A 144,179-nucleotide genomic window follows, 5' to 3' on the forward strand; every position below is an offset into this window, starting at 1 on the left:
ATGTGCTCATGTCACTAGTACTAAATTATGAGGCAGAATGCTACAATGATAAATAATCTATTTTTATACCAGAGGCTATGAAAATGAAAGTCCTTGATTGGCAGACCAGGGACTGTCTCAAACCTGGGTAACCAGGATACAATTTCATTGCCCTTGATTTCAATAGGGCCAGGATTTGGTTTTATAAGTGCCTGAAGAAAGAAGAGAAGATACTCAGTGTGACCCTAAAGCATCCCTGTATTCAAATGCTATCCACCATTGTAATAATCTTTGTACACAATATGCCTTGCGAGGTGTCATTTGAAAACCAACAACTCGCTGGTCAATAACACATGGTGAAATGTACGTAGCAGCATTATAGGTAAAGTTATGAATGGCTCCTGTATGATGTTATTAGCCCATGTTCAAAACCAGACAGCCCTAACTAGGCAAAAGTTGTTAAACAGGCCTATCCTAAACAAAGGAATGTGTGTTTACCTCAATGTACATATAAGTAGTAAACAGGGGCATGAAAAGAGCAGGAGGAGGAGATGGCAGGAAACAGAACAATTTGCATTTGAGCAAACACAAGAGGGCAAGTGGGTGGAGAAAGAGCATGGAGACCCTTCACCACAAGATTCCATGTCACCTTCCTCGCTATTTGGATAAGCTTTGCTTTGAGGAGTAATCTTCAGAAGAATCCACTTCAAAGGTTCACTGGATTATAAAAGAAAGGGCCAGAAAACCTCAACTTCTCTCTTTCACCTAAGAAGACGCACACACCGGCAGCTTTAGGCCTCTCAGAGAGATCCTGACCAGTGAAAGGGTCAGTCACCATCTTGCTGGAAGACTGGGGGTGAAAGAGGACATCTTAAACAAAGCCTCGAACCAAAACTTGCTGGGTTACATTTTAGTTTTTTAGATGCAAGTTTTCATTTTAATTTACTTATAACCATGTCTAACTTTGTTTTATACTTGAATTCACCTAAAATCCTATCTTCTTTTGTTAATAAACTTGTTTTATTTTTAATCTAAACCAATCCAGTGCTGTGTTTAAACTGAACTGTTTGGTAACTCCAGTTAAAATAACAAAATGTTGAATATTGACTCCTTACAGGAGCAATGAACCTTAAGATCTGAACTGTCCAGGAGAGGCTGGGCATTTCAGAACACATTTCGGGGAAAATCCAGGCTTGGGAATGTTTTGGGGTCGCCCTGCAAGTGGTAACCAAGATGGGTGGAAGTCAGAGTGGGGCTGTAGTGCTCCTGGAGTCAGGGCTGTAGCGCACACAGACATTCAGGGCGTTACCTACATGCTGGCAGGCATGGGTGGTGCATCAACTGCCCTTGAGGGAGGCTTGCTCCTCACCCCCTTCTGCCCCTCTCACTCACCAGAACCCTAAGTTCCCCACCACACAGCAGCTGGAGAAGCCCCAGCCAAACCATCCCGACCCTGGGCCGCACTGGCCAGCCTGCCCCAGGAACACCAGTTGGCCCACCCTAGCCATGCCAGCTGGCTTTACCCCCACTTGATAACAATTCTCCTTTTACAACTACATTTTGAGACCTATCAGCCAGTTTTTAATCCATGTTATGTGTGCCATATTATTGTTATGTCATTCTAGTCATAGAAGCAAATTGTTCTGCAGTACTAAGTCAAATGCCTTAGAGAAATCTAAATATATTACAGGATCTATTTTCTTTAAACCAATGTTGATTGTCATGAATTACATAATATTCCTTTAGTTCTTTCTTAATGGAGTCCTGTATCAGCTGCTCCATTATCTTACCCAGGATAGATGTCAGTTTTAACTATTTGTTTAATGTAAAATATTAATAACTAAATTATTGTAATTCATATTTATAATTTCTTTAAGTACTCCTTTGAATATCTAAGTGCAGTTTACCAACATTATGGAAGTTTACAGATAATTTGCATACAGAAAAAGGGACTCCTCTTTATAAAGCTTAAATTATCCAGTCGGGGAACTGAAACAATATCATGAGATTTTGGTGACCAGTCATGCATCAACAAGCCTAAACCAGAGGCTAAAATTTCTCCACACTATCTTTTTGTCAAACAATTGCGACTGATGAACAAATAGTAGAAATCACATCTTGTTTGTGAGTAGTCTGTCAACATAAGAATGGGAAACCTGCATAAGGTAAATCATTCAGAATGAATAATAATGTAACCAACTCTACTAATGGCCTGATGCTTTCAATATAATATGCAAGTGTCTTTGCAGTTGTGAAATATTTGTATCAGTGAATGTATTCCCTATTCAAGACTGTTGCAAATGATATCATCACCCCTTCTATTATTACACTACAATGGCTGCACTGCACAGCTGGCTGGCTGCCACATACCCCTGAAGAAGAGCTCTGTGTAAGCTTGTCTCTCTCACCAACAGAAGTTGGTCCAATAAAAGATATTACTGTACCTCCCCCACGTTGTTTCTCACATACCTCTCTTCACTGACTACCCTAATTCTTTCCCTGCAGTTTAGCACAACAATAAATCCTCTTTACAAAGGTTTGCAACCACTTTGGGGCTCTGCGTGTGATAAAATGACTGCAGAAAGGGGAACAAGAGGTGCTCAAAATTCCTTGCTCGCCTCTCACTTTTCTTTTCTTTTCTTTTTTAAAAAATAGCCGAATGACATAATGTGTGTAAAGGAAATGAAAATAACCCTCTTATCTCTGGTGTACATATGTTGGAAGAAACACACCCAACTTTTGTAAATGAGTCAGACCTTAGGGCATTTTAAAGGAAAATGTTATGCGGCCATAGAAAAAGCAAATAGTTTCTTGAAATGCTAAGAGCATCACTTTGATTCTGCTCTTATTCTAGCAAGTGTTCCCTTGATGATGTGACACATCTGTTGATGTTAACATTGTAAGGTATGGTCATTTGCATGTCAAGTACCCAGTTAATTACAGTATGAAGTGAGCTGTAGCTCACGAAAGCTTATGCTCAAATAAATTTGTTAGTCTCTTAGGTGCCACAAGTCCTCCTTTTCTCATTACATCTAGATTTCAGAGTAGCAGCCGTGTTAGTCTGTATTCACAAAAAGAAAAGGAGGACTTGTGGCACCTTAGAAACTAACAAATTTATTTGAGCATAAGCTTTCATGAGCTACAGCTCACTTCATCAGATGCTAACGAAAGCTTATGCTCAAATAAATTTGTTAGTCTCTAAGGTGCCACAAGTACTCCTTTTCTTATTACGTCTAGGGTAGAACTTGTAAGAATTTACACAACAAAGTAACAAAAACTAGTGGATTGCAATGTCACACTGCAGCTGATTCATTCTGCTGGGTTGCTTGTTTCCCTTGGACTAGGGCGGTCCATCATTTAGATTTCGGAATGCCGTGAATTTATAGGAGTACAGACTTTTGAGAAACACTTGTTCATCTCTAGTCTATTTTATAAGATAATTTTGGCTAATGTCAATAATGGGAGGATCCCAAATTCTTCTGGACTATGCAGATTCAAGCTATTTAAAAAAACACTAGCACTAGCTTTCATCCGTTGCTACCGTCCTGTTTCTTCCTTTGCATGACTTACAATAGAGTTTTAATTCCATGGTCAACATCCTTGTTGCTACTTTATTCTTCTAATGAAAATAATCTTCTTTCATTGTCCTTTAAATACTGTACGTTTGGCACATGCAGTATGCAAATGCTCAGCTGTGGATTATTACACTTCTCTTTTTGTTGGCAGTTTTCCTGAGAAATGGATTCTATATATGGCCTTTGTTGCTACAGCCGTTTCCAATTTTTCTGTTCATGCATAGCAATTTGGAGAAGGCTGCCATGTTCCTGTATGTGAAAGTAATCATGCCAGGCTTTTGTTTCAGCAAGAGACCCTGCCTGTGTCTCCTTTTTCCTGCTTTGGATGATGAATCTTTGCCTTTGCTTGCCAACTGCTGCTGGAGCATTTTCATCAGTTATATAGATCTGTTGGGGGTGCTGTGCCCAAGTAGTAAATTGAGAGGGAGCTAATGCCCCTCAAACTTAAGGGGCTCATTCTCCTCTCACTGAGGGCTTGCCTACACATGGAGTTAACCCTAATTAACTTTCCCTGATTATCTCCATGCATTGACACTTTTACTCCAAACCCAGGGTTAAACTAAAGCAGGAACAAAGCGCTGTTATTTCAGAATAAGAGTATCCACACATGGAATTAATCAGGGATAACTCCATGCGTAGTCTGGCCCTTATCCTGATGTCCCATTCTTAAGGTTGGTGAGCCCAGCACCATCATCTTGGGTACTGGATGTTTCACAGAATCCTAGAATCATAGGATTGGAAGGGACCTCGAGATGTCTTCTAGTCCAGTCTCCTGCAGCTTCATGCTGCAATCTAGCCCTGTGTGTTTGATCCTTACAGACAGGGCAAAGGGTAATTAAAGACCTTTTAGACTTCTTACCAAAGATGGTAATAGTTATATTTAGCACTGATGTGTTGTTGTTGTTGTTTTGTTGTTATTATTATTTACATCTTCAGATTTGATGAACATTAACTCATTAATCATCACAACATTTCTATGAAGCAGGTAATAAATAAGTGGCCACAAAGGGCTTCATCATTATTGTAATTATGTCACACACCAAGCATGTATTCCTGTCTGGGTGAGACTTCTTTGTCTCTGCTTTAATTTCTGTATCTGATTGTCAAGCAGACAGTATTTTGTTTCTTTCCCTCTGTCTTTTAGCTGAGTTTATATAAAATGTCACTGAGGGTTTAGGGAATCTTTTTTTAAGAGAGTGAGATCAAGATCCCATCTCATGTGACTCAAAATTCCTCTGGGAACCTCATGCTTAAAGGTTACTCTTTCTCTGTTGTCACATTTTTGGACTGAGCAAAAGGCTCAGGGCCAAGTTCAACTCTCAGTGACAACAATGTAAATCTTGACTAACTTCACCAAAGCCATTGGTGTTACTGTGGATTATACTGTTGTAAGTGAGATCAGAATTTGGTCTGGCAGCTTTGTGGTCAATACCTGAAGTAGGAAGCGTCTTAACTTCAGGTTTGTTTAAGTAGCTACCCCAGAATTCTTTTCAGAAGAGCACAAAAATCCAGTTCAGTCACACTTGCTATTTCTCTTTTAAATCACCAAATCTCCATTAAATTCTTGGAATGTATCAGGGGCAATTTTTTTTTTCCAGAAAGTGGAGTCAGTAACCCCGGGGGACAGCCATTTTAGACTTGATTCTGAGAAAGACGAATTGGTAATGAATCTGAAGATGAGAGGCAATTTAGGTGACAGTCATCATGAACTGATAGATTTCCTGATTCTAAAGAAAGGAAAGAGTGAGAACAGCAGAATAAGGATAATGGACTCCAAAAAAGGAGACTTTAACAAACCCAGAGAACTGTAGGTAAAGTCCCATGGGAAGAAAATCTAAGGGAAAAAGGAGTTAGGAAAGCTGGCAGTTCCTCGGGGAGACAATAATAAAGGCAAAACTGCAAACTATTCTGATTCAAAGGAAGAATAGTAAGAGGGCAAAATGGCTCCATCAGGGGCTCTTTAATGACCTGAAAATCAAAAAGGAATCCTACAAAAAGTGGAAACATGGTCAAATTGATAAGGAAGAGTACAAAAGAACAGCACAAATATGTAGGGACAAAATCAGAAAGGTTAAGGCACAAAATAAGTTATACCTAGTAAGGGACATAAAAGGCAATAAGAAGAGGTTCTTTAAATACATTAGGAGCAAGAGGAAGATGAAGGAAAGCGTAGGTCCTCTACTTAGTGGGGAAGGAGAATTAATAACTGATGACATCAAGAAGGCTATTTGGCCTCAGTCTTCTCTAAAAAGGTTATTGATGATCAGATGCTCAAAACAATATTGACAATCAAGGGGAAGGAATGCTAGCCAAAATAGGGAAAGAACAGGTTAAGTAATATTTAGATAAGTTAGATGCATTCAAGTCAGCAGGGCCTGATGACATTCATCCAAGGGTACTTAAGGATCTAGCTGAAGCAATCTTGGAGCTATTAGCAGTTATCTTTGAGAACTCCTGGAGGGATGGGAGAGGTGCCAGAAGACTGGAGAAGGGCAAACATAGTACCTATATTTAAAAACAGGAACAAGGAAGAACCAAGGAGTTATAGACCATTTCAATACCTGGAAACAGACTGAAGCAAATTATTAAACAATTAATTTGTAAGCACCTGGAGGATAATAGAGTTATAAGGAATAGTCAGTATGGATTTTTCAAATACAAATCATGCCAAACCAGCTTAATTTCCTTCTGTAATAGGATTACTGACCTAGTGGATCTGGGGGAAGCAGTAGACATGATATACTTTGATTTTAGTAAGACTTTTGACACAGTCCCACGTGACTTTCTCATAAGCTAGTGAAATGTGGTCTAGATGAAGTTACTATAAGGTGGGTGCAAAACTGATTGAAAGACGGTACTCAAAGAGTAGTTATCAATGGTTTTCTGTCAAATTGGGAGGGTGTAGATAGTGGGGTGCCACAGGGGTCAGTCCTAGGTCTGGTACTAATCAATATTTTCATTAATCACTTGAATAATGGACAGTATGCTGATAAAAATTGCAGATGACACCAAGCTGGGAGGGGTTGCGAGCACTTTGGAGGACAAGTTTCATATTCAAAATGACCTTGACAAATTGGAGAATTGGTCTGAATTCAACAAGATGAAATTCAATAAAGACAAGTGCAAAGTCCTTTACTTAAGAAGGAAAAATCAAATACACAGCTATACAATGGTGAATAACTGTGTAGGTGGTAATACTGCTGAAAAGGATCTGGGGACGATAGTGGACCACAAACTGAATGTGAGTCGCCAGTGTGATGCAGTTGCCAAAATAAATAAATAAATAAATAAAAGCTAATACGATTCCGGGGTGTATTAACAGGAGTGTTGTATGTAAGACACGTGAGCTACTTATCCATCTCTACTCAGCACTGGTGAGGCTCCAGCTGGCAAAGTGTGTCCTATTCTGGACACCACAAATTAAGAAGGATGTGGACAAATTGGAAAAAGTCCAGAGGAGAGCAACAAAAATGATAAAAGGTTTAGAACCTACGAGGAAAGGTTGAAAAACCTGGGCATGCTTAGTCTTGAGAAAAGAAGCCTAAGGGAGGACCTGATAACAGTCATTCAGTACGTTAGGCATTGTTATAAAGAGGATGGTGATCAACTGTTCTCAATGTTTCCTGAAGACAGGACAAGAAGTCTTAATCTGCAGCAAGGGAGATTTAGGTTAGATATTAGGAAAATTTTTCTAACTATAAGAGTAGTCAAGGTCTGGAATAGGCTTCAAAGGGAGGTTGAGAAGTCCCCATCATTGGAAGCTTTTAAAAACAAATTGGACAAACAGATGTCATGGATTGTCTGAGTTTACTTGGTCCTGCCACAGAGCAGGGGACTGGACTTGATGACTTCTTAAGGTCTCTTCCACTTCTATGAATCTATGTTTTAATAAGCGCCTGAGTATGAACATGAGCAGGACAGATTAAAAATAGCTAAAATGAGATTATATGGGAACTCTGATGCACTCACCTGGTAGTTTTTTGTTTTTCAACCAATGCTCAAGACATTGGGTCTGCTTCAAAATACTTGGAAATGGAATTCTCCACTATGACAATCAGAGTCCAGATACCCGAAGGGCAGAATGGAAGGTTCTAACTCCACATCAGACCCACCAAGTAATTCAAGCGAGCTGATGAAATCAGGTTCATTTTAACTCTTTCACTACAAGACAAATGAAGCCTTCATTTCCCTGACCACATTTCTGAGGAACATGTGAAGGAGGGTGCTACCTATTGGCACTGCCTAATGTTCAGGCAGGGATGCAACCGGTTTGCTTCCTCACATGCATCCCCCTTTCTTACTGCTGCTGTGCTATGCAGTGGTCTGTCCCTCCAGTGACTCTGCCCTCTGGCCAGGTCACATATCTAAACCTATCCTTTTCAAGGTATGTATAGAGTCCAACAATGGGGGAGCCTTTGGGATTAAGCAGGAGGCCCCAGGGCTTCCCCACACTTGGGTCAAGATGTCACGGCCCAGACCCTTTTATCTTCAGGGCCTTCTCCCCCAATAGGTTCTCACCTCAGTGACAGGCTTCTGTAGTTGTCCCTCTTTAGGGGTTGGCAGTGGAGCCTGGGACCAGCCTCTCCACCAGGCTCCAATCCAGGGTCCAGTGGTAGGCAGCTAAGTCCCACACACTGGGGTGCTATGCTGCTGGCTCTCTGGATCACTCCCTACCCATCCGCTCTCCTCCCACAGGATAAAGTAAAGAATTAATACACAAAGATAAAGTCTCTAACCTTCAGAGAGTCACAGGTCCCTTCTCTATAGACTTGGTCAACCAGGCCTCAGGTTGCAAGAGCTCCTATGGTGCTCCTTGTCAAGAGCTGAGTGAAGGTTAGCTCATCTCCACAGTCTGTTTACCACTGTACTACTCTATCTGATCCCCTTTTAAAGCTCCTCCTCCAGCCTAAGCAGGTTTTGACGGTGCAGCTGGGTGGACTGCCTGTACCCAGAGCAGCTATTGAACACTTCTTTCCACTGTGAGGTTTGTACACCCCTTTACAGAATGACTGAAGGGAAGAGAAAACAATGGTGAGCTTCTGCATGGCTCTCCAAACCTCATGTGCATTATAAATGTTATATCCACAGCTGGTATCTTCATGACTCCAGGGCATGGGGGGGTCTGTGCCCTGTGAAGAGCTACAATGAAATAAACTAAGGAAAGGGAATTTCATGTTGTGTCCATTAGTACCCCCTATACCCAGTAGTAGTTAGCAACAGACTGGCTACCTGGGTGCTTTGAAGGAAGATTCAAGAAGCTTTGTAGTACGCAGTTATGGGATGGCATGTCCCCGATAGTAAGAGGTTGGCCTGTGCACTGAAGCATGAGGTTTTATATCCTTTCCAAAACTGTTTTTTATTATTTACTATTATAAATCTGGATATTCTTGTTATCTATAAAAATCCCCAACCCTTTTCTGAAGCATTCTAAGTTCTTGGGCTCAAAGATATAATGTGGCCATGAGTTCCACAGGCTAACTGTGCATTTTTTGTGCAAAAATATTCCTTTTATTGGTTTTGAATTTGCCACCTTTCAATTTCATTGAATGCTCCCCTCTTCTTTTGTTATGAGCGAGTCAATAGACGTTCCTGAGCCACCTTCTCAAACAATTCATTATTTTGTACATTTTTATCAAGTCCCTTCTTATCTATCTTCTCTGTAAGGTAAACAGTCCCAGCCTTTTCTTTAATGGCATGAGTGTTGCTATTCATCTTTGAAGACCCCTAATGCAACTGTATCCTTTTTAAGATAGAATGACCAGAACTGAAGACAATATCCCAGGTGAGGGTGTGCTATTCATTTACGTTGTCCACATTAGAATATTCTCCATATGATTTTCCATCCCATTTCTAAAACATGTCTCCTTGTCTAACTCCTTCCCAGTCTCCCCTTCACCACAAAGCCCCTTGAGCAAGCTGTCTCACCACAAAGCCTTGACTTCCTGCCCTTCAACTCTTCCTGGAATCCCCTGCTCCCCAATTTCCATCCTGCCACAACACTGAAACTGACCTTGCCAACAACACTACTAACTTCTTCTGGCCAAATATTTTTCCCAGACCCATTCTTGATCTCTCAATTGCTTTTGACACTGTCCTCCTTTCTCCATTCTGCTTTCGTTCCTTGGCCAAACTTACCTATTTCCAGTTTCTCCTACCAATTGTGTACAGATGAACCATAACATTACCTACAGACTGACTTTTTCCTTTCTGTGTAACCCTACATCTCCACCAAAGCTCCTAGATGTCCAACTGCTACCTCAAAATCCAAATATCAAAAATTAAATTTCACCTCCTTCCGCCAAAACCCTGTCAGCTCCCCACATTTCCTCTCACCATTGACAGCTCTCCTAGTCTCCCTTTTATCTGAGCTCTCGACTGCAACATCATATTTTACTCCTCTGTCTTTTTCTCACCACTTGCCGGATCTCACTGAATCCTATGGCCTCCTCCTCCACAACATCTCTGAAGTCTGATCCTTCTGCCTGATCTAACCGCTAAAAGCCAGGTACATATGTTAGTGTGCCTCCTTTTACACAATCGATAGTCCTATTGATTTTGGGAGGAAGTGCAAAAAATAATTAGGGTTAATGCTTTCAAAGAGGGCAGAGCCAGGATTTGAAGTGCTTCCTCCTCAAAATTTACATCTCCCCAGCACACATTTCTCTCACACACCTTAGCTGTCATGCAGTCTCCATCATTTTCCATGTATCACACCACATTGCATTCTTTGTGAACACCCATCGGGCCACTGGATCTGCATGAACACGTATGGGCCCATCTGCCCACCACCCACAGAGCTTCTGCTTCCTCATATACCCAATTTCTGTTCTCCAGAGAACCTGAGGGAGTTCTTGCACCCATGCCAGCTTCTGCTCTATGCACTCCTCACCCAGTTTCTGCTCACTCTCCCCTGCTTAACCACATAACCTCCCTGCTTCTTCTGCTCCTGGGCCTGGTGAACGAGCTGCTCAGGCTGTTTCTGTGCAGGGCAGCAGGAGCTGTCTCCATTTTCCTGCAAGGCTGGAAAAGGTGACTAGAGGAGGAAGCAGCATCCACTGTTGCAGTTGTAGACCCTGGTGAGTGGGTACTCTCTTCAGTCATGCGACTGATCCTGGGGGTGCCATGAGCAGCTGCACCATTTGCACAGCCCAGGACTTGCTCTGGGTTAGACAGCAGTTAATGTGATCTCAGACTCCTACAGCATCCAGGAGTATCAGTGTGTGTTTAGGGTGGAGCAGAAGTTAGTGACGCCAGTGACAGGAAAGGAGATTCAGTCTTAATATTACACTTTTTATATGTGTAACAATTGCCTCACTGACATTTCCTTTTCATGATGGTGCTGGCAACAACATTAAAACTGCAGTAAAGACAAAAGTATACAGAGGAATGCAACAAATGTGCTGACAGATGCTATGTGTGACCGAGTCAGCACAAAATGCACAGCGTATCACATGTTTCAGGAGGGTGAAACTTTGTGCCATTGGCAACACAGTGGAATGAGCTGAATGTGTAGATATTGTTTTCATTGTCATGGTTCGCAGATAATGAGGATAACTCTCAATCCTGTTTCTTTTGTGAAACCTTACAAACAGGAAGTATCCTGACTGACACTAGTGGCTCCACTCCTATTGCTGAACCTAAGATGGTATTTTGCATTTCCTATTCTCTCAGCATACAAGATTCCAATCCAGAATCTGTTCATACGTTTTTCACAAACATCCAAATAAAACTCATTAGACTATTTCCTATATTTACAGATATTTTGGATAAATATTGAAACTCACCTGTTTCTGATGGTTTCACTTTCTCCTGTTACAGTTCAATTTCCAGAGTCTAAAAAATGAAAATGTATTCCCCCTTTTATCATAATATGTGAGCCCTGGAGGGTCCTTTGTATTATTATGAAGCCTGAGTTAACATATGAGCTTCTTTCAGAACTCTCTTTATTTCAGAACTTTCAGATATGCATTATATAATACAAAAATATTGTACGGTAATACTGGGGGCTAAAGCCAGCTGTGTGGGGGGTGGAGGGGACAGATGCTGGGCACTCAGGGCTGGAGCCAGCTGTGCAGGGGAGGTGGGGACAGATGCTAGGCACTGAGAGTCTAGAGCCAGCTGTGGTGCTGGGAGAGGTGCTTGGGATACTGCCAAGAGCAGGTGTGAGCACTGTCCGCTCTGTAGCATGGCAAGGGAGCCCAGCGCCCCACTACCAAGTGCCCTGCCTCCCCAAGGGAAGCGCTGCAGCAGTTTTGCTGAGTCCAGGCCTCTGAGAGGAGGAGAGAAGTTGGCAGTGAGGCTTAACAGCAGCCAGCCCCCAGCCTGTGCAGTGGGGATGAACCAGGTGTCTCTGGGCAGAAATCTGGGTGAGGGGGGGACCCTGTGTGCCCCACCCACCCTCTGATCAGCAATTCCAGAAATGAAAAAAATGCGGCAATTTCCAGAAAACACTAACCATAATTATGAAGTAGCCTAAGAGAAGCCTGGGAAGAAGTGGGACAATTTAGCTCTTTCAGAAAATGGACTCTCTTGGAAATGCACAGCCCCGAACCTGCTCACATGCAATGAGGTACAGTGTAATTGTCACTTGTGAAAAGTTTAATTACAGCTAGCAAAGGTATCACAGCCTCAGTGCATTATCAGCCAATGTGATTGTGCTTAGTTGAGAACAAAGTTATTGGAATTAGCACTTTTCTGTTCATGCAGTTTCAGGTAAATTCTGTTGAATTAATCTTTTATCTTAAGAAATGTGGGCATCCATGTTTAACATAGTTGGGTCCCAGTCTTCCTTTTCTCCAGATAGTTAATAACTAGGGGTGTATGTTAAGCACAATGTATAATAGAGCAATTAAGTCCCAGTTCACTGTGTTGAAAATTTTCTCCCTCAATACTATAGACCAGATCTCCAGGCGGTGTAAGTCGACCGAGCTCCACTGAAGTGGTTGCACCTATGTATTGATTCCTGGATCTTCCCTTAGATCCTGTCTAAATTATGGGTGTTACCTTAGATTCTCTCTGATCCAAAAGTATCGCTCCTGTTCCCAAAGAACGTTAAAGTTTATCCAAATAAAACATCACTTTTTCACATACATCTTACCGTTTTAATCACTTCTGACGTGAGCTTTATTTCATCACCATCTCTTATTTCTCCCCTGAGAGATCTATGTTAGCTTCAGACATCTGTCCCCTGTTCACCATTGGGAACACAGGAAGAAATGTCAATGAATTTTTCAGCAGTCTCTGCATTGCAACTCATGCCATCTGCGTCCCCTCCCCACCTAATTTATTATGGAAGGAAGCAGTTCTGTACCATATCCCAAATTTAGGGTTAAGTCATACCCTGGCTATCACACCAGTGACACAGCCTGTGCATCTTCTGCCCCAGGGATCTTGCTGGTCAGGATAGCATTCCACACTTGCTGTGCCTAACACTTTGCTGCTCTTCTGAGAGGCCAGAATATAAGCATCCTACCTCTGCTCACTAGCACTTTCTGTTGATAGCAGCATTTGTGGGAAGAAGGCCAGATCCTAATCCTCAGATGGGTAAATAAGCCAGACCCATCTACTAGTACACGTTTGTTTGCAAGGCATGAGAAGCACCCTACATCCTCTTCAAGACATAGCCCATTCTGTTGAATTTATTCTAATTACAGAAGGAATCTCACCCCAACTCCTTTTCCCAGAATTGTCAGGTTTTCTAAAAATCAAGCCCACTGGTGGCTTGTCTTCACAGATTAAAGGATACCTGGGAGTCCATCTGCACCCTAGATACACCAGACTCCACCTTTGGTCTTCACCTGAAAACAGGCTTCCCCTCCCACAGTTTACCTCTTCCTGTTAATTTCATCCTGAAGTTTCCACATTACCATTAGAATCAGTATGCTAATCGACTTCTATTGTAAGAGAAACAATACACAATGGTCCACCAGGGAGATGTGTCTCCCACCTCCTGTCTGGAGAAGTTTGTCACAAGACACACTACCTTTGAGTAACCTGCCTTTAACTACAAGGCCTAGAGAACAATTTTCAGCATAACTCCTCACATATTTACTGTGCACACATCTCACAGTGATTATGATAACCAGTCTGACACATGCTTTCAGTTTGGTGAACTCAGGGGATCCCTGTACCCCTAAGTAACCCTGTGCCATATGCCAGTTGGCGTCAAGAGGTCCTTGGATCACAATAAGTCTTGTTGAGTTTAATGAGTCTATATCTGAGGCAAGGATTTGGGCCATAGCCTAGACAAAACCCAAAGAGAATCAGCAAAAATACGCAAGGGATATAAAAGTAACAAAAGAAATTGACATGTATGCAGATTCTTCTAGTAAAATAATATAAATGTTTCTGTATGATGATAACATGAAGAGGTGTGAGGTATATACATAACAATTTGACAGATTTGGATTTCTAGGCAAAATATGTTTCCAGCATTACCTGCATGTTTCATGTTTGCTTCTTTTTGTTTATCAATACCTTCAAAATTTCTCTTCAGTTACCATTTTTTTATTGCTTTCTGGGATTTGCCTTTTTTTCTGATGTTTATGTCATAAGAACATTCCTCCTGTTTTCTCTCCAGGCATTATCTCTTTCACTGCTTCAGATTATTTCCTCCCTGTTCACTCATCTGCTTATTTTAGCTGTTGCTTCCTTCCTTTCTGCTGTTTTTTCTATAGACTTCCTACACGTCTTCCTCTGCCCTTCCTCCACAGTTTTGTCTGTTCTCTAACATGAACATTGTTGCTCTGAGCCTAGATCCAATAAGATTTATGAGAAAACTATCCTGAAGTCTAGTTCTCCCTAATTCTTCATACCTGATCTGAAGTCTACTACGACTTATGACATGAGTTTCAATGTCATCCAAGACCACTGGCTAACTCTTGCCTGGAGCTTATGCCCTATGAAGGGATGTCTCCCATTCTGGTAGCAAACCATACAAGACTTGCAGATATAACTGGGCAAACATTATTCTCTCCACTTTTATACATAACCCGCTGCCTATGATCTGCTGTTTTATTTTTTTCTCTATACCTTCTTCTCCCTCACTTATAATTACTGAGCATCATCAGTGTAAATCAGGAGCAACTCCAATGAAGTAAATTGAGAAAAATAAGTGTAGGTGAAACAGAATCAGAACCCTAAGGATGTTTTTATGAACATTTGCATTCTCCTATTTGATATGCCACCTGACAAGTTAGATCTCCCCAAGGAAAATCCTGCCCATTTTAACAGGAAACAATGACTTTTCTATATCTTTGTTGTAAACATGTTATAGAATTTAACAAAGAATTGTATCCCTGCAATATAATTTTGTGGCACCTACAAAAAAGGAGACAATTCTCTTTCAATTCCATAGGTTTTACAATAATTTCTATAGAACCCTATCACTTTCCTTATTATTAAACTATACAAGATCCTGCCAACTCAAGAATGTTGTTTTCCTTTAAAAACAAAAACAAACAAACAACAAATTTCATTTTAAGAAACAGGGCCTGAGCAAAAACCCATTGCAGTCAATGGAAAGACTCCCATGAGCACAAGTGCAGAAACAACAGACAACTGCAAGCAAATAAAAATCACCCTTAAAAAGGCCAATGCCTATAAAGTACAATCTGGCTATAAGTATCAGTGTCCTATCTTTAAAATGTGATATGGTTATTACATCCACAGCTTAGTGTCTAACTTCTTTTCAGCTATTATATGCTTCTGTATTAACAATAATACCTAAAATGCAGCTGCATCTCAGTCGGTCCAGTGACATGATATTGGGCTCAAAGGAGCCTCAGACCACCTTGTATACCAATGGGATTCTTCACTTCTTTCAAAAAGAAAATTAAATTCAGCAAGCTGTGTTCAAATAGCCATAAGGCTCAGCTATAAACACACTAAAGCAAGAAAAGTCTGAGTGGAAATGTCATCTTTAATCCACTGCGTTTTGGCTGGGTATTGCCAGATTTGTCAGCTAGTCATTTGTCTTACAAATCAAGACACAACAGTAGGAATTAAGGAACTGGGTGACTTAGGCGCCTGGTAATAGAGCCTGGCCCATGTTGGCAGTGACAGTAAGTGAAAGTTGATGCTTGTGTGGTTTCCTATATGTAATGAGTTTTGTGGTCTCACTCTAATTCCCGAAGGACAGGCATTCACATTTACAAAACCCACCCACATCATTGTCTCCTTTAGACTCCACAGAGAGGCTGAGAACTGAACGGATATAGACAGCAGACTACAAAGTGTTCCCTCCACATCAGGGCTGAGCTATTTTGGTTGAGGATTCAGAAGTTTCACTGCCACAATCCATTACTATATCTGTTCTTTGGCTGCGGGCATGTAAGACTTCAGTGCTTATGAAAAGGGCCAAATTGACAGCCCTGGAGACTGAAGTCACACAGAGTAGGTAGTGGCTATGGTTGTTTTAAAGAATGGTTTAAGGACAGAGTTAGAGACTTTAATCTAATTTTCTGTCCTTCATTGTTTTATATTAGGGCTATCACGTGATTAAAAAAAATTAATGGTGATTAATCGCACCATTAAAAAAATTAATAGTGATTAATTGCACTGTTAAACAACAATAGAATACCATTTATTTTAAATATTTTTTGATATTTACTACATTTTCAAATATATTAATTACAGTTACAATATAGAATACAAAGTGTACAGTGCTCACTTTATATTTATTTTTTATTACAAATATTTGCACTGTAACAAACAAAAAAATTTTATTTTTCAGTTCACCTCATACAAGTACTGTAGTGCAGTCTCTTTATCATGAAAATTAAACTTACAAATGTAGAATTATGTACAAAAAAACTGCATTAAAAATAAAAGTGTATAACTTTAGAGCCTACAAGTCAACTCAGTCCTACTTCTTGATCAGCCAATCACTCAGACAAACAAGGTTGGTTACAATTTGCAGGAGATAATACTGCCTGATTCTTGTTTACAGTATCACTTGAAAGTGAGCAGTTCAAAGTGAGGAGTTCGCATGGCACTGTTGTAGCTGGCATTGCAAGATATTTACGTGCCAGATGCGCCAAAGATTCATATGTCCCTTCATGTTTCAACCACCATTCCAGAGGACGTGCTTCCATGCTTATGATGGGTTCTTCTTGATAATGATCCAAAGCAGTGTGGACTGACACATGTTCATTTTCATCATCTGAGTCAGATGCCACCAGCAGAAGTTTGATTTTCCTTTTTGGTGGTTTGGGTTCTGTACTTTCCGCATCAGAGTGTTGCTCTTTCAAGACTTCTAAAAGCATGCTCCACGCCTCATCCCTCTCAGATTTTGGATGGCACTTCAGATTCTTAAATCTTGGGTCGAGTGCTGTAGCTATTTTTAGAAATCTCACATCAGTACTTTCTTTGGGTTTTGTCAAATCTGCTGTGAAAGTGTTCTTAAAATGAACATGTGCTGGGTCATCATCCAAGACTGCTATACCATGAAATATATGCAGAATGCAGGTAAAACAGAGCAGGAGACATACAATTCTCCCCACAAGGAGTACAGTCACAAATTTAATTGATGCATTATTTTTTTAACGAGCATCATCAGCATGGAAATATGTCCTCTGGAATGTTGGCTGAAGAATAAAGGGGCATACGAAAGTTTAGCATATCTGGCATGTAAATACCTTGCAACACCAGCTACAAAAGTGCCATGCAAATGCCTGTTCTCACTTTCAGGTGACATTGTAAATAAGAAGCAGGCAGAGGAATCTCCCATCAGTGTAAACAAACTTGCTTGTCTTAGCAATTGGCAGAATAAGAAGTAGGACTAAGTGGACTTGTAGGCTCTAAAGTTTTACACTGTTTTGTTTTTGAGTGCAGTTATGTAACCAAAAAAAATCTGCATTTGTAAGTTACACTTTCACGATACAGAGATTGCACTTCAGTACTTGTATGAGGTAAATTGAAAAATACTATTTCTTTTGTTTATCATTTTTCCAGTACATATAGTTGTAATCAAAAATATAAAGTGAGAACTGTGCACTTTGTATTCCGTGTTGTAATTGAAATCAATATTGAAAATGTAGGAAAACATCCAAAAATATTTAATAAATTTCAATTGGTATTCTATTGTTATAAGTGCGATTAATCACAATACATATTTTTAATCACAATTAATTTTTTTGAGTTAATCGCGTGAGTTAAATGCAATTAATTGACATCCCTAGTTTATATGAGAGCCCACTGTGTTATATTAATTTAAATTGTTCATCTTAATATAGTCAGTTTTATCATAAAAGAACTGCTGTCTTTTCAGATTCAGCACTACAAAGTAAATCCTTTCAGGTGTTAGCCAGTGCTTTTCAAAAGTTGTGAGCTGCCTCTCCCCGAGGCTTTGATCAGCACATACATCTATGCCATCAGATCAATATTTGCAGAATGTGTTTGATATGCTTGCCAAACTTCCTCTTTCCAGAAACTTTGTTCCAGATATCTTAGAAACGATCCAGTACAAGTCTGAAACTTTTAAAAAGCTTGATGCCTTGCCAGATAAACCACAGGCACTACACACTGTAAGCAAGAGAAACATAGGAAAATGAGGAAAATAAGGAACAAAACTATTAATAAGAAATATCGTTATCATCTTCTCCACAGTGGAGCTAGGGCCTAGTGGGGTCAGAGAGGGGTTAGGCTACAATGTCTCAACTCATTTTGTAAGCTTGTGGTGGATGCCCAGTGCAGGTACTCCATAGGGGATGGACCCGAATCAGATAGGCTGGACTGGTAAAGGATTTAAAGGTGGTGCTCTTTAAAGGAGCAGAGAAAGGGGTTTGGGGTTCTTATGACTTCTACAGTGGAGAGCAACCCCCCCCCCGCTCTTTGTTAGCGCCTCCCTAATCCTTATACAAGGGGTGGGTGGCAGGTTCCCAGCAGCAGGTTGAATGGGATCAGGATGGGTAAGGGGGAACGCTGATGGCAGCCCTCAAGTACAAGTTTATCTACTGGATACCCCCAGATATTTAGGAAAAAAGTTGCAGCCTAATTAAAACCACACTCAGTACCTCTTGTACTTCTGCTGGCGTAGCTGGACAATAGAAACAACAATAAGAATCAAACAATTAATGAGGAATATCATAATTGACTTTCCTTACAGCTGGCATCTGAGGTCCATAGTGCTGCTTTTTAATAGGTAGCATTCCATTTCTTACAAATGACGATCAGCCAAAACCACAGCTCTATAAAGGAAATGGAAAAAAGAAGAAAGAAGCATTTCACTTTTTATGTTTCTGGGAAAAATTTGCAAATTACATGAACTCTCTGATTCTGAAAAACGATTGAGTGTCCAGTTATAGACATGTGATTCTTTGCAGGTCATGATTAATTCTTTCCACTTCAGGCCTGCAGTTGTTGTACTTTATAATAATTATAAACATAGGAGTATCCATTTGTCACTTTTGGTTTGTGGAAAAATCAATTATTAACTGCTCAATATTATATTTTTAATTTTAATTAATATTCAACAGCTGAACAACCAAAAGTTTGACACAGATTTTTTCATTTATAAACTCTTATTTTTATGCTTTTTATTTTCATCATTAGGGCTGGACGATGGCATATATGGCAAATAATGATGAAGACAGGTCATTTACACAGAACAATCTGGAACAAACAGATTGCAGTCAAACAACATATATTCCAACCAAAGGCTGGAAGCTGAAGCCAGATTCTTTTTCTTTTTTCTTTTACAAAGTATAATTGAAATGGTTATTGAAAAATTTTATTTACAAAAAACCTTGGGTTTGATAAATGAAATTGTAGTGAGGGGGCGTGGTCTCTCTCGCTGATGGAGGGGGAGAGAGCCACGACCACCCCCTCGTGGACACCAGTGACCACACTGCCAGAAACAGAGGGGCAGGACAGGAATGGAAGTATAAAAGGCAGGCTCTCCAGCTCAGCTGGAGGAGAGTTGCCAGAAGAGCAGAATGTCCCATCCCACCCCACTCTACTGGAGCTCAGACCCAATGGAGGCCACTACAGCACCAGAGATGCGGAGGGACTGCCCGACCTGCCAGGCACCGGGAACACTGAGGAGCTTTTGGGGCTGCCACTAGCCGTTTACCCCAGCAAGATGAACAACAACCCTGGAACCCAGATACCCCCTGACTGGGAGTGTAGGAAGCTGAATAGGGTTTGGCTGTGTTATTGACTGCAAGCCAGCCAGCGTGTTGCAGCCAGATTTCCCTGCTGACCCAGTGGCAGACCACTCCTCCACTGTTAGGGCCCTGGGTTGGGATACAGTGGAATCAATGGGCTTGCGTCCCCCTGCCACACCATCCCTGGGAGTGGCAGCCTCCCCACCTTTAGGCCAAGAGGCCTGCATTGGTCTGTCACCCGCCCGAGCTAGGACACAGATGGTTTTGCTGTCTTTCCTGCCGGAGAGCTGATCCCCCTAGACTGCTGTTTTGCTCTGCCTGACTGCAGGCCAGAGCCATTAATTGTTCACTGCCCCATGCTGATTGAGGGCCCTGGGCATATAGATGTGCTGCTGCTCTGCCTGACTACAGGCCAGAGCCATTAACTGTCAGCTAATTTCCCGCTGAACTGAATGGCTCCAGAAGGATTGTAGCGGGGGGGCGTGGTCTCCCTCCCTCACGGACGGGGAGAGATCTACAACCACCTTACAGAAATATGTTGATAATATTTTCAGTAATATTTTTGACAATTTAATTGTCAAACACACACCCACTTTTGGCAAAGAATGGAACATTTTGACAGCATTGACAATCTTTTGTGAAAATTTTCATTTTTGAAACAATGAAGCCATTTTTCAATTTAAAAAAATGTGTTATAAAAATTTCAGCTGGCTCTCATCTCTAATGACTCTACGTGGGGAGGCTATCTGATATGAAAGTTTCTTTCATTTAACAGACAAAAGCATAACAAAATCTGATGACTGGAAGTTGAAGGCTGACAAATTTAAAACTGGAAATAAGGTGCAAATTTTTAACTACGAGGGTAATTAACTACTGGAACAATTTACCTGGGGATGTGGTGAATTTTATATCCGTTGACCTCTTTAAATCAAGGTGAGATATGACGTTGCTTGGCTCCAATTATTGGTGCAGAAATCACTGGGTAAAATGCAGAAGTCACTAGGTTTGGCATGCATCCGATGAAGTGAGCTGTAGCTCACGAAAGCTTATGCTCAAATAAATTTGTCAGTCTCTAAGGTGCCACAAGTCCTCCTGTTCTTTTTGCAGATACAGACTAACACGGCTGCTACTCTGAAATATGTTAATGCAGTCGGTCAGAGTAGATGATCATAATGATCCTTCTAGCCTTAAAATATACCTCACATTACTCCAGACAAGCTCCAGGAGGCACTGTACCTTAGGTGCCTGTGTATAGACTATGAGAAGAGGAAGAATGTGAACACCTAAAGAAGTGTAGAAGCTTACAGAGGGGAAAAATGTTGCCCAGGGTCTTGTTCTCAAAATAGGTGGTGCAAAAAGTCCTCAGCGCACATGAAACCTTACAGTCTACATATAGAGCTTCAATACAAGCAGAGAAATGAAATGACATGTCAAATTAAATTCTCTCCATCAGTTTCCTCACTATGAAGTGGAAATAAAAATTATAATTTCCCAGCTCATAAGGTATTGCATTAATTAGTCCCAATCCTGCAACTGATTTCACATGGGCAGACCTGTTGCAGGACAGGGCCTTAATGTTTGCAAAGCGTTTAGAAGAGGAGCAGTGCCAACTACAAACAGTTGGATTTCCTATCCTAACTGCCTAATACTTTAAGTAGCAATAATTGTTTACCATATGTCTTCTCCACAAGAAAAATTTAACAGATGCTAAGCTCATAAAGATGTAACAATGATCATAGATAGGAAAGACCTGTGGGTTAAGGTGCAATATGTCAGCCAGATTTGCTTCCGTAATACTGTCTTCTTTATATGGCCTGGCCTTTTACGGTTACCTACATCTGGTTAGTTGAGTAATTCAATTAGAAGACCCACTTTGACAGCAGACCTCATTTATCTATATGAGATGGGGCAATAAATCACTGTTTTCTAAGCAACAGTACAAGACAAGTGCCCAATCCTCCTTGCTGATTGATCAATCCTACACTGGGCTGCTTGTGTATGGTCTAAGTGCTGTGTTGTTCCTTGTATCTGCGGCAGTCTGACGCCAGAAGTGCACGGCACAGCGAAACAGACGAAGAACTGGAAACCACCCTGAGCTTAAAAGAAAACTGCCATCATTTTGCTTAACATAGCAATTGGAAAAATACTTGTGGAGAGAAGCATTTCTCGCCACGTGTAGTCTGCAATAATATTTTACAGTAATTACAATTCTTTTATCTGAGTCTTACTTCTGGCTGCAGTTTTCCTGCTAATATTAGAGTTCAGTTTTAAAAGATTATGGAACAAGTTTCCATCACTATTAATACTAGCTTAACAATTCAGAACTTAGTAATGTAAGTGTATAGATTTATAGATCTTAAGGCCAGAAAGGACTGTTGTGATCATCTAGTCTGACTTCCTGTATAACACAGGCCAGACAACTTCCCAGAATAATTCACAGAGCAGATCATTTAGAAAAACATCCAATCTTGATTTAAAAATTGTCAGCAATGGAGAATCCAACACAACCCTTGGTAAGTTGTTTCAATGGTTAATTACTCTCACCATTAAAAATGTACACCTTATTTCCAGTCTGAATTTGTCTAGCTTCCCTTCAACTTTCAGCCATTGGCTTGTGTTATACTTTTCTCTGGTAGCCTGAATCCTTTGGGTCTAGATTTACACACAAAGCAGCACAGCTAGGTATGGTTTGTAAACCCCCACACCATTGGGGCAGTTGCACTTGAGGGGGTTCCACAAGAGGAGGGCAGCTTTAATTTATGGTATAGACCAGGGGTTGGCAACCTTCAGCACATGGCCCATCAGGGTAATCCGTTGGTGGGCCATGAGACATTTTGTTTACTTTGACTGTCCCAGGCATGGCCCCCCGCAGCTCCCAGTGGCTGCGGTTTGCTGTTCCTGGCCAATGGGCACTGTGGGAAGTGGCACAGGCCACAGGAATGTGCTGGCCGCCGCTTCCTGCAGCTCCTACTGGCTGAACTGCGAACTGTGTTTGTGAGTAACTGCATGGCCAAACTCTCACCATGGATAGTGTTACCTGCTTCTGGGTTTCAGGATAGGGCACAACTTGGCCCAATGTGTCTTACAAAGCAGAGCTGACACAGACTCATTTATTGCTATGCCTCTGCTCTTCTGGAATGACCTCTTCTTTGGATGTGTACATCAAAGTGCCCCTTGTATATCGCTAGATGACTCCTAATGGCTCAGATTTATTATGGGCCAAAATCAATTTTTGTAAAACATAGCCTCAAACAAATCATATTGGCATGGCTCTAAGGTCCCCTTATGATTGTATTTGCTTAGAAAAACATTTCTAGAAGATGAAGTCCTCATGAATTTTAGATACAAATGTGTCTGCAACACATATTTATGTCTAAATGGTACTTCCTGCCTTGACAGTTTGTCTAATGCTTGGTATGTCACTCAATCTTGATAAAGGCTGAGTGCAGATAATGGGTTAATCAGCCTATCAGAACATAATGAAAATGGTCTGTCCCAGGAGAGCACAGATGCACAAAGAGAGAATGATCTGTGGGTTGGAATAGCCTATCAATAATTGAAAATACCTTGTTCTTTGATATGCGCCTATTAATGCCAATGATGCAGTGTATGATTTACAGTTTGGTCCCACTTATACTCATTTGTATGGGTAAGTTATTATTTGAGGCACATGGTAATTAAACAACCTTCCCCAGTGTTATGTAGTAGATGATTGGCTTAGTGGGCCTGAATTTAAACCACAGGTATGCTGTTGTAACCAAGGGCATACAGTACAGAATTATTTCAAAACTATTGTATTCGAATTTTTGGAAGCGATTTTATACATTCGGTCTTGTGTGTCACCACTAAAGCACGTGAATTCAGCGGAGTGCATCCACAGTACTAAGGCTAACATCTAACGTTGGAGCGTTGCACTGTGGGTAGCTATCCCACAGTTCCCGCAGTCCCCACCGCCCATTGGAATTCTGGGCTAAGCTCCCAATGCATGATGGGGCAAAAACATTCTCACGGGTGTTTCTCGGTGTGTGTCGTCAGTCGCTCCTCCCTCCATGAAAGCGACAGCAGACAATCGTTTCTCGCCTTTTTGGCATGCAGACGCCATACTGCTCTCAGCAGACAGTGCAGTACGGTGCACCGCTTCGCTCCTGGTACTATGAATCCACCTCGCATTTCCGCTCATCTTTCTATGTAATCGCTATAAGTATCTACTCTTTCTCTTCCTCATCAACCGCTTCCGCGGCCAACTCTGCTCGGCCATCGTGAACCGAGCAGCACAGCTTCCACCGCCAACTCTGCTCTCCTGCTCTTGCTGTGCTACCGAGCTTCTCCATGTTGTCTGTCCTGGGCTCCCGCCTCTGTGAAAGCTACAGAAGACAACCATTTCCCACCTTTTTTCAGCTATCGTGACCCAAACAGCACCTCTTCCGCTACCACTCTGCTCTCCTACATTTCGCGCCCTTTTTCCAGGATTACCCATGTAAGCGCCATAGCGCAGCAAGCATGGAGCCCACTCAGATCTCCGCAGCAGTTTTGGCCATTGTAAATACCTCACACATTATCCAACAGAATGTGCGGTACCTGCAAAACCGGGCGATGAAGCGATGACAGTGCGATTACTATACTGATGAGGACATGGATACAGCCATTCCTAGAAGCATGGCATATGACGATTGGGAGATCATGGTGGTGTTGGGCCAGGTTCATGCCGTGGAACGCTGATTCTGGGCCCGGAAAACAAGCACAGACTGGTGGGACCGCATAGTGTTGCGGTCCCACCAGGGAGAGATAGCTCAGTGGTTTGAGCATTGGCCTGCGAAACCTAGGGTTGTGAGTTCAATCCTTGAGGGGGCCATTTATGGATCTGGGGCAAAAATTGGGGATTGGTCCTGCTTTGAACAGGGAGTTGGACTAGATGACCTTCTGAGGTCCCTTCCAACCCTGATATTCTATGATTCTATGCCACCAAAATGAGAGCAGCCCTCACAGTTGAAAAGCGAGTGGCTATAGCCCTGTGGAAGCTTGCAATGCCTGACAGCTACCGGTTAGTTGGCAATCAGTTTGGAGTGGGCAAATCTACTGTGGGGGCTGCTGTGCTGCAAGTAGCCACACAATCATTGACCAGCTGCTATCAAGGGTAGTGACTTTGGGAAATGTGCAGACCGCTGTGGATAGCTTTAATGCGCAGGGGTTCACTAACTGTGGCGGGGCGATAGACGGAACGCATATCCCTATCTTGGCCCCAGAACACCGGGGTGACCAGTACATAAACCGCAAGAGGTACTTTTCCATGGTGCTGCAAGCACTGGTGGATCACAAAGGGATGTTTCACCAACATCAACGTGGGATGGCCAAGAAAGGTGCATGACGCGCGCATCTTCAGGAACTCTGGTCTGTTTGAACAGCTGCAGGAAGGGACTTACATTCCAGACCAGAAAATTACTGTTGCGGATGTTGAAATGCCAATAGTTATCTTTGGGGACCCAGCCTACTCCTTAATGCCCTGGCTCATGAAGCCATACACAGGCACACTGGACAGTAGTAAGGAGCAGTTCAACTATAGGCTGACCAAGTGCAGAATGGTGATAGAATGTGCCTTTGGATGTTTAAAAGCATGCTGGCGCAGTTTACTGACTCAGCGAAACCAATATTCCCATTGTTATTACTGCTTGCTGTGCGCTCCACAATATCTGTGAGAGTAAGTGGGAGACTCTTACAGTGGGGTGGGAGGTAGAGGCAACTTGCCTGGGGCCAATTTCGCACAGCCAGACAACAGGGCAATTAGAAGAGCACAGCAGGGCGCGCTGTGCATCAGAGAAGCTTTGAAAGCCAGTTTCATGACTGACGAGGGTACGGTGTGATAGTTGTGTTTGTTTCTCTTGAAGTTACCCGTCCCCTATATATATGAAAGGAAATAAAGTCATAATTGTTTAAAAACCATTCTTTATTTGTTGCACAACACATTGAGAGAAATCAGAAGGTAGACCGGGGTGGGGGGTGGGGGTATTGGGTTAGGGGCATGGAGGAGGAGGGAAGGACAAGTCCAGAAACCAAATCAAAATTTCGGATATGCCAGCTTTTTGCTGCTTGTGCAATCTTCTGGGGTTGAGTGTGTGGGTCCCCGTAGCCTCTTCCCCCCAACCCCCCATGTTCTTGGGCATCTGGGTGAGGAGGCGATGGAACTTGGGGAGGAGGGAGGGCAGTTATACAGGGGCTGCAGCAGCAGTCTGTGGTCTTGCTGCCTTTCCCGCGTTAGATCCACCATACAGTGGAGCATGTCAGTTTGCTCCCCCATGAGCTTGACCATAGCATCCTGCCTGCTCTCATCGCATGCGTCCTTCCTCTCTTCGTGTTCATTTAACGCTTTACGGGACTCCGCAATTGTTTGCCTCTACACATTCATCTGGGCCCTATCAGTGCAAGGGGACTGCATGAGCTCAGTGAACATGTTGTCCTGACTTCGTTTTTTCCACCTTCTAATCTGGGCCAGCCTCTGGGATGGAGTAGATAGGGGCTGCGCTGAAACATTTGCACCTGCGGGAGGATACCCGGTGGGTACCCAACACTGGCTCCACCCCTTCCCATGGGGGCCTCACCTCCACTCCATCTCTTCCTGTCCCCACTCTACCCCCTCCCCCGAATGCCTCCCGCCCTCCACTGGCTCCTTTCTGCCCCCTCCTGCCTTAAGGGCAGTGAGGGGGGAGGGGGCAGAGAGGAGTGAGTGAGCGGGGGGCAGCCCTGCTCAACAGCTGATGGGTGGGGCAGCCGCTCAAGAGCTGATGGGGACACGGGTCCAGGTGCTGAACAGCTGATTGGTGGCCAGACCCAGGGATGCCAGAACAGCAACATTGGCCAGCCTATCTTTTCTCCATGGGTGCTTGAGCCCCTGAGGACCCATGGAGTCCGCGCCTATGCCAGGCAAGCACAGATAACGTTTCCTCATGGCAAGGGCAAGAGGTAGCAAGGTGCCTCGCAACCCTAGGAAGCCTCACAGCTGGCGTCATTTTTTTCTCTTTCTGCAAACAGTGAAGTAGCTGAACTATTCTGCACTCATTGACATTCAGCAATCTTGGTGTCCAATTTAGAGACTACACGGTATTACAAGGCAGAGATTCCAGCTGTTTAGCTACTTTTCTTAGCAAGTCCAGTCTGCAGTAGTTTGCAAAGTGTGTTTAACCCATTCAGAACACACATTTTATTAAAAAAAAGCTACAAGTTACCTTTCCAAGCTGGTACCTTTGTCACATCTCTTGCAGCTAGTTTGAGATATTACAGAACAATGCAACATGCAAACGCAGTGGGGTGAGGCTAGCAGATTAAAAATCCCCTTCATTCAAGGTCTGAACATGCTCCATTTCCGTTATTTTAAACTTGAGCAAAACTGGGCCATTCCTAAGAGAAGAGCTGTGTCCTAGAGCCGACTGAAGCCCTTTTAGGAGATGCTGAGGAACCCTGAGTTCAATGGGCATCGAGGGCCCTCAGTACTTTCCACAATGTGTTTGACAGGCTCAGGCCCTTATTTGTTAGTGTGCTAACTAGCTCTTCTGCAACACTCCAGGTGGAAAACAAACATTAAGAAATTTTATTTAGAGGATAAATCCAAGAAATGACATTAGATTAGTTGGAGTTCCTATTTGCTGGCACAGAAATACTTTAAAGCTTACTCAGCACTTTATATCAGATGCTGATTGTCTGTGGTCACAATCTCAGCTTCCTGTTTATGTACTCCTAATATTCCTAGTGAGTCAGCATCTTTGCTGTAAAAATGTGTAGTTGTACAGGACACACTTTTCTTAGACATTGCACTTTTCATGAATGGCAGGGCATGAGTCATCTTTGTTCTTCAATTCATGGCACTGTCTGATCATGTGTTTTTTCTCATGTTTCCTTCAGACTGGTTGCCTTTTAAAGCTTTCTCCCTTACCCAGGAGATCAGCATTGCTTCAGAAATACAGTAAGTGAAAACAAAACTGATCAGTTGTGAGATGCAAGAGCTTAATTTTTAGGACATTTTTGCCTTCAGAAACCTGTAGTTTAGCACCTTGTAAGGGGAGTTAGATGGTACAGTGGTGTTAGAGGGCTTATTCCTTCACCCACTTACTTCCCTGGTCCTTCTCGCATGAACAGAGAACAACAATACCCGAAGTCCAAAGGTGCAAACAATTCAATGTTTTTTGGGGTGAACTTCCAGCAAGCATGATTCCAGTTTCCTTCCTTAGTATCCCCCTTCCCAGCTCTGACACCACAGAGCCTTACCTGTGTCCCTGTTCCCATTCCCCGCCCCTTAGCAAAACATGATTCCAATTTCCCTATCCCCATTCCCTGTTCCCATTCCCCCCCATTATTTCCCGATTAACTGCAGACTATACAGTAAAACTTGAGTTCTGCTTAGCTATACCTTAACCAATCATTTTCCTGAAATTTAACTAACCAATCCTAACATATTGTAACATGATTATTTAACCAATTCTATCCCAGCACCTTAATTAGTTTACACCCAGCAAACTTAATTATACAGCCAACAGAAAAAATCACAGAACCAGACAGAGATTATACAGACAAATATAGGGAAATGGGGACTACCGTGATAGAACAACACAGAAATGAGGATTTCACATCCCAGCTATCGGTAAGTGAGTTCTTGCCAGACAGGATGCTAACAAACTAAGTTTCCTTTTACATCTTCTAGGCACGTCCCTTTCTCTGGAGAAGATAGGCATTATCAGGATATGACTGTATTCCTAACAGCCCAATAGCACCTTCTTTCAATGTGACTAGTTTGGAATGTGAGGATGTGACCATTCACTTCCCAGCTTATGGCTGCCTCTGCTGCTTAGCCAAAGGCCTTAGCCTAAGCACAGGGCCTCAGACTGTCACAGTGAGAGAAGGACCTTACACTGGCAGACAGTGATTTTGATTCTTTCTTTTATACCTCTAAAACTAGCCAAGTGATAAGAATACACCTAAATTCTTAGCGTATAGGCCTTTACAGACAGGCCTGAATATCTATAGCCTAACAAGTAGCATTACAGATTTTGGGAAAATGGTAGCTTGTATAACAAATTAAAGAAGTTACTTGTGGGTGGGAAGCCCAGGATACAATATATTTTTCTCTACCTCATGCAGATCAGCTCGAGACCTTTGTTGGTGTATATTTCAAACATGAATAAAGCTTTTCCCCTTTTTGGCCATAAACAGAATTCCAGCCTGACTTTGTATAAAGAAATATGGCTCAGGTTCTCACACACCATGAAAAAGTGGGTGCGTTGTTTATTAGGGCATGCTTATTAGGGCAGTAAAATAGCTTGCAGCCACACTGGCATTCTGATGATGTAGTGCCTAAGTCCCATTTTCAAAAGCAATTTAGGGACTTGGAGTGAGCCACACTTTCCAGAGGACTTGAGTTCCTACGTGTCTAGTCACTTTTGAAAAGGGGAGTTAGGCTCCTCCGTCACTTAGGTACTTTTGAAAATATTACCTATAGGGTTTAATCTATGTTTCATCAGTTGAATGTGTTGAAGTCAGAATCCTCTTAAAGGTGGAGTTCTTGAGAAAGCTTAGAGAAGAGATCAAACCCAGAGTTCCGCATGACAATCTTCATATTCGTGATCTCTAGACCTCTATTGTTACCACACTTTGTACCTTAAAATTGTTTCAACTGGTTCACAACCCAACAGGTTATCTGTTGAACAGTGCACGCTGCCTAGAACATATTACCTTGATGCTTTGCTGTCTTCACTGGCTGGCTCCCCATTGAATACTGAGGGTATGTCTATACTGAACCCATCCCACCTCAGCCCCCCCCCCGAGGCAGTGAGTCTCATAGCCCAGGTCAGCTGACTTGGGCTCACACTATGGTGCTAAAAATAGCAGTGCAGATGTTCCCACGGCACTCAGGCCAGAACCCAGGTTCTGAGACCCAACCTCCTTGCCTGGTTTCAGAATCAAATTTTAGCTCCATAGTGCTAGCCTGAGTCAGTTGAGCTATGCTCTGAGACTCACTGCTATGGGGTCTTGTTTTGCAAAGTAGATGTCATATTCAAGGTTTCAGTCCTCGATCTGCAAAGTTCTCCATAAAAGTGGCTCAGGTTACTTGAGGAACCACCTCACTCCCTCTGATCATAACCTCTCATAGTAACTACATTCCCCTGGAACAATGGAATTGTTAACTTTCCAGGAAACATCTTTCTTGGCAACTGACCCATGATTATGGAACTCACTTCTGGAATAGATCGGAGTGACAACACGCTTTGGTGTCCTTGGAACAAACATAAAATTCATTTCTGAGACTGCAGGATGGAGAGAGAACAAAGGATAAAATAGTCTACAAGGCCTGATCCTGCTTTCATTGAAGGCAATGGGAGTTTTGTTTACTGATAGAAGCAGGAGCAGCAGTTGATTGTATATAGCTGAATTTCATCACTTAATAAAAGTTGTTTTTTTCCATTTTGCTGCTCAGCTGTTTAAAAAGGGAGTGGAATTTAGGCATTATTTCTTTAGCAATTGCATCATTCATCTAAATTAACAGGGTTAGAAATAGTTTAAAAAAATCATTAAATAAGGATGAGTTGTCTTGTTCCTAATGTACTGGGGAAAGGCCTTATTATTTATCTTAACCTCTTGTGCAATCTTCTGCTCATTTTCTATTCTTTTTCTAATTTGCTACTCCCTTCCCTTCATTCCCTTTTCACATGTGTCTTCATCATACCACACAAAACAACAGTTAGAAGCCTCTGGAATAAAAGAAAGAAATTTTAAAAAATGGAGCATCGCCTCTGTAATTTATAGCAAGCTGTAATAGTTCCATACACACTGGAAGAGGTCAAATTGCACAATTGTGCATGTCTGACTGAAAGAGACATCCAGGACTATTGCAAACAGGAAATGTTTACACAGTTGAGTTGCTAATGAAGGACGCGTGAACATTAGTCACTCTGCATATAGCATGTATTACAGGACAGATTCTACGGACTTTACTCACTCCAACAATCTTCATTCTGGGGTGTGTGTGTACAGAGTCTATAAGATCAGCTCAATATTTTTTTTCTAATGCATGACTTGATACAGTACTATGTATGCCATGACTTCAGTGAAAAGGGGCTTTTCAATTGTTAGTTCACTGTTAGCTTGTGATTCAGTATTGGGTTTATTGTAAGGAACAATGTATTGTAGTAAATTGCCATGGGCAAGGATTCAATTACCTAACAAGTATTTTCTGTCTCTAATTTCTATAGTTATTACAATTCTAATAGAATGTAAAAAGATCATGAAGCAAGACTAAGGCAGAGGGGTTGGGGAAGGATGAGGAAATGGTTCACTACAAGAATTCTGTGTTCCAGGATTTTTTTTTACTTTTATTTTTATTTTTAAAAAATCCAAACAACAAATTTAACATGTCGGAGTGGAGCTCTTGTGTTAATGGACCTTGTGGAAAGACATCACTTGAAGGAGGAGTTGCGGGGGCACAGCAGATTGGATCAGGGATTGGGATTAGGGTATATGGAAAGACTCAGAGGCAAGAACAGGCAGAGAATAGGAATGGGGCAGTTAGTTGTATTACTTGAGTACAACAAAGAAGAGAATGAAAGGCGATAAGAGCAGAGAGGTAGATTTTGTAGAGATTTGGTAGTAGAAAATGAAGGGAAGCCATGACTTTGGGGAATAGTCCTGTTGATGCCAACTGAGTTAGCTACATATTTAAAATTAAGCAGGTACTTATGTGCTTCTCTGAATCAGAGCCAGAGTACTTGGCATGTACGAGGATCAAGCCCATGATGAGGGCTGGGTGTGGTCAAAGTGACCCTTAACCTAAGATATGCTGAAGTACAGATGTTTGTAGCCTATACATCTACTTCCACGACTGTTGCCAGACCTCCCTTAGGGAGCTTTATTTTTGCAGACAGTAGTTTTTATTTCCATCCATATGTCCCTCTGCTAATGGCAATTTATTTCCTATGGTCTCTCTCCTTCCCACCAAAATACATAATACTGTGTAAATTCCACTGCACTTTTCATCTAAAGATCTCAAAGGTCCTTTAAAAACATGAATAAATAAAGCTTGGTTACAACAGAGGGAAAATATTATCTGTAGATGGGGAAGATGAGGCCAGAAAAGTAAAGTTTTCAAGTAACCACTGCTTTTTAGTGACTTAGTTTTTGTGACCCAACTTTGGCCTGATTTCAAGAAGTGCTGAGCCTCAGAACTCCAATTGAAGGCAAGGGAGTTGTAGGTCCAGCAAACCTGTGAAAAGTGGGCCCACCATATCTCAGTTTGGGCCACCTTTCATAAATCTAGCCTAAATAATTTACTCCAAGTTACAAAGTAAATCAGTTGCATCTGTGATTAGAACCTAGAACTGCTAACTTCCTGAGCCCTCTCTAATGTAACAGCTTCTTTCTAGGTGCCCCTTGGTTGTAGGCTCAGGGTCATACTACTTAGTAGATTTGGGGTCAAGAAGGAATTTCCATTCCCCCCGTCAGATTGGCAAGGACCTTGTGGGGGCGGGAAGGGGAATTGCCTTCCTCAGCAGCTTGGGGCATGGATCACCTGTGTATATCTCACCTGATCAATTTTCTACTATTACAGGCACCTCCAGTACTGGTGGCTTGGCTGCTCCTGCTCTCTGCCTGTGGCATGCTGTCTAGTCTCCTGAGAACTGAAATGCATTGGTCTAACTAAAGTCTTTGGGCTCAGTATAGGGGTAACTGGGTGAAATGTAGTGGCTTCTGATATACAGGAGGTCAGGCTCGGTGAGCTAATGGCCTTAAACTCTATGAAAGGAAAAAGAAAAGGAGTACTTGTGGCACCTTAGAGACTAACCAATTTATTTGAGCATGAGCTTTCGTGAGCTAGCTCACGAAAGCTCATGCTCAAATAAATTGGTTAGTCTCTAAGGTGCCACAAGTACTCCTTTTCTTTTTGCGAATACAGACTAACACAGCTGTTACTCTGAAATCTATGAAAGGAACTACTTCACAGCATGCATTTATCCCTTATTAGAGTGAGTGTTTGCAGAAAAACTGTAGGTGTTAACTTTTTACATATGAACACTGTTGTTAAAAGAACACAATTTATGGATTTCATTTTGTATTGGCATGTTACAAAGACATGTGTACGCTACACCTGTGCCTTTCACCTTCAAAGCCTTCACACAGTTAAGCTGCTCTGAAAGAGCTGATGGCTTGAATCACAAACTCACGCTAATGAACCTAGTAAATGATGCATGCTTCCTTTCTCTTGTGAAAGAGATAAATAACACTACCATCACAACATTATATTCTGCTGAAGGAAATATTGAACTAGAGCTGATGTTTTCCTGTAAAAGCCACTGACCATCTGCTATGTCAGATTTCTGGTAATGACTGGTGTCAGTTTCACAACTGAGAGCCCTCACTGTCTTACAGAAAGAACCACAAGACCACCTTTATTTCTCTAGAAATTGCGGGGAAGAGCTCATCTGTCTTTGACATTTGTAAGTAAAGGTTAGATCAGAAATGTTTTCCAGTTCACTAGTAAACATAAACATTTTATATCTGCTAGAAAATCCAAGTATAGAATGTATACTGCTAAAAATATGTGCATTAAAATACATAGCGCTTACATTAGTGATGTACATAAAATGTTTCTTTCAGGAGAAGTACTCAATATGGAATTGATTTTCTCTCTAATTAAACTACAGACAGGTTTCTGGAGGGACTAGTGCGCCAACTAAAGTATCAAAGACATGTAAAAATGCTGAATCTGCTTTAAATAACACTCAGACAGATGGCAAAACACTATAAATCTATTCTTGCTAAAATTAAGAGCTCACTGTTAATTTGGGAATTTATGATGCTGAAAAGATTTTTAAATAATGACTATTTATTTTTTCTAATATTTTTGCTAAATTAGCATATATTTTTATTCTTAGTGAAGGATCAACCTCCTCAGCTTCATAAGCTTCATTTCTTTCTAACATATATCTTCATCATCAACATCACCGCTCCAACCTTTTAAGAAATTATCTGATTAAAAGTAGAAAGGTTGAAGGACAATTGGGGATAGTCTGTATATCTAATTTTTTTTAAAAAATGAGCTATTAAGACACAGTCTTAGTCATTACCTTGACTTCACTTGTATTTTGTCCCCTTTTCCTTATGCTTTGCCATTTGGTTGACTTTCCACATTCTAATCTCTTCAGGGCAGGAATTGAGCCTTCATTTATGTTTGTACAGCAATTGACATTATGGACACAATCAGATATAAAATAAAATAAATAATATAATAAAGTAATAAATATAACAACATGATTTTCAGGACTCTTCTCAAGGTATTTTCTTGCCACTCTCCTCCATAATTAACCAGTCTTTAAAGACAATAAATGAGTCTGCCATCCCTGAACTCTGGTGGTTGTGGAAGGATATTTTAGTCTTCCTGATCCATTCAGGACCTGGACTCTTTGCCAATTATTTTGATAATTTTTCATAATATGGACACATGTCCACCTGTCAGTTAAACCACCAAACTTACTTCATTTATGCCCCTACAGTGTAGTCAGATTGTAAATTTTCATCATTAATAGCCTGTGTGGAATTGAACCTGAAACTGAAAGGTAAAAGGATTGTCAATTCCTTGAGCCATCCAGTTTCCCCACTTTATTTCTTTTCTGGATTTTTTTCAACAGCATACACTGTATTTAAAGCCCCTTTGTTTTCAGATTTTACCAATTTTTACCTAAAATTTCCCAAGTTTTACAAAAACTATTTTTTAAATGAATTTTCACCCAAATTTTGGACCGCTCACATACATGAAAGTACCGATCAAGTTAAGAAAATGCAATACTTTACAATAGGGAGATGAGCTTATGTTAATCATAAATTAGTCTACGTGTAAATGCAAGGGTATCTGTTAAAGAAAGGCAGTGTAGTGGAAGATTCACAGGGTATGTCTACATTCAAACCAAAACCAAAAAACCCTGCCGCATCAAGTCTCTGAGCCCGGGTCAACTGACTCAGAGTCATGGGGCTTGCACTATGGGGCCAAGAATAGCAGCATAGACATTCCAGTTTGGGCTGGAGCCTGGAGTCTGAAACATGGTGAGGGGAGAGAGTTTGAGAGCCTGGTCTCCTGCCCAACGGGGAATGTCTCCACTGCTATTTTTGACCCTGTAACAAAAGCTTGAGTCAGTTGAGCCAGGCTCTGAGACTTGCTGCTGTGGGTTGGGTTTTTTTGCAGTGTGACTACATGTATCCATGCATTCATGAACATACTGTTAGTGGTGAACCCACAGAATTAAACTGCTTTTAATTTCAATATGCTTAGTTGTCTCAATTTGTTGCTTTTTATCTGTTCTCCCATCCCCCAACATTAAGCCCAAAAAATTGTTATGTTAATTTTTTTGCACCAATTTTTAATTTTTGTAAGGAACACCGATAAATTTCCAGGAATTTTTAAACAAAATAAAATCCAAAATTGAAGGGCCTTGACTATATTACAGTATGAAAATGTAATACAAAATTTCTATCGTATTTTTCTTTTTAAAGATGTAATCATTTCACCCAATTAAAAAAAACAACAGTATCTGTTCCTTTTTAAAATGTAAACTAATCTCTTCTGTTTAGAATGGTAAATGTGACGAAATGGGACTGTTCTTAATGTTTCCTCTGAATACTGTAGGAGTGCCTCAGTTTCCCCTATGCATTTCTTTAGTCTCTAGGTGGTGGGATAAGGGGGTGTAATTGTTGCAGAGCAAAGGGCTAGTGTACATAAATAGCCGACACTCTGTCTCCTGGCAACTGATGGCCTGGGCCCTCCCCCCCCGCAAGGTGATAGCTAAAGGTGTTGGAAAACAAAGGAATCAGGTGACCTCCTGGCCCGGGAAAGGGACAAAGCCCAGAGGAGGAGGGGGAGAGTGAGTCCGTTTGGGCTGGCTGGGGACGTGGAGTGAAGTGCAGACGTGGTTGTCTGGCTCACTGCCCCCCAAAATGGACCCGGCTGAGGGCCCCAGAAGAGGCTGGGGACCCCTCTTCGACCCCAGAGCGCCTCTTCTCTGTACATACAAGTTCTGTTTTAGACTGTGTTCCTGTCATTTAATAAACCTCTGTTTTACTGGCTGGCTAAGAGCCACATCTGACTGCGAAGTTGGGGTGCAGGACCCTCTGGGTTCCCCAGGAGCCTCGCCTGGGCAGACTCGCTGTGGGAAGCACATGGAGGGGCAGAGAATGCTGAATGCTCCAAGGTCAGACCCAGGAAGGTGGAAGCTGTGTGAGCTTCTTGCCCTGAAACAGTCTGCTCACAGAGAGGAGACTTCACCCGAGTCCTGACTGGCTTCATAGGGAGCAGTTCCAGAGCATCACCCGGGGACTCTGTGACAGTAAATCCCCCTGAAGGTTCCATGTAGGGGTTTGAGAGAATGTCAGTTCTTTCAAAGCATTGCACTCTGATTGACTAGAATCCACCTGACTTAGGCAACAAAAGCCAACCAGAGATTTATTTGGCTGTTTTAGATTAAAAGTTTCAGCTAACAAAGTCAAAACTAGTGTCAGACAAGGAGAGCGCTCCCAGAATCTGCTCATTTCCCTGGCATAATTCCTTAGTGAACACCTTTTACCCATATTAATCCCAGGTCAGAACCTTACGAAACTCTGAGGGAGAAACTCTGGGTTGCATGGGAGCAAAGGAGCCTCTTCTAGGGCAAGATTCATAAATCTGGATTGCCTACATTTAGGCTACTATATCCATATTTAAACACATTAAGAGTGGCCTGATTTTTAAAGCTACTGAGCATACAGCAGCTCTATTGACATTTTCAGAATGTAACTTTAGTGAACCTCACTCTCAATAAGGTAGAATCTGCCTCATTTTTTTAGGTCACAGATTCATAGATTTTAAGGCTTGAAGGGACTATTATGAACATCTAGGCCAGTGGTTTTCAAACTTTTTTCCTGGGGACCCAGTTGAAGGAAATTGTTGATGCCCGCGACGCAGTGGACCTGGGGATGAGGGGTTTGGGGTGTGGGAGGGGTTCAGGACTAGGACAGAGGGTTGGGGTGCAGGGTGAGGGCTGTGGGGTGGGACCAGGAATGAGGGGTTCAGGGTGTGGGAGGGGGCTCTGGGCTGGGGCAGGGGGTTGGGTTGTGGGAGGGGGTCAGGGCTCTGGGCTTGGGGTGCAGGCTCTGGGGTGGGCCAGGGATGAGGAACTTGGGGTGCAGGAAGGGGTTCTGCATTGGGGGAAGGGCTCAGGGCTGGGGCTGAGGGGTTTGGGGTGCAGGAAGGGCTCTGGGTTTGGGGGAAGGGGCTAAGGCTGGGGCAGAGGGTTAGGGTGCAGGAGGGGGCAGGGCTCTGGGCTGGGGGGGTTGGGTGCAGAAGGAGCTCCAGGTTTGGGGAGAGCTCAGCGCTGGGGCAGGAGATTGCGTCATGGGCATAGACTTACCTCCAGCAGCTCAGCGGCACAGCTGGGGTGCATCGCGGACTGCACTGCACCCCAGAATTGGCCAGCAGCAGGTCTGGCTCCTAGGTGGAGGCGTGCAAGCTGCTCCACACAATTCTCGCCCACCGGCACCACCCCCACCAGTTCAGAGTGCGGAGCTGGTTCTCGGGCAGCGCATGGAGCCCCATGGCCCCCCTGCCTAGGAGCCGGACCGCTGCTGGCTGCTTCCAAGGGACAGTTGGAAAAGTTAGGCACTAGCCTGTCTTAGCTGGGCAGCACCGGCGATGGGACTTTTAATGGTGCTGACCAGAGCAAGGCGACCCAGCGCCTTACATGCCACGACCCAATCCACGGATTGAAAAACACTGATCTAGACCAACCTCCTGCATAATAGGCCATAGACTCTGACTGAGTCAAGACCATAACTGCTGCTTGAGCTATAGCATATCTTTTAGAAAGACATCCAGTCTTGAGTTAAAGATTTCAAGTGATAGAGAATCTATCATGTTCCAAGGTAAGTTGTCCCAATGGTTAAGTACCTTCACTCCTAAAAATGTGAACTGCTTTATTTTTAGTCTGAATTTGTCTAGTTTCAGCTTCCAGCTATTTAATCTTGTTATACCTTTGCCTACTAGATTGAATCTATTCCCCCTGTAGTACTTATAGACCAGAGGTTCTCAAACTGGGGGTTGGGACCCCTTAGGGGGTCGCAAGGTTATTACATGGGGAGGTCGCAAGCTGTCAGCCTCCACCCCAAACCTGCTTTGCCTCCAGCATTTATAATGGTGTTAAATATCTAAACACGTGTTTTTAATTTATAAGGGGGGTCGCACTCAGAGGCTTGCTATGTGAAAGGGGTCACCAGTACAATAGTTTGAGAACCACTGTTGTAGACCATGATCTTACCTTCTCTTCCATAAACTAAATATAACGAGTTTCTTAACTCTCTCAATATAACACAATTTCCTTGAATGTCTTACCATAAGACAAGTCTCAGTCCCAATGTCTCACTAGAAGGCACATTCTCCTCAATTATTTCCTTGAACATTTCACCTCTAATCATTCTTATAGCTCTTTTCAGAACCCTTTCCAGTTTTCCAGCTTCCTTTTATAAGTGTTCACACCAGAACTGAACACAGTATTCAAGTAATGGTCTCATTTATGCCATATACAGAGCTACTGCCACTTCCTTACTCCTACTTGATATTTATACATCTGTAGTCTGTGTACACCTCCTACTACAGCATTACACTGGGAGCTCATGTTCCAGTGGTTATCTGCTGTTGCTCCGAGTCCTTTTCAGTTTTTCTGCATTCCAGGGTAAATTTCCCCATCTTGCAAGTGTGACATACATTATTTTCTACTAGGTGTACCTGTGTCTAGTTCAAAGAAAAGGAGTACTTGTGGCACCTTAGATACTAACCAATTTATTTGAGCATGAGCTTTCGTGAGCTACAGCTCACTTCATCGGATGCATACTGTGGAAACTGCAGAAGACATTATATACACAGAGACCATGAAACAATACCTCCTCCCACCCCACCCTCCTGCTGGTAATAGCTTATCTAAAGTGATCATCAAGTTGGGCCATTTCCAGCACAAATCCAGGTTTTCTCACCCTCCGCCCCCCCCCCCACACACAAACTCACTCTCCTGCTGGTAATAGCCCATCCAAAGTGACCACTCTCTTTAAAATGTGTATGATAATCAAGGTGGGCCATTTCCAGCACAAATCCAGGTTTTCTCACCCTCCCACCCCCACCAAAAAACACACACACAAACTCACTCTCCTGCTGGTAATAGCTTATCCAAAGTGACCACTCTCTTCACAATGTGTATGAAAATCAAGGTGGGCCATTTCCAGCACAAATACAGTCCTTGCCTACAGACAGCCCCCCAACCTGAAGCAAATACTCACCAACAACCACATACCACACAACAGAACCACTAACCCAGGAACCTATCCTTGCAACAAAGCCCATTGCCAACTGTGCCCACATATCTATTCAGGGGACACCATCAAAGGGCCTAATAACATCAGCCACACTATCAGAGGCTCATTCACCTGCACATCCACCAATGTGATATATGCCATCATGTGCCAGCAATGCCCCTCTGCCATGTACATTGGTCAAACTGGACAGTCTCTACGTAAAAGAATAAATGGACACAAATCAGATGTCAAGAATTATAACATTCATAAACCAGTCGGAGAACACTTCAATCTCTCTGGTCACGCAATCACAGACATGAAGGTCGCTATCTTAAAACAAAAAAACTTCAAATCCAGACTCCAGCGAGAAACTGCTGAATTGGAATTCATTTGCAAATTGGATACTATTAATTTAGGCTTAAATAGAGACTGGGAGTGGCTAAGTCATTATGCAAGGTAGCCTATTTCCCCTTGTTTTTATCTACCCCCCCCCCCGACGTTCTGGTTAAACTTGGATTTATGCTGGAAATGGCCCACCTTGATTATCATGCACATTGTAAGGAGAGTGGTCCGTTTGGATGAGCTATTACCAGCAGGAGAGTGAGTTTGTGTGTGTATGGGGGTGGGGTGGGGGTGATAAAACCTGGATTTGTGCTGGAAATGGCCCACCTTGATTATCATGCACATTGTAGGGAGAGTGGTCGCTTTGGATAAGCTATTACCAGCAGGAGAGTGAGTTTTTGTGTGTGTGTTTTTGAAAAAAAGGGGATGGGGGGGGGTGAGAAAACCTGTATTTGTGATTTTATCAAACCACCAATGGTTTTTAGTGAGATGTTATATAATCAGGAAAAACAGCACTGTGAGGAAATGAAGAAACTTGGAAAGCATCTCATTAAACTCAAACCAATGAAGAGGTGACAGCATCATATTAATATTCTTATTTGTACCATCTTTTTCCAATACACATTTTCTTCACCACCAGACAATGGTGCTAATGTAATGTGATGTAAGAGATGTGCTTAATGTATATGAAATGCTTGCCCTGACTATAAAGATTCTTAGCTGTTCCTATTAAATGGCAAACTCGTTACGTAGTTGTACTTATTTGATCTGGGCTGTTATTTACTCTGCACTTAGTTAGACTGATCCTAATATTCGTCTCGTTCATATGCATACAGCGCTTGCATGTGCCATCTCAAGATTAGTATAGCACCTGCTTATAGAATTCTCTGACTTTAAGGATAATAATGTCAAATCTGTAGTTGTTTTAAATGTTTCTAGTTTTAGGTTCGTAAAACCAGCATTTTTGATTATCTTGATAGGAAACTAACTGAAACACTGTTATGTAAAAGCTCAGTTCTGGATTTTTAAGCAGGAGCCCCCAGTACTTATAAGGTAGATTGGACTGGGAAAAAGTGCAAGGAGGGTGGTCTTGAATTCAGCCTACCCAATTCCAAAATGCTGAGGAATGAAGACTCTATGCACCAGTAAATTTGATTTTGTATTTTATATTGTACACCTCTGCATGAAAGCACAGTAGCTTCAACTCTGCAGCCAACCTAGCGGTATAAGAAAAACCCTAAGTGAATCAGGAAAACAACTTGTTCAAGATCTGAGCAGATACAGCAGAGTGCAACTCATTAATGCTTGAAGTCAAAGCAAACACTGTCGCAGAAGCAATGGGATAACACCACTGTCCAGCAACTACCGGATTAGTGAAATATTTGACAGTAATGTGTAGGCAACATTGCTTTGATCAATGTTGTAAAGGTGTGAGATTCCAGTGCTGATTATTGGCAAGAAGAGTATGTAAACAGCTATGATAAAGAATCCAGGCTATCCTTCTCTAAGTGTAGGATGCTTGAGGAAGGACATTCAGAAGGCTTTGGTCATTGAGAATCTGAGTTCTTACAACACATCAGACTGGCAGAAATGACTACAGGAAAAAACATTTATCTTTACAGCTTATTTCTCTTTATAAAAGTAATGCAACCTCATGCTCTAGATTTTATACTTCATGTTAAATCTTATTGCAAAGATGCATTCTCTCATCACTGCACATCCTATGTGTACATAAAGCTCTTTGGTCTAAGTAGTAAAAACTGCCACAGGCAAGTCGGATCCAATCAAAGGATACAGCTGCCCTATTGAGTCATTTGAAGTTCTTCGTTATCTGTCCCCTCCCCCCAAAAGAGGGTGAAATGAAACCAGGCAATTTCCCGTTTGTCTAGTTTTTTTAGGGGACCTTCAAAGATAGCTTGTGGACACTGAGTCAGGCTCCTCTTTGTTCTTAATCATCTGTTCCTGTGGAAGATATTAGTCGCTTGCATCTCTCTCTTTCTGTAATGGCTTAGCGGTTAAGGTCAGTGACGTACTGTAAAGAATCTTTGTGAGATACTTAACCCATCTTTGGCACTTTGAAACATATGCTTTAATTTTATCTGACAGTATGACTCTTACACTGTACCCAAAGCATGTTTTCAGACATAGCTGCCTGGCATTTTTAAGGAAAAGGACTTTTTCATGTTAGATAACAGAAGGCTGCCCTGCAGACAATACATGCAAAGGGCTTAATTCTTTTTCACACCCACTGACACAGGAGAGAAAAGATCATTAGGAAATTGATTTACGTATCATATAGTCAGACGACTGTGAAGCAATATCACAGAAAAACAGAAATATATCTTGATTATTATCTTTAACACATTAATTTGAATGGCTTTTACTGGAAACCAGACTACATGATGCAGGTTTAGCTCAGCATAGTCAATACTGGAGATCTTGCCAAAAAAGTAGATATCCTGTCTCACATGATTTGTATAAGATCATTGGAACAATGATTACAGAAGTCTTCCCACAGTTCTAAATATTAAAATTTGTCCTGTTCAAAAAATCCATGTAGTGGATTGCTAGGTAAATTAAATCTTCCAGTTAACACCATGAAATGGGTACTCATGATTTTGTTAATAATAAAACATGTAATAATCAGATAACAGAACTCTAACACAACTCCAGTAGATTCCAAATGGTTGAAACAATATCAAAGCCTTAATGGAGAAAATTTAACTTTACATGGGTGACAAAATGGGGAAAAATACACTATTGAGGTCATGATGTAATATGTCTTTCATGTACGATGGCATTACAAATATCAACATTTTATAGATGAACCAGATCCCCCAAAGGTATAGATCAGTATGGTCCACTGACTTCAACAGAGGTACGCCAGTTTAAACCAGCTAAAGATCTAACCCAAATATGTAGTTTTTAATATATTGATGTCAGGATTTTGTGATCCTGTGATTAAAAAAATAAAATTACCAAAAAAAAAAACCAGAAGTTAAAGTGGTAGCTGTGTATGTTTGCATATCTCCCCAAGGAGCTGGGATCTGGCCACAGCTGTCAATCTGAGAATTTCCCCACCATTTCTCAGACGGTGTGAACCTGGCAGAATCTCCGGCTCTGAGCAGATCAAAACACAGGCGAAAGTACGCCCCCCATTGTCTGACGCTGTACAGTGCTTCCTAATGCACTGAGGACCTGGCCCTTAATCTATAAAAGGGGCCTACCTGTATTAGGAAAAGACTAGCTGATAAATGATCAACTTCACCCAGACTACAGCAAGTTTAAAACTATGACCTGGTTTACACTTGCAGCTGCGCTGTGTATCTAAAGGGAACAAACAGATTACTTCCCGTACAGTAGCAACAACAAATAGTGTGTAATGAACCTTCTGATTAAAGAGTTTATAGAAGGTTTGGATATCTTGGGCTTTAGTAGTGAGCCAGAGATTTTCTATTTTCTATTGGATCTTTTGCATTCAGAGCAATAGGTGGCGGCTTTGAATCCAGGTCAGTATTGACAAAATTATTACCATCTGTAAGATAAATTGGTGTTTAGTCCAGTTCCCAGGGGACAAAATCCCACCACCACAATGAGTACCAATTGGCAAACTCAGTAGAGCCTCTGAGGAAGGAATAGGCATAGACACTAGTCTAAGCCTTACAGCTGATTTCCCCCTGGCCAGGAATGTAATGTTGTAGTAGGACAGTATTTGTCATATTGATGTTTGTATATAAATCAATAGGACCACCAACTCCAGGGCCATCAATCCAATGCATAGATAAGTATTAAATTGGTGCCATTTTAACAAATGAGATGTTTGACTTTACAGGTGACTTATGTGTTTCCAGGGAGTTAGGCCAGACCATAAATAACCTATTAAAAATTGCATGATTTTTCTCTCTCTCCCCATCAGAGTATATATATTCAATTGGCATTCAGATTTGATCTTGGGATCTAGGCCCGAGCCCTGTAAAAGTCCATTTCCTAGAGACTCTTATAGAGGTGATACAGATAGCCCCACAGTAAGTTTAAAAAGTATAGAGAATTTCATTTTTCTTATTTTTCATGGATTGTAGTCGTTGACAGGTGTGTGATGGGATGGAAGTTATTCACACAACTTACTCTCATGATTTCATGTGTACACCTAAACTTTGTAGGACCACCACCTCTTCATTTACTTTTGTGAAGTGCTGCACAACTCACACAGACTAGCACCCTTTTTATCTTATGTACCAATTTCTAGTCGGACACCTTAAATATCCATATAGACACCAGTTTTTAGATACAGGAACAGAGCATGGCATTTTAGGGCAGATTCTGGTCCCTGCTCTGCTTTGGGTTGATTCAAAGGGGGAGTAACCTGGTCACGTCTGCACTCTGGCTCTCCTTAGTCTCTGGAACAGCCCTTTGGGGTTGTTGTGGGAAGCAAGGGGTAAATTAAAGCAGTCTTCAGGGATTGTACTACTCCCCATCCTGTGCCGCATTGAGTGAATGCAACTTAGAATTAGGGCCTCTGGAGCCAAATTATAAATGGCTTTTAATGTTTGCAAATACACATGTATTTTAAAATATGAAAACCTTTCAAATTCTGTTTAGCAGAGGGAGTTAAAACTCCATGTGAATTTACATTAAACCTTTCCTTACTATACTGCTGGAGACATTTTCAAGATTTATTTTTATTTATTTTTAAAGCAATAATCTAACAATTTTTCATTTTTCATTCATCAAAGAATGTTGTTGCAACATCTGGATCACACTATACGATACTCAGCTGAGTCAGACTGGACACGTGTTAGTCTGAAAACGAATCAGTAATTCCTACCTATAAGTTAAGATTTCAGTGACTCACTCATCAAAGAGTTCCCTGAAATGGGGTTTGTGACAATGCTAGCTACTCATGTAAATGGAAAAAACATTAGAAATATTTGTGTTATAGCCAAATGAATCTTCCTTTTCAATCTCCTGCAACAGACATAGAGTTACATAGAGACATGCACCTTTTAACTACAGCATCTCACCAGCCACTCAATCAAGAAAAACTCCTTCCTTTCACCTTGATTCTTTTCTGCAGCTCCATTTTCTGTGGCACATGGTCAATTCTCAAGGTCCAGTATATGTGGAATACTACTGCCTGCTTCTTGCACTGCACTGCTGTTTCACCTCTGCTATCCAAACTCTACCAGCTTGTCATGATTTCAGGATCCAGTTCAAAATTGCTCTCCTTGTTCTTAAAACCCTCTATGCACTTGGATCCAGCCAAGTCCAGCCTATCTCACAGAACTTGCCTCTCTCTTGCCCTCTGTATTCCCTCTGCTTGTCTACAACTGGCCTCTCTCTCTTCTACAGGACTTACTTGTTGATGTGAAACCTCTTCTGCATCTTTTGTTAGCTGGAATAGTCTCTCTGCCCTCCTGACTCTCCATCTCATTCCAGTTATTAGCTGAAATATATCTCATCTTAATTTCTCTCTCCCCCTAGTTATTTTTAATGATCGCTGCTATTGTGTTATTTCACTCAGTGAAGTATTTTGTGGCACCATACATGAAAGATGCTATGCAAAATAAAGTACATTAAATGCAGTACATGGACTTTATCATCAATCATATGCTATGCATTTAATGAAGATCTAGTCTTTTGTTTCCTGTCCAAACAGTTCTGAGATATTCAATACAGCACGATTTCAATACTTAATGTGCTCAGTCTCTACTTTTCCAGCCAGTCTATGAGATCTAATGCCTCTCTCACTGTGAGGTCAAGAAAATGTTACTCAGCTAAAACCTCAGCCTGCAAACAAACAACTTAATCAGTGGGTAGTGGTGTCAGCAGCTGCATAGCAGTATCAAGAAACACAGAAGCAATTCTAGAAATGGGGGAAATGAGCATGGTGAAGAAAAGGCTTCGCAACAGAGCCTTTCTATGAACAGCTTTCAAGCCAGGGATTTCACAAATCACACTTTGTGCTGGGACTGAATTTCAGATATGCAGTTCTGGAAGGAATTGAACATTTAATTTTACTTTGAATCAATTTAAGATAAATTAATAGAGTTTCCATTGTATTTGCCAGAACAATTATTTTCAGCATGTTTAAACATATTCACTGACTACACTTCAAATAATAACAAGATAGATTTGAAAAGATGCTGGGTGTGGGGAGGCAGCTTCCATTTTAGGGCACTGCACCAGTCTCACCGTTGGGTTTGGCTGTAGCAAAAGAAGCTATACTGGCTTTAACTTGCTGCAGAAATGAGTGACTAGTTTCATGTTGCTTCTATTAATTTTAGCAAGATGGAAGAAGCAAAAGCTTTATAAATACAGGGAGCAAAAGACATGAAGAAACACATTTTTTAGCACAACATCCTTACATTCTAAGATGCTGAATGAAGAACAAGAGTATGTGCATGTGAAAATGCTGTTACTGATATTGATGTCCTGATTTGGGGCCCAGTACTGCAAGGTGCTGAGTAGAGCTGGGCAGGAAATAGTTTTCTTTCCCATTCAAATTTTTGAGACTTCAAAATTCCCCCCCCCCCCAGTATGGAACCAGGACAAAAAGTGGAAAACAACATACAGGGAGTTCTCGGACTTACGACGCCCGACTTACGTCGGACGCCACTTATGACGCTTTTCAATTGACTGCCCGTTTCGCCCCTACACAGGACCGGCTCTAGGCACCAGCAAGGCAAGCATGTGCTTGGGGCGGCACAATTCCAGGGGGCAAATTTTTTGCTTGGGGCGGCAAAAACCTAGAGCCGGCACTGCCCCTACAATGCTTGTTTCGCCCTTATGACACTCGATTTGCATAAAGTTTGCTTGAAATCACTTCCTGGTTGCATTATAATGGTATGGAGCTGGAAGGGGTTACTTCTGATTGGCTTCGAGGCAACAGGGTAGCTTGTTGCAGGTAGGGTTGCCACTGGTTTTTGATTGGTTCCTGGCCCCAGCCAATCAGAAAGCTTGAACAGTGATTGGTTGAGGCTCAGCATATGAGCCATTCTCCCTGGCTTTCTGAGCCTGTGTTGCCCGCATTCTGAGCAGCATATGTCAGTTTATATGTTTATTTGAATGTGGTTTACAAAATACAGTGTACAGTAAATACATTGATGTTGCAACATTAGTCATCTATAATTCATTTAGTACAAAAATCTGGGTTATTGTGGTGAAAACAGTGTATCAAGCCTGGGTTCAGGAACCAATCCTCCCTTCATACCATTGATTCCTATGAGAAAAGCGGTTTCGACTTACAATGCAATTCTGAGGAATGAATTGTGTCGTAAGTCCAAGGACTCCCTGTATTGAAAAATGAAAATTGCGACCTGAAAATCTGGAAAAAAAAATCAGATTGGGTCAATCGAAACCTTTCATTTCAATAATTCTGGAACCTTTCTTGTCAAATTTGACCTTTTCATTTATTTATTTCCCCCCCCCACACACACACACATTTTTACTGGAAATTAACTTCCCAACAAAAAAACATTTTGTCTACAAATTCTTTGACCAGTTCTAGGGCTGGACACTTTCTACCCCTTGTGATTCCAGGGACAATTGAAGGCACTCAGCACATCATATTTTTCCCAAATAAGCAGTTAGCCTCTAAGTTCTCCAAAGCAGGGACTGCAGACTACTTTGTGTTTATACAGTACCTAGCACAATAGGGCCCCAATTCTTGTTTTGTCTCTAGACACTGTCATAATACAAATACAAAAATACAGCTCAACAATGCAGCTTCGCAGTTTCAAATGGCTGAATGGTAGTTGGATAGAGGTTTATTGTACTTGCATTTCACAAAATAGCCTTTTCACTGTAAAAAGAAAAGGAGTACTTGTGGCACCTTAGAGACTAACCAATTTATTTGAGCATGAGCTTTCGTGAGCTACAGCTCACTTCATCAGATGCATACCGTGGAAACTGCAGCAGACTTTATATATACACAGAGAATATGAAACAATACCTCCTCCCACCCCACTGTCCTGCTGGTAATAGCTTATCAAAAAAGCAACTACAGCATTTGCTCAAGAAACTTCCTGAAAAAGCATAAGATCAAATCCGCACAGACACACCCCTGGAACCCCGACCTGGGATATTCTATCTACTACCCAAGATCCATAAACCTGGAAATCCTGGGCGCCCCATCATCTCAGGCATTGGCACCCTGACAGCAGGATTGTCTGGCTATGTAGACTCCCTCCTCAGGCCCTACGCTACCAGCACTCCCAGCTACCTTCGAGACACCACTGACTTCCTGAGGAAACTTCAATCCATCGGTGATCTTCCTGATAACACCATCCTGGCTACTATGGATGTAGAAGGCCTCTACACCAACATTCCACACAAAGATGGACTACAAGCCGTCAAGAACACTATCCCCGATAATGTCACGGCTAACCTGGTGGCTGAACTTTGTGACTTTGTCCTTACCCATAACTATTTCACATTTGGGGACAATGTATACCTTCAGATCAGCGGCACTGCTATGGGTACCCGCATGGCCCCACAGTATGCCAACATTTTTATGGCTGATTTAGAACAACGCTTCCTCAGCTCTCGTCCCCTAAAGCCCCTACTCTACTTGCGCTATATTGATGACATCTTCATCATCTGGACCCATGGAAAAGAAGCCCTTGAGGAATTCCACCATGATTTCAACAATTTCCATCCCACCACCAACCTCAGCCTGGTCCAGTCCACACAAGAGATCCACTTCCTGGACACTACAGTGCTAATAAACAATGGCCACATAAACACCACCCTATACTGGAAACCTACTGACCGCTATTCCTACCTGCATGCCTCCAGCTTTCACCCTGACCACACCACACGATCCATCGTCTACAGCCAAGCTCTGCGATACAACCGCATTTGCTCCAACCCCTCAGACAGAGACAAACACCTACAAGATCTCTGTTAAGCTTTCTTACAACTACAATACCCACCTGCAGAAGTAAAGAAACAGATTGATAGAGCCAGAAGAGTTCCCAGAAGTTACCTACTACAGGACAGGCCTAACAAAGAAAATAACAGAACGCCACTAGCGGTCACCTTCAGCCCCCAACTAAAACCCCTCCAACGCATTATTAAGGATCTACAACCTATCCTAAAGGATGACCCAACACTCTCACAAGTCTTGGGAGACAGGCCAGTCCTTGCCTACAGACAGCCCCGCAACCTGAAGCAAATACTCACCAACAACCACATACCACACAACAGAACCACTAACCCAGGAACTTATCCTTGCAACAAAGCCCGTTGCCAATTGTGCCCACATATCTATTCAGGGGACACCATCACAGGGCCTAATAACATCAGCCACACTATCAGAGGCTCGTTCACCTGCACATCCACCAATGTGATATATGCCATCATGTGCCAGCAATGCCCCTCTGCCATGTACATTGGTCAAACTGGACAGTCTCTACGTAAAAGAATAAATGGACACAAATCAGATGTCAAGAATTATAACATTCATAAACCAGTCGGAGAACACTTCAATCTCTCTGGTCACGCAATCACAGACATGAAGGTCGCTATCTTAAAACAAAAAAACTTCAAATCCAGACTCCAGCGAGAAACTGCTGAATTGGAATTCATTTGCAAATTGGATACTATTAATTTAGGCTTAAATAGAGACTGGGAGTGGCTAAGTCATTATGCAAGGTAGTCTGTTTCCTCTTGTTTTTTCCTCCCCCCTCCCCCCCCAGATGTTCTGGTTTAACTTGGATTTAAACTTGGAGAGTGGTCAGTTTAGATGAGCTATTACCAGCAGGAGAGTGAGTTTGTGTGTGTATGGGGGTGGGGGGGATGTGAGAAAACCTGGATTTATGCAGGAAATAGCCCGACTTGATTATGTAAAGAGTTGTCACTTTGGATGGGCTAGCACCAGCAGGAGAGTGAATTTGTGTGGGGTGGTGGAGGGTGAGAAAACCTGGATTTGTGCTGGAAATGGCCCACCTGATGATCACTTTAGATAAGCTATTACCAGCAGGACAGTGGGGTGGGAGGAGGTATTGTTTCATATTCTCTGTGTATATATAAAGTCTGCTGCAGTTTCCATGGTATGCATCTGATGAAGTGAGCTGTAGCTCACGAAAGCTCATGCTCAAATAAATTGGTTAGTCTCTAAGGTGCCACAAGTACTCCTTTTCTTTTTGCGAATACAGACTAACACGGCTGTTACTCTGAAACCTTTTCACTGTGGTGCTAGAATTGCCTCCTATTGCTTAATGTAACACATAGCTTGTCAGCATGTTGTCAAGTCACTAGTGTAAGACATCCCTAGCAAACTAAATGAAGTAACTTTTAGATATGTCTTCCAGGCTACTAAAGACAAAATGATTTACACTTTAAAAGATCAGACATGATAGATCAAAGGATGTGGGACATATTTTCTAAACAACAAAATACATCTAGAAAAAAATGCATTAAGAGTCAAGATCAAGAATTCCAAATATCTTCTTTCCAGTTTATGGAGCAACTGGATGTGGAAAAACTTGTTGAAATAAATCAAATGCAGTACTTTGTGAACTTGTGCAAACTACTATATTTAGCTCAATACTACATTGTTCTGAATGGCTAGGTACATGGCAGAATAAATTCCCATTTGTCTTGGTAGCATCAAGTTCCGACCACTTTTAGAAGCAGAATACCAGATATGATGCACCAGTGATCTGATTTTGTGTGGGAAAGCCTATTTTTATTCCAATGAAATATATATAATTAAAAACAAGAACACTAGGAAACTGGGAGACAAGATTTTATATGTAGCAGGGTAAAGTGATGTATTTCTGCTCTCTAAACTCAACTTTTTATAGCTTTTTAAAAAACAACACCACATATTGCAATGTATAAAACTGAATTCTTTGTTGTTCTTACAAATCCTTTCATCACAGTCTTATGTTGCAATTTTGAAATCTATTTGGTAATGAAAGGTGCGACGGGTTCAGTCTCCACTGTTATGGGTTCGGTCACAGAACCCATAATATGCTTTATGTTTTTTTTGCATAAAGCATATTCTAGTTACATCGTATTCACACTCATAAGCATATTTCCATAAAACATATGGAGTGCAACATCACACCCTCCTCCTGAATTTACTGCCATGACACTGTCCATGGCGGAGGCAGTACATCTAAAATTCCTCTTTTCTGGACAGGGCATCTGCTACCCAGTTCTCTTTTCTTCTCCTCCTGAGCATGCTGCTTCTCTCTTTCCTTCTCCTCCTGGGCAGCTTTCTGTGCTTCAATCTCTGTGTCTTTTAAGGCCAGTGCTTGCTGGTGTGCAGCCCCTTGTCTGGCTGCTTCTGCCTTCATGGCAGCCTTTTCCCGGGCAAATTGTGCATCGATTTCCATTTGTCTTCCCTTGAGACCATCACTTAATGAGCTGGGATACCACTGAGAACAACCCTCCTGCCAGAACAGGTGCCCCTCCACTCCTGTCTTGCTGAGTTAGACACTTCAGTCAGCTTCAGCACAGACCCAGAGGTTGGGCAACATCTCTCTGCAGTTCTCTGAAACTGGGATGCACTCAGCTCAGGGTCTTCTTAGTTAACACAGACTTTCCCAGTGCCCAGTGTTCAGCCTTTTTGGGCAATCTGCAACCTGTGCAGTTCTAGCTTCTTCTGAGCTTCACTCTTACTTAATTTGCTTACTTTTCTGTCCCTATTTCCCTTACCCAAAATAAGCAAACAGAAAATAACAAACCAGTAACCACTTTGTCTGTTGTTCAGTCACCACACTTAAAACTCACTTAAAATTACTACGAGTGTCTCAAAGCAATCAGCTGTGCACATATCCTGTTTGACTACGCCACTGTGATGGGTTCGGTCACAAAGACCTTTTGCATAAAGCATATTCCAATTACATTGTATTCACACTCATAAGCATATTTTCATAAAACATATGGAATGCAATGTCACAAAAGGATCCTTTAAAAAATCCCACTTTTTACAAAACAAAAATACACTTATAGGATGAAGTAAAAACAATACATCGGACATTGACTGCAAAATGTTAGTTTCTGAAATCACAATAGTCCACCGGTGACCAGTATTTAATTCTGTAATTCTTATTCAGGATACACTCATATTATCCTCATGGACTCAGTGGAAGTTGTGCCTGTACAAGGACTGCAGGGTTGGGCCCTGAGTCATCAAACACATTTTAATTTGGGAATACTTGACCTATGGATCAGATCATTAGCTGGTCTGAACTGACGTAGCTCCACTGACTTCACTAACTGAGGATTTGGCCCTGAGTGTTTATATACCCTTTCCAGTAGAAATGGACCCTCTGGAATCCCTGTACCATATGACATATCATAAAGCATCTTAATTACAGTTGTCCATGGCTGGGAGAGGAGAGGGATTAGGAAAGCTCCCTGTGCCTTTCCCATCCCCAGCACTCCTGCGCTTAAGCGTCCATAATTTGGCCCTCAGGCCATAGTGGTAACCAAGGCCTTGGCAAGGCCCTCTGCACTGGGATGAATTTCACCTAAATGGAATAAATAAACGGGGGAATACAGCTTATGGCTAAACAGTTCATTATGCTGTGAAGGAAATGGCAATGAGAACATTTATACAACTACAGTCCTGGATGTTAAAGAATGGTAGTATTTGGATGTCAAATTACAATGACATTTTAGTATGAACTCTGTAAAGCATTGTGGTGAGTCCACACCAAGTACATGGATCATCATATAAAAGCTGGTTTAGAAGCTGGAAAATGGTCTTTCCAAATAAAATTTTTTAAATAGATCAGGCGATAAATAATGGGACCACTTAAGATCTCAGCAATCTTCTATTAAGGTCCAGTTCTGCTCTCTTTGAAGTCAATGGAAGTTTTGCCATTGTCTTCACTGAAGGCAGGACTGGACCTTAAAACTGGATTTTATATATATATATATATATATATATATATATATATATATATATATATATATATATATATAAAAATAATAATTGTTTAGCAAGGACTTTCATACAAATAAAAATATTCCCTTTAAAGAGAAATTATTACACATTTTATCAACGGAGCTAAATTGGAGTAAGTAATTTTTTTTCATAGTGTTTAAGGCACGAACGATCAAAGTTCCTTGTTAACAATAAGTTATGAAACTCTTCCATAGTCTATTCATTTTCTCAACTTCACACAGATTTATTTTTCTCAGTAGTTTAGCAACAAATTCTATTTGTACAGCGGAGGACTAAATTCTGCTGTCACTTACATTGGCCTCACTGACGTCAAACACAGCAGAACTTGTGTTACGGAGGACAGAATTCAGCCCCTAGACAGCAGTACGACATTTGATATGTTTCTGCAGACAAAACCCAGAGCTTAAAGATAATGCTGTAGACAGGCTGGCTGATAGTTTTTTTGCCATGTGGATTAGAGGTTAGACATGCATTATGACATTCAGCAGACCTTTGAGGCTAGAGTTTAAAAATGAATGACAAAAAGAACAAACAAAAGCTCCAGAATCACATATGTATTATCACTGCTGTAGTATCCTTGTGGAGAAGAATCCTAGGCTTCCAGCCCAGGGACCTTGATGAATACTTGTCAAAATAATCACAGCTTTGTAGCTTTAGCACTGGTCTTTGAACAGCATTCAGGTTTAACTGACGTTCCTGAGATTAGCACCTTGGCAATTATTTATGAAAACAGCTGCATTTTCTTTAAAGTAAGCTGGTTTAGACAAGATACAAATTATTTGTATCAAATTTGGTTCTTTAAAAAGTCATATTGTATAAAAATATACAGTAAATGACACAATGTTTATGCTGCCTTATCCCTTTCAAGGGAAATAAAATATATTGCAAATACTGAGTTAATTTAAAATACAGAAGGACAGAGAAGGCACTGAAGTCAGTGGGTATTTTGTCTATGTAACAACTAAGGGTCTGATCAAAAGCCCACTGAAGTCAATAGGAATCAGCGCATTGCCTTCACTGAGGTTTGGATCATGCTCAAAGTGAAGAGAGCAGAATTTGACCCATAATAAATAAGCATAATAAAAAATGATCAAATGTCAACATTATATATATTTTCTTAAAAATCTACATTAATCTACATGACCCAAAATGGCCACACTCTACACCCAATACTGATTGTGTTTCAAAGCTGGGTTTGTTTTTCGACAGTGCTGGAGCATTTCAGGATCAAGGTTTAACCAGCTGTTTTGCAGAGAATTTTTTTCAGCTGAAGCAACCGGTGTGGGAAGGAGCTGTTTACATCTGACTGCCACGAATGGAGCGGCTGTGCAGTTTGCAGCCCCTTTTGGAAGAGGCGTCACTGTGACCATGGGTACGGTCAGACTCCGTTCTGGACTGAGACCTGGAGTGCTAGGAACTGTCTGTGTTTGATTTTTGATGAGAGATTTTGCCTTTTCTGTCTTATGACACATTAGAAAAAAACACACAGAAATAACAGCGACAATGAGTAAAAGAGCCACTGATGTAAGTGGGATAATGATGGACAAAGGGTTACTGTTTTCACGTGGCTTCACTTTGGGACTTTTGGCATTTGCTTTAACTGTGATCTCGGTTCTTGCAGATCTGTTCTCGACTGGTTCCCCATTAAGCAATGACTCTTCCTCATTTTGATTTCCCCAGCGATTTCGGTTTTGCCACCTGATCTGTACAGTCTTTCCCGGTGCCTCCGTATGTCCCTCATCCTGTTGGGGAACCGGTGGCTCATCCTTGGAAGTAGTATGAATTTTTAAAGTATCCGTGTAGGTTAAGAAAGGCACTTGACTTGTAAAACCCTGCACAAGTAAAGGATCATATGGCACTATGACATATTGAAAATAGCCTACAGCAGGCTGCACGTCATCAGCCCTGAGTATGAATGTGAACGAGTCATTTAACATATCAGTACCTGTCATATTAGCATCTATATCAACCAGCACAACACCTCTGTCAATGTCATTTTGTGTGAACAAATTAATTCCTACAAACGTAGCATCATTTATCGACCTTCTTCTTACAATTCTTCCATGAGCTGGGGGAACTATCACTTCAAATTTGGGATTGCTATTTGTCAAATTAGCTAATTCTGTAGCATCCAGGTCCTTGATCCTTAATTTATAAACCATCCTGCTTGGAATTTTCAGGTCAGATGCAGCTTTCACCAAAGGCCCTGCTGTGATATTGAGTACCTGTCCTGTAAGATTACTTTCTGAGGTGAACAACATAAACTCCAATATATCCCGGGATGCACTGAGATTTGTCATAAGATAAGATAGTCTTCCTGAGTGTAAGTCTGCCTGCTCAAACTTAGTAACCTGCTCATTTCCAATCAGTAAATGGCCATATTTGAAAGGCACTGTTATTTCATAACTAATGTCAGTACTTTTTCCATTTGTTGTAGCTGATAGCTGTACATTAGTAATAGTGACAGAGGTCTGACCCTGTGGAAGTACCACGTCAGTAAGGTTGACTAGGGTGAGAGAGACTGGTGTGACTTCAAGGTTGAAAAGTTTGTATAATGGGCGATGTTTGCCATCAGTCACACTAAAGTAAAAAACCCCAGAGGATGAACTTCCATCTTGTACAAACCAAACTCTGCCACTATCAACATCAGCTTGTGTGAAATCTTGTATGGATGTACTGAGGTTGTTCATCATTGATAAATAGCCATTGGTGGGATTGCTAATGACGGTGTATTTGATCTCCCCTGGACTGCTGTCTAAGTCTTCGACTTTCAAATTTTCTGGTCCTAACACAGACGTATCTCCTTGCAGAACTTTCAAACGCAGCCCTTTAGTCTTCAACTCTGGAACTTGGTCATTCACTGGAACAATGGTGATATTAAACATCTCTTCCAAAACATCGGTATCAGGCTTTGTTGCAGACTTACTCTTCAGGTTTAACCAAACAGCAAAAGTGAAATGATCAGCAAGTGATTCAGAGTTATCATGCATGTAAACGATTCCAAATTTGTTAAGTATGTACTGGGAGAAGTTAGGTTTTTCTTTGGTAATATTTCTTTCTCCAACCACAATTATGCCATGCTGAGGTAAAGATATCACTTGATACCAGACTTCATATATAGAACGTTGCATGTCGGGTAACTTAACCAATAGATTTGAAGCATCTAAATTTGTTTTGTTGATTAGGACTTTACCTCCTTCCTGGACAATAGCACCTTGCAGAAAGAAAAAGAGCCATTTAAAAACTATTACTTGGTCATAGCAACATTTCAGAAATAAGATGCACATGTGCAGTAGCAATACTAACGGAGCTCAGGGAAGACTGATGTGGAGTCAATGTTTCAAATGCTCTCCTGGTATATGGATATCCCACATGACCCTCTGTCCCAGCTGGAAATATATTACCATGTTTTTTTAAAATGTAGAGATTTAAAAGTCAGAGGATACATTCCTATATTGATGGATGGGTGTTGGATTAAAGATGTAGCAATACGTTACAGCTACAGAAGACACTCTATTATTATCCCTAGCAATTACTACCACATCATTATAGCAAAAAAAGAGAATTGCAACCACAACATTAAAGAGGAAAAAATAAATATATTGAATTTCTAAAGTGCTTTAATGTTTTACGGTCTCTTTAAAAAAAAAAAAAAAAAGGTTTAGTGAACTTTAGTTTCCCAGGCTAGTCTTCTGGCCAGGCATCAGAAAGAGGCATATAAAAGAAATAATTCACAAAAACTTTTCTATTAATAATAAACTCAAAACCCTTTCTGTTTTTGCAAAACTTACATTTTGGACTTAAACTACATTTTGACCAGTGTCTCTTTAAATGTTTACTAAAACAATTGGAAATCATTTGCAAAATATTACCTACACTGCAATCTATGCTATAAATATTTTGAGGAAATCAATTATAAATTGTTATTGAGGAAAAGTTTGCCCTGCATTTTTTCTAATTTGCTCATTGGATCCCACATGTGGTAATAAACATTAGGTGTCTCAAAGAGCACAGTAACCTCACCTGTATTTGCAAGCAAGCGACTACTCTGATCATGTCTGTTAATTTCATATGAAATGGCAACGTGAAACACCTGGAGATCCAGAGCTGCTGGTGGGGAGGAGACTGTAAATGTAAAAGAATCTTCTGCACTCCAGCCCACAGCCTCATTATGTGTGTGCTCATAGATGATCAAGCCTTCATCCACCTGTCCAAAATAGAGGGAGTCAGTCACTTGAATATACAGGTACAACTGGAGAATAATCGTAGGCACAACAGTCTGAAGCAGAACAAAGTGTCCACGACAATGCTTAATGATTGTATACATAATGTATGTGGGGAAATTACCTTGTAGTTCTACTGCCTTGAATATATAATCTGTGCGACCTTCAAGTCACTAGTGCCAGACTGGCAGAACTCCCCAAGCTCTTAAATTTGCTTCCCTTTGAGGGTGGTGGAAGTGACATAGAAATAAGTGAGTAGGCCCTCAAAAGGGTAAGACAGTACAAAATAGCTAATAAGGCACTGCTGGGAGCTGGAGGAGCTGGTTCAATGACTGTTAAGTCATGCTTTCTCTAGGGCAGCTCCTTCACCACCTATAGTCCATAAGGAGCTGACTGGAGTCCATGGTGGGCAGCTTGTATACTCAGCAGGGAATGGCACACAACAGCCAGAAAGGAACCTACCTCACACTCTATCCTGTTATTGCTGCCTTTGAGAATCAACAAACTTAAGAGTTAATAGAGTTCTGCCAGTCTGACGACAAGGAGTTAAGACTCAGGAGTGAGAGTCCAGTAGGATATCTTCAGAGAAATAAACATATGTACATACAACACTTTGCCCACCACTTTTCACATCAACACCTTTTTTGTACAACTGATACAAAGTATACATATATACACAAACACACACACACCACTTGTCCCACCACTGAAGTGTATCTGTCCCTGGGAATGCATATCTATTCCCAGCAGCACACAGCAAGACCACTAAGCATCAATCAGGGCAAGAAATGAAGAATATATTTTCAACTGAATTTCTGGTCTACAAAAAGCAATTACCTGCACTGGAATTTGGTCAGAATCTCAAGGTTAATACCCATAATCTTGTGAAAGTGCCCTGGTATCTTTAGTAAGCACAAGAGGTCAGGACTTTGTTTTCAAGTCTCATCCAACAGATTTATCCTCATGCTGAAACTGGTTCACTGACTCAGAGAGAAGAGTGTTACATACTGAATCCTTGGAGAACTCTCATTCAGCTAACTGACCTGGCTTACCCTGTGTTAGTTTGTGATTGCCAATGAGATCGCTGTTGTACCCATAAGTACTTCTTTACACAGCTTGCAGTCATCTCATGGACTTCTCTAGCACAGGTTTACATGACATATTTTTGAATGGACTGAATAATTCTATTTGATCATTTCTAGTGTTTCTAAAGCATGGAACTATGGAATCTAAGCTCCAGCTATGAATGGGACCAATCTGCTCCCACTGAAATCAATGGAAAAGTTTCCACTGACATTAATCGGAGAACTGAGCCCTGTGGGCTGAACTTCCAAAACAACGTCCAAAGTAACATGATGTGTGTTGCCCCAAAAATATAGTTATTGCTAAACTTTGCCCTTTGTGACTGGTGTTTGCCAGAATCCCCAAAATGATGCAAAAAGGTCATATGTCCATGTAGATAGGGGGGCAGGATCACTCTCCTAAGCATAGCTCCAAGCTGGACAAAGCTGGACAAAGTAAATTTACTATTTTTACTATTTCTTTAAAATCTATCTAGGGTATTTTTACTGCATGCACATAGGAGTGTCTGGGCTAAGGAAAGGTCCATTTATGCAACTGTTTCAAATAGGATTAAAAATTAGAAGATAACTGAACGAGTTGTATTCAGTTTAATTAAATAAACATATTTGGATTTAGTCTGGGGAGGAAGCAAGCAGCTAGCTGACTGATAAAAAAGATTGTTGAGATATCATGAAAAGATTGCCAAGAAAACAATCAACTGTATTCAAAATTAATCTAACAGGCTTGGAAAATAAGATGCACAAACTAGTTTTTTATGCTGTCTGCAAAACAGCTGGCCTTGGACAAGTTTAGTGGAAAGTGGGTGATAATTATGGCTTTATTGAGGCAGTGAAACACAGACATAAGGAAGGAGATTAGCTAACTTCTTCTTTAGTCAAGATAAATGAGTTTCACTTGAGGTGAGAAGTATATATTTCTGAACACTGACTATAAGGCCAAAGAAACGGAAAAAACTAAATTAAACCAAAATGCTTTCCAGTTCAAACCTGATTCACAAGACTTTTATTAACAAACAGAACCTGAATTTCTTATTCTTCATGGACTTCACTATTTTTATCTCAAATTCCTACTCAGTAGTTGCACAATTCTATGCTCCAAATATACATCATCAACCATATTTGCTACCTTTCATTTCTGTTTAGCTTGCTCCTGTATGGCTAAAAAACACACTGAGCTAAGCCAGGTGAGAATTTTTCCCAACATTAAAATTTTCCTTCTCTTTCCCCATTTCCTTCATAAAGTTAGAGGAGAATGGTTAAAACACTTGAGCCTTATCTACAATACAGCTACCACTAATGGAGCTGCACTTGTTGGAGACTATGGGTCCCAAAACTCCCAAAGACAGACAAGGCCTAAAATGGAGACAGACCCACAACATTTGGCTGAGTACTTTTTTAATTTTTGTAAAAAGGCATTAGAATTTGTAAGATCTACAGTTATAGGAAGAATCTGCATAACATTTTGAAGTATTATTTGATAAATAACATTTAAAGGCTGTATTATATCTAAAAGAGAACAGAGTAAAAGTTACATATACAACCTAAGCTATGGCATTTCCTGATGTGAGCACATAACTGTGTAAACCTAATGTTCATAAATGCATAGATTTTAATACCAGAAGGGACCATTACGGCCACCTGAGCTGACTTCCTGCATAACACAAACCACACAATTTCACAGAATAATTCCTGCCTAAAGCCCAATAACTGTGGTTGAACTACAGCATATGTTTTAGAGAAACATCCAGTCTTGATCTAAAGATTTCAAGTGATGGAGAATCCACCACATTCCTTGGTAAGTTGTTGGTAAGTACTGTTAAAAATTTGCTCCTTATGTTGGATCATATTAAAGAAGTTCTGTATTAAAATCACAAATGAGTTTGATTCCCCATAGTTTAAATTCCAGGGCATTACTAATTAAGAGGTCTCTTGGTTTTTGGTACTGTTTCTCTCCCTCTCTGTGTGAAACTTGCAAGCTGCTAATTGTGTTAGTACATTCTAAGACAGAGTCTGTTCTCAAAGCAATTCTTTGTAACAACAACTACTCACACAGAGAGAGACTCAAAGCAATACTCTGTAACAATAGAAACAGCACCCAGAGACTCCCCACCCTTTTGTTGTATTCATCTCGCTTTGTTAACAATTGTGATTAAAATAGAGATAAAGGATGTATGTGGATGGACGCTTGGTGTGGATAATAACTGAATGATCAGGGAGGTGCCAGCCTAAGAATCCAGTGTCCATCGGCTGAAGAAGGCGTCAAGTGGAAATAACCAGTGGACCCCTGGAGGGCAGACTGGAATCCACCCAACAGCCTCAAGGATGGGAGAAACAAAGAACAAGATAACATCTGGCAGCACGGAGCCGTCAGGAATGTGCCATCTGCTGACTGATTCAGCGACAGCATGATGAAGCAATTCCCATAGATTGGCATAGGAAGAAATTCCTATAAAAATGGACTCTAGAAAGTGAGAACTTTGGGGTCTGATTCTGCAAACCAACTTCCAGGAGCATCAGATGTGCATCTGACAAGGCCCTGCTCCCTCCTCACGTCCAGGCCACCTGGCCAATGGCTTGTAATGAGCAACTCTAAGGCTGGTAACTATGATAACAACCTTGCAGAACCTGTGTGTGTGTGTGCGTATGAATGAATGTGTGAATAAATATGAAATTGAATGGAATGTTATAGCTATAATTAACTGCTTACTATGATTCTTTCTGTATTCACAATAAATGTGGCATTTTGCCTTTTCCCCTTTAATAAGACCCTGCTGGTTTTTATTTTATTGGTATAACACTTATTTCCAGTTTTATATTGGTCAAGCTTCAACTTCCAGCCACAGGACCTTGTTATGATCTTGTTTGCAGATTAAGTAGCTGTCAACTATCAGATATCTCTTTTCTACGTAAGTACTTCTAGATCATGACCAAGTTACTTCTTAACTTTCTGTTCTATAAGCTACATAGATTGAGCTCCTTATGTCTCACTGTGAGGCATGTTCTCTGAGACTAATTTGTTTTGTGGAACACACAATTATATCCAGATGCTTTACACAAAGGCTCAGCAATTCTTTTTTAGTAGCAGCCACACCTATAAGGTTCTTCATGGAAGGTAAATGAAGTTCCCCCTTTTTAACCCTTCAAATTCAAGGTCCTGCATCATGGTTAAGAGTCTTCTATCCAAGCATTTCCTTTGGAGGGATGCTCTTTAAGAGCCTAATCTAATGTTCACTGAAGTCAACAGAAAGACTCCTACTGACTTCAAGGGGACTGGGTCCAGCCTAAGCGATCATGACATTTGCTGTTAAACACCCCAAGGGACTTCTTGGATGACTTCTTCACCCAGGACCAATGACTTCGAACCTGTGCACTAGTGAGGAGTGAGAAATCAGGAAGGGAAATGGGATCAGCCGACTAGCACTGGACATTGGAAAAGTCCACCTTAGTTAAATAAATACCATTATAACCAAAACAAGAGAGTGCAAATTATTCAGACTTCACCAATTTCCAATAGGGAGAGCAGGCGCTTCTCATCTAGTGGTCACTGCAAATTGCCAGATATTGAATGACACAGCTAAATTGGGCAATGATTGTGATGGGAAACACAGCTGGCACAAAAACCAGTGTAAAAGGACTGGGCAGAGATTGAATAACTAGGATGCACTTTACAATAACAGTCTGCCACTGGACCTTCTGTAATGTGAATGCTTACCATGGATTGGGTAAAAGTGGAAATATCCTGTGTGGTCTTGTCAGAGTCTATTCTGATCAGTCTTCCAAGTTTTGGGGCTCTGACAATAGTAAATGTGATAGTTCTGTTTCCTGTGTTGGCCACATCGTTGGTTACAGCTTTCAGATCATGAGCTGAAATAAGTTTTCTAGACCCTAAATAATAATTAAAAATAATACAAGTTTACAACAATGTAAATATTTTGCCACAGGAAAACTTTCATATATACTGCACAGCCCATAATCTAAGTATATTATTATTTATATAGTACTTTATAAAATTAGTTGTTTGACTAGCTTCCTAATTGTCATCTCTCAATACTCAAAGAATAAGGATGTCCCCCAACAAATGCAGATCTTTGTCATGAGGCAAGTTCACATACAGTAGCTTTTATTTATACTGTAGTGACGTGGTGTGGCCTCCCTCCAAGCCAGAGGGGGAGGAACCACTCTCTCTGCCCAAGTGAGCGGAGTCAGGCTGGGCTCGGCCCCCCACCAGAAGTTGAGGGGCGGGGCAGGAAGTACAAAAGATGGAGCCCCTAGCTTAGCTGAACAGAGCCAGGGAAGGAGACAGACGTGTCCTTCTTGCTGCTGCCTGCTGACCCATCTGTGAAGGCAGGCAGCAACCTGGACCTGGAGAGGACCAAGTCCGGGGAGGAGCTGGTGGGACTGCCGGCGGCTGAGTACCTGACGAAACAGAGGAGCCTGAGACTACGGAGCCTGATCTGGAACTCTGGTAGGAAGTAGCCCAGGGAAACCAGACTTTAGTTTGGTGGTGTTGCAGCTTAACAGCTGGTCAGCGTGTTGAAGGAGCATCCACGCTGTCTCAGTGGCAGGACACCTTGCCACCTTAAGGGCCCTTGGCTGGGATGCAGTGGAGTTGGGTGGGTCTGCATCTCCCTAGCCCTGCAACCCCACCTCTGGGGTGGCAGCCTCCCCACCATAAGCCACGAAGCCTGTGTTTGTCTGTTGCCTGCCAGAGCAGACTGTTGGCCAGCGCTAGACTGTTGGCCAGCGCTCCCCTGCCTGAGGGCTAGCGCTCTAGACTGTTGGCCAGCGCTCCCCTGCCAACAATAAACAAAAATTCAGGGAAGCTGTGACCTGTCTGTGACTTTTGCTGCTGCGGCTCCATGGTTTCCCCCACCACAGTGGTGGCTGGGAGCTGTGGGGTTTCCCGTCCACCCACGGCAGCTGGGAGCTGCAGGGTGACCATATTTCCCAAAGAAAAAATGGGAGACCCCAGCTGCTTGCCCAAGGCATTCTACTCCCCCCGCACAAGGCTGTCGCCTGTCGCTGGAACCCTGAGGAGGGGTCCCTCAGGACTCTGTCACCTGTTGCTGGAACCCTGCCAGGGCCCCACTGGCTGTCAGCTCCAGATTCCTGCAGCCCCTGGGATAAAGGAGAATGTCACAGTGATCTCTGGAAGTCATGGATTCCATGACTTCCATAACATAAACATAGCCTTAGTCATAAAGCATGGGCAGAGTAGATTATGCCCAACTTCGAAGACCAGACATATGCTCTACAATGTGTCCAGGCTTCACCTGCCCATAAAGCAAAATTCCTGAGGTTGCTTCGACACTGAGGCTTCCTTCAACCCCATACAATGTAACCAGACAGTGATGATTATATATTTGTGGGTGGGAGGCTAGTGAAAAAGAAGAAAAAACAGTGCCATTACCATAGGCGCAACCCCTTCAGGATAGTCAAAGTGCCGCAGTTCAGAAAAGCTGAAGGAAACAAGTTTAATGTACATCGCTACACAGACAATCTCAATGTTTAGGAGCAAGCTTTTTCATTTTTATAGAGCAAGTGGCAAAAAAGAGAGAGAGGGAGAATGGAAAAACCCTGAAGAGTTAAGGTTAACCAAAGTGTGAAAAAACTTAGCACAATTTCTCTCTCTCCATATATATATTTACTAAGTCAAAGTAAAATAACAGCTCAGCAAAGACTGTAGACCAAGCTGAGCAGTGGTGAAGGAAATATATTTTCCTTGCTGGAAAGCTGTCAGAAAGTCTAGAGGCTCTTCCTACAAAAATGTGTCAGGAATATTTTTCTTATAATTGTATTTGGCTTACAGTAGAAATTCCTGTAAACCCTGTGCCTGAGGCAACCTTACAAACCAAAAAACACCAGACAGGCATGGTACAGATTAATAAGGCTTGTAAGTAGATTTATTTTAATCACATTTATACTGACTGAATTACAAGACCATGCTGCAATAACCTGATTTTTTGTTTCCTTTAAGTGGTTTGTATTATGAGGCTTTACTTATGAGAATTCTGTTTGAAAAGGTAAACAAACTTAAATATTTCTCTCATGCTAGCTTAACACAACATATATAGATGAAGAGCTGCAGTGCAAACTTCCCCAACACTTTTAATGACAGGTTTCAGAGTAGCAGCCATGTTAGTCTGTATCCGCAAAAAGAAAGGGAGTACTTGTGGCACCTTAGAGACTAACAAATTTATCTGAGCATAAGCTTTCGTGAGCTACAGCTCACTTCATCGGAAGTGAGCTGTAGCTCACGAAAGCATATGCTCAGATAAATCTGTTAGTCTCTAAGGTGCCACAAGTACTCCTTTTCTTTTTCCCCAACACTGAATCCCTCCCTGTGTTGATGGACAACCTTCTCTGAAAGACAAAGGTAGTTCAGGCAACATACTATCCGTATGAAAGGTATAACACGCAGAAGTGCTGGTAAGAGACAAATCTTTATTTCTTAGGCCCCAATAACAAGATGTGAGCAAGTTACAAGAGTTAAACCTGGGACCTTTCCAGAAGTTAGTGTCTCGTGTTATGCTACTGTCTCATCCAGGAATCACTTCTGGGCAAAATTGTGCTATAGCAGAGCTTGAAACTTGTCTACTTGCCAATGATGAGTACAAAACATCTCTGAGTGTGGCTCCTAATCCATCAGCTCCCTCAGGACTTAGGCTTTCATTTAAAAAGTTAAGATGTTGGCTCTTATGGTTGCAATCATAAACTTTCAAATGTGAACCAAAGCAATTCTGTCTTCCCCAGTCAACAAAAAGACAACTGTAGGTCTCTGCTGCTTTTCATAACATTCTCAAGGAGCAATTAAGAGAATCAGCCCACTGGTTAGTATCAATGTTGCGATTCAGAATCCTCAGGGCATTAAACTTTACTCTGTTCCTATAACTTATGACCAATTGAGACAGACTCAATATTCCAACACGTACTTTATGCCACTAGCTTCTATGAACCTAAAGAAGAATTTTGGAATTAATTTAGTTTAATAATCTCCTGTGTTTAGAAGTAATAACACTACAGGTCATACTAATGTGCATATATATCAATACCCATATCAATAAGTTAAACACTTGACAAATGAATTCAACTGTGGTTTTAAAAATTACGAATTTGGATATGTGAGAAACAAATTGGGTGAGAGCAACAAGCTTTTGTGCTACACAGAGCTCTTTTTCAGGTCTCAGTGTAAGCTCAAAAGCTTGTCTCTCTCACCAACAGAAGTTGGTCCAATAAAAGATATTACTTTACCCACCATTTCTTTCTAATATCCTAGGACCAACATGACTACAACACTGCATACAACAAATTGAGATGTGTATCTATCTACAGCTGTTTTATAGCCAGGCAGATATCTATCATATAATTGTACACATTATTTCCTATGCAATTATTTCAAATAAATTGAATCAAAATAATTTAATAGCCAAAGTCATACCTGGAAACACTCCCAGTCCTTTGTTAATTTCTAGGCTGATAACTAGTGTGCGAGCTGTGATACTAAAAATTTGCCGAGGTGCAAAGTTCAAACCATCTGTAACCTGAAAGTTGAAGCCTCCAGACATTGCTCCTAAAGAAAACAAAAATAATCACTTTCTTGTAAATTCAAATATTATTTTTTAAATCCCTTGTTATTTATTCAGAATATGGTGGGAATACACATTGGGACAAATTCTGTTTTCACTTACACCACAGTAAAACAAAAGTAATACCACTGAGGTCACTTCCAATTTGTACTTTTGCACCTGAACATCCAAGAGTTAAATTAAAGCATAATGCAGAGGCGATTAGAAACAATAAAAACTACTGAGTTCAATTTGCATTTTTAAGGCCAAATCCTCCACTGGGGTAAATCGTCAAAGTCCATTTGACTTCAATGGAGCTACGCCAATTTACATTAAAGGACTATCTGGAGCTTAACCTCTTTATTCTTCCCTTCTTTTTGTTTTAGCAGTGGCACCATCATTAAAGTAGCAATCTGGCCCAGATGCAGTTTTTGCAGGAAAACAACTACAATGGCATTACTTTGGAATACGTTTGTAGAGATAAATAGTCTCTGAGTTTAAGCTGTAGCAATTAAAAATATTCTGCAGCAATTAAAAATATTTCACTTCAAGATAGCTTCACTGAAGAGGACACGCAGTCGCAGGCTAAACTATTACACAGCCAGTGTGTGCTAGAAAGAAATACATTTCTTCTTAGAATCTCCGAGCCTGGATTTACTCTGGCTTGACTGTCAAGCAAAACATGTCCCAATGACTGCTCGTGGGCTGGAATATTGTAAAATTATACTGCCATGCTCTACTAGTCCAAAGCTCACAGCACTGCCAGTAAACTGCTGAACAAGTGATGAGTAGGGGATGCTAAGATTATTTTTTAAGAAAAGGATCAATGAAAAATTTAAAATGTTAACTGTTGTCAATAGCTGTTAACATTTACAAGTATCTGCCTGTTGTACTTAATTTAGCTCCTTTATATTGCTATATGAATGTATTTCCTGTAAGCAGAAGAGATCATTGCACACTTTCATGTAACGATCAGCACTTTTTGACAAGTTATAAATTAACATATCAGAAGAATTAATGTTGGTTCTGAGACCATAGTTAATGACTTCCCCAAGGAGTACCCTCAAAACCAGCTAAACAGAATATAAGCTCTAGAAGCTCAAGCTGCATCATTTTTGTTTTTAAAGCTTTAACTTTTCCAATGTTTTTTCTTGATAAAAATGCACAGCCAGTTGCTGATTTAAAGGGCTGACAGGATGTGCCTCAGGTGAGGAGAAAAAGGCTTATTTAGGTTCACTTGCTTTCTGATTAATGTGGATCAAGTGCCTGATAGAAGTAAACAGAAGTTTACTATGGAAGCGGAAGTAGGCCATAAAGAGCTGACTGGATAGCCAGCTCCTATTCACTGACTAACATTATTATAGTATTGTGTTATTTCTATCATAACTGATTTTAAAGGGGCCATTGACTAGTTTGATCAGAATGAAGAAAAGGTGAAGTGAAAAGAAAGGAGGCCAGAGAGAAGAAGGTTGTAATTGTTGCAGTAAGAGATGATGAGGCCCTGGGAAAGGGTAGGGCTGGGAGACTAGAAAGGAACAACCTGATTTCAGTGATACTACAGAGGAAAAATGTGTCGATTTAGTGGCAGATTCTGTGGAGGGAAAGGAGGAAAGAAATGACACAGATTGCAAGCCTGGGTAGGCTGAATGGTGGAATGCTGATCACGACAGAGAAGAGGGGGCTAGGATGGATATGGAAAGAAGGAGAATTTCAGTTTTTACTATACTGAGTTTGAGCTGGTGACAGGACAACCAGGATGAGATGTGGAAGAGACAGATAATGATGCAACACTGAAGGGAGAGGGAAAAGGTGAGGATGAAGACGACCACTTATGACTCACAACATAAGAGTTATTAGTCAAAGTTGTGTGATACCAAAGTGAAAAAGCACAGAGCGCCGAGGGCATGGCCCTGGAGGACATCAAGAGAGCCAGAGGGAGGATAAACCACTGAAAGAGTGGTCAGAGAGACTAACCAAGAGCCAGAAAAACAAAGTCACTGGTGCCTAGGGATGCAAGAACTTCCAGGAGGATGGAATGATCAACAGTTTAAAAAAATGGCATAATGGATGGAAGAGAGTAAGAAGGGGATCATTGGCCAGGATAAGGTCGTTGGACACCTTTGGTAAGAGAGGTTCCAGGGAATGGAGGGAGCAAAAGACAGATTGCAGGGGCTGGTTAGTGGAGAGGAAGTCAAAGAAGCAGAGGTAGATGACTGGAGATGAGAAGTTGAGCGACACCTGGCAAGGCAAGCATGGCCAAAAAAGGGGCTCCGAAGACTGGGACAAGAATAGCATATCTCAAGGCAGAGGGAAGGAAACCAGATGAGGAAGATGAAAGTGGTGAGAGAGATATTGAAGGGAGGTCAAGTGTGGACAGGCTCCAGACTGTGAGGTTAGAGTTTGAGAATAGAAGAAACACCTCCAAGTCATAGGCCAGGGTGAAGGAGAGAAGAATGCAGGTAGAAGGAGAACCAAAGTGGGAGAAAGCAGGAAGGGTGAAATATTTGCCAGATAGGTCTCCTTTTTCTCTTTGAGGTAATTGGTGTGATTCTAGGCTAAGAGGAAGACTCAAGAGGAGAGTTGTGCAGCATTACAGTTCAGACACAGAGTAGGTTCCACACTTGTGATCACTGGAAAATAAACTGTTACAGACTGAGTTTCACAGCCTAAATGAGTGAAAATATCTTTATCTATGTTAATTTCCTATGGCTGCAGATGTGCATTTGTCATTTCTCAGACCCAAGTGATGAAGGATTCAGTGCCTCAAACCTAGGACATCACCCTTCTACCTCAATTGCAAGGATTTAACAAAAGGTCAAAATCTTCCCAGAGTCGCTATTGTTAAAATTACTAACTCATTTTTGCTTCATCCTGGATAATCTCTAAGACACAGTTCTTTATTCTGTATTCTTCCTAGTACCCCCTCCTTTCTGCTGCTGAGGTAATAAGGGAATGGAAGAGCATGAGAAGAGAGGTGGTAATAGCTTTATTAAAGCCCACCCTACTTTTATGGGTGAATTGGCTATGGGACACGTTCATTCCTGTAGCTTTCTCACCACTGCCACCTGGGGATCTGTGACCGACCCCTGCTCCTTTCTCATTGCACATGCATTCTCTTTGCAGTAGCAGGAATGAGCAAGCAGAGAAAATCACCCCGTCTCTGGCTTTATCCAGTATCAGGAACAAGCTGTGTGGTGAAGTGGTTGTCCTCCACTGCCGCATGGGAAGTCTGATATCACCCATGGAAAGCATGGGGTAGAATATCATTGATCTGTTCTTCTCCAAGCTGCATTCCTGGAAATCTGCTTTTAAGATGGGGTTTGTGGTTAAGCAGCACACAAATTAGGAACTACGTATAGTGCCTTTCATCAGAGAAGAACCCACACACTTAACATACTGTGGTAACTAAGGCCCCAAAACTATGAGTTTTTTCTATTTAAGAATTACCCAGGCATGAAGGACTGCTAGTAAAGTGAGAAGAGAGTGTTGAGAGAATAAAAAAGGCCTAACGGCTACATTTCTTCAATAGTTTGAGGAAACTCGGAGCTGTTGCAGCCTTTCACAGAAGTGTTCTGCAGTATAGCTAAAGAGACTTCACCTTTTTCCCTGTCTATGAATGAATTAAAAATCATATTACATTAACATCAAACTGTGATGCAGACAGACTAGTTGCCAGCTCATGCCAAGGCCCCAGGGTCTCAACTGCCAACAAATGCATAGCTGGAACCAGTCTGGCTCACCTGTGTGTTGGTACTGTTAAAACAGGTATGAGATTTATAAGAATGTGTTTAGACTTTATGTCAGTTGCTGCATGTACTAATCTCACGTATAATATCTGTATCCCATGTTATAAGGTAATATTTAAGTGTTTGCTCTGTAACTGTAGATCACCAGACGGGAGAGAAGCATTAATGAGTGTGAAATGACTAATTTCCAACAGGATGTGTTGTCTCCTGCCCAACAAAGAAGGCCCATCAACATCAGATGAACTATTGTGGACATCAGGGGACAAAAGATTTTGTTGATTGCTACCCCAACTACCACCCCCACCCAATGAAAAAGAGACATGCAAGTGAATTCTTCCCAACAGTTGAACTGGCAACGTGAAGCAGAAGGGGAAGGAATAAAAAGCCCTTAAAAAGAGGAACTGTATCTTTTATGCAGCTTGGACTCTGAGGCACAAGGATTACTAAGCATAAGCAAAAGATCTACAGTGCTTGGCCTGAGTTATTATAGAAGCTTCTATTACTTTTTGAAACTTAGGATTGGAACTCATTTGTGTGTGTGTGTGTGTGTGTGTGTGTGTGTGTGTATATATATATATATATATATGTTTACCTGCTTTAACCTTCTAAATAATCCTCTTATTTCCTTTTCCTAGTTAATAAATCTTTAGATAGTTTATTACAGGATTGGCTACAAGTGTTGGTTTTGGTTTGTGAAGCTGCATTTGACCTGGGCTAAGTGACTGGTCCTTTGGGACTGGAAATACACTAAAAATCACAGCAATATTCAGGTTAAGAGATCATCTATCACAAAAGTAAGCTTACCTGGGTGGCAAGATAGATCTGAGCATCCAAGAGCACTGTCTATGACTCAATGGCAAGGCTATTATAGTATTTGATGAGTTTACACTTGATAATTTGTTGCTGAAATCTAAGTATAGAACTCATAACCAATTTGGGGTTTGAGCCCTGGTTCTTAACAGTCTTCCCTGAAGTTGCTACTCACACTTGAGCTTTGCAGGACAGTTTGACACAAACATGGATATGATGTGATGTGCCAGATAGACAAGCAAAATGGGAAACTTCCTCGAATCTATTATTATAAATAAAATGTGTACAAAAGAGAAGCCAACTATAAGTAATACAGCTTTGAGCAAAATATTATAAACTTTAGTGACAGAATTTATTTAATTGGCAATTCTGTTAGAAAAGGAAGCAGTTGCATTCATGTTGGTTTCTTTTAGTTTAAGTGATAAAGAGAAGAAGTAAGGCTAATGTTTGCAATCAAACATGCTTATGCTATCCAGTTAGTGAAATACATCTGTGCTGAAAGAGGCAGTAAAAAAAAGGAACTGAAACCAAATACTGTGTTTATAAAGATACTTCACCACAGAGTAGAATAATCAGAAATGTAACTGTTTGAGTAATAATGCACAAATTCAGATTAGCCATACAGACTACCACTGTTGTTAAAAGAAGAACAGAAACGAAAGATTTATAAAGCTATTCTGATTGGCTGGAGAACAACAGTTCTTGAATTGACTTTGCATTGTATAATGGAATATTACATTTAAAGAGTATAAACAAATATGGAGAGACTTTGTACAAACTACATTAATTTTAAACTGGACATTTCACCAGCTAGACAAGCGTTGATGGAGAAATTGCAACTTGACCAAGCATAACTGCAATGCTGACCAAGGGATGCACCAAAAAGGGGCCCATGGAAAGCAACATGCTGAGGTAAGTTGCTGACGGGAACAAACCAGTCAGTGTTCAAGGAATGTCCCAAGATGATTGCACCGGTTATGGCCTAACTTTTCTTACACAAGCTGGTGCAATAAGGTGTGTTAAACAAAGAGACTGCAAAATTCCAGTCCCAGTGACAAGAGCTCAAAAGCTAATGTCTTGTCCCTGACTGAGGAGATGATTCTCGTTCTGATTGGACAATTCAAATCTTTGGAAAGAGATCTGTCACAATCTGATTGGTCAATGCCACCATTTACAAGAAGAAAAATCAAATTGGACCACACAGAAGATATAGAATAAAATGGCCTGTCTCCTTCAACGCATTGCTTCCCAAAAGCCAAAGACACCTGGAAAGGAGAAGACTGAGGTCCTGGACCAGCCACCTGGGAGTCTTCCAGGTGACAACAAGAACCTACCTCAGATAGGCATTTTTAACTGTCTTTTATTAATTTTGAGCAAGTTGGGTTGCCTGGTAGCGTATTAGGAAAAGACTACAGTCATGTGCATCCTTTGCTCCATCAGCGTTTGCAGTGTCAACTCCTGCTGTGAACAATAACTGAACTGAAAGCTGACAGCTGAGCACAGATTTGGTGAGAAGTACCATATAGAATTTCTCTTGGATAATGATTCAAATCAGTCAATTGACCACTTCCTGAAACTGAGTACCTAATTAATAAGTAAGTGTACGTGCTTGTGTATGTGTTTTAAAGATTGTCAGTTATATTATCTCTCTTTGTTTTGGAACAGATTCCAATCAAAATTTTTGTAAAGTAGCTTTAAAACTGAGCAAGTTACAGTTAGTAACTAAGATTGTAGAACTGTACATGTGTCTATCATAGCTAATAGTTTCATACTGTCTTTCAAATTCTAGGTGTATACAGACATAAGATGAGACCAGGTGAGTGAGCTTCTTGTACAGCCCTCAGTCGAAATAATCTGTCATACATTTAGGAGTTTATTTTAGGTAGATAGGAGTGTTAGTCAGATCATTCATTGGGAAATAGGTTAAAAGGGTTGACTACTATAGATCTATTGGGAAGGAGACCTTGGCGAATTGGCATGTATAATAATTGACCAAACAGTTTTGTGATTCAATTTTGGATTGTTTTCCCTCTGTTGTCTTAGCAACACTGGAGTTGATAACCAATTGGCATACGTCAGGCCCTATCCTGAAGGAATCAGTCAAAAATCTAAAAATCTCCTTCACAATAGAGTAACTATGTGTAAGTAGTATTTTGTGTTGTGGTTGTGTAATTTGATTTTGAAAACCTAAATATCAACCAGTTTTCTAATTTATGTAGCCAAATCACAGTCCAATACCATTTTTGTCTTCTTATATCCTATACTATTAGCTACTGTTCTTAAGGATGTTTAGTAAACTCTTTAAAACTAATTGAATACTTTTTCTTTAGTGAAGCAGTCAAAATCAAAAGAACCGTAAATCAGGTGATGCTGCAGGTAATCAGTTACTTAACACAGGTTTGTTTTATAATACACACTTATAATCTTTCTTATAATACACACTGAAATATGAACAATACAGAAAAATCATTTCACCCACTACAGAAATGCAGCCACCTCTGGGTGAAATGCAGCAACTGACAAACAGCACACAGCAACCATACACAAGAGTTTAGAAGAGGCATTAAGGAATACTATACACCTAAAGAATGCTATATCCAGTTGAAACTGCAGAAGAAATTAAGGTAGGTAAATATAGAAGCTGACATCTAGCTGAAACACTAGAGTTAAGAATACTTCCCTTACAAAAAGTCCCTTGAGAACCCTAACAACAAATGGTCAGAAACTCAGTTTTACATCTCATTTGAAAGATGGCATCTTCAGCATCACAGTGTTCCCTAACACAAAATGCAGGCATCAGTTCAGTACTGACACAGAAGGAAAAATACCGTATACTAAGATACAGCCTTTCCTATCCCTCCACACAGCTAAAACTCTCATCAGGCTCCCATCTCACATCTCAATTACTGCAACATCCTTTTCTGTGGCCTTAACAAATGAAATCTTTTCCTGCTCATATCCATTCAGAATGCTGCTACTTAGATCATTTTCCTAGCCTGTCACTTTGACCATATCACCCCTCTCCTTGCATTCCTTCACTGGCTCTTCTCTATCTCCATCAAACTTGACTTCACTTTCAAGGCCCTTCACAATCTATCTCCATCTGACATATCATCTCTCATTCAATATTGATATGTCGACTCCCACCTCCAATCAGCCCATGATGTCAGCCTCCATTGGTCACTTGTTAAATTTTCTAACAGGCATCTTCATGCTTTCACCCATGCCACCTTTCACATTTGGAAGAAGCTTCCCCTAACATCCTCAAAACTAGCTCATTATGTACCTTCAAACCCCTTCTTAAAACTCTCCCTTGCTGTGAGGCCTACAGAAAGCTTGAGAGCGGCTTGGCTGCTGCTGTGCTGAGACCAATGCCTATCGTGCTGACCAATACTGTGTCACTGTTTCCTTGTATCCCTGACGGTCTGCCTGTATCCAGCTGTTGTCTCTTGTCTTATACTTAAATTTGTAAGCTCTTTGGAGACAGGACTGGTTTTTGTTCTGTGTTCGTACAGCATGTAGGACAATGGGGTCCTGATCCATGACTAAGGCTGCTAGGTGCTATGGTAATACAAATAAATCAATCAATAAATCTACTGAATTATCAATACTCTTCCTACAACACCTAGGTGTTTGCTGGAAGTTATCTACTCAGGTAACGACCTGAACCCTTCCCTGTTTGGCTTGTGAGATTATACATCACTTAATTAGTACTTCTAAAATTACATCATGTTACAAGAATATCTCCATGGGATTACATCTGTGAATATCCCCATAGGATTACATAACAAAATATTCCCACATGGTAGTTTTAGAACTACCTACCATTGTGTACAAACACCAGCTGTCCTTCCATTATATGAGTCTGGGTAAAATTAAGGATGCTTTTGTTTGGAGAAGACTTAAGAGCCAAGTGGCCATTGCTAGGTTGAGTAATAGAGTACACTAGCTCTGATGCTGAGGAGTCTTTATCTTCTGCACAGAGGTCATCAACTGTTATTTCCGTAACTGAGCCCACCCAAACCTTAAAAAACAAAAACAGAAGAAAAAATTACATAGATTGGATTGATTCACTGTATCTCATGTTGCTAAAACAGGTAACCCTGTAATCCAGTATGGTTTCTTATCATTGACTGTAGTGTTTAACATTCTGAAATTATTTAAAACTTCAAGGTATCGAGCGACACCAACAAACAACCTAACCAGTTTTAAAATGCAGCTTGATATGTTATATAATCTTGTTTATGAACAGGATTAGATAACGTGGTTACCTGCGGCAGCAGGGAACTGGACTTGATGACCCAGGAAGATCCCTCCAGACCTGTCCATCAACCAACTCCTGCATAAATCAGTATTTCAGAGGAAAGTGCAAATGTCTGACAGTGTCTGTATTCTGACAAATGCAGCAGTTTATTTCATGGAGTGTTAGAGCCATGTTCTTCCCCGTCGGCAAAACACTCAGCGCCCTCAACTTCCAGTGCAGTAAATGGCACTAGATATGTCACAAATTTGGGCCATAAGAAAGACAACAGATTAAAATACAATACAACTACTAATAAAAAGGCAACACTTTTTTTTAAACTAAATATTTTCTTTCAACTCCCACCTACTCACAATATGCACCAAGGGCTCAATCCTGTAAAGGACTGGTAACTCTTGGAGGTACTGACTGCATGGGAGATGAAGGCACTCAACACTTCTGACAGTTGCTCAGCACTTTGAACCAAGGCCTAAACTGAGACAAACTAGAGTTTATGAACACAGCATAAAACCCACTACTTTAATTCTAGCAATTCTAGTGCAAACATGACACGTGTCTCTGTGTCTTCAGGGCAATGATAAGGCCCTGGGTTTACTCAGGTTTACAGGCAGACGAGCACTGTAAGTACTGATGTCCCAGGAGGGGAGCATTGTGTGGGCTTCATTTAATTTTGGGCGGTTATTTTCTGGTTTGAAAGAAAAGAGCAACTGTTGGCTTTACTTTTGATCTGTTTGCATTTTTAATTATGGGTTAAGGTGCCTAGAGCCCGGGATAGGACATATCTATTATAAACTAAAATCAAGTCCATAGATATTCAACACATGCACACCAGCTCATCCCATGAAGAGTTGATTTATAGCAAGGATCGGCAACCTTTGGCCCGTGGCCCACCAGGGAAAGCCGTTGGCAGGCCGGGACGGTTTGTTTACCTGCTGCATCTGCAGGTTTGGCCGATTGCAGCTCCCACTGACCGCGGTTTGCCGCTCCAGGCCAATGGGGGCTGCAGGAAGCGGCGTCCAACACATCCCTCAGCCCACGACGCTTCCCACAGCCCCCATTGGCCTGGAGCAGTGAACCGCAGCCAGTGGGAGCTGCAATCAGCCAAACCTGCAGACGCTGTAAGTAAACAAACCGGCCCAGCCTGCCAGTGGCTTTCCCTGGTGGGCCACGGGCCAAAGGTTGCCAATCCCTGATTTATAATATAAAATCTTTGATAATCAACAGTTCTACTTAAGGTGCAGAACAGATACCATAATGTACCTCTCTGACTTTTAGTGTATTAATAATATCATATTGCATTTGATTCCATTGGCTTTTCTTGCCTCTGCCCAATTCCTGCTCTTTAATTCATTATCAATAGCTATTTGATGGTAAGGTTATGTTAGTAGTTTAATGAGGAAAAAAATATCCTTGACAAAAGTTATTTCACTTCTCCTAAAAACAAAGATAGGAGATTTCTTCCTGATCCCAACAACTAAGCATTTTTTCTTCAGGAAACATGAGCTTTTGTAATTTTTTTTTTTTATGGGCTAATCTTTGAAAACAAAGATGTATCTTTAAAGATACATGATAACTGATGATAAATGCTGACTTTTTAATAATTCCCACTATGTAAAGGTTTTATTGCCACTTGTTTGATGATCTGTAACCACCCCAAACTCTTGCCAGTAATACCTTTATATCACATCATCCTGTACATAGAAAAATATAATACATTGCATATAAATGGTAAAACACTAGGGAGAATATTTACAAAAGAGCATGCAAAGGTGTAGCCATGTGTAACTCCAATGCTAAACCTCCGCATGAATTTTCCTCATTCCAACTTAAGAAATAATAGGGCTTTTTAGCTATAAAGATATTGTTTATTCCATGCCTCCCCAGCACGCTTACACACAATGCCTTTTTTGTGTGCACACTGTGTTAAGATTCTCCGTTTGCTGTATAATGTGATACATGAGGAATGAAAGGAGATCCATGAGATGAAATGGAATGTAACGAGGCAAAACACTTGAAATACTGCAAATACTTTACAAGTGACTTATTTGCATCACACAGGGTGGAGATCAAGGTTTCCTTAAGAACAGAATAAAAAAAGTATGCAGAACTTCCGAGATGTCACTAATTCAGCATTTGCCTAACACATTCCACTACTACAGTGGCAGGAAGGTTCATGACCTTGCTTGCTGAGAAATGAAAAATACTCCAGTGACCTAATCCAGTGTTCTGCTTATAGAGATACCTTGTTAAGCAGAATTAATTAACAAGAAGGATAATAACTGTTAGATTTTTTTAAAGAAAAATTCCACATATATGAAAATATAGCCACCTTGTGGCTACATTGCAGTACAGCCACACCTTACTACTACTAAATCTTACTTAAATGCATAGATAAACGGGACAAGCAGAGTAAGGATTTTTATTTTCTCTAACCTGAATCCCCCTGATTTTTGCAAAAATGCTGCTTAAAACATGCTTAACTTTAAAAGTTTCTGTTTAAGACACAATGAAGTGAATGGGTTTCAAATGTGTGCTTAATGTTTACCATGTACTCAAGAGCTGTCATGAATAGGGACAAACTTAAGCCCATATTTGTGAGCTTTTCTGAATCAGAGCTCTCATCTGTTTGCTATTCTCTGACAGGGTTTCTCTTTCTGATTGTTCAACTGGACTAAAAGTCCTGGCAGTTCCCTTGTAATTGTTTAGAATACTTATGGTTTTAAGTTACAGAGTGAAATTAAAGACTATCGATTCTCGTATTAATAAAACTTTTCAAATCTGTTATGTTCATGCAAATATTGCAGAATGATACAGAAGTTCAAAAAAAGGAAAATCCAATAGCCCTCTTCCCTTTAAAAACAAAACATCACCCACACACAAACACTAAGGGAAGAAAAAAACCCTGCTTTGTTCACCACCCTGATACCAATCATAAACACTGTGGTTTAAAGAGGGAATGTTGAGGAGGCCTCAAAAGTGAGGGAATTGGAGTAGAAGGAATCACTTTACATTTGAGTAAGTTTGACAGTTTGTTGTGTTTGGCAAAAAGTCCCATAACAAGACTAAAATGTAACTTCAATATCCATCTGGAGACCACCAAGAGCATAATACTAACTTCCATAGGGGCCCTCCGTTGCTAATGGATGCCCATAAAGGGATCTGATACTTTTAACATTTTTGTTCTGCTTTGTTACTGATTTAGCTGTTCTTTTAAGAGCTTTGTTACACCCCAATCTTGCAAGCTTGCTCATGTGCTTAGCTTTATGCACTGTGAGGAGTAAACAGTGTGTAAAGTTATAACATGAACTAGTGTTTGCAGGATCAGGACCTTATTCTGTAGTAGGCAACATGACCAAATCTATTGCTTGAAATGCAAAAGTTTCTTGCAAGAAAGGTTATCCTCTAAACAAGGTCTTGCAACAAGGTCAACAAAGTGGTTTTCAGGGAATTTTCATTCAAGTTTGTACATTTACTTCTTATCTCTAAAAAGGTATAAATTAAGCCAGGGCTATTGTATTTAAAAATACATAGATTACTACAAGCAGGTTAAAATTCAACAGCTAGCAATACAAGATTCCCAGATGAGCAAGCACAGCCCGGCTGGAACCTCGAATTTAGCAAGTTTCACCCTAGGTAAGCACTGCCTTGGAACTCCCAGCTGATGATAATAGTCAGCACTGAGCCAGGCTGTCAGTTCAAGAAAAATCTTTATAATCCACTTTTCCCCCATCTATTTTAGGCATTCATCTTGGTTTAAAGTGATTGGTTGGAATAAATCAGATTCTCCAGCTTTGTATAGTGTGCACAGAACTATCAGAAACACAATAGTTCTATATTAAGAACAGGGTATGTAAGCACAGTAAAGGGTCAAGCGTGACAAGCAAAACCACAGTCATGAATACAAGAACCATGGGTTTGGTGTAGGCAGACTGCCCAATTGAGTAGATAGCATTTTATCTATGTTCTGGATGACTGACCTATTTCAGGATTAGATTGAAAAGTTGTGTTATTTATTTATATTTTAAAATAAAGGTACATTTTGGGTCTGCCAATCAACTTCATGTGTTCCTATGAAGTCTGGTCTTAACAATCATTTAAAAAAAAAATCAGTGTGCTGTGCTGCTGGGTCTCAATTCTGTCAAAGGATAGTTCTTCAAAGCAATTATACACAAGGAAAGAGAAATCAAGAAGTAGTCTTGGTGGACACCTTTCCCCTGGGTGTATTACTAGATTACAGTTAATACCTGCTGTGTTGACGTCTGAAGAACCCCACCAGTGGGTAATTATCCTCCCCTGCGGGAGTTTACTGTGTAATACTTGATGCCTTCTTCGAGAAAATTGCCAAATTGTCAGGACTCAGCCTGGTGTAAAAGCCTAATATCATGGTGCACTGTAGTGTGGATGGATGCCCACAGTGGGTAAAGGCCATCACTGTGAAGCATAACATTGCTAAAACTGATTAGTATAAATTATTATATTTTCTCTTTTTTTCTTCTGTGAAAAGGTTTATGGATGATGCTAAAATACTGTAATCTCTACAGTACTCAATCTGTCTACACAACACTCAAATACCATTCATACTCAGGATTAAATGCAAACTTGTTTTAAATGTTATAATTTGTAAATTGCACTGTGCTATACTATATAACATTATCCTCCTTCAAATCCCTCCTTTAAAAAACTCTTCTCTGGTGTGATGCCTACAATATACTTGCAGCTCATGTACTGTTAGACAGCTGATATGCCGTGACCACCATTTTTCAAGATGTTCAATATCATTTTATTATCTGTACTCCTACCCCCCACCCATGTATGTTTGTTTTAGTCACCAGTCATCTACTCTTCAGGGCAGGACTGTCTCCTATGTTTTTATAGTGTCTAGGACAAGGGGGCTCCGGCCTGCAGGCACAGTTGTAATATAGATAATAATCCTCTCACATTTATGTAAATCTGGAATTATACCACTGAAGCGAATCGAGCCACACCAATGTGAAATAGGGATGAGAAGAAACCATCCTTTATTCTTTACAAGATAGAATGGTTAGTTAAATGCTATCTACGGTTACTAGGAGAAAAAAATAGACCAATTCTACAATCTTCAATTCCACAAGTTCTTTGGGAACTATACAAAGTAAGCAGGCTTTGGGTGTTTCAGAATATTATCTTTAATTCATAATTAACAGCTACACCCAACAAACCTACAGTAATAGAGAGTAGTAGCTCCAGTCTCTCTAGTAATACTGTGAGGAGCTGGTAACAGCTCACCTTAAGTGATCACTCTCGTTACACACAGTGTGTATGGTAACACGCATTGTTTCATGTTCTCCATGTATATAAATCTCCCCACTGTATTTTCCACTGAATGCATCCGATGAAGTGAGTTGTAGCTCACGAAAGCTTATGCTCAAATAAATTTGTTAGTCTCTAAGGTGCCACAAGTACTCCTTTTCTTTTTGCGAATACAGACTAACATGGCTGCTACTCTGAAAACTGTGAGGAGTGGTTCTATTTTGGACATTATATAATACAATATTATTATTTTTATTAGGACTTTTAAAAAAATCTGCATACATTTTCTGAGGGAAACTCATATCTCCTATCAGAAATGTCAGATACTTAGTCAATTCCCTAAAGCATAGTAAGTGGGTGAAATTCTGTTCTCTTACACCTATGCTGTCTCCACTGACTTCAGTGGGAGCTGCAGAGATACAACAAAGAGCAGAATTACTCTCAGTGGGCCTGATCCTCAGGAATAGCTCAGAGGTGCTAGGCACAGAATCCGAGGGATGGTGCAAAAATAATCTGAAGCCGCCTTTATGGTCCCTCAATCCTGAAGCCTGCCAAAGGCCAATGCCTCAAGACTGCTCTGACTTACGCTGCTTAGTAACTGCATCCAAGTTGCCATTACTCCTGCCAGGGAATGTTAAAACACAGCAGTGCTCCATCCATACACCCTTCACCGCCATGTGTCCCATGTCAAGGCCAAGAGGAGGCAGTGGCCCAGATCCAGCTATAAGGCCCTACGCCACTCAGGGATTCCTCTTAGACAGAAGTAATCATCAGCCAGACTCTTAGGTGTGTTTAAGGTCTGCTTTGCACTACCAGGACAGCACAACGCAAACTTAGCAAGAGCCAGGATCTGATCCCATATGTATAAACAATTGTCACAGTATCCAATCTATCTTCAGAGCCTATCACCATGGTATCTAAGCATCACAACTGGCTTCTAGTACATAACATATATTTCCAGGTTTACACATATCTATCTCTAGTCTCTGTGTTATTATTGTCCTATAAAATAATGTCAAGCTAAAAATGAAGATTTTAAAATTATAAAGACGAAAGTATGCAGAACTTACCCTAAGTATTTTGTTTGTACTTATAACAGGAGCTTCATCATTTACCGACGTAACAGTCACAAATATAGTTTGGGGCAAACTTTGTTTCCACAGTTCTGTGTTATTTGCTATGACAGTAAAATTGTCAGTCAGCCCCTCACTACCATCATGAATATAGTAGATTAATTCTTGCTCTACCTGAAAAATAAATGGACTGAAAATTAAAGAAATTAAAACAAAAACTGTTTCTGAAATTTTAAACAAAAAGCATTCAACCATTCCAGCTCTGCAATAATTCTCTTTCAGCCTTCACGATCCCAAACTTCTCCCTCTGATGCACACTCTTCTATCTCTAGCATATCAGATTGCACATGAGCATTTGGTTATTCTGAAACAACCTCAGATATAGAAAGGCATGTATGCAACTGTATCAGAAGGTCAGAGACAAACCAATAAATCCCAAAGAACTCATATAAAAATAGCTAAAGCACAGTTAAGAGGGTTCATTTTTGAAAATCAGTTAAGTGTTTCATTTTTATTTAGAAGAGGCAAAATGACTTAAGACATCACTATCTGCAGTTGAAAGTCAAATTTCTGTTTTTGGGCCATAAAAATTAAAAATCTCATATTCATTAACATTTGTCAAAGGTTAACACATTTCAGTTTATGCATTTTGAAACAAGTTAAATATTGAAACCTTCAAATTAGAGAGTTTTCATTCAGATGTAAAGTAACCCTCAACTATGTTGGCAGTATAAGATACCTGTCAGGCTTCTACTCATTTTGAATTGTTGACTTATTACATCCTATGCCATTTAAGACAATTTCCCATATTCGGAAGTCTGAAAAGTAGTATAAAATCATACATATTCATGTCTGGGCAGGAGTTATCCCACTGGAATATGACATATCAAAATAATACATAATGTAGATCTTTATTTTCAAATAAGCATATTAAGCAATATATATCTTTTTATGTGCATCAAACACCCATAACTCTGGTGTAGATTTTTGAAAGGGGAAAATACTTTGCAAACCTTCAGTATGTTATTTTGCATCAAACAATTATTATTTGAAGCTGGTGAATCACAAAACATCTTGCCATAACCCCTGCTCCTGCCCCATGCCAAGGGACTGGGTGGAGTCTCCATCACTTGAAGTCTTTAAATAAAAATTGGATGTCTTTCTTAAAAACATGCTCTAGCTCAACCACAAGTACGGGTTTGATGTAGGAATTACTTGATGAAATAATGTGCTCACTGTTATGCAGGAGATCAGACTAGAACATCATAATGGTTTGTTCTGGCCTTAAAAATAGATGATTTTGAGACCCTCACTGGCTTTCTCACCTTTTTCATAGCCCTTTAAGGCTACACAAAACTTATTAGCACTTGTATCTTATCATGGAGACTCCACTTTCTCTGCTCCAACAACACTGATATTTGTTCACTTCCCCACTAAGCACATCCAAGGTTTCTTCCTTGCCACTAGTTTGACATTCACTCAGAACTCGACTGGAAAACAATGTCCTCCCCCTCAACCCTGCTACTTCTACCATGACTTTTGCAGGAAACTGCCAACTAGTAATGGTTAAATAGGGCCTATTAGGGAATTGTGACATATCTTATTTGTATCTTGTAGCTGCAGGCATATAAAAACATATGTGTACCTGTCATTGTTTCCCTCATTCTCCCTTCTCCATTTCATCTTGTCTTAGACAGTAATCTCCTCAGGTAAAGGACTGCCCTTTATTGAGTTTGTATAGTGCCTAGCACACCTGACCTGCCGGTGTGACTGCAATACATACAATAATCAGCAATTTAAAAATACTCAAACAAAAAAAGAACTGACATTTAGATCAAGCTTACCACAGTCAGATTACCTGTTTTTTGGTAAATTTGGTTAACTTCACTCCAGGAAAGCGAAAGTTTCCAACGTGCCCATTCTTTGGTGGCTCAACTAAAATAAATTCACAACTGAGTCCTGTGAAATGCTGATCAGAAATTTTTAGATAGTCTTCCACCAGAGCTTTAGAACCACCTTCTATTACTGTAAAGTTCTGCACTTCTAATGGAATCAGCTTTGGGATGACATCTACAGAGATTTCTATTCCACTGACCACTCGGATGCCATTGGTCACATCCAACGAAAAATGGTCTTGCAGCTGGTCAGAAACTGTCTGCACATACTGAATGTTGCCATCATCAATATCTTGCTGGGTAAAGGTCAAAACTGGCTTTTGTTCTGCACCAAGGTAACCTTCTTCTGATGCAAACTTCCGAATGTATCCATGCACTGGAGGAGCCCTTAATGTGAATACTATCTCTGATGGAGAACTGTTTTCATGCACAACCTTAAAATTATACATACACAAAAAGTCATTCAAGTAAAAACAAGACAATTTCTTCTTTAATTCTATTCTGAATTTCTCACTTCTGTTCTCACTGGGACAGTAAATCATGGATTATTTATCCACCGGTTTGGCTGGAATTCTCTATTTATAAACATTATATCTGCAAATGCCTAGCACAATGCATTTCCAGTATTATATTAAGTAGATGCATGTTAGGTAATACTGCATGAGAAAGTGTTTCAAAACCCAAAACATATCCCATAAGATCTCTCAACTGAAAAAACAAAAACAAAAAACATCATGAGTTAATTATCTAAGAACTGTGGAATGCTGCTTGGAATGATGATTTCACAATCAGCACAATAATGTACAACATGAGCCTCCTTGTGGTAGTTACTTTAATGGTGAAAATGATCCCAATAGGTGCAGAGAAAAATATTAACCAGAATAGGCCAAAGCTAATGCTTCTGAACTGATGCTTTTAAAACTCCAAGCCGTATCCTCAGCTTGTGTAAACTGACAGACCCTTTGTAAATAAGCAAATACTTTGGATACAATTTAAGTTTTTTTCCCCAATATTTGTTATTGGTTCACCTGCCATGAAACAAATACAAATACACTGATAAATGTATTTAAAACTACCTGGTTTTCTTGCAGTGTTGATAATCACAGTGTCTCTGCAGCTTAATTTTCTCAAGTATCAGTACTCAGGGAATCAAAGCCTATGGTCTCTGTCTTATTTTAACAGATAGATTTTTTCTCCTTTCTAGTGATGGGAGGCATGCTAGTGTCAGAGTGCTGGGCTACCTGAAGTCTATAGCCCTTTCTGCACTGATGCCAGCAGATTCTCAAGTGCGGACACCATAATTGGAGTTACTCTCCAAAATTAATATCTAGCAATAATTTAAATTAGTTAGGTTAAAGGTGACAGTTTTGTGGAACTGAGGCATTAAAAGGGCTTGCTATGCCTGGGAAACAGGAATAAAGAAGAAAATCCATTACAGATAGAAGATTAAAGCTAAATTTTAACTCACCTGCAATTTCCCCTTACTGATTTTAACTGGTTTTCCTTCTTCAACTAAGAGGTTGTTATTATGTACAATATTTGGTGGACGCTGATGGCTTTCCAAGTACATACGAACATGCATTCCAGCATCCTGGTGGATATCCTTAGCATAAACTGTAAAGTTAAATGTGTCAAAAAGGTTGTTACTGTCATCATGCCTATAAATCACATGTCCCCTTTTTAGGTCAAGTTGAGTAAAGGAATCTGTTGCCAGATTTTTTACATAGATTCTTCCATGTTTTGGAGATAAGAATATCTCATAAATAATCTCATGATCCCTTCTAATGTCTTGGTTTGTGATGGCACTAAGGTTAGTTGTTGTAATAGTTCTCTCTTTTCCTTTTTGGACCAATAAGCCTGTGTTGTTTTCTAGTCTAACATAGGGATCTGAAGCACTCACTTCTAGAAGGGAAGACGTGTAGTGTTTGCCATCAGTTACAAATAACACAAAGCGCCCATAATCTGCACCACTATGTATAAATAGGACTCGCTTTTGCTCCAGGTCTTCTTGCTTGAATTGATAGAGTCTGTGACTGGTATCATTCACTAGAGTCAAGTCTCCATTTGGAATGCCACGCCTAGTGTACAGCAACTGTCCGTCATCAAAATCAGAATCAGGATCATGGTAGCATAGGTCTGCCAAGGTCAATAAGTGCTGCCCATTCTTAACTACATGAAATACCTTATCAACCACACGTACTGGTTTCTCATCATTCTTCAGCTCAACAGAAATATTAAATCTTATCTCTGCTGATAAAGGTTCTGTTCCAGCAGCAGAGCTCACCCATTCTCCTGATTCTTTGGTGGATGCTATGACAAGAAATTCATCGTACCTAGTTTCAGTGTCATCATGGACATACATAAGGCGTTCACCCATTATATCTTGGTTACTGAAAGTGGTGAGGTTATCATTACTTTCTGGTGAATCTGAAAAGTTAATGAGTTTTAATTTCCCATGTTGAGGACTCTTTGTAACTGTATATTGAAAGGCCTTATTATCCAGGGTTTGTGCAAACAATCTGCTTTTTGTTATTAGCACTCCTTCACCTTCAGTTATGGTCAAGCCATTGTTTGTCAAAATAATGCTTGTGAGATCTGCTTTAATGTTGATTTTGAAATCATAGACATTTGACTCCAAATATTTTGTAAAAATTAGGAATCTAAATGAATCCTGAGTGTTCTCATGGGGTCTGTCGATTAATTCATATTCTACTTCATGATCTATAATGCTTTTTTGGCTAAAAGTTGAATTTTTTTTCAAGGCTTGGTTGTTAAGGAGCATTTGCCCTTTCTTGGGTAAGGACAACAACTTATAATTAAGTTCATTTTCAGGTATTTCTATATCCACCATCACAGCAAAAAGATTATCTGAAGTCAGACATTTCTTTTTTGTTTTTCCAATTTCTAGAGGAACACGTTTCAATAAATTATACCTCAACCATTTCACTGTGATTGGAAACATAAGCTCATCACTGATTTTGTTTCCAATACGAACCTTAAATTTAAAATGTTCTGTAACATTTTCCAGCTGCAATGCTTTGAAAATACTGTAGTACCTCACACGGCTGCGCTCAATGGAGCGCTGAGAAAAAGTGTTTACTTGCTTCCACTCTCCACTAGAATGTTGCCTTTGAATTTCACCAAATTGAGGTGATTCTGTGATCTCATATCGTATCTCCATCTCTTGCTGAATGGCATTTGTTTCAACTGCCAAGTGGCTGAGTGTGATCAAAGTGGCATTGCCTTGTAGCACTTTTATTCCTGTGTTATTGACCACTTTATAATCCAAAGGAACAGCCATGACACGCAACACAACTGTGTTGCTCACTTTCTCTCCATCACTTGCTCGCAGCACAATCCTTGAGTTCTTGACCCCAGTATGGACAAAGAAAATGTTGCCTTCTTTTAAGTCCTCATTAGAAAAAGTAGTAATGGCTCTCCCGGGATTCTTGGAATTTTCTAAAAATCCTGCTTCTGTATTCAGATTTCCAAGTACTGAAAGACTGAGATCAGCAGAGTCTGTGTCTTGATCTGAAACCTTTATTAGGTCAGCAGTCAAGAGTTTCTTTGAGTTCTCTAACAAAAAAAATAAGTTTCCCTCAGGGAGCATAAGTTCAGGAGCATCATTTGTCGGAGTGATGGCAATCCTAAACACATACTGCTCATTTCCTTGCAGATATGAAGGCATGTCCTTTTTACTACTGGCAGAAATGGAAAAAGTAAAATTATCGTAAGTGTCCTCAGAACCATCATGGACATATAGAACTCTTCCTTGCCACAGGTCTAACATAGTAAATGTGCCCTTGTCCTGCTCTGGTTCAACCCCTAATTTCAAGTAACCATGAGAGGGCTGCTCCTTTATTTTAAAAAATATCTGTGACTGACGAACCCCTAATTTCTTAAACTCTAAATTTACTTTAATATGTTTAGATTCAAGTGGAGCTTGTCCACCCTCTGGGACAATCAAGTTATTTAGAACCAAGAAATGGCCACTATCCTCTTTGCCTTGGGGTTTGGAGATTTCAGGAAAATTGACAGAAGTGGTGGCTGCTGTTACAAGAGGAGTCTTTTCTGTTGTCACTACAGAAGAATTTGTCTTAAAAGAATTCTCTGTTTTGCATCCAGCTGAAACATCCTTTGTAACCAGAACATTCTTTAACGATCTCTTTTCTGAATTGGCTTTCAGGTCTCTTAAGCAACCTTTGAAGGATCCTCCTCTGGCATATTTTCCAGAAACTGAAGTTAGCTCTAACTTTATCACTTCTGCCCGTGTGCTGTCATCTACACCACCTACAAAGAGTGGCCCTTTAAGAAGGGGTATCTTGATGTGGGAAGGCAGTGATGTTTTCACCATTTCTCCATCTACCATCAGCTGCAAATATTGTGTGGTAAATTTTAACTCAATGGAGTGCCACTTATTATCACTGACTGACTTAAGAGAGGAAAGCTGCATTCTAATTTTACTCTTTCCAATATGGGCCTTAATTCGTCCATCCTCAATTTCCATTGCAATGAAATCTGCTTGTCCAGAATGATAAAGCAGCAAACCTCGCTGAGCTGAGGTTCGTATTGCACACTCCAAGTGTCCTTCACCCTGGACATTCCACAGCTGGAAAGAAACATAGGATTTGGAACTAAAAAAACTGATAGGCTCATCTTCACTGGCAAAGAATTCATCACTGCATCCCAGTGACACTTCATGAACATTTCTGAACCCAGGATAAGGTCTCAGGGACATTAGGATCTCATGCTGATTAAATAACACGTCATCGATACATCCTCGGAAATTGGTTAGTGCTCTGTCAAGGTAAGGAACATCAAGGGTACCGCTCCCACCAATGTAGAGTCCATGTTCAATGTTTAATTGATATAGAATCCCAGGCATTTTTGTACTAGTTCTATAATGTTTATCAATTACCAGTGTGACATTATCATTTTCATGATATAATTCAACCAGGTGCCAAGCTAAATCATTTAGCCGGGAGCTCCGCTGAGAACGCAGCACTCGTTCCCCTGCTCCAAAGTTCATTCTCAGCTGTAAGAGACAAAATTTTAATGATGAAAATCAGTGAGCGTATGGATGACAATTAAATGAATTGTGTGTGTCTCAAAGAAACAAGTAATACTTAATGTTTTGACAGCTGCTCAACTTAAGTTTCAATCATTGCATTTTCAAACTATGAGCACAAATGTATTTATTATTGTTATGGATTTGCTAACACCACAACATCAAGTCCAAACCCATTGTACATTTTAGGAAGGTTTATCTGCCAACACAGTTTTAGTCTGGGTCAGATGCAAAACCAGAAAGCAACTATTTCCAGTTCGGCTATGACCAAAATTTACAAGAGCCCAAGGTAAGCATAAAGTGCAAGGTCATGCATGAATTCCTGCTATAAGTTGGGAGCTCAACAGTTGAACGTGAAAGAGGAGGAGAGACATACAAGTGTATATGTCGATCAGAGGATGAAGCTACTAATTATGAGCTACTAATGTGATGTGTCTGTGGAAAAGACAAATGCAGTCCTAGTACGTGTTAGGTGAGGTATTTCCAGTAGAGATAGGACAAGACACTGCTAAGATCTCATTTTGAATATTATGTACAATTGTGTTCACCCAAACTGAAGAAAGATGAATTCAAACTAGAACAGGTGCAGAGAAAGGCTACTAGGATGATCAAAGGAATGACAGCCTATCTTATAACAGGAGACTAAAAGAGCCTGGCTTGTTTAGCCTAACAAAAAGAAGGCTGTCATAAATATAAAGGGAAGGGTAAACCCCTTTGAAATCCCTCCTGGCCAGGGGAAAGCTCCTCTCACCTGTAAAGGGTTAAGAAGCTAAAGGTAACCTCGCTGGCACCTGACCAAAATGACCAATGAGGAGACAAGATACTTTCAAAAGCTGGGAGGAGGGAGAGAAACAAAGGGTCTGTGTCTGTCTGTATGCTGCTCTTGGCCAGGGACAGAACAGGAATGGAGGCTTAGAACTTTTAGTAAGTAATCTAGCTAGGTATGTGTTAGATTATGATTTCTTTAAATGGCTGAGAAAAGAATTGTGCTGAATAGAATAACTATTTCTGTCTGTGTACCTTTTTTGTAACTTAAGGTTTTGCCTAGAGGGGTTCTCTATGTTTTTGAATCTAATTACCCTGTAAGATATCTACCATCCTGATTTTACAGGGGGGATTTCTTTATTTCTATTTACTGCTATTTTTTATTAAAAGTCTTCTTGTAAAAAACTGAATGCTTTTTCATTGTTCTCAGATCCAAGGGTTTGGGTCTGTGGTCACCTATGCAAATTGGTGAGGCTTTTTATCCAACATTTCCCAGGAGAGGGGGGGGTGCAAGTGTTGGGAGGATTGTTCATTGTTCTTAAGATCCAAGGGTCTGGGTCTGTAGTCACCTAGGCAAATTGGTGAGGCTTTTTACCAAACCTTGTCCAGGAAGTGGGGTGCAAGGTTTTGGGAAGTATTTTGGGGGGAAAGACGCGTCCAAACAGCTCTTCCCCAGTAACCAGTATTAGTTTGGTGGTGGTAGCGGCCATTCCAAGGATAACGGGTGTAATATTTTGTACCTTGGGGAAGTTTTGACCTAAGCTGGTAAAGATAAGCTTAGGAGGTTTTTCATGCAGGTCCCCACATCTGTACCCTAGAGTTCAGAGTGGGGGAGGAACCTTGACAAAGGCCAAGAGAGGATTTAATTGCTCTCTATACATTTATCAGGGAGATAAATACCAGGGACAGAGAAGAGATATTTAAGCTAAAGAACAATGTTGGCATGGCACAAGAACAAATGGGTAATAACTGGCCATGAATAAATTTAGGCTGGAACATAGACAAAGGTTACTAACCATCACAGGGGTGAGATTCTGGGAGCAGTGGGGGCAAACAACTCAATCAGTTTTAAGATAGTTCTTGATAAAAGTATGAGTGGGACTGTATACCATGGTTGCCTGCAGTGGTGTGGGGGCTGCATTTGACAGTCCTGAGGTGGAGGGGGGTCCCTTTATGTCTTATATTTCTACAATCTCATGCTTCATCTAGACACCTGTGGGGGCCATGAAGGGAATTTTCACCTCAGTATAATCTGGGAGGGGGGAAGGGATTGTCTCCTTCCTCTGAAACATCAGAGATGGCCGTAGCTGGAGACAGGACACTAGATAGGCAGGGTCAGGGCTCTGAGGTGCACCAAGCATTCTCTCTCATAGACACTTGGCTTACTGGTTCTTGCTCACATGGTTAGGGTCTAAATGATTGCCATATTCAGGGTTGGGAAGGAATTTTCCCCCTGTTCAGACCTTTTGGGGGTTTTGCCTTCCTCTGCAGCATGAGATGTGGTTCACTTGCCAGGATTATCTGGGAACAGCAGAACTTCAGAGTTATGAATACCTCAGGAACGGAGGCTGTTTGCAACTCTGAAATGTTCGTAACTCTGAACAAAACGTTATGGTGGTTCTCTCAAAAGTTTACAGCTGAACACTGACTTAATACAGCTTTGAAACTTTACAACGCAGAAGAAAAATGTTGCTTTTAATCATCTTAATTTAAACAAAACAAGCACAAAAACAATTTCCTTACCTTGTCAAATCTTTTTTTAAAACTTTCCCTTTATATTTTTAGTAGTTCACATTTAACACAGTACTGTACTGTACAGTATTTGTTTTTTGGTTTTGTTTTTTGTCTCTGCTGCCTGACAGTGTATTTCTGGTACCAAATGAGGTGTTTCAGAGTAACAGCCGTGTTAGTCTGTATTCACAAAAAGAAAAGGAGTACTTGTGGCACCTTAGAGACTAACCAATTTATTTGAGCATGAGCTTTCGTGAGCTACAGCTCACTTCATCGGATGCATACTGTGGAAACTGCAGAAGACATTATATACACACAGAGACCATGAAACAATACCTCCTCCCACCCCACTGTCCTGCTGGTAATAGCTTATCTAAAGTGATCATCAAGTTGGGCCATTTCCAGCACAAATCCAGGTTTTCTCACTCTCCACCCCCCCACACACAAACTCACTCTCCTGCTGGTAATAGCCCATCCAAAGTGACCACTCTCTTCACAATGTGTATGATAATCAAGGTGGGCCATTTCCTGCACAAATCCAGGTTCTCTCACTCCCTCACCCCCTCCAAAAACCACACACACACAAACTCACTCTCCTGCTGGTAATAGCTTATCCAAAGTGACCACTCTCCCTACAATGTGCATGATAATCAAGGTGGGCCATTTCCAGCACAAATCCAGGTTTTCTCACCCCTCCACCCCCATACACACACAAACTCACTCTCCTGCTGGTAATAGCAGGTAATAATATTACCAGCAGGAGAGTGAGTTTGTGTGGGGGGTGGGGGGCGGAGGGTGAGAAAACCTGGATTTGTGCTGGAAATGGCCCAACTTGATGATCACTTTAGATAAGCTATTACCAGCAGGACAGTGGGGTGGGAGGAGGTATTGTTTCATGGTCTCTGTGTGTATATAATGTCTTCTGCAGCTTCCACGGTATGCATCCGATGAAGTGAGCTGTAGCTCACGAAAGCTCATGCTCAAATAAATTGGTTAGTCTCTAAGGTGCCACAAGTACTCCTTTTCTTTTTGCAAATGAGGTGTGTGATTAACCAGTAGGTTGATAACTCTGGTGTTCGTAACTCTGAGGTTTTACTGTATATCTTACTTTACCAATTCCCTGCCATTGCAGGGGCCTCAGGCGTTGGTACACCTTGGTCCCTCCTCTTCTCTGCTTGCAACACACAACGGTTTAGTCTCCTGAGAGCTGTAGTGCTTTAGTCTAATTCTGGTTGTTGGACAAGGTGCAGAGGTGGCTGCGTGGAGTTTAGTGGCCTGTGAGGTACAGGTCAGACTAGATGACTTGGTGGTCCCTCTATGACTCCAAAGACAAACACTAGGCAAACCAGTACCTGTGCTCTCTATTTTTTATAATTAAAAATCACACCTTTAAATATCCCGAGTGCAATTCCACCAAACAATGATCCTCTTTTCCAGCTGCAAGAAAAAGCAATCCGTGTGGCTTGCTGGTTCGAAATCGTAACTGCAGTGATGTTCGAGTGGATGATTCTGCAATGTTCAATTCCACGTAGCTATCACCATAAAATGATACTAAAAGAAAAAAAGAGAGACTTACAATATATGTACTTTTGCAAAATGCCTCCTCATCCTTACCATACACATACACGCACACACACACACTGGGTATCTACTATATACCTAAATTAATAGTAAGAATTAAATTTCCTTATTCGCATGCTAGAATACACCAATCCAGACAGCTGGTGCAGTGCACAATAGGATGCTAGGTAGATACATACTATATCAAGGAAATAATGCTACTGAGAACCCTGTGGCCAACAGCTAAACACACTGATGGCCCTACGTCTCATGTTTAGAGAAGCAGTGGAAAGACTTTAATATCATCACCATGCTTAGTTCTACAGCAAAAGCAGACGACACCGAAGAGGGCATAAACCTAGGGCTGTGGTTCTCAATCTGTGGTCCAAAAATCTCCAAAAAAGAGAGAAGATTCTAGTAGTAAGGAGGGAGGTCAGGAAGTTATGTGGTCCACTAAAGCAGGGGTTCTCCACCTTTTTCTTTCAGAGGCCTCCCGCAACATGCTATAAAAACTCCACGGCCCACCTGTGCCGCAATAACTGGTTTTCCGCATATAAAAGCCAGAGCTGGTGTTAGGGGGTAGCAAGCAGGGCAATTGCCCTGGGGCCCCATGCCACAGGGGCCCCCAAAAAGCTACATTGCTCAGGCTCCAGCTTCAGCCTCAGGTGGCAGGGCTCAGGAACCTGGGCTTCAGCCCCATGCAGTGGGGCTTCAGCTTTCTGCCATGGCCCCCAGTGAGTCTAATGCTGGCCCTGCTTGGATGCCCCCCTGAAACCTGCTTGAGGCCCCTTAGGGGGCCCCAGCCCCCTGGTTGAGAACTACTGCACTAAAGGATCTTTCTCTAATGAAATAATCTGCAGAATAAAAGTGCTGGAAAACAACTGATTTAGTCAAATAAGTTTTGGAGTTGAATGGACAGGAGTTCCTCTTCCCATAAACACACTGTAGACAGGAGGCAAGTAAATGGACAATAGATCTCAGATGCCTTAGACTAGAACCTCTCATTCAACATGTGCCTGAAAAATCAAAAGCCGTTTTCCTAACCTTATTGTTGTTGTTGTTCTCTATAGATAAAATATTATTGCTCTGATAACAGAGGAATGTAAACATCTCCCTTTTTCAAAGACAAGAGAGATGGAGAGAAGAGGTACTATCACCCCCACCACCACCCCATACAGATGGCAATCTGAGGCACAGAGAAATTAAGTGTTTTGCCCCAGACTCATGGGAAGTCTATGCCACAGATGGAAAATGAACCTAGATTTTTTCGAGTCCCATCCCATGCCTTAATCTCAAGATCACCACTTCCACTATGGCCACCCTACATTTTAAGAAAGCAGTATAATATCATGGGCCGTGAGAAGTTCAACTGGAAGAACGCAGAAGCTTTCAATCCCTGTTTTAAGATTCTGAGGAGTTATATTTCTATTGTTACATTAGATCCTACAACAGGAACAATGGTATGCAATTTGACTAGAGTCCTACCAATGAACTCCCTTAGGAAATCTATAGTTGATATTTGAACCTTTCATAGATTTTAAGGTCAGAAGGGGACTATTACTATAAGTATAGTTGTAAGTATATAACTATACTTATAGTTGTAACTATGACAGATGTAGATGTAACTATGTAGATAGATGTAACTATGATCATCTAGTCTGACCTGATGCATAACACAGGTGATAGAATTTCACCCAGTGATTCCTGCACCAAGCCTGATACCCTGTGGCAGAACAACAACATTATATTTTAGAGAGACATCCAATCTTGATTAAAGATTCCAAGTCTTGAAGAACCCACCACATCCCTTGGGGTAAGCTTTATTGTGCACAGAGCTATGCCTTTATCTAGATCTTCCTGGATGAACTAGAGAACAACTAGGATAGAGGTAGTAGAGGATCAAAAATGCCTGATAGTGAACCACTGGGGGAAAAATATCTCAGTGTTATACAGTGGAAATGACAGAACAATTGACAAAAGAATCCTTGGGATTATAAATTTTGCCTTTTACGAGCCAACCCTTCAACTCCATAGTTGTGGATGGGGCAGCTAACTCGGCAAACGGATCTATCAACCTAAGCATTTATCCATGGCTAAAACACTACTCGGGCCAGGACCACCTACAGTGTCCTGACATTGTCTGTGTTTGGGTTCTTCACCAGTGAAAGAAGCATGTTATTATAGTGTAGCAGTCAGGTTCCCCGAGGGGAATCTCTTCAGTATGGTTTTTGGCTAAAACCACATTAGAGGTGACCTTTTGAATGTCTCTGGGACCATATCTTTTGAAGAGAAATTGTTTTTGCTCTGGTTACAACAAGCTGCCAATCATATCATCAAGAAATATGAACAGAGTCAAGCCAGTAACATCAGAATGTCTCTTGCTGTTAGAACATGTGAATTTAGCACATCATTTAAGGAATTTGTTTTTTATATTCTCTTTGGGACTGGGCAGTACATTCCATAATACTGAACTGAGCCCCAAGAAAGAGGGGAAAGGTCCTGAGACAAAGTCAGAGCACCTTTCTTGAAAATGACTATAACAAACCAGTGTAGTTGTAGCCATGTCAATCCCAGGATATTAGAGAAACAAGGTGGGTGAAGTAACGTCTTTATTGGACCAACTTCTGTTGGAGAGAGGCAAACTTTTGAGACACACAGAGCTTTTCTTGAGATCTGAAGAAGAGCTCTGTGTGACTCAAAAATTTGTCTCTCACACCAACAGAAGTTGGTCCAATAAAAGATATTACCTCACCCACATTGTCTCTGTAACAAATAAGAGCAGATATGGAGAAAGAGCTCTGATTTATAGAAGTGGGCTTTTTTCAGTCAATCATTTAGATACAGTAGGGGGTGGGTATTTTTTCCCATTAACTCAGACACCACCTATAACTTAGTCTGTAAAAGCTCAATCCACTTAAGCAATGAGAATTTTCTATTTTCTTAAATATGTCTTGGGAAGTTTGTACATGAATATGTAAGTACGTGACATTAAAATTCACTCACTCTATAGTTACTGCCACTAGTTGTCTCTATATTTCTATAGCTGCAAAAAAAACTGAATGAGTTCTCATTTTAAATCTTCTGCATATCATGTAATTAGCTGACTGCTTTAGTTCTAGGGCAGCCTGGCATCTCTTGCTCTTTTGGGGGACTTTGTATGCAGAACATAATCATACTGGCTTTCACTGTCACCATATAACAAAGATCACATTTAAATTGTTGTCCACTTTCAGCCCTAGTTCACTGCTATTTAAGCATCTCCAGTCCCACCAAAGACTGCTTTTCAAACGATTTTTCCTTGTCCTTTTCTACCTGAAATACAGAACAATAAATAACTTTTTTCTTCCCTAATTTTAAAAAGCAACACCCAAAACATGTAACTACCAAACACAAGAAGACTAATTCTGCACCCAAATCCACTTGTGCAATTACCAGGAGCTGTGCATGCATATCTGAGAACAAAATTGTGATCAAAGACTTTACTTAAAATTAGCAACACAGTTTGTTCTACCAAAATGTTCACTCTGGGCTAGATTAAGCGCTGCAAAAGGGGTGGCATCTAGCTTCACTGCCGCAGAAGGAACCCTGGGAAGAAATGGTGAACTCACGGTCACAACTCCTTCCTTGCTCCTCCTTTGCTCTTGGGGGGAAATAACTTAATGCAAGCCTTTACAGGGTGCATCTTACATCACACTCACGTCTTCTCAGTTCCAATGCCCTGGGGAGGGAGAAGCCAAGGCTCTGTCCATTCCCTACCTTTGTGTGTCCCCAACTCGCTCCCAAGGGGGAATAGCAGCAGGGGTGAAAGTAAGTTAGAGGACTTACCAGTACACCGGAGTCCTGAGCAGGGGGCGTGGCCTCAACTGGAAGAGGCGTGGCCTTAATGGGAAGAGGCAGGGCCTTTAAATCTTGATTTAAAGGGCCAGGGCTCCAGCTGCGATAGTGGCGGCTGGGAGCCCGGGGCCCTTTAAGTCACCCCCAAGCTACCAGCTGCAGAGGCAGCTGGGAACCCCGGGGCTTGGGGTCGATTAAAAGGGTCCAGGGCTCCAGCTGCTGCTACTGCAGCAGAGCCCCGGGCCATTTAAATCACTCAGGAGCCCTGGGGGGGGTAGTGGCGGCTGGAGCTCTGGGGCCCTTTAAATCCCCGCCTGAGCCCTGCTGCCTGAGCCCTGGGGTAGCAGCGGCGGGGATGTAAAAGGCCGGGGCGGTAGCGGGGGCTGGAGTTCCGGGGCCCTTTAAATCCCCGCCAGATCCCTGCCACCGCTACCCCAGGGCTTTAAATTGCCGTCTGGGAAAGCCAGTCCTGGTACGGTGCACCGGCTCTTACCGGTACACCGTACTAGGGCGTACCAGCTTACTTTCACCTCTGAATAGCAGCCACATGGAGCCTGTTCTCCCTACTATGCCTGGATTTGTAATCCAGGAGAGTCCCTCACATCCATTCAAGGTACAAGAGAATGAGACTTTACTAAATTCCCTCACCTCCCAAGTTTAAAATTAGTAGTTTTTTTATATGAAAGTCTTCAGCTACACCATTCCATCTCTTAAAGCAATAAACATGCATCCCACTCCTCCACACAATGCAAGACCCAGCTCCCACATGGCAGAACAGCTGCAAAACATTTCTGGTCTTCAAAGTGTTTAACAGGTATTGGCATCAGTGCTTCTCTTTAAAGATAAAATAATGTTTTGGCTGTTTGCCCACAGTGCAAGCAAAAACAAATGTAACTAACACTGAAAGTACTTCCAGAAACGCTGAATCCTTCTGATGTGGAAACAAAAATATGCTAACTAAGCTATTGATTTTCATTTTTGGCACTAAACAAGAAATATCAGACTTAGGCCACAGGACAACTGCTGCTCAGATTAATTGCACTAATGTAGCCCGGTAACATTCCACCGAGTTAGAGAACACAACCAGATATAACCTTTGTGTTATTATATTGTGAAATGTCATGCAATCTAGTAAATTATCTAGTTATTAAAGGCCAAAACATAAAAAGCAGAGGATTTGTCAAACAGTTTCTAATGTTTTTTTAATTGCTATAGTATCTAAATTTCATGTTCGCTACTTCAGGAGGTGATACATTTGCTGTTCTTAGCAGGGATAGGAAGGAGTCACTTCTTGAAAGTTAGAAACATAGGAATTGCCATATTGGATTAGCCGGCGGTTCTCAAACTGTGGGTCAGGACCCCAAAGCAGTTCGTGACTCTGTTTTAATCATAGAATATCAGGGTTGGAAGGGACCTCAGGAGGTCATCTAGTCCAACCCCCTGCTCAAAGCAGGACCAATCCCCAACTAAATCATCCCAGCCAGGGCTTTCTCAAGCCTGACCTTAAAAACATCTAAAGGAGGAAATTCCACCACCTCCCTAGGTAACCCATTCCAGTGTTCACCACCCTCCTAGTGAAAAAGTTTTTCCTAATATCCAACCTAAACCTCCCCCACTGCAACTTGTGACCATTACTCCTTGTTCTGTCATCTACTACCACTGAGAACAGCCTAGATCCATCCTCTCTGGAACCACCTTTCAGGTAGCTGAAAGCAGCTATCAAATCCCCCCCTCATTCTTCTCTTCTGCAGACTAAATAATCCCAGTTCCCTCCAGCCCCCTAAACATTTTTGTTGCCCTCCGCTGCACTCCTTCCAATTTTTCCACACCCTTCTTGTAGTGTGGGGCCCAAAACTGGACACAGTACTCCAGATGAGGCCTCACCAATGCCAAATAGAGGGGAATGATCATTGCCCTCGATCCGCTGGCAATGCTCCTACTTATACAGCCCAAAATGCCATTAGCCTTCTTGGCAACAAGGGCACACTGCTGACTCATATCCAGCTTCTCGTCCACTGTAACCCCTGGGTCCTTTTCTGCAGAACTGCTGCCTAGCCACTCAGTCCCTAGTCTGTAGCAGTGCATGGGATTCTTCCATCCTAAGTGCAGGACTCTGCACTTGTCCTTGCTGAACTTCATCAGATTTCTTTTGTCCCAATCCTCTAATTTGTCTAGGTCCCTCTGTATCCTATCCCTACCCTCCAGCATATCTACCACTCCTCCCAGTTTAGTGTCATCTGCAAACTTGCTGAGGGTGCAATCCACACCATCCTCCAGATCATTAATGAAGATATTGAACAAAACCTGATTCTTGGGGCACGCTGCTTGATACCAGCTGCCAACTAGAAATGGAGCCATTGATCACTACCCATTGAGCCCAATGATCTAGCCAGCTTTCTATCCACCTTGTAGCCCAGGGGTAGGCAACCTATGGCACACGTGCCAAAGGCAGCACACGAGCTGATTTTCAGTGGTACTCACGCTGCCCGGGTCCTGGCCACTGGTCCGGGGGGGCTCTGCATTTTAATTTAATTTTAAATGAACCTTCTTAAACATTTTAAAAACCTTATTTACTTAGCTTAGTTATATATTATAGATTTGTAGAAAGAGACCTTCTAAAAATGTTAAAATGTATTACTGGCATGTGAAACCTTAAATTAGAGTGAATAAATGAAGACTCGGCACACCACTTCTGAAAGGTTGCCTACCTCTGTTGTAGTCCATTTATCCAGCTCATACTTCTTTAACTTGCTGGCAAGAATACTGTGAGAGACTGTATCAAAAGGCATCACCAGGGCTGAAGTTAGACTTGTTGGGGCCCAGGGCTGAAACCCGACCCCACCGCCGGGGCCGAAGCCTGAGACCAAGGGCTTCAGCCCTGGATGGCAGAGCTCAGGTTAAAGGCCCCCCACCCAGGGCTGAAGCCCTTAGGCTTTGGCTCCCCCCACCCCCACCCGGTGCAGCGGGACTTGGGCAGGCTCAGGCTTCGGTCCCCATCCTGGGGTCCTGTAGTAATTTTTTTTGTCAGAACAGGGTCGCAGTGCAGTGAAGGTTGAGAACCCCTGGATCAGACCCACGGTCGATATAGCCAGTATGACGCCTCAGAGAAGGGTGCAAAAACCCCACAGCAGTCAGTTATGGAATAATCTGCCCTCATAAAGGTTTGATCCTAATCCCTCAGAGTTAGAGACTGCCTTAAACCCTGAATTATTATCCCATCCAAAATTCTGTGTTTGTATTAATTGTTGTAACTCTGGATATTCTTGTCCTCTATATGTCCAACCCCTCTTGAATGTTGCTAAATTCTTGGCCTCAATGATATCATGTGGCAGTGAGTTACAGTCTAATTATGTTCTGAATATTTCCCTTTATCAGTTCTGAAGTTGCTATCTCTCAATGTTAATTATTGTTATTACGGTAGCACCCAGGACCCCATTGTGCTAGGTGCTGTACAAATGCAGAACAAAAACACAATCCCTGTCCCAAAAAGCTTACAATCTTGCATATATGCTCAAGAAAGAAAGTTCTGTTTCTCTGTGTCCGAGAGATTTCTGGGGATAGTAGAGGGTGATTGCATAAGAGCATTCTTCTGTCCTGATGGCCAAGTTCCCCGAAGACTAGCTGAGTGATTTATCCAAGTGTCTGGCTAAAACTGGGGCTTTGAGGAAGGCTACTCACCAGAGGCTTACCACCAAAGGCTCATTCCAGGAAAAAAAAAAAATCTAATGGGAACAGATTGGGGAATCAATCACAATAAATAATGGAGATTACTACTTACCCCACTGAATAAGAGTGTGTGCCTACCACTTATTACTCATGTTGGCAATTTGGAGTTCGTTTTAGATTCTCTGCTGCTCATGGATGCTGAGCTCGCAGCTATGCCCAGGAGCAGTTTTTTCCCCCATCTGCACTTAATAAGAAGGGTGCAAGCTCTGCTTTTGGATGCAGAGGTCACTGCAATTTATCCCTGCCTTCTCCATGTTGGGATTAGATTACTGCAACATGCTCTGTGTGGGACTACAGTTTGAAAACACCCAGAAATTGAAGTGAAATAATTCATCCAGCATGCCAACAAACTTTTTTTTTCTTTCAGCGGTGTAACAGTCAAGTGCTTTTTATTTTGGCACTGCTAGCATTGGCTTTTGTCCTATAATGTCTTCTACAGGTGGACTGGTGGTAGATAAAGATGTTGTGGGATCTGTATGGCACAAAGGTAGGTGCCCACCTTTTGAAAGTACTTCTAGAATAGTATTTAGTGAATAAAAGCCCCATCAGGGCCGTATTGTGATAGGTCTGTGCAAACACAGTAAAAGACAGCTCCAACCCAAAGAGCTTACACTCTAACTAAGACAACATATAACTAGTGGGTGGAAAATCATCAAAAGGAAGTGAGGCAGAAGAATGAAGGTACTAAGAACATGCATTTACATAGGCCAGATGCGTGCATGACTAGATGGTTTTAAGATGTTTATTTTTGATCTTGTAGCTCATAAAAAAATTAATCAAGTATGAGAAATATCAGAAGTTTCTAACAGCAAACTACATAGATACAAGCTACACAGCTGTGTGCTCTCAATCTTCAGAATATAAGACCCTTCAATAAAAGGTAGTGTAAATCTTCCTTAATCTAGGATTTTAGTAAGGGAAATAAGTGTTCATTTTCTAATCATAAAGATGGTTTTCCTTTTCATGCAACTAGTTCTTCAGGTTGTGGATTGTTTGTCTTGATACATAAAAACTTTTAAAAGTCTGGTTCATTTTCACTCATTTCATGACTGTCCAACATCTGTGGTGCCAGCTGAGGAAGAGAGAACAAATAGGAGACAAATGGTTCCACTTCTATTTGTCAAGCTCTAGATGCTCTTAACAGCACTACATCAAAAAAAGTGTAAGAGTTCAATTATAAATTCATAAGCATCCCAGACTCTCACTACATGTCCTATAAGCACTCATTGAAAGGCAGCCCATAAAGCACATGTCCTATAAGTAGTTGTTGAAAGGCAGCCCATAAAGCCCCCTTTCCTACAAACCCCAATAACAGTGTATTCCTATAACCTAGAATAACTCAGTTCACTGCTAATAAACACACTCTCACAGTAAACTCCCAGGACCTCTTTTATATCCCCATCCCTATCAGGGATGGACCCTGGGCCACCCACAGGTGCATTCCATATAAGAGGGCAGCAAACAGCCTCTCTGTTCTTGGGAAATGATCAAATAATTGTCTGCAGGTGAAGTGCTTTTCTTTAGAAAAAAATGTGTCTTCAGATTGAATGCTCTGTTGGAAAACTCCCAGAACTATTCATCAAAACTTAATCACAGTGATTCTGTTACATTAATTTATACCAAAATTTTATGACCTACAGATTTATTTACAAATGTTTTATTTCCTTCTTTTACCTTGTGGCTGCAGGTTTGTTCTCTGAAACAGTCATTCAGACTGTAACTGAGAGAGTGTCTCTAAATCTAACCCTAGCAACTCCAGAGTATATACAAAATGCTTGAGGTAATTTGCAAAGATAAATATTAGTCCTAAGTCTATTATACAAGTGTCAGTCTGTTGATAATGACTAACTTGTACTAAAACCTCCAAAAGAAAATTCTCCAATTCTGTATAAGAGGCTATCGCAGTACCATTATTAATATAGAAAACCTATTTGTTAGAAGCTGTCATCTATGGAAATAAACTTGAGTTTTTATGCAACATTCATGTGCAGCTGTTAACTTTTTTTGCTGATGCTTTTGTAAAGGTTTGTATACACTGAACAGTGCTAGAAATTAAGATTACCAGTCACATAAACCAAGAATTTAAGTAACCCAAATACACTTAATATATGCCCAGTGGAGGGAAAAACAAATTTGGAAATTAAAGAGATTGCCTTTTAAACATTAAAAGGGGTCATAGTAAACTGTGAGAACATAGGGGGGAAAACCTTGATGAGGTTGTTTTACAATGCTGATTAATACTAATTTGAGATATGCTTCCACTTTTATATGGAAAGCAACAAATGGGTCAGAGCTCTTTTGGAGAACATGAGGCAATCTTTTTAACATGAGATACTGTGGAATTCAGCTTTACTGCTCATTCTATTACAGGTAAACCCCAGATTTTATGAAGGTCTCCAAAACCCTTCTAATATAGTTTTGAACAAACTAATGTTGATGTTGTAAGACTTTAGAAGTGAGGGAATACATTTCAGATAACTTGAGTTTTGAATCAGCGTTTGGAAAAATTGGGATTTATTTGTAATTACTTTCTAAAGGTAATCTTTTATTTGTCTCTTGCTTAAAATGGAGATCATGATATTGACCTCCTTTGTAAAGTGCTTTGAGACCTAGTGTGAGGTCTGAGGCCTTTTTTCTGCAGCAGCTGTGAACTAAAAAGCAGAAAGTCAGTCTCACATTCCATCTAAATTACATTAAAACAATGAAATATCAGTCTGTTAAGGAGGCGCTCCTGTTCTAATAGTACTGATCAGCACCAGATTAAAGAACAGATATTAAGATGTTTAAAGAAAACTTTTTTTGTTAGCATTCTGTCTGGCAAGGAATCACTTATCAACAGTTGTGATTGTGAAATCTATACTACTTTATTGTTTTGACTTTATGGCCCCTACTTCTCCATTGTTTATCTCTATGGTCTCTATCTGGTTCTTTGATTGTTTCCGTCTCTTGCATAACTAATTATGCAACATTTAAATCAACTAAGGTGGCAGGGTATGATTAGTTAAGGAATTGTTTTGCAATATATTAGGACTGGTCAAAGAATTATTTTGTAATACTTTAGTAAAATGATTGGTCAAGATATAGGTAAGTGTAAGGCCAACAGACCCCAGTCACCGGCGGGCGGGATCGAACCAGGGACCTCTGGAGCTTAGTAAATGAGCCTCTACTCCATGATTTAAGCGCCAATTGGCTGTTAGCTAAGGCTGTAGAGCAGACTCCTTATCTCTCTCACTCTCATTCTAAGTGGTCTCAGTGCCACTAGATGGGACAGAACACCACACCCAGGTCTTTCCTTCTTTTTCTTTTTTCCTCTCTTTTACTATATAAACTGGGAGGTCCAAGAAGGCGACCAGGTGGGAAAGAAAGGAAAAGAAAAAAAGAAGGAAAGACCTGGAAGAAGAAGAACTCACCTCCAAGACACAGCCCAAGATCAGAGCTGCTAAATCGTATGCATGACTGTGACATGCAGCAACCAGAACCCAAACAAGACTGACTTTGCATAGCCAACAAGGAAAGTCCGCCCATGTAATCAGGATTGGTGAGCACAGCATTGTATGCTTAGCATGCGTATTCTGCTTGGTGATTGTTAATAGAGGTTGAGGATATTACTGTGTAAGGCTCTTTAACCAGGAGAAGGCCCTGCAAATCCGTAGAAGATTAAGCCCTGAGCCCTAGGAATTGGGTAAGGGTGGCCCTGAGCCCTAGGAACTCGGTAAGAGTAGGTGCCTTTTGCCCCGAGCCCTGGAACCTGGGTAAGGTGGGGGTGGCCTAAATTAACTGGGTTATGCCTTGGAAGCTGCAGGCAGCCGTGCCTGCAGACGGTAAGTGTTAAACTGTCTCACAGCCTGCCAGCAGATTATCCTGGTGGGCTGCAGGTTGCTCACCACTGCCCTAGAGTGTGCAGGTAACATTATGATTAAGAAATGCTATACAAGAGTTGGGTAATAGTATTATACTGATCAGTAACCCCTCTGAGGATCAGATTAGAAATAACCTAGTTTTTTAAAGTTTGTGAAGTAAGAAAGATTTTTGGATTGCAACTTGTTTGCAGATTAATAAAAATTACAGTCTGGAAATTATAACTAGATTGCCATGACTTGGCTTTAAAGTGCTGAGTAGAACTTCACCATCCTTACAAAATTGAGACTTTGCTTTTATGCATGTGTCAGATTGCTAAAACAAAGCAATTAATTTTCCATTAGAAGATGGGAATATCTAGATATTTGAGGACACCAACTATTGTATGGTTAAACTTAATACCATATCTTTTTTTATAGAGGAAAATCCTGACGTTCCTTTGATCCAGATGCAGTAGTGTGAGACATGAAAGTGTTTTACACTATGAAACAGATACTGGAATTACAGGAAGTCTTTGCTATGACTTCAATATTGTGGTTATCTACATATACATTAATCAGATAACTGCCATTATAAAGTCAACATATGCTAAATTATCACAGTGGTATCTGAAACATAACTGTTTCCTTCAAGTTTAGGGAAATACATGTACAAGTTGACAAATGTATAATAATGTTGAACATCTACAGTAGACCTAGTGCCAGAAGCTTAAAAGATGAGGCACAGAAATAAAAATATACACAAGGCCTTTAAAACTTGTTTTCCAGATGCGTGGAATCACATTAAAAATATCCCAAATGTAACACAGTTCTCGATGCATTATAGATCTGATCTAATTCACATCTCCCAAAAGCCAAGTTAGAAAAAGACAATTCAGCCAAATAAAGGTATGCCACCATATACGTAAAAATAATCCATAATAGAAGAATTATATTTCAGGACCTCTGAGTGCCTTATTCTGTATTTCCTAGCCAGAGAGATTAACCTACCAGCCAAAGACCAATATGAAAGACTGCAAAGGGAAAGAGGGCCCACAATTGGGGTGAATAAGTAGGTGGGCTCTTGGGAAAGTGGAGAATGCTTGAATTTCAGGCAGTGTTGTCCCTGTACCTTGCTGAGAAATGCCAACTTTCAGATCAATTACTGGCAAGCTCAGACCTAATAAACTTTAATCCCCACACCCATTCTTTGGGGGCTGGAAAGGATGAACATTGTTCCTTAGTGTCCCCCAGAGATTCTTGGCTGCTGAGAAGAAGATGTCTATTCCTTACACTACCAAAGTTTTTGAGTTCTCCTTCAACTATATTGCTACACTAGGTGCCTCTGTGGCTGCTACCAGCTTTTCCAAGCCACAGTAGAAGTGAAATTGACTTAATTCTTGTTAGTTTAGTTGCTGTCCAATGCTTTTGAACACTAGTAAGGACAATCTATGAGCAGCTGCAAAGGCACTGGAGCTGTGTCTGCAGTCTTAGGAAGTTAATAAGGCATCTGTTTAGACATGGTTCATATCTGTAAGATTATCTTCCCAGACAGAAGAGCTACAAACTTAGGTGAGTGGGGGACTGTTTTTAATTTAATTTAATTTTGCAGACGTTGATAGCCCTTGTTCCCTTGCCTCTCACAAAGAGCTCCCATGTATGGGTTTATATTGTGTTTACTTGGCTACTTAAATGTCTAATCCATTTTTACAGTGGCTATTCATCATATACAATACTCAGACTACAGCTCACAAGCCACAAGTGGCTCTTTAATGTGTCTCCTGCAGCTCTTTCCAGCTCGTGTGTGATTTAATTATTAACCAACCAGAATGCTTTTGCTATGTTATTAACCAATTCAGTTATCAACTTGCACTAATTTATTAACTTATTTGCTGCGAGAATATATAAATGTCTCCCCTGTCCCTCTTTTTAAATATCAATAGTACTATAGGTAAATGAAACAAAGTCACACAACTGTGGCTCTCTTAGGTAATGTTAATTGCTAATTTGGCTCCTGAACCACTGAGGTTGCCACAGACTGACAGAACTGTAGGGCTTATGGTGACCAGATGTCCCAGTTCTATAGGGACAGTCCCGATATTTGGGACTTTTTCTTATATAGAGACCTATTACCCACCACCCCGTCCCAATTTTTCACACTTGCTATCTGGTCACCCTAATAGGGCTGGAAGGAATCTCCAGAGGCAGGTAATCCAGTGCCTTGTGCTGAGGCAGGACGTGGTATACCTAGACCAACCCTACCAGGTGTTCATCTAAACGATGGGTATTCTACAAGCTCCCTTTGTAACCTATTCCATTGCTTAACTATTCCTATAGTTGGAACATTTCCCCTAACATTTAACCCAATCTCTCTTGCTGCAAAAATTAAGCCAATTAACTTCTTGGCCCACCTTTAGTGGACATGGAGAACAACTGATCATCATCCTCTTTATAACAGCCCTTAAAATATATGAAGACTTATCAGGTCTCCCCAAGAGTAAACATGCCCAGTTCTTTCAGTCCTTCCTCATAGATAAGGTTTTCTAAACCTTTTATCATTTTTGTTGCTCTTTTCTGGACTTACTCTAATTTGTTCACATCTTTCTTAAAGTGTGCCATCCTAAACTGGATACAGTGTTCCAGCTGAGGCCCCACCAGTGCAGAAGAGAACAGAACAAGTACCTCCCTTGTCTTAAATACAACACTCCTGTTAATGCACCCCAGAATGAGATTAGCCCTTTTCATAACTGCACTCGCTCAAATTCAATTTGTGATCCACTATAAGCCCAGATCCTTTTCAGCAGTACTACTGCCCAGTCAAGTTATTCCCCATTTTGTAATTGTGCATTTGATTTTTTAATTCCTAAGTGTAGTACTTTGCACTTGTCTTTATTGAATTTCACCTTGTTGATTTCAAACCCATTATCCAACTTATCTTTGAATTCTATTCCTGTCCTCGAAAGGGCTTGGAACCCACCTCAGCCTGGTGTCATCCACAAACATAAGTATACTCTCCACTCCATTATCCAAGTCATTAATGAAAATAGTTAATAGTACTGGACTCAGAATGGACTCCTGTAGGATCCACCAGTTATGTCCTCCCTGTCTCACAGTGAGCCATAGATAACTACTCTTTTAGCACAGTCTTTCACTCAGTTTTACACCCACTTTATAGCAATGTCATCTAGACAACAGTTCCCTAATTTGCCTATGAGAATGTCATGTGGGACTGTGTCAAAAGCTTTCCTAAAATCAAACTGTATCTGGTCCCCACATCCACAAGGCCAGTAACCCTGTCAAAGAAGAAAATGAGGTTGGTTTAGCATGATTTGTTCTTGACAAATCCCTGTTGGCTCTTACTATTTACCCTATTATCCTCTAGGTGCTTATAAATTGATTCATAATTTGTCCAGTGTCTTTCCAGGTATTGAAGTTGGGTTCCGTGGCTCCTCTTTGTTCTCCTTTTTAAAGACCGGTACTATGTTTGTCCTTCTCCAGTCTTCTGGGACCTCACCCATCCTCCATTACCTGAAAGATAATCAGATAGCCTAGATTCCTTCAGCTATGTCTTTAAGTATCCTAGGGTAAATTTCATCAGGCCTGGCCAACTTGAATACATCCAACTTATCTAAATATTCTTTAACCTGTTATTTCCCTTTTCTGGCTTCTACCCTGTTCCCCTGTGGAATAAATACTTAAACAGTCATTGGGCTGGGGAGTGGAGATAGACAGAATGACTCTGTAGTCCAATGGTTAGGGCACTCACATGGGGAGGTAGGAAACTCCAGGATCCAGTCCCTCTGCTCCAATCACTCATTATTTATCCACAGTGAAACAGCTTCAAGAGGAAAGACTGAGGGAGCCTAGGACCAAACTATCCCATAGGCCAGTGGTAAGAGCGCTCTCCCAAGAGGAGTCCCCTGTTCAAATCCTTTCTCTGTCTCTGGCAGAGAAGAGGGAATTGAACCTTGGCTGCCCACATCCCAGGCAAGTGCTCTAACCAACAGGCTAAACGTTACAAGGTGGGTGGTGGCTCCACCTCCTCCAGCCATTGTGTGGAGCAAGGCAGGTGCCTAACTCATTCCCTCAAGAGATGGCTTAGGTTCTAAACTGCCTGACTCCTAGACAGGGGTTCCTGTTTGCGGACTGCTTAGTAGAAATAGGTGCCTCCCTGAAGCCTGGACTTGGGCATCTATCTCCGAGAGAAGGGTGGGGCTTAGCATACACCACTGTCATCGGCATCCATAGGCAGCTCCCTGCCTAGCATACTAGCTTTTGTGCTAGTTTTTTTTAATTTAATTTTTAAGCTTTGATCTCTTCCTGTTAATTATATAAGGAGCCTAGGCACTAACTCAGGCTTTGTCGATCACAGTGTTCTCCCAATCATTAGCTTTTCTGGTAGTGTCCCCACATGCCTGTGCTATTCTTTTATACTCATATATATATATACACACACATGCACACCGAATACCACCCATTTATATTACTGAACTGTTTATTTTCTAACCTGACTTCACTTTTTTTACATGGGAAATGTTTTGGTAGCTCTCACATTTCTGTAAAACAAATATAATTAGCGGTGATACCAATTGAAATAAAGGCCCAGATGGCTTCCACTCCCTGCCTCCCATAAGATTCATGGACAGTCCTCCTGTGTCCTGAGCAGAAATAGGGGTGAGGGAGTTAGTTGGATAATAACATTGTCCCCCACTTCCTGGAATCCTATAGAAGGCTCTGCAAGGAAGAGGGGTGAAAGCTAGACAGGCCATGGGAGCGAAATCATCATCCCTTCATAGAGATTCCTCAGAAAAAGGTAGCACAACCTAGGAGTGCATTATCTTGTCCTGAGCCCTCCTCTGTGCAGGGGTATCCCACATGAAGACGTTCCTGGGACAGCTGCACCCAGGGAAGGCACTGACAGCATGACTACAATAGAGCCATACTGCCAGGGAGCAGCACATGCCCCTGCAGGCTTTGGTGCTCATGAGAATAATTTATGGGTAATTTCACAAGGGCTTTTCATAGAGTTCTCCTCCTTCGCCCCCTTCTGCAGGTTCTTTTCTAGGAGAGTGCTCTCTAGGCCAAACATTTTAACAAACTGCAAGGAAAAGATTCTGTTTTTGCTTGTCATAGTCACTGAATAAGCTACAAGAGCTATATTTCCTGAAAATAACAAATGCCTCAAGGGGAAAAGTCATTAACGATATTTTATGTACCATTATGTAAACAAAATAAGCTTCCATTCAAATCCAGATCTACATCCAGACAAAACAACTTCTTGTTCTTCTTTATTAAAAAATAGAAAACAGCAAAAAAACAAGATTTCTCCCATATTTTAATGTGGTATGAGCAGGTCTAACACTGAATTCAAAGCTAGATTTATGTATGGTGAGCAGGATTTGGCCCCAAGTATGCTCCTGTAGAGATCCCCATGCTTCCTTGTATTTAATAAACAAAAAAATAAAAACTTGGCTTCTGGGGCTCATTAATAGAATCCAGGGTCACCATCTACTGCACAGATAATGGACCTAATTTTGTTCTCACACTGGCATAAATCACCAGTCAATGGAGTTGCTGAGAGAAGACTCAGATATGATATATTTACAATGAGATAATATGATATTTACAACGAGAAGTAAGACTACTCCAAATTAATGTTAAAAAAATCACAGAGAAAGTAAATTTGGGGGAAGTTCTGTGGCCTATGTTATACAGGAGGTCAGACTAGATTATCACAATGGTACCTTCTGACCTTGGTATCTATGAAATGATTGACTCATTTGATATAAAACTTTAATAACGGAGTTCACATTAATGCAACAAAAATACAGAGAACACCTATTGAATTTCTTTTGCATTGACACATATCTGCTACACATCACACTACTTGCTATAGTAGACATACTAAAAGTAATACAGTATAATAACAGTGATATTTCCAGTTTTCATAAACAGTGTCCAGGCCTTCCTTTCAGTTTTATAGTTTTTTCTGGGAGGAATTCTCGCTTTTTGGTTTAGGCACGAGATGAGGACTCAAAATTGAGACTAAATTCCCAGCTGTCATAGAAATCTCTCTGAGTCCAAGTCATAGAATCAAACGACTAGAAGGGATCTCAAGAGGTCATCTGCACTCATGGCAGATCATCTAAATCAGGGGTCTCAAACTCGAATCACCAGGAGGGCCACATGAGGACTCGTAGGTTGTCCCGAGGGCTGCTGCCCCTGCCCCCCACTCCGCCCCTGCCCGCAGGGTGCAGCAGGGGGCTCAGGGCAGGGGATTGGGGTGCAGGAGGGAGTGTGAGGTGTGGCAGGGGGTTGGGGTGCAGGCAGAGGGCTCAGGGCAGGGAGTTGGGGTGCAGGAGGGGTTCGGGTTCCAGCCCAGCACCACTTACCTTGAGCGGCTCCAGGGTAGCAGGGGCGCACACTGGGGCCAGGGTAGGCTCCTTGCCTGCCCCATCCCCGGGCCCATGCCGCTCCGCTCTGGGAAGTGGTGGGCACCCTGTCCCTGCAGGCCTGGAGGGGGGAAGGGGGGAGCAAAGAACTCCGTGAGCTGTTCTTGCCTGTGGGTACCTCCCCCGAAGCTCCCATTGGCCGCGTTTCGCCATTCCCGGCCAATGGGAGCTTCAGGAGAGGTAACCACAGGCAAAAACAGCTCACGGAGTTCTCTGTTCCCCCTCCCCCCGGGGCCGCAGGGAAGCGGTGCGGGGCCCTCAGCACCATGGGGTTGGCAAATCCGCTGGCGGGATCCAAAGCCCTGAGGGGCCGGATCCGGCCCGGGGCTGTAGTTTGCCCACCCCTGGCCTGGAGGTAGGCTGGGGACGCAGCGCGCTGGGGAGGGAATGGGGGGGGGGAAGGTCCGCGGGGAGCTTGGCGAGCCGTAAGGAAGAACACCGTGGGCCGCGTGTTTGAGACCCCTGATCTAGATCATCCCTGACAGGTGTTTGTCTAACCTGATCTTAAAAATCTCCAGTGATGGAGATTCCACTGTTCTCAATCTCTAAACCAAGGATAATGCTTCCCTACACCACAAAGGTGTTGTGAGGATAAATTCATTAATGTTTGTGAGATGCTCCAAAACTACACTTAAAAAAAAAAAAAAAAAAAGCTAATAGAATGTTAGGAACCATTAGGAAAGGGACAGATATATAAAACAGAAAATATCACAATGTCATTACATAAATCCATGGTATGCCCACACCTTAAATACTGTGTGCAGTTCTGGTTGCCTCATCTAAAAAAAAAAAAAAAAAGATGTATTAGAAGTGGAAAAGGTGCAGAGAAGGGGAACAAAAATAATAAGCAGTACGGAACAGCTTCCATCTAAGATTAAAAAGACTGGGACTGTTAAGTTTAAAAAAGAGACATGGACATGATAGAGAGCGATAAAATCATGAATGGTATGGGGAAAATGAATAGGGAAATATCTAACCCTTTATATAACACAAGAAGCAGGGGTCACCTGATGAAATTAATAGGCAGCGGCTTTAAAACAAAGAAAAAAAAGAAGTACTTCTCCACACTATGCACTATCAACCTGTGGAACTCATTGCCAGAGGATGTTGGGAACATCAAAAGTATAACTGTTCAAAAAAAATTAGATAAGTTCCTGGAGGATAGATCTATCAGTGGCTATTAGCCAAGATGGCCAGAGATGCAACTGCAGGCTCCAAGTGTCCCTAAACAGCCACAAGTTGTGCTTGGATGACACGGGATGGATCACTTGAAATTGCCCTACTCTGTTTATTCACTCAGAAGCATCTGGCATTGGCCACTGTCAGAGACAGGATACTGGGCGAGATGGACCATTTGTCTGACCTCGTATGGCTATTCTTATGTTCTTACAATGACGGGAGCCATAAGTACCTACATATTTCTTTACTCATCTTCAGCAGCTGCTTTTCCTAAATGCAATTTTATATAAAAAATGTTTTTAAAAGAGTGCAAGAAGTTTCAAAAAGCACTGGCAAGGTTGAAAATCTTATATGGTGGGATGTTGAGTTAACAGGTCTCTGTTTTAGAGGGTCAGGTCCTTTGTGACACTTCACAGTTCCAAATTCCTCCTGGCACTGCTTTCTCCATCAACACTACTGTGCTTCGACTATGTGCACACAAGTCAAGAGTAAGGGTCTAAACTACGGTTCTTTGAAGCAGTGTGGGCTTTTCACAACAGAATTTTAGTAAATTATTCTTGACTGCTAGTACAAAGAGCAGAAGCAGAGCAGGACAATGCTAAATTAGGAGCAGAGCCCCAAAATGAAGGAGCACATGAGTCTAGGGGAGAAGATAAGTTTTTGGAGGCAGGAACTAGGGGAGGAGGAGGAGGAGAAAAAGAGATGGCAGAAACAATATTACATGCCAAACTGTTGCTAAATGACACTGACAGCGCAAAAGGAGTGTGGGAAGGAGTTTTGCTACATTAGCCTTTGACATTATAAAGCACATCTAACCTTTAATCCAAAGTAAATCTTCTGTTTATCCAATCTTTCTCCACTATCACACTTAGTTATTTTGTGTACAATGAAAAGCAAATACTAAATGAGCTTGCAAGCAAATAACCCTCACCAGCAGAGTGTGCAGCATACCTGAAATACACTTTATCTGTAAATCCTTCCCCTATCACAATTCAAGAAGAAAGGTGGTCTTGTGATTAAGGTACTTGACTGCAACTTAGTAGGGTGCAGTTCAAATCCTGGATCTATTACATACTCTTTGTGAGAATGTGGGCAAGTCATTTAACCTCTCTGAGGGCTTGGCTACACTTGCAAGTTAGACCACATTAAAGCAGCCCCAGGTCCCTAACTCCCAACCCGTCCACACTGGCAAGGCACTTAGAGGACCTGGACTCTGCAGCTGGAGCGCTCCTGATCATCCAACTCCACGAGAAGCGTAACGCTTGCTGCGCCTCAGCTGAAACGCCCAGGCATCAGTGTGAACGAGGTGTTCCATTACTGCGCTATGATCAGCCTCCGTCCCATAATCCCCTTAAGTGAAGTGGCCACTCTTGTCATTGTTTTGAAGAATGCGGATATCCCTTTCAAAGCTCTGTTTTTGACAGCCGGCATGCTTATCTGCTCTGGGACAATGCAACCATTACTGTGGAATGCTGCTTGCTGTGTGTGTGTGACAGAGAGGCATGGGGGAGGGGGGCCTTCGGCTGTCTGAATTTACAAAACAGCATGCTGACACACTCTCAACACTCCAAAAACCAACTCTCTCTCCCCCCACATACACACAACACACTCCCTGTCACACTCCACCTTCCCCCCCTTCCCCCACATTTGAAAAGCACGTTGCAGCCACTTGAATGCTGGGATAGCTACCACAATGCACTGCTGTCTGTGGCGTTGCAAGAGCTGCTAATGTGGCCACACCAGTGTGCTTGAATCTGACAGTATGAACACACTACAGCGCTTTCCCTACTGCACTCTCCGAGAGCTGGTTTAACTCACAGTGCTCTACATCTGCAAGGGTAGCCATGCCCTGAATCTCAGTTAAGCTTTTGGAGGCAGGAACTGTCTCTCAGGCCTAGATGACACTAGAAAAGCTTTTCTAGTATAGCTATACTGGCAAACTGTCCAAATGTAGACTCAGCTGATATCAGAACAAGAGGGCTTTAGGTATAGCTTATACCAGCTTCTCAAATGAATAAGCTATACCAGCAAAAGCACTTTTTTGCTTGTATAACTGTCTCTATACTATGGCTTTTGCCAATATAGAAATGTTATAAAATAAACAAATAAGTCACACCCCTAAGTGACATTGCTACACTGGCAAGTTTCTAGCGCTGACCTGGCCTTGTCTCTTATTGTGTTGTTTGTAAACTGCCTAGCATAATGGAACTGTAGGGAGTAGACCTGAATATTGATGTAAAAATAGTTACTAAAATATTTATTAAAATTTTTGCTTGTTATAATCATAAGCAACTCTTTATCAGACTCAGAAAGACAAGAGTCGCCTCTCCAAGGATTGGTAAAAGGAAAGACAATGCCATCTTTAATAACCATTTAAGTTTAGAGACTCTCTAAGAGTCATTAAAATTAAGCAGATTATTGAAAAGCAAAAGCATTTTATACAGGAAATAGGAGTGCTGGACTAATTTGAAACAGAATTTCAACTTCTATTCAATCCTGAAGGGATTTGGGGACAGTGACTATGCATTTTAATCATACAGAAGGCTATTTATTCAAACTATTGAGCCGAGATTAAAATTAATGGATCTAGTATCATCTTGGTGAATGGAAAGTGTCACGTGTAATTCTTGAACACTGAGAAGAGAACAAATGATCCACTGAAGATTAAATACTCTGAATGTCAACATGCCAAGCACACTCGCCCTAAAGGTAGAGGGTGCAGAAAGGAGATCTGGTATTTTATCAGTAGTAACTGCTGATACCAAAAAGGTCAAAACTCCTTAATTGTGTTTACAATGATGTGGGAACATATGGATCAACATTAAAGATGTATATTTCAGATATATAAGTCAATAGACAAAAATCTAACTAATTAAAAATGCAACTTACTTCCAGGAAGTAAAACAATTAAAACACTCATCTATTATGACAATTCAGAAGACTGACCATGATCTGTACATATATATATCTTTACTCACATAAAGTGGTCCATGGAAGTCACTGAAACTACTTCGCAAAAAGAAAAGGAGTACTTGTGGCACCTTAGAGACTAACAAATTTATTTGAGCATAAGCTTTCATGAGCTACAGCTCACTTCATCGGAGAGGGAAGCCTTTTAAAAAAAAAAACTACTTGTGAGTGTAAACTACCATGTGTGCATCTTTAGATTGGATCCAAAATCATATTAAAACCTATACACATACACTACACTTAATTAACAAGAAATGTTATTCAGAAAGAAAAAACGGTGACAAACTTGAGTCCCAATCCTGCAACTTCAAAATGTGTCAGAGGTTTGCAGGACCTGGCTCATAAAGACAGTCCAATAGAAAAAATATCTTTTGAGGATAAGTTCATTCATTCTGTGTACTTCATTTTTAGCCATTAATATGATGATGAAAATACAATATAAATCAATTTCTGCTAGGATCTTACTAATATAAGATCTAATCCTTTGCAGCTAATATATATTTTTTTAAAAAACTATCAAAGAATTTCCTAACACAGAAGTCTGAAAACTTCTTAACTTTTAAATATAGTTTCAATGCTGTTTATAGACTTCTTACATCTATACTGTGTCTTAGTATAAAATATATGTTTCACACCAGTGCTTTCTTTAAAGAACTCACTTTCAGAGAGAGGCTTCAAGACTCAAGGAATTTTCAAGTGTGCTCAGCATGGGCCTAACTCTACCACTATTGCAGTAAAAGGCAAAACTCTCATCAACTTCCACAGGAATTGGGCACAAAGTGAGTACTTCTGAAAATCACGTCATAGAGCTATACATAAAAGCAACAACCACTCCCAACTGTAATTGGGATTTCTTGTCACTAAAACCCGTGAGAACACCATCTGGGACTGCATATCACAGGTCAAGATACCATGTTGCAATCCGAGCCCCATATATTTAATGCAGAATGCATGAAAATAGTTCTCGAGGGAACACTACCAAATATCTGAAGTACTGCACATTATTTTAAAAGAAAATTATATTGTCTTTACAAAGACCCACTATCTCGTAACACTTAATCCCAGATAATTAAGACATCTATATTACACTTAGGGGGCCTCTGAAATGATGAGCACCCTCAACTTCCAAGGAGAATTCCACTGCAATTTACTCATGGGCTGTGGGGTTCCAGAGAGTTGTGGCTCTGCTACAATGCACACTTCTACAGCTACTTAATGTATCACTTTGTAAATGGCTATTTCAAACTGCAAAATTACACCCACTGTTAGAATATAGGTAGTAAGAAAAACTACAGCAGCTGATATTTATTATAAGGAGAAGTAAAAGATTTGAGATTTTAGTTACACTGTTACTTTTAATGATAGCATAAGAGACTTTAAAGTTCTTTGTCTAGAAGAGTTGCATGGGGTTAAGGCATGAGGTGTCTCAAATTTAATGGCTAGTTCTGAAAATTTGGAACACTACTTTACAAGCGAACTAAAAAAAGGGGGGGGAACCTCCTGCTTGTGTCTTTGATTTAACTTCTGTGATGTAGGATGACCCCCTGCAGTTAAAAGGAGAGGGAAGCCTTTTAAAAAAAAATTATTACAGAGATGGGACATATCAAGTTTTCAGGAGGGTCCTCCTGAGGACTGCAGACCTCGTGGAATAGAGACATCACAATAGACTAAAACCTGAGCTGACGTTTCTTTGCCCTCAGTTGAAAGGGAAGAGATGTTGACTCCTTGACAAAAAGCTTTTATCCTGTTTGTCAGGAGCTTAAGTTAAACCAGTCTTAACAAAAAGTAGTTTAAAAAATTGACTGTACACCAAATCCCCTTCTACTGAGAGACAGGGCAGCTGCAGCTCATACTTTCAGCTTTGCTCCTGCAAGCCCTTAGGTATGTACCTAATTCCTCCTTTTTGGCACTACTCTTATGAATAAAGTTATGTGAATATGCAAAGTGTCTCTCTAGTGGTATCACTGTCCCACTAGCTCTCCAGACAGCCCTCCAACCAACAAAACAAAAACAAAACCAGAAATCAATGCCTAATATTTCAGGAGACCAAAAAAAAAAAAACAACACCCCAAACCCGAAAAAAATCTTTAAACTACAAAGCTTTTAAGGTTTTTTGTTATGCACCATAAAGGAATAGAACAAACAATGTCCTCTGGCCTACAACTTTAATGTGCTGATAAATCTACAATCCACTGTAAGCAAATAATATACAAAGAAAAGGTCTAAACGTTATGTTAAGGCCTGACCTTTCTTAAATCCCAATTCCGACCCCTGATCCTGCATTTCTGCTTCCACAGAACGAACAAGACCATCAAACCCTTCCTGATGGGCTACCTCTGCCTGAAAATTGATACGCAGCGAGGGAAGTGCCTGTCAGATGAGTCTGACTTGGGATTGCAGGTCTGTTCACAAATACCCCAGGCCAGCAGGCGGTACAGCGCGCCCAGGGAATTGAGCCCCCGCAATCACTGTAGCTGGGTAGCAGCGGAAAGCGCTCGCCCCGGCAGGGCGTTGTGGCCCGAAGTGCCCGGTGCTCGGGGCCTTTCCCCTTCTGCTGCAGTGCAGCGACCGCCGGACCCCAAACCCGCCACGCATGTGTCGGCGGCTCCAGCTGTCGGGCTGCGAGTGGCACCGTCCCCGCGCGGCGGCCGGAGCCGGAGGGCCAGGCCGGGCAGGGGCTCTCAGCCGCGGCGGCCGCGCAGAGGGCGGCAGGCCCAGCCGAGCGCACCCGGAGCGGGGCAGCATTGCTCCGGCGTCGGGCAGAAGCCCAGCCCAACCTGACGAGAAGTTTCCGGGAGGCCCGGCCAGGGGTCTCTCCAGCCCTACCTGCGAGAGCCCGTAGGCTAAGGGCAAGCAGCAGGAGCAGGGCGCCGGGGAGGCCGCCGCCGGGACTCCCCCACCCCGGGGCCATGCCGCCTGCGCTCCCAGCTTCACCGGCTCCGCGGGCCGCCCGCTCCAGGTCCGGCGAAGGAGGCAGCAGCGGCCCCGGGGCTCAGGGCCACAGCGCAGCCCCGCCCGTGCAGCAGCTGTCGCGCTGGCTCCGGTCGAGTTACACTTGGGGGGGGGGGGGCGCAGGCTGCTCCCGGGGCGGGGCTCCGGGGTGCCCGGCCCTGGGGAGAAGAGGCTACAAGGAAGCTCCCAGCCCCCATTCTCTACTACCTGCGCCCCCTTGCTGGCCCCCCTTGCCGCTGAACCGCCCCTCTGCCCCACTCTCACCCACTAGCCCCCTCTGCCCTGTCTCACTCGTTCCCCCTTGCCTTCGCAGCTTCTCCCCATTATCACCCAAACCCGTTTAAAAACAGTTGTTTGGATCATTTTAGATGGGATTTTAAAAAGTGCTTATGTCTGTTGGACATTTAAGCCCAGATCCACTTAGGTAACTACGTGCCAGTTTTGGGTGCCTAAAACTGCAATCCGCAAAACGCCCATTTGGCTCATGTCTAACCCTGTAGGCTTTTCCAGCCTTCCAATGGCCTCGCAAAAGAAAAAGAAAAAAAAATTAACTGGCTTCAAGATTGAGATCAATAAGTTTATGGAGAGGATGGTATGATGAGAGACTCCTTACAATGCCATGTAACTGATTTTGGATCTAGCTGCAAATAGATCCAATGGCTGGTGATGGGACACTAGATGGGAAGGGCTCTTGAGTTACTACAAAGAATTCTTTCCCAGGTGTCTGGCTGGTGGGTCTTGCCCACATACTCAGGGTCTAACTGATTGCCATTTGGGGTCGGGAAGGAATTTCCCCCCAGATCAGATTGGCAGAGACCCTGGGGACTGTGGCCTTCCTCTGCAACATGGGGCACGGGTAATTTACAGTTTAAACTAGTGTGAATGGTAGATTCTCTGTAACTTGAAGTCTTTAAACCATGATTTGAGGACTTCAGTAACTCAACCAGAAAGTAGGGGTGTATTATAGTGTGACTTGGGGTACCTGGAGTAGCCCTCACTGAAAATGCCAAGGTCATGCAATGCAAAAGGGAGAGCAGATTCTCTCAAAGACTGGTGGGTAACACTGAAGTTAAAAGCAAGGAGTCCGGTGGCACCTTAAAGACTAACAGATTTATTTGAGCATAAGCTTTCTTAGAGGTTTTTACCCATGAAAGCTTATGCTCAAATAAATCTATTAGTCTTTAAGATGTCACTGGACTCCTTGTTGTTTTTGTGGATACAGACTAACATGGCTACCCCTTAATACTGAAGTTAAACTCACCAACCAGTCACAAACTGTGCTCCTGATCCCCCACACTGGTTATCAAGAAATCACACAGCCTCCTTTATTGCATTCCAGCTCTCTGGCTCCCAATCAGCACTTAGGTCCTGTACAGTGAAAAGTTATTTTTAAAAACTGTGCAGTATACACAAAATGTTCTTCTGACCCCAAAGGGTCAGCCATGTTACCAGGTCAATATTAGTTTGAATCTTGCCTAAAATATCATGCTGCCAGCAAATCCTTTAGTAAACTAAACTAAAGGTTTATTATAAAAGAAAGAAAGAATAAGAAGAGAGTTGTTAAATCATAAAGCACTTCAATACAGAGACTTCAAAGTCCATATATCAGGTTCTTAGCAGTATTGGGGAGTTTCCTGGTTTGAAAGTCCCTCTGGAACACATCCACAGCTTGGATGGGTTATTCAGTCCTTTGTTCAGAGCTCCAGTTTGTAGAAAAGTTACTGCATAGGTAAGAAGCAGGAGTGAAGACAAAATGGAGATGATGCAGCTGCCTTTTATATTCTTTTTTTCCCATGTGGTTGGTACTTCCTTTGTCCCAAACACAAGCTTCACAGTACATGACATGTAAAACCCTTAGAGTTCTGTCCATAGGCATGCCCCTGCATGTCTTGCTGACTCATTAAGGTGTTGTCCCTGGCCTTTCAATGGGTTCATTGTACAGCTAATGACCCTTTATGGACCATCAAACAGGCTAGGCAGTGCTGATGCCAATCTGTCTGGGGGTGTCACCCAGAAACACAGCACAAGTTTGGAAATACAGATATACCCTACATATCTATAACCCATAATACAAAGGTGATACAAACAAGATGATCATACTTGGCAAATTATAACATTTGTGTAGATACTTTACATGGCCTATCTGGTCAGATTCCTTGCAATTTTGTAATATTAATATCAACAGTATCATAAAGTGTCTCCCATATTCCATACAGCATCACATATAGGAATGGATGGGTGAGGTTCCTGTGGCCTGTAATGTGCAGGAAGTTAGACTAGATGTTCATGATGGTCCCTTCTGACCTTAAAGTTGATGAGATGCCTAAGTTTCTGCTTCTGGACATGTGCTTTCCTGCCTATCTCCAGCCTAAGGCCCCAAGGGAGCCATGAGCAGAGGAAAGATACGTGCTCCTCACCTACCTCACCTGTGGGACCTGATTGAATAGGTGTGCTCTGGGCACACCTATCAGATCAGACCCCATTCAAAATCTTGATGGTGACCATGACCATATAACTTTAAACCCAGTGGTTAGAGCAATCATGTTGAAGACCATCTGCCTGGGGATGAAAAAGGATTAGAACAGGGGTCTCCCACACTTCTCAGGTAAGTGCTCTAACCACTAATGTAAGTGACATTCTGATGTGGGGCTTCCTTAATGTCTCCAGCTGAAGCTTTTCCACTGTGTACATATAATTAAAGACTCATGGGAGCAGGAGGACTGGACCCTGGGTCACTTACCTCTCAGATGGGTGCCCTAACTACCAGGCTACAGAATCATTCTCACTATTGCACTCACTTGTTCTGGCCCAATGACTATCTCAACAGTTAGCCAAAGTGATGAGAGCACTTGCCTGAGATACTGGGGCAGACACCTGTTCAATCCTTTCTCCCCCTCAGGCAAAGACGGGTTTGAACCTGGAGTTCCTGCATCCTAGGTGAGTGCGCTAACCACTGGGATGTTATGATGTGGGTAGCACCACCACCATTTTGTGTTGAGTAAGGCAGGTGACTAACTCATTCTCACAAGAAACAACTTTAGGTGCCTAAGTGACCTGACTCCAGGAGAGGGGTTCCCAGCTGTGGATCAGAAGCAGAGATAGGCACCTCCCTGCAGCCTGGGCAACAGTAGCAACAGGTTGTCTATATCAGTGGTTTTCAACCAGTACCCTTGGGGTATTCAGAGGTCTTCCAGGGGATACATCAACTCATCAAGATATTTGCCTAGTTTTACAACAGGCTACATAAAAAGCACTAGTGAAGTCAGTACAAACTAAAATTTCATAGACAATTATTTGTTTATACTGCTCTGTATACTATACACTGAAATGTAAGTACAATATTTATATTCCAATAGATTTATTTTATAATTATATGGTAAAAATGAGGAAGTCAGCAATTTTTCAGTAACAGTGTGCTGTGAAACTTTTGTATTTTTATGTCTGATTTTGTAAGTTTTTAAATGAGGTGAAACTTGGGGGTACACAAGACAAATCAGACTCTTGAAAGGGGTACAGTTAGTCTGGAAAGGTTGAGAGCCACTGGTCTATATCATAAAGAAACAGTAATGGGCAAAAACTGTTTTTCTTTTACTTTGCAATTATACTGTGGCCAATACTATTTAATAGTTTATAGCTGCAATTCTACACATGTATGAAAAGTCAAAAATAGTCTAAAATATGTCAATGATTTCTATATCAAGTCTATCTAATGTACTTATATGGCCCCATCTGAGCAATGCACAGTGTTTATTATGACAGGTTTCAGAGTAGCAGCTGTGTTAGTCTGTATTTGCTCTACTTGCGCTATATTGATGACATCTTCATCATCTGGACCCATGGAAAAGAAGCCCTTGAGGAATTCCACCATGATTTCAACAACTTCCATCCCACCATCAACCTCAGCCTGGACCAGTCCACACCAGAGATCCACTTCCTGGACACTACGGTGCTAATAAGCGATGGTCATAAACACCACCCTATACCGGAAAACTACTGACCACTATTCCTACCTACATGCCAACAGCTTTCATCCAGACCACACCACACGATCCATTGTGTACAGCCAAGCTCTACGATACAACCGCATTTGCTCCAACCCCTCAGACAGAGACAAACACCTACAAGAGCTCTATCAAGCATTCTTACAACTACAATACCCACCTGCTGAAGTGAAGAAATAGATTGACAGAGCCAGAAGAGTATCCAGAAGTCACCTACTACAGGACAGGCCCAACAAAGAAAATAACAGAACGCCACTAGCCATCACCTTCAGCCCCCAACTAAAACCTCTCCAACGTATCATCAAGGATCTACAACCTATCCTGAAGGACGACCCATCACTCTCACAGATCTTGGGAGACAGGCCAGTCCTTGCTTACAGACAGCCCCCCAACCTGAAGCAAATACTCACCAGCAACCACATACCACACAACAGAACCACTAACCCAGGAACCTATCCTTGCAACAAAGCCCATTGCCAACTGTGTTCACATATCTATTCAGGGGACACCATCATAGGGTCTAATCACATCAGCCACACTATCAGAGGCTCGTTCACCTGCACATCTACCAATGTGATATATGCCATCATGTGCCAGCAATGCCCCTCTGCCATGTACATTGATCAAATAGGACAGTCTCTACGTAAAAGAATAAATGGACACAAATCAGATGTCAAGAATTATAACATTCATAAACCAGTCAGAGAACACTTCAATCTCTCTGGTCACTCGATTACAGACCTAAAAGTCACAATATTACAACAAAAAGACTTCAAAAACAGACTCCAACGAGAGACTGCTGAATTGGAATTAATTCGCAAACTGGATACAATTAACTTAGGCTTGAATAGAGACTGGGAGTGGATGGGTCATTACACAAAGTAAAACTATTTCCCCATGTTTATGTCCCCCCCACCACCACCACTGTTCCTCAGATGTTCTTGTCAACTGCTGGAAATGGTCCACCTTGATTATCACTACAAAAGGTTTTCTTCCCCCACCCCTGCCCTGCTCTCCTGCTGGTATTAGCTCATCTTAAGTGTTTGATAACACCCATTGTTTCATGTTCTCTGTGTATATAAATCTCCCCACTGTATTTTCCACTGAATGCATCCAATGAAGTGAGCTGTAGCTCACGAAAGCTTATGATCAAATAAATTTGTTAGTCTCTAAGGTGCCACAAGTCCTCCTTTTCTTAGTGTTTATTATATTTATCCTCACAATACCCCTGTGAGGTAGGGAAGTAATTATACCCATTTTACAAATGGAGAACTGAGACAGAGAATAAGTGTAACATTTTCAAAAATGCCTATGTGATTTAGAAGCCTAAATTCCATTTTCAAAAGCAAACTTTTCAAACACACCTAAGTGACTTGCCCAGGGTCACAGAGGATGTCTGGGATAGAACAGGAATCGAACCCAGCTACGTTGGCTAGTACTTTAGCCATTGGAACATCTTTTCTTTCAGCCCATGCTTTACAAGTGTTTTCTGACTGCCATCCCTGCCAAGTCAGCCTGGGATCTGATCATCAAGTTTGGTATTTTTCTAGTTGGGCATCTTCACAAGTAAAAAAGGTCCTGCAGGTTATACCAGGCCCTCGGTTAAGCTGTACCACTTTGTTGCCTTCATATCATGCTCTCAGTGATACCTGTGCCAATCCCAGGCCAATTAATAAGTAATTTGTGGTCATTACCAAACTGGGCTGAATTCTCACAGGTTATCCAGGCTGGATGAACCTTGAGCGCTCTAATCTCACTTCAAAAACCCCTTAGGCTCTGATACTGTAACTGCAACCATGTGAACTGACTCCTGTGGCCCATGTGAACTACCATTGAATTCAAAGAGGCTCTGAAGGGATGCAGGGGTCCACTTAGCTGAATGTTGTTAAAAGGCTTTGGGTTGAAACAGAGAATTACAGATCAGGAAGCCTCACTTCTGCCATGAAGCAAATTATGAGAAAATAAAGAGAAGCGTAGGAAATGGTCAAGTTTCATCATGGTGAAAGTTTAACAGCAGGGTGCCTCAAGGTTCTGTACTGGGTCCAGTGTGTCTAATATATCTATTAATGGTCTGGAAAAGAGGATGACCAATGAGGTGGCAACATTTGCAGATGGCACCACATTATTTAGGTTAGTCAGTATCAGAGAAGGCTGTGAGATGCTTCAGCAGGGCCTGACCAAGCTAGGTGGAAGAGCTACATGATGGCAGACAATGGTCAATGCTGATAAATGCAAAGTAATGTACTTTAGAGAGGAAAATTTAAATTACTTTCACACTACCCAGGGTTCTGAATTAACTATATCAGTTGAGGAAAGGGATCTGGGTGTCACTGTGGACAGCTCAATGGGGACCTCTGCTCAATGTGCTGTTGTTTTGCAATCTTGTTTGCTTTTTTGACTACAGTGTTATCATAAAGAGGACAGTGATCAATTGTTTTCCATGTCCATCTCAGGGTGGACAAGAATTAATTGGCTTAGTTTGCAGCAAGGGAAATTTAGGTTAGATATTGGTGGGGTAAGGGAGGACTTTTTAAGGAGAATTAAGCACTGGAATAGGTTACCTAGGGACATTGTGGAATCTCCACCATTAGAGGTTTCCAAGAACAGGTTAAACAAACACCTGCCTCAGTATGCAGAGATGGACCAGAGGACCTCTTGAGTTTCATTTCAGCCCTACATTTATATGATTCTATAAGATTTTAGGATGCATAAGGAATGGGTTGGAAAATAATACAGAAAATATTATAATGCCGTTATATAAAACAATGCTGCAGCCTCATTTGGCATGTCACTCCATCTCAAAAAGGATATTGCAGAATTAAAGAGGGTTCAGAGAAGAGTGATGAGAATGATTGGGAGCATGAAAAGAAAGAGAGATTGAGAAGATCGGGACTGTTTATCTTGGAAAGGAAACAAATAAGAAAAGGCATGATAACAATATATAAAATAATAAGTGGTACAGAGAAAGTATATCAGTTAATTCAGTTTTCCCTGTCTCATAACTCAAGAATAAGGGGACATTCAGTGCAATTAAAAGGTGGCAAATTCAAAGTTGATACAGGGAAACACTTTTTCACATAATGCAAAATATGGAATTTATAGTCTCAGGTTGTTGTTGGAGCCAATAATTTAGCAAGATTCAAAAAAGGTTTGGACATTGCAACTATAAGGTGAGTGCACAACTGGTTGAAAGACGCCACTCAAAAAGTAGTGGTTATTTATGGTACGCTGTCAAACTGGAAGGATTATCCAGTGGGGACCCACATGCGTCCGTCCTATATTCTGGTACTAGTCAATAGTTTCATTGACTTTGATAACAGAGCAGAGAGTATGTTTATAAAATTTGCAGATGACACCAACCTGGGCAAGGTTGCAAGTACTTTGGACAACAGAATTAGAATTCAAAATAACCTTGACAAATTGGAAAATCGGTCTGAAATCAACAAGATGAAATTCAATAAACACAAGACAAAGTACTTCATTTAGGAAGGAAAAATCAGATAAACAACTATAAAATGGGGAATACCTGGCTAGATGGTGGTACCGCTGGAAAGGTTCTGGGGGTTATAGTGGATCACATACTGAATATGAGTCAACAGTGTGATGTAGCTGAAAAAAAGGCTAATTTCATTGTTGGGTGTATTAATAGGAGTGTCGTATGTAATTGTCCCTCTCTGCTTGGCACTGGGGAGACCTCAGTTGGAGTACTGTGTTCAGCTTTGGGCACCACACTTTAGAAAAGATATGGAAAAATTGGAGAGAGAGTCTAGAAGAGAGCAAGAAAAATTATAAAAGGTTTAGAAAACCTGAGCTATGAGGAAAGGTTAAAATAACATGGGCATCTTTAGTCTTGAGAAAACAAGACTGAGGGGAGACCTGATACATTAAGGGCTGTTAGAGAGAGAACTGTGATCAGTTGTTCTCCATGTCTACTAGAGGTAGACCAAAAGGTAATGGGCTTAACCTGCAACAAGGGAGATTTACATTAGCTATTAGGAAAAACTTTCTAACTATAAAGGCACTTAAGCTCTGGAATAGACTTACGTGGAAGGTTGTGGAATCCCCATCATTGGAGGTTTTTAAGAACTGGTTGAACAAACACCAGTCAGGGATGGTTTTAGGTTTATTTGGTCCTGCCTCAACACAGGGATCTGGATTTGATGACCTCTTAAGGTCCCTTCCAGCCCTACATTTCCATGATTTATATGAATAACAAGACTATCCAGAGTTAGTGCAGTTAATACTAATAAAAAAGTTTAAGGAAGGGATGTAAAACCTCATATTTTGCGGGTTGAACTAATCTCTAACTTTTAGGGGTTAGGAGGAGACCTAATGTGAGGGGCGGATTATCCCACACCTGACTTCTATGAGGTTTTACACCTTACTCTGAAGTATCTGGTGACTGGTATGTGACTGATAACCATGATATCTGATAACATGGGTATATCTTATCTGCAATCAGGAAGTGTGACTGCAGGTCCTGCAGACATATCCAAGCTAGCTTTGATCTAGTAGATCAAAACAAGCTCAAGTAACAATAGGAGGAAAGCTGCGGCAACATGGGCAGTGGCAACCAGAGCACATTCCTAGGGTCCCCAGGGGTCTGCTGGACTAGCCATGCAGCCACCTGTACTGCTGCTGCTTCACTGCTATTGTTCCTCAAACTGGCTTTGATCTAGCTAGAGCAGGTATGTGTACATGTGCTGCAGTCATAGCCCTCCTTGCAGGGTAGACATAACCTAAGGGGCTGATATTTGGAGCAGTTTTGAGGGCACTGTGTGCTAAACAGGGATTTATCAAGTATTGCTGTGGATCATCTTAGTAATGGTCATGTGTTCTTGCATTTTACAAAAGTAAGTTTATTTTATTTCATCCAAAAATATTTCTTAAGGAAGTCTAACCAAAAAGAACCAAAAAGACAACATTGTAGATACATACAAAAGTAAAATGTGGCAATAATACACAGTATGAAATTCTGGCTAAAGTTCAAACAATTCCTTCCATTTTAATAATTACGTTTGATTTCATTTTTTAAAAATCAGTGTTTAGATTCAGTCTGTGTGCCATAAAAGACAACTACCAGTAAAACATATTAGACAAATTGATACTATAATTTTTTGGCATGACTGTACAGGGACTTCAGCAGTATTTATAGATACATATAGTGGTAATTTATTAAACTCTCTTTAATCCAAAAAGGCCCTTTTGTCTCTTGGCCTTATTTAGTAGGCTATTGTGCAGGACACAGCATAGCTCTCTGATTTTTTTTTAAAGTTGTGGGTGTTCCCTGAGACTTTTGTAAACTCTAGTTTTACCTGTATTCAGTTAAGGAGAACATAGCAAAAAAAGGCATTTTAAACTTCGTGCCTGTGTTTTCTCTAGGGTGGGAAACACCAGTCTGACACTCAAATAAAGGCTTAAATTTGTCTTGATTGGTGGGAAAGAGGTCTATAAAAACTAGGGGAAATAACAGTAACCAATGGAATAGTCATAGACAGGTGAAAATAAGAAAAATTGGATCCAGATGCTTTATCACATTATTATTGCTATTACTGGTAAACTATATGCTAGATACTCTACATACATAATGAAAAGATAATGAAGTTTATTTCCTAAATATATGATGACAGGTGAATAAAACAGACAGGGTGCACAAGATAACAGTGAGATGATTATGACTGGCACAGGCTCCAAGCCAGGTCCGGAGGAAGTTCCGTACTTGTGATTGTTCATCCCTTGTGGCCATTGTTTTAAAGCACTAAACAAGATTTAAATATTAAACAGAGCCCATTGGAACAAGTTGGCCACAGGGCCCAACATAGTCTTTTCAAAGGTGCAAACATATGCTACTGTTATCTGCAAAATCTAGGGCACCCCACCTACACCCTACCAATGGCTCAAGGCATGACCTGGTCAATTTAGAGCACCCCCACCCTTTCCCTTCTCAGGGCTCAGGGTGTAAGGCACCTATCCTTACCCACACAGCTCAGGAAGAAACCTAGTCAATTTAAGTACCTGCCCTTTCCTTCGGGGCTGAGGGCTCTACGGGTCTGCGGAACCTTTTCCCAGTGAAAGAGCCTTACACAGTTGTGCTCTAAACATCTATTTATTAGTAACACACACAGAATACATATACCAAGCAAATCTCTTATGCTCACCATGCCCCTATACAGACAAATTTTACCCAATGGCCAGTCAGGATCTTCTCGTCTGGGGGTTCCTGGCGATGCCTCTGCACATCACGGTCATGCAGAGTGGTCAGAGTTCCTGCAGCTTGATGTTGAACTGCAGTCCGGAAATGGTTCCCAAAGAACATTGTTTTTCATGTACATTATATAGGTAAAACTAGCTCCTCCACATTAAACCTATCACATTATCCCACTCCTAAATAACAAAAAATTTAATCAATTACTCACTGGCACCTATGTGTCCTCCTTCCTGTCCAAGTTTTTACATATTATCTTTCATGACTAAATTGTAACTTAGTTGTGACCTTCTCTGTTTATGCAGATGGTCAGCATAAAAACGCTGGTCAGAGTTTATTTTACCATTTATTGAGTCTCTTTCTGTATCCTCCCTAATTTGCCAGCGTCTTTACAACTTTGGTGGATATAACTCTCATTAGGGACTTTCCTGAGATGGGGGTGCTTTATGAGCAGCAGAACTCCCCCCCCCCCCACCAATTTTAGTGGTGAACTCCCTGAGTTTCACCCAAGGCAAGTTTAATATGGGGTGCGGGGTTCATCAGATCTCAGGCCTACACTACAAAGTTGCATATGACAATTGTGCTAAGAGTAGATTTGAAGTCATACAACATTAACTGATATTATCACCTGGCAAGATGTATTTTCACATGTCCCAAGCAGCTTTGTTGCTTCTTATTTTTCATACAGGTGGAACTGGAGCTTGGGTACTGAAATCAGACACTGACTAAGCAGAGCAAGTAGCATCAATAAGGATCCAAAGCTGCAGAAATAAAGAAAGTTACGATACAGTATATCTGTTTTCTAGGTCATTTGTCTGGTTTCTTTTCTTCCTATGAGATTTCAAATCATCATTCAGTCAGGATTTTCTTCAGCAACGTTTTAGAAGTTTTTATATGTTTTTAATAGCATGTATTGACTTGAGCAGAGAGTATCCAGTGGGAAACCACTGGGAGTGATGTTCACCCTGATATTACTTAACATCTTAATTAAAGATCTGGAAGGTGGGGACCAGGAAACAACATGTTAATTATATTTGCTGGTGCCACTAAAGTGGGAGGTTTTGTGAAAGACAGCATGGATGGAGAAATGATACAAAGGGATCTCAAATATGGACAAGAAATGGCACAATGAGATTTAACCTGGAATAATGCAGGTTAATGCATCTGAGGCTAGTGCATGGTGGAAAGGCACAGGAAGTGGCAATGCAGATCTGCACAGTTCAGGAGAAGCGTGGGGAAAACTGAGCCTTGGGGAAGTGCATCTCTCTCTGAACATTCCATCGCAAAGTGGGCATTGTACAAGTTCATCTTCCACCTCCATACTTGTTCTCATTTTCAAAAATGGCTTAGGCACTTCAGACCCTAAATCCTACTAACTTTCAGTGCGACTTAGACTCCTAAGTAACGGACTCCTAGGGTCACATTTACAAAAGGTATTTAGGTGCCTAGAGACGCGGATAGGCAGTTCGTGGGCTTTTCAAAGTGCCTGAAGTAGATGCCTAACTCCCATTTACTTTAGGCACATAAATATCTCTGAATGTCTGTACCTGGAGCCAGATCTACATGTACAGCGCTGCAGTGGTGCAGCAGTGCATCTGCTGAAGGCGCTCTATGCCAACTGGAGAGATCTCTCCCATTGACATAAAAAACCCACCTCTGTGAGCACTTATGCCGGTGTCACTTATGTCACTCAGGGGGTGATTTATTCATACCCCTGAACAACATAAGTTATGCCGACATAGGTTGTAGTGTAGACATAGCCTTAAACACTTAAAAATATGTTACCCGTAGGCTTCTAAGTTCTTGAGGGCCAGTATTGTAAAGGTATTTAGGCACACTAAAGAGGCAGACAGGCATGTAGTAGAATTTTCATAAGCACCTAGGTACCTAACTCCTATTGAAATCATGATGCACCAAGGAGGGGGGACACAGCAGTGCATTGTGGGAATGTAGACCAACCAAGGAGCCCAGCCCATAAAAGAGAATGGGAGCATGTCAGGGAATAACACAACTTAGCAGGTTGTTTACATCTTTAATTTCTGCTATTGTATCCTAGAACAAATATTAATCATCTGTGGAATTTAAAACTTTCTGGAATATAATATGATTGCTAGTGTGGCTTTCTCCTGGAATGTCTGCTACTCTGGCTGTCTCCTCTTACCTGTGTGATATAGGGTTAATGAGTGGGGGTAACTTTAAAACCTCAAGAGGCTCCAAGAATTCTGAACATCTGAAATGGAGGGTGCCTATTTTATCAGATTCACCACAGAGATTCAATAGTATTTTTAAGTCTTTCTTATCCATGTAGGGACAGGCCTAAGAACTCAAAATAAGCTCATCCATTAAAGAAATTTTCATTGACCTTTCTCTCCCTGGTGGCATTCCAGAATCACATAAATATTTTTGGGAATGCAACCAATTTTCCAGGCATCTCTGCCTGTGTTTCTGTGGCAATAAGGTTTGTGGCCACCACTTTGTGATTTTTGAGAAGCTGATGACTGCACTGTGTAGTTAAAGTCACACAATGATCCAAATTCAGTAACTGAGCTGCCATGCTCTTCAGCCTGGTCTCTGCAGCTCTGAAGGTTTATAATTAGGGATCTCAAGCGATTAAAAAAATTAACCACAATTAATCAGGCTGTTAAACAATAATATAATATCATTTATTTAAATATTTTTGGATGTTTTCCACATTTTCAAATATAGTGATTTCAATTACAACGCAGAATACAAAATGTACAGTGGTCACTATATTTATTTTTGATTACAAATATTTGCACTGTAAAAAAGAAACAAAAGAAATAGTATTTTTCAATTCACCTCATACAAATACTGTAGTACAATCTCTTTATCATGAAAGTTGAATTTACAAATGTATAATTATGTACAAAAAATAACTGCATTCAAAAATAAAAGTGTAAAACTTTAGAGCCCACAAGTCCATTCAGTCCTACTTCTTGTTCAGCCAATTGCTCAGACAAACAAGTTTGTTTACATTTATGAGCGATAATGCTTCCTGTTTTGTGTTTACAATGTCACCTGAAAGTGAGAACAGGTGTTCACATGGCACTGTTGTAGCCGGCGTCACAAGATGTTTACGTAAATGTGGTAAAGATTCATATGTCCCTTCATGCTTCACCCACCATTCCAGAGGACATGTGTCTATGCTGATGACGGGTTCTGCTCAATAATGATCCAAAGCAGTGAGGACTAATGCACGTTTCATCATCTGAATCAGATGCCATCAACAGAAGGTTTATTTTCTTTTTTTGTGGTTCAGGTTCTGTAGTTTCCACATCAGAGTATTGTTCTTTTAAGACTTTTAAGACTTCTGAAAGCATGCTCCACACTGACCAACATGTGCGTGGTAGTGATCCGAGACTGCCATAACATGAAATATATGGCAGAATGCGGGTAAATCAGAGCCGGAGACATATAATTCTCCCTCAAGGAGTTCAGTCACATATTTAATTAACACATTTTTTTAACAAACATTATAGCATGGAATCATGTCCTTTAGAATGGTGGCCGAAGCAGGAAGGGGCATACAAATGTTTAGCATATCTGGCACATCAACACCTTGCAATGCCAACGACAACATTGCCATGCAAATGCCTGTTCTCACTTTCAGGTGACATTGTAAATAAGAAGTGCGCAGCATTATCTCCCGTAAATGTAAACAAACTTGTTTCTCTGAGTGATTGGCTGATCATGAAGTAGAACTGAGTGGACTTGTAGGCTCTAAAGTTTTACATTGTTTTGTTTTTGAGTGCAGTTATGTAACAAAAAAAATCTACATTTGTAAGTTGCACTTTCATGATTAAGAGATTGTGTTACAATACTTGCATGAGGTGAATTGAAAAATACTATTTCTTTTGTTTGTTATTTTTACAGTGCAAATATTTGTAATAAAAATAATAATATAAAGTGATCACTGTACATTTTGTATTCTGTGTTGTAATTGAAATCAATATATTTGAAAATGTAGAAAAACATCCAAAAATATTTAATATATTTCAATGGATATTCTATTATTTAACAGTGCAATTAAAACTGTGATTAATCACAATTAAAATTTTTAATCGAGATTAATTTTTTTGAGTTAATCACTTGAGTTAACTGCGATTAATTGACAGGCCTATGTATGATTGGTCTCTTTTCATGTTTACTGCCCAAGTATCCCTCATGGTTTGAACTCTTGGCAGGACTTGTTTCTTCAAAGATTCCTGTTGTGTGGTCTGTGAGGCAGAAATCCAGAGTATAAAAAATTCTGTTTTTTGTTCTTGCTCACCCTTTTAGGCATATTTCCATATGATCGGCTCAGAGACCAGCTTTTGCTCAGCAGTCTACTCTCAACACACTACCTCTGTGAGCATTAATAAATTACCCATCTAATAAATGACAAAAATGAGTTTCAAGTGAGGTCAGATGCTACATTGCCCTGAGTCCCTCTGACAGGTTAGTGCAGGGGTGGGCAAATTTATTGGCCAGAGGGCCACATCTGGGTGTGTACGAGGGGGCTCAGGGCAGGGGGTTGGGGTGCAGGAGGGGTGAAGGGTGCAGCAGAGGGCTCAGGGCAGGGGGTTGAGGTGCAGGAGGGGTTCAGCAGGGGGCAGGGCAGGGGGTTGGGATGCAGGAGGGGTGTGGCAGGGGGCTCAGGGCAGGGGATTGGGGTGCAGGAGGGGTGAGGCAGGGGGCTCAGGGCAGGGGGTTAGGGGACTCAGGGCAGGGAGTTGGGGTGCAGGGTGCAGGAGGAGTTTGGGGTGCAGGCTCCATCCCGGCATTGCTTACTTGTAGTGGATCCGGAGTTGTAGCGGTGTGCAGCAGGGCTAAGACAGGCTCCCTGCCTGCCCTGGCCCTGCGCTGCTCCTGGAAGTGGCCGACACCACATCCTTGCAGCCCCTAGGGGATGAGGGGACAGAGGGCTCCGTGTGCTGCCCTAGCCTGCAGCTACCACCCCTGAAGCTCCCATTGGCCGCGATTCCCCATTCCCGGCCAATGGGAGCTGCAGGGGACGGAGCCCTCTGGCCCCCTCCCCTCCGCTCCCGCAGGGGTTGCAGGGACGTGGTGCTGGCTGCTTCCAGGAGTAGTGCGGGGCCCCTGGCTCCACGAGGGTGGCAATCCCACGGGCCAGATCCAAAGCCTGACGGGCCCCATAGTTTGTCCTCCCCTTGGTTAGTGGGTTTACAACACCATACTACTATTAATTCAAACTTTTTCTGTCCCTTTGGTTATGTGAAATATCCATACAAACATAAGAGGAAATAGACTGAGAGTGCAGGGGAACCAGTGAAAATGACTGCTCGCTAAGTGCTATTAAATGTATAATATAAACAAACACAGAGAGAAATACTTTAGACCTAAGATACTATGTATCATTACTGCAACTACAAAATATAGCTTATTAGCTAATTAGCTTATACTAATATGTTTAAAAACACAGAGTCTTTAGTGCACTGATAATCTTAAAAGAAATATAGCAATGCAGAAAGAAAGAGACTGATACAAATATGAAGAAAACATATGAAATAGACTGTTTCTGAGTCCTGTTACATCTATGCATTCTGGAATAGATATCTGGAAATTAATATCTGATTTCTTCTTGCAGTATTCAGAATGCTGCAGGTTCCAAAGGTAGCATCGACTTGCTTAATGAAATAAGGAAGGACCTAATGATCAAGCCCATAACACATTTATCATAATCTTGCCATGCTCCCATGTTTATTCAGCAGACACTCAAAATTACGAGGAACATAATTCCTAGTCTTTATTTTAAAGGGGAAAAAAACATGCAAATATTATATAAAAGATATGCTTCCTGCTTCGGGTTTACAATGTCACCTGAAAGTGAGAACAGGCACTCTGTTGTAGCCAGCGTCACAGTCCAAATTAGATATATGCTTTAACCCTACCTCTTAGTGTCCAAGGGTGTGCAAAGACAAGTGATAAAAAGGGAATTTAAAAAGAAATATAGTGTACCCATATTTCCAACACGTATTCAAATACAGGCTTCGAACAGTGACACAATATCTGTGTCACTTTGTCTCCTGTGCTACTGCAGGGAAGCTGTTTAGATGATGATAAAGGCTGTTTTTCATTTACTTTGGAACAAATCCCTGCAGGAAACTAGGGCACAAAGAAATGCAAAAATAAATCTTGAATTTTTCATTTATTTTTATTAGTATTATTCGATTATAATATAGTTCACTAAAGAGGCTGGAGCAGAGGGAAGCAGTCCTGTAAGGTGGCGAAGACTCTAGGAGGTACTGAGTCCCAGATCCTCAAATTCCCACTGAAATTAATGGGAGTTAGGCTCCTAGATACCTTTGAAGATCTGGGCTTGAGTGCCTTCAACTCTCATTGGTACTCAGTAACTTTCAGGATAGAGCCTATAAGAGAGGCATGGGAAGCAGAAGAGAAGAATAGCAGAGGAATATCAGAGACAGCTAGAAGAGCATCAAAGCAGGAAGGGTCTGATTTTAATAGGAATTAGGCACCTAAATACCTTTACAAAGCTGGCCCGAAGTCCTGAGAGTCCTGAGTAGGGGGAGAATACTGAGTTGTGAGGTAAGTAATATTAAGAATTATAATTTTGATTTCACCTTGACAGACACAGGAGCTATGGGGATCATGCTAGAACAGTCCGTGTAATACTCTGTGTTTTCTGATCAAGGATTTAACTCACTCCAATACATGGCTAGTTACCAACAGTCTTATCACTGCAATTAGTCACACATTTTGTGCAGTTGTACATATAACTGACATTTCATTGCCTTAGTCTACTACCATAGATGAGTAGTTTAGGCAAAAACTGTCTTAAACATAGTGAGAGGTTTCAGAGTAACAGCCGTGTTAGTCTGTATTTGCAAAAAGAAAAGGAGGACTTGTGGCACCTTAGAGACTAACCAATTTATTTGAGCATAAGCTTTCGTGAGCTACAGCTCACTTCATCGGATGCATACTGTGGAAAGTACATAGTGAAAACTCCAGGGGTTCCTACTCCTGCTTATTTGGCAAATCAAAGCTTAATTAATGTTGTTACTGCTACTGTGGCTCTCTCTGTGACTGTTTTTTGCTACCTCAAGAGTTACTATAGCACTGCCTAACAAAACATCACCTATTTAAGAATTGCAGTGTGTTACATAGGGTGATCAGTGACGATACTTTTAAAAAATTCAATTCCCTCTCCAGTGCACTAAACAAACTTATGCAAAGATATAAAGGTTTAAAGAATTTACAGCAGCTCTCATGTGAATAAAGTCACTGACTGATACGGTGCTGGTACCCATTCAGTTACATATCTCCCATTCACTAGCAGCCCATGTTCGAGAATCTTATATTGGTATAGAGTGTGGGGAAAGTGATAATGCTGGATCAAGCATTGATCCCATGGGAGAGGAATTAGTGGACTCTTTTCCATAACTGTAGGAGAACTGTAGCTACCAAATATAACATCAGACACTTAAAGACTATTTAGAGTTGAATGTGTGCTATGACTGTGCGGTATCATATACTATGTGCCAATTTTGCCATCGGCTCAAACCATGACCTCCAGAAGAACATGTGACCTCCAGAAGAAGAAGGGGGAATGTCCGGGTTCCAGCAACGCAGACACAGGTAACTAACCGCTTTCATGTTCTCTCCACAGGTACCATTGCGGAGAGTGGACCAGATGATATGTCTGGGGGGAGAAAGCAGGAGACTCCGCTGGTTGGAAGGCATGAGATGCACTGTCCTGAGATGGGGGGTTCCACGACCACCACTCCCAAGAGAAGGAGGCGGGTGGTGGTGGTCGGGGACTCTCTCCTCCGGGGGACTGAGTCATCTATCTGCCGCCGTGACCGGGAAAACCAAGAAATCTGCTGCTTGCCGGGGGCTAAGATTCGCGATGTGACGGAGAGACTGCCGAGACTCATCAAGCCCTCGGATCGCTACCCCTTCCTACGTCTCCATGTGGGCACCAATGATACTGCAAAGAATGACCTTGAGCGGATCACTGAGGACTACGTGGCTCTGGGAAGGATAAAGGAGTTTGAGGCGCAAGTGGTGTTCTCGTCCATCCTGCCCGTGGAAGGAAAAGGCCTGGGTAGGGACCGTCGAATCGTGGAAGTCAACGAAATGCTACGCAAGTGGTGTCGGAGAGAAGGCTTTGGATTCTTCGACCATGGGATGGTGTTCCAAGAAGGAGTGCTAGGCAGAGACGGGCTCCACTTAACGAAGAGAGGGAAGAGCATCTTCGCGAGCAGGCTGGCTAACCTAGTGAGGAGGGCTTTAAACTAGGTTCACCGGGGGAAGGAGACCAAAGCCCTGAGGTAAGTGGGAAAGCGGGATACCGGGAGGAAGCACAGGCAGGAATGTCTGTGAGGGGAGGGCTCCTGTCTCATACTGAGAATGAGGGGCAATCAGCAGGTTATCTCAAGTGCTTATATACGAATGCACAAAGCCTTGGAAACAAGCAGGGAGAACTGGAGGTCCTGGTGATGTCAAGGAATTATGACATGATTGGAATAACAGAGACTTGGTGGGATAACTCACATGACTGGAGTACTGTCATGGATGGTTATAAACTGTTCAAGAAGGACAGGCAGGGCAGAAAAGGTGGGGGAGTAGCACTGTGTGTAAGGGAGCAGTATGACTGCTCAGAGCTCCGGTACGAAACTGCAGAAAAACCTGAGTGTCTCTGGATTAAGTTTAGAAGTGTGAGCAACAAGAGTGATGCAGTGGTGGGAGTCTGCTATAGACCACCGGACCAGGGGGATGAGGTGGATGAGGCTTTCTTCCGGCAGCTCGCAGAAGCTACTAGATCGCATGCCCTGGTTCTCATGGGTGACTTTAATTTTCCTGATATCTCCTGGGAGAGCAATACAGCAGTGCATAGACAATCCAGGAAGTTTTTGGAAAGCGTAGGGGACAATTTCCTGGTGCAAGTGCTAGAGAAGCCAACTGGGGGGGAGATTTTCTTGACCTGCTGCTCACAAACCGGGAAGAATTAGTGGGGGAAGCAAAAGTGGATGGGAATCTGGGAGGCAGTGACCATGAGTTGGTTGAGTTCAGGATCCTGACACAGGGAAGAAAGGTAAGCAGCAGGATACAGACCTTGGACTTCAGGAAAGCAGACTTCGACTCCCTCAGGGAACAGATGGGTAGGATCCCCTGGGGGACTAACATGAAGGGGAAAGGAGCCCAGGAGAGCTGGCTGTATTTCAAGGAATCCCTGTTGAGGTTACAGGGACAAACCATCCCGATGTGTCGAAAGAATAGTAAATATGGCAGGCGACCAGCTTGGCTTAACGGTGAAATCCTAGCGGATCTTAAACATAAAAAAGAAGCTTACAAGAAGTGGAAGGTTGGACATATGACCAGGGAAGCGTATAAAAATATTGCTCGGGCATGTAGGAATGAAATCAGGAGGGTAAAATCGCACCTGGAGCTGCAGCTAGCGAGAGATGTCAAGAGTAACAAGAAGGGTTTCTTCAGGTATGTTGGCAACAAAAAGAAAGCCAAGGAAAGTGTGGGCCCCTTAATGAATGAGGGAGGCAACCTAGTGACAGAGGATGTGGAAAAAGCTAATGTACTCAATGCTTTTTTTGCCTCTGTCTTCACGAACAAGGTCAGCTCCCAGACTGCTGCACTGGGCATCACAACATGGGGAATAGATGGCCAGCCCTCTGTGGAGAAAGAGGTGGTTAGGGACTATTTAGAAAAGCTGGGCGTGCACAAGTCCATGGGGCCGGACGAGTTGCATCCGAGAGTGCTAAAGGAATTGGCAGCTGTGATTGCAGAGCCATTGGCCATTATCTTTGAAAACTCGTGGCGAACGGGGGAAGTCCCAGATGACTGGAAAAAGGCTAATGTAGTGCCCATCTTTAAAAAAGGGAAGAAGGAGGATCCTGGGAACTACAGGCCAGTCAGCCTCACCTCAGTCCCCGGAAAAATCATGGAGCACGTCCTCAAAGAATCAATCCTGAAGCACTTACATGAGAGGAAAGTGATCAGGAACAGTCAGCATGGATTCACCAAGGGAAGGTCATGCCTGACTAATCTAATCGCCTTCTATGATGAGATTACTGGTTCTGTGGATGAAGGGAAAGCAGTGGATGTATTGTTTCTTGACTTTAGCAAAGCTTTTGACACGGTCTCCCACAGTATTCTTGTCAGCAAGTTAAAGAAGTATGGGCTGGATGAATGCACTATAAGGTGGGTAGAAAGTTGGCTAGATTGTCGGGCTCAACGGGTAGTGATCAATGGCTCCATGACTAGTTGGCAGCCGGTGTCAAGTGGAGTGCCCCAGGGGTTGGTCCTGGGGCCGGTTTTGTTCAATATCTTCATAAATGATTTGGAGGATGGTGTGGATTGCACTCTCAGCAAATTTGCGGATGATACTAAACTAGGAGGAGTGGTAGATATGCTGGAGGGCAGGGATAGGATACAGAGGGACCTAGACAAATTGGAGGATTGGGCCAAAAGAAATCTGATGAGGTTCAATAAGGATAAGTGCAGGGTCCTGCACTTAGGACAGAAGAACCCAATGCACAGCTACAGACTAGGGACCGAATGGCTAGGCAGCAGTTCTGCGGAAAAGGACTTAGGGGTGACAGTGGACGAGAAGCTGGATATGAGTCAACAGTGTGCCCTTGTTGCCAAGAAGGCCAATGGCATTTTGGGATGTATAAGTAGGGGCATAGAGAGCAGATCAAGGGACGTGATCATCCCCCTCTATTCGACATTGGTGAGGCCTCATCTGGAGTACTGTGTCCAGTTTTGGGCCCCACACTACAAGAAGGATGTGGATAAATTGGAGAGAGTCCAGCGAAGGGCAACAAAAATGATTAGGGGTCTGGAACACATGACTTATGAGGAGAGCCTGAGGGAACTGGGATTGTTTAGTCTTCAGAAGAGAAGAATGAGGGGGGATTTGATAGCTGCTTTCAACTACCTGAGAGGTGGTTCCAAAGAGGATAGTTCTAGACTATTCTCAGTGGTAGAAGAGGACAGAACAAGGAGTAATGGTCTCAAGTTGCAGTGGGGGAGGTTTAGGTTGGATATTAGGAAAAACTTTTTCACTAGGAGGGTGGTGAAACACTGGAATGCGTTACCTAGGGAGGTGGTAGAATCTCCTTCCTTAGAAGTTTTTAAGGTCAGGCTTGAGAAAGCCCTGGCTGGGATGATTTAATTGGGGATTGGTCCTGGTTTGAGCAGGGGGTTGGACTAGATGACCTCCTGAGGTCCCTTCCAACCCTGATATTCTATGATTCTATGAACTGTGGAGTATTTCCTATTGATCCAGTGAGCTGCTTCAGTGGTGACACTCTCTATCTGTCTCCAAGCAGTGAGACTTCCTGGCAATTGCTGCTTGAACCAGGATTGTAGCTTATAGATCACCCCAAAACCCCAAAACCTCTCTGCACCTTGTTCATCTGCTTCATGTCAGATTTTTATTTGGTTCAGATTAAACTGTGATTAAATCTGCAGGCAACACCAGCACTGGAAATGTAGCAAACATACAGGGGGACAGACCCAACTACTACCAACTGACCAGGAAAGATTAAAGTAGTGATGGCTGCAAGCAATCAGGAAACATTCTATGCTAATAAATGCAAAGTCCTACACTGGCAAGAGGAAATTAACAGCACTGCTTAAAAAATAGGGGATGTAAGAGCAACTGCACCTATTACATTAAAATGAGGTTTTCATCTTTACTACTTACTACTACATGGAATTAATTTCTTAGTGCCCTTTTTTAATCTTCCTCCTTTCATGTGGCTTCGGTTTTTCTTGTCCTTTGACAGCATCAATACCATGTTACCCGTTTCTGCTATCAGATGGCAAGTGGTCCTATTCATGTTTTAGAGACCAGGTGGGTGAGGTAATATCTTTTATTGGACCAACCTCTGTTGGTGAGAGAGACAAGCTTTTGAGCTACACAGAGCTTTTCTTGAGGTCTGGGAAAGGTACTCGTATTTTGTGAATGAAGTGACAGGTAAAGTAACTCACCTATGACTAAGTCAATAATTCTGGAAACCTCTGGTACCAGCAACAGGCAGTTCTTCATATACAATTTATATTCTCCCCAAAACAAATGTAAAAACTGTATTGGCCCAAACCAGTCCTTAAAAAAATAAAAAATTGGGCCCCAAGACCACTAGATGGAGCCATTAGGTCGCCAAATAGAAACAATCATGTAACATTTTCTTAGGTAAACAATTTCTTATCAAATAAAATCATGCTTAGGTCCAGCTTCTGAGAAAATTGAAGGAAAAAGTAAAGTATATTGTTCAGTTCACGTGGGATCAACCAATATTCTATTCACAAGTTCTAAAGTCCCAGTTTAACAAAGATTCCATTAACAAGCCAAAGAAAATAAAAAAGGATACTGTGTTAATGGAAGCCTTGTCTATTTTTGTAGTAAAGACAGTGGTTTAAAGCCAGCATTCAGGAATGAAGTAGAGAAAATCTCTTGTTGAGTTAAACTGGAATACTATTAAGGGCCTGATCCTGAAAATTATGTGCATCTCCTGCAAGGATTTAGCATCCTCAACTCCCATTAAAAAACGTTAAAAACTAATGCATTCCATCTAAAATTTTCAGACTTGGACAACTAAGTTCATGTTGAAGTCAGAGGTGGCTGTAGATGCTCAGCACCTCTAACAATTAGGCTACTTATTGACGTGGGATTTTAGAAGTATCTAAGTGACTTAGGAACACAAGTTCCATGCAAAGTCCATGGAATTTATGCTCCTAAATCAGTTAAGCACTTTTGAAAATCCCACCCTAGGTGCCTAAATATAGATTTAGGTGCCTGACATTAGGCATCCAAGTTTGACAATTGATCTAAATATCTTGGGATTCTACTGTGCCTTTTAAACACAGCCTTGCCTTGGGGTGACCGTGGGTGCACTGCCTCAGTGGGAGCACTAAGCCACATTGTACCTTAGGACATACAATATCTCCAAGAGGTTTGTGGAGAACAGGGCCTGTTTTTAATTAACGAAGAACGCACTTGACTTTGCTGCCAGGTGTAGAGCAAGGAGTAGGTGCATTGCCATGTCTTCCTCTCACTTTCCCTGCACATTTTTAAGTAGCTAGTAGTATTAACTGTACTTTGTTCACAATGTCTTTGTGATCAGCTGAGCAATTGGTCCTATAGGGGCATAAGAAAGGGGAAAGACATCTTGTCCACAGATGTAGGGGCCTGACACAATCTGGCTTTTCACATTTTTGACAAACTCTTCAAAACATTTTGTGTTTAAAGCATGATAGAAGCAAAACACCAATGGACTCCCTAGCACCACAGGGACAGGTTCCACCCAGCATGCATTATTCTGTTGAGGTAGGTAATTGAGTTCCATGCAGTCTACTGTGTGACGTCTTTCAAATGAACTACACTGGCTCCCTAGAGAGTATTGAGTCAAGTTCAAGGTCTCAGCCTTATCTTCAAGGTGCTCAATGGCCTGAGTTTAGCACACGTAAAAGCTAATCTACAGCTCTGGGACGAAGACTGTGGTTGACAACTCCAGTCCCCTAGTACAATGGATCATTCTACCATTAGGGTAAATCTCGTCTACACAGGAGACCGTGGTTTCTCAGAGGCTGATCCAAGACTGTGGAATGTATGCACACAGGAAGTAAAGACCATAACAAACCTCTCCCCCTTCCACTCCATGTGCAAGTGCAACAATGGGCAACTGTGAGTGGGAGGAGGAAGAAAGGAAAGGGAAAGTATTAGGTTAATCCATTAGTGGCCCATTTAGGAACAACACTTTTGGTGGCGAAGCAGATAGAATAAAAGTGCTCTGAGCTAACATTTTAGAGTTAGGTGTCAATATTAAAATGGCTGAGTTTCAATGGTGTTAAGCAACCGTAGCCCCCATGAAGTCAGCACCTTTGAAAATCAGTCCTCTTGCTGAGGTGGCTAAATGTGATTTGGCAGCCTAGTTTTAGTCAGCTAGATTTGAAAATGTGGGCCAAAAATCTATAGTTCACATGTTCAAATCATTAGTTTCAAGAAGCTTTTCATTGTACTGTTCGGAGAATTTTACTGTAATTTACTTTAAAAGAGTGAATATTATACCATGCTTTCTCTGAGCTAATATTCCCAAATCATGTGGTAACCAAAGTCAGTTTAAGATCATCAAATTTTCTACATCTGTTGCTGCTTTCTACTTTGTGGACTCTTTAATGTAAACTGTAGTGGATATTTTTGTTTCATTTATGTCTTACAGGGGGAAAAAGCCAAAGCCAGTAGCTGCTGTTTCCTGCCTCTAATTCAGATTATTCTATAACATGATAACAGACATATTTTATTTGATCCTATTACATGTACTTGCTGTCAGAATTAATCACATTTTTCACAGAAGTGCACATAAATGCAGTTCAGCTGCCTAAGAAATTACATGATGTGGATTCTGCAAGTTTTCATAAAATTGATTTCGATGTATAACTTCATGTCCAATTTTTATCAGGAATAACAAAGCTGCTGGTCCCTGAAAAGGTGAAAAAGGATGTTTCAGTCCTAGTTAATTAATCTTTTCATTAGAGAAAAATACACAGTGTGTAGATAATTATAAGGGATGTGCTGGCCGCCGCTTCCCACAGCCCCCATTGGCCAGAACAGCAAACCACAGCCAGTGGGAGCTGTGATCAGCCGAACCTGCAGATGCTGCAGGTAAACAAACCATCCTGGCCCATCAGCAAATTTCCCTGACGGGCCGCGTGTCAAAGATTGCAGATTCCTGGCTTAGGTCTTCCATTCAAACTAATTAATGTACATTTGTCCATATTGAAACATAGGTGCTAGAACTAGGGATGTTTGGGGTGCTACCATACCCCCTGGCTTGAAGTGGTTTCCACCATATACAGGGTTTACAGTTTGGTTTAATGGCTCTCAGCACCCCTACTATACAAATTGTTTCAGCACCCCTGCATTGAACTGCATTTCTCATCTGCTGACCAAGCATCAGACAATCCAAATCCTTTTGAGTCTGGTTATAGATCCTTTTCCTGTCATTAAATGCCCCTTTGGACTACAAGAATTGCCTTTATTATTATTGCTTCTGTTCTGGTTGAATCTATGCTGTTTTTCACATCCTGCTTCTAAAATTATTCCAGAAGTGAAGGAAGCTTTTGAAACTGTTCTGCTGCAAGTCATATGGCTCCTGCCATTAACATTAAATCGGCAGCTGCTTTCTGCTCTGCAATTGAGGTTGCTTATCAAGTTGCAGCTGCAATAATTTCTCACCATTCCTGTGTAGAAACTGTCTCCTATTGTAAATTCAGCCTTGCTACCACTAGCAACTGTTATTGAGCACTTCAATGCCTGCTTTGCACTCTTATCCTGTGCTGATCTTGGGCAGATGTTCCTAGACGTGTCTGTGGCACTTTCTGAGTGTCTTCGTGGGTCGTTATATGCCTTCCTGACATTAACTGCTTTGGATTTATTAAAATGGTTAGATTAACACCAATGAGTAATCACTCTCTATTTTTTTCCCCTCTTAGCCCTTTGCAGAACAGATTCTGTCATCCTTTCTCATGTTAACTTCAGAGGAAGTATCTGTATGTGTGTTACTCAGGAGCCCAAATTCTCAAGTGTAGGTGAGCTCTGCTCACCACAGCAGGACTTGGTGATGAAGGGGTGAGAAAAAGCAGCTGTCCCCCAGTGCTGAGGCTCTCTCTAGCTTGTGCTGGCATGTTGGGGGCTCCTGAAGGCAGTTTACATTTTTGGTGATTGCTGGAGTAGAGTACGCTGTGGCCACACTCCCTCCTGCCCTGCATGTCTCCTGTGGCAGAGTGGATAGCAGGGTAGGTAGTATGTTGGCCTTACACCATCAGGGATCCACCGGACTGGGGAAAGGCACAACTGTTCTTGTTAGGGCTGTGCTCTGTATTGCAGTTAAGATTTGGATGTCTTCATTTATCTTGTGCTAATTTAAGGTCTGTTTCTTCACCTTTTCTCATAGACACCTTATGCTATACTTTTCATGATGACTCTCTGCTGGTTCTCCAGCTGTACCAAGGATATGCTGGGCACCTCACTGAATAAATCATTAGACAAGGCCTCTACCCAAAGCACCAATCATCTAGACTGTAGATATGATGACATTACCAAGGAGGGGAGCACAATCAAGAGAGAAGGTAGGATGGTCTGGATTACAGAACTGAGTCCATAGAGAGACGTTAAAATATTTTTAATTAACTTTTTCTAGAAAAGGATCTTGAGGAGGAATTTGAATGAGGCTGGGATGGTGGCTTGGCACATAGGTTCTGAAGGATCATTGCAGGCACATAGAGTGGCAGGAAAAATGCACTGAGACATTTTGTGTGAGGAGAAGTCAAAGGGATTATTAAAACTATTAAAACTAGGGTCATTAGTCAAATAGAGGGGATGACACTCCATTGGAGCTGAGTGATGTGTGGTCTTGAATGCAAAGCCAAGGGTAGAACCCCGGTCCCACTGAAGTCAATGGGAGTTTTGCTATTGGCTCGAGTGGGGCCAGGTTTTAATACAAGAAGTCTGAATTTAATACACAGAAAAAGGGGAAGGCTGTGGAGGTCTTTGGGGTGACATGGACATAGCAGTGGGCAGGAAATGATTTTAGCAGCCCTATGGTTGCCAGACTGCAGGGGCTAGTGAGAATCAATTTTCCTGACTTTACTTTCTTATTCTTTATTGGCCATGACTAATTTACCATCTCCTGTAGTTCAAAATTTTCCTGCCAGCATATTTATTTATGGAAGAGCAATGTAATTTTTAATCTTTTAATTCCTTTAATTTTCTTGAGAGGCCTGGCATCAATTTTAAGAGTTTCCTCTTGACATTTCAGGCACGAACTTGACTCATACAATCTGGCAGAGCTTTCACTGTCCTACACCTCCGTGTGAACACTCCGTTCTGGGCTGTTGCATTTTGACACTGTGAGTACATTTTTGTAGCAGCATGGTTGTTTCATCCCAAACCACACTCCAGACTTACTGAGTTTCAGAAAGTTCAGTTTCAGTTGCCCCCATGAAGTGGGACAGTGATCCAGTGAGCTGAGCATTGCAGTGGGCGTAAGGAGATTCGGGTTCTATTCCAAGCTCTACTACTGACCTGTTATGTGACCTTAGGCAAGGCTTTGCCTCAGTTTTCCCATCTATAAAATGGGTGTAATGATACAGTAGAACCTCAGAGTTATGAACATCTCAGGAATGGAGGTTGTTCGTAACTCTGAAGAAAACATTAGGGTTGTTCTTTCAAAAGTTTACAGCTGAACATTGACTTAATACAGACTTGAAACTTTATGCAGAAGAAAAATGCTGCTTTCCCTTTATTTTTTTAGTAGTTTATGTGTAACACAGTAATGTACTCTATTTTCTTTTTTTCCCCTTTGTCTCTGCTGCTGCCTGATTGCATACTTCTGATTCCAAATGAGGTGTGTGGTTGATTGTTCAGTTCATAACTCTGAGGTTCGACAGTACTTACTTTCCATTTGTAGAAATTTTTGAGTTCTGTGGCTGAAAAAAATATTATAGAAGAGCTAAGCAGAAATATATTTGTTAATTGGCTTGATAAAATTCTTATAATTGCTAGAAAAAGTCAGCTTAGGAAAAAAATATGGCTGTTTGAGGATATGTTTACACTGTAGTCAGAAGGGTGACTGCAGCTCATACAGGTTTTAATCTTGCTAGCCTGGATAAAAATAGCAGTGCAGCTAG

The 144,179-nt window shown here is 41.5% G+C and overlaps 1 protein-coding gene and 1 long non-coding RNA gene across 3 annotated transcripts in view; one reads left to right on the plus strand and one right to left on the minus strand.

The window, feature by feature from the left end:
- Nucleotides 1–49,853: 49,853 nt before the first annotated feature.
- LOC125636981 (chondroitin sulfate proteoglycan 4-like) lies at nucleotides 49,854–116,396 on the minus strand. Its single transcript, XM_048850934.2, has 10 exons — nucleotides 116,157–116,396; nucleotides 91,161–91,324; nucleotides 83,678–87,244; nucleotides 82,173–82,643; nucleotides 80,312–80,488; nucleotides 73,517–73,715; nucleotides 65,009–65,140; nucleotides 61,283–61,455; nucleotides 56,289–56,472; nucleotides 49,854–55,479 (listed from the first exon to the last, which is right to left on the minus strand). The coding sequence occupies exons 1-10, from the start codon at nucleotides 116,239–116,241 to the stop codon at nucleotides 53,426–53,428; spliced, it is 7,206 nt and encodes a 2,401-aa protein (XP_048706891.2). The 5' UTR covers nucleotides 116,242–116,396; the 3' UTR covers nucleotides 49,854–53,425.
- Nucleotides 116,397–141,843: 25,447 nt separating this feature from the next.
- The window catches only part of LOC142071996 (uncharacterized), a 7,982-nt gene continuing 5,646 nt past the window's right edge, over nucleotides 141,844–144,179 (plus strand). The window contains exons 1-3 of one of the 2 annotated variants that reach the window (XR_012668279.1): nucleotides 141,844–141,933; nucleotides 142,445–142,619; nucleotides 143,309–143,399. This is a non-coding gene — a long non-coding RNA (uncharacterized LOC142071996). Of the gene's footprint in view, nucleotides 141,934–141,977; nucleotides 142,287–142,444; nucleotides 142,620–143,308; nucleotides 143,400–144,179 lie in introns of those variants that run through there. The other variant, XR_012668278.1, reaches the window with a different exon arrangement.

Source organism: Caretta caretta, chromosome 5 (assembly GCF_965140235.1).
Source record: "Caretta caretta isolate rCarCar2 chromosome 5, rCarCar1.hap1, whole genome shotgun sequence".
Lineage (NCBI taxonomy): Eukaryota > Metazoa > Chordata > Testudines > Cheloniidae > Caretta > Caretta caretta.

What these genes read in the sequence shown, in the direction of transcription:
- LOC125636981 (XM_048850934.2), bottom strand. Translation starts at nt 116,241, where the DNA reads ATGGCCCCGGGGTGGGGGAGTCCCGGCGGCGGCCTCCCCGGCGCCCTG. An exon ending in TGCACTCGGGATATTTAAAG is followed by an intron (nt 87,245 to 91,160) that starts GTGTGATTTTTA and finishes TGTCTCTTACAG; the next exon opens with CTGAGAATGAACTTTGGAGC. An exon ending in AGGACTGGGAGTGTTTCCAG is followed by an intron (nt 61,456 to 65,008) that starts GTATGACTTTGG and finishes ATTATTATTTAG; the next exon opens with GGTCTAGAAAACTTATTTCA.